Genomic DNA, 115,210 nt, shown 5'->3' with positions numbered 1-115,210 from the left:
TACAAAAAGGCTGACCAAGACTCATATAATGTTTCAGAAACACCAGCAGGCAACCATTGTTATTAAAAGCAAGTTTGCCGAAATTCCCAAGGCTCAGTTGACCGTGAAGCTCATGAAGCTTGATAACACATGACCAACCTCTCCCTGCTCAGTGACCCCTCTCCTTGGGAGGTCCTTCGAGGTCACAGTGAGACCTTGGCCTGGCCCCAGCCCTCCCTCCCTCCGCCTGCCTCCACCTCCGCCCCCCCTCCAGCCCCCTCCACCTCTGGCCTCTCCAGGCCCCCAGTCACGCCCCCTATGCCCTCACAGCCTCCCCTCCAGGGGGACTCTGGGGCCCAGGAGAGACTTTGGGGCTATCCTCCAATACGATTGGTCCCAAATTTGCATGGCCCTGCACTTGACCACGCCCACCATTCCTCTGAGCTTCAGGTGCTGCTTCTCTCTATTCCATGGCTGCTGGGAGGGAGGCAGAGCATCAGCCTTGGAGGAATGAAACAGTACCACCTGCTGGCCATGGCACTGGAATTACAGGACCAGCTGAAGAAATTACATTTTCTCCTTCTCTCTCCCCATTGGTCCCATATTTGCATGGCCCCACCCTTGGCCCCTCCCACCCTTCTTGCTCTCTCCCGCCTTCCTTTGGGTCTCTATCTCTGGGAGGGAGGCGGGGCCTCAGCCTTGAGTCTGGGAGGAAAAAGGAGGGAAGCAGCGCCACCTGGAGGCAGGAAGGCTCTGCGCAGAAGAAAGGCAGCTTCATGGAGGTTGATTCATTATTCCCAGGAGTTAACCCCCCTTTTGTGGGTCCCTTTCCTTTGCATCCTTTCCACAGAAGACACAGAATTGGAAAATAAACAAACAATCCCACAATAGAGAACTGGTTTCTTAAGTCACAAGACATGGCTAGAATGGAGAGTATAACAAATCTGATTCATACAAAATCAGAAGAAGAGATCAATAGGAATGGGAATTAGTAAAAAAAATTGCAAAAATAAATGGTAAGAGAATGGAAACCGAAGGATGACATAAGAATAACAGGATCAGAGAAACTAAGGAAGCCACAGGGGATACTGAGGTTAACCAGAAACACAACAATAAGCAGAAGTGGAATTAATCTTCAAGAAGCAACCAGAGAATACAAATGTTATCAACAGAAATAAAAGAAGAAGACAACAATAACAATTAAGAAGTAGAAAGTTGATTTACTTATCTTAAGTATAGAAATTGCAAATAGCAGGATATAAATATAAACGTATAAAAGTAAGATTAGTAATTTGCATGTATATGATGTAATAATAATAATAATAATAATAGGCATCCCCATTGGTGTCTGGAAAAGAAGGGATCCCTGGTCCTCAGTCAATGGAAACGAAAGACAGAAGGAAGGAAAATGAGAAAGAAATTGGAGCATATTAAAATGCTTCAAAAATGACTGTCCTGGAATTACCTTTTTGGGTTAAAGGAGAGGCATCTGGGAACATGGTTTCATAAGCTCCATCCTTTCATATATATATATATATATATATATATATATATATATATATATATACACACACACACACACACAAATGTGTTGTTTTAGCTCTGCTCCACTGCCACAACAAACTGAGGCACGGCAGTTAAAGTGGTGTCAAACTGCATTACTTCTGCACTGTGGATGCAGCCTCAAACTGGATTATTTCTGCAGTGTGCTTCCCAAACCCTATTCAGTTCTCATCTGACCCTCCTATCTCTAGGACACACACACACACACATGAGCTCTTCCTGTCAGGAAGCTCCTCATAATGTCCAGGTGGAATCTCTTTTCCTGGAGCTTTCATCCATTGTTCTGAGTCTTGTTCTCTTATTTTATTCTGTTCTATTCACAGCAAACTACATAGGGACCTACTACAATATAATAATTGTAGTTAAACTGAGTTCCGTGGGGAAGGGAGACAATATTAAGGAAGGCGAAGGGGCTGGAGAAAATAGTCAAACTGACATAGAGGAAACAAGAAAAAAAAGTGCAAGGACCCAACAGTGGGAGGCAAAAAAACTTGCACAGGCAGCAAGTAAATGGGCCCCGTGGTCTGCAATGTCTCTCTACACGAATGCACAGAGCATGGGAAACAAGCAAGATGAACTCGAACTCCTAGTACAGCAAAGCAAATATGATATAATAGGCATCACTGAAACCTGGTGGGATGAGTCTCATGATTGGAATGTGGAAATAGAGGGGTATAACCTTATTAAGAGAAATAGGCCAAACAGGAAAGGAGGAGGAATAGCACTATATGTCAGAGATATTTACACCAGTGAAGAGATCCTGGACATCAATCATGGAAGCCAGGTGGAGAGCATCTGGATAAGAATCAAAGGGGAGGGAAACAACAAGGGTGTTACGGTGGGAGTCTACTACAGACCCCCAAGTCAGACTGAGGAATTGGATGATGCCTTTCTAGAACAGATGACCACACACTCAGAAAGGAGAGATGTAGTAGTGATGGGCGACTTCAACTACCCTGATATTTGCTGGAAGTCAAACTCAGCAAAATCCTCAAGGTCTAGCAAATTCCTCACTTGCTTCCACAGCCAGCGTCCATCGTTTTCTGTGAGTTTTCCGGGTGATGTGGTTGGGTTCTGGAAAAATTTTTTCCTGACATTTTGCCTGCTTCTGTGGGGGGTGGCATGGAAGTACATTGTATATACAGTGTATGCTGTGTGACCTTTGGTTGTAAGGAAGTGATTTATATGTTAATCTGTGTGTTGGTCTGTTGTTGAATGGCAAGGCCTCAGGGTGGGAGGATAAGCATGGTGGATGTGTGTCCATTTAATTAGCAATCCATTGTCTGTGGGGAAACCTCCTGACCCTGGGTTGTGTTCATTTGCGTGAACTGAGTCTTCATTTTGATGTTTTTCAAGACTGGTATACAAACTTTCTTTACTTTCAGTGTTTCTTCTTTCCTGTTGAAGTTGTCCAGGTATTTGTGGATTTCATACCATGCAGCTGTGGGGCAGGTCTACACAGGGACCGCTAAACTCAGCGTTCAAATATGAATCAAAGAACACAAGAGACACCACAGACTGAGCCAGCCAGAAAAATCAGCCGTAGCAGAAAACATCGTAAACTATCCTGGGCATAGAATGCTATTTGAAAACACCGAAATTCTGGACCATGCCAAAGGTCAGAATGCACAGGGAGGCCATGTCTAACTTTTTAAAAGAACTCTTGAAAATAAACAAGATTTAAACTTTCTTTACATGCCCTCCATTTTACTGAGAAGAGCTTTGGATATGCAGGTGCCATGTCAGGGTTTGAATGTTTGTTGCACAAGTACTGTGCAGCAGCTTGTTTTGACTGCATAAATCAGATTCACCGATGAAACTGTAGACATATTGCAAGATGCCCAAAATATGGTTGTTGTATTAGACAAAGAGCTTTTAAAGAGCTTTAGAATGTACAAGACAACAATCTTTTGAGCATCTTGAAATGTACCTCCCATTTTTTTCCAATGGATTTCATTGGATGCTCCCATTTCTGCTTCTTTTATAAACCAGATCCAGCCATGTCACTGCTATAAATAAATGATTGCTATGGAGCTGTTTATGTGGGTACACAGAAGACGGAATTTGGTTTGTTTGTTTGCCTGTTTATTTAAAGCATGCATATATCCTCCTGCCCTTTAACCAAAAAGCTTCCAGAGCAGCTTACCAGATAAGTAGCATGAGACTTCCTGCCCTCAGACTTGCCATCTAAATTTAAGGTATGACATACAAGAAAAAAGGCACGCTGGGTGGGGAATTAGGATCAGTGCTTATAATGATCCATTGATGAAAAATAGCCCAGCGGCCTGCTGAAGTAGTGGCTGCTAGTTGAAAGAGAATGGCACTGCTTCCTCCTCTCTCACAGTCACCAAACAGTCAGTTAGTCAAATACCTTACAAAGCTGGGGAACCTGTTTGGGGTACCCATGTTGGCCATGCAGTAAAATACAACAAAATCCATCAGTGCTACCTCTACTGGGCCAGGCTACTGTGCAAGCAAAAGTGGTCCCTCCACATTTGCTGGGATTAGCAGGGAAGGACCCCCGTGATTGCGGAAAAACCGCAAATGAAAGAACACTGTTATTTTTACCTAAGATAACTCCTCTATAGGAATCTCCAGGTCCTGCAGTACAACTCTATGGTCAACATCTTCCAGAAGTTAATCATAGAATCAGTTGGAAGGCCTACAAATGCCTAGAGAAGTGTTTTCTCTAGGAACATCTAGGTTCTCCAGCACAACTCTGTGGTCAACTTCTGGCAGAGTTGCGCTGAAGGACCTAGAGACTCCTAGAGAAAATATATTAACCAAACCCACAAATAATCAAATCTGCAAAAGTCAAAGCTGCAAATGTGGAGGACCAACTGTAGTAGATCCTTTGGTTCATCCTCTGTAATTGTGTAAGGCCTCAGACTCATGGCTGGCTTTCTCCAACCCATTGGTTCTTTGCCTCAGTTGAAAATTGTAGGAAAGGAGACCTTGTGCGTTTCTAGTTGGTATCTGGACGGAGGATACTTCCCAAGAGCAGCTAGGTCCAGACCCAACTGAGGTGTGCCTCACAGTATGTAATTCTTCCTCTGTTCTGTCAGTTCTACTCATGGATGAGTCTTGAAGTCTAGAATGTAATATGGAAAGTCACTGGAAAGAGCTACCTGTTTATTTTTACTGAGGAAGATATTTTCCAAATGACTTCAGAGCTCCAGGGGCAGTTATATACCACCACAGCTTTTCTATATATGTGATTGTTCTTCATGCAAGCTCAAACAACTTCCTATTGAAACTACTAATGGATAGAATACGTTATGAAGATTTATTCAGCTTTGACACCTGAGGAAGTGAAGTACAGATTACTCCAGGATACAACACTTGAAGTTGGTGTGACAGAAAAAATCCTCTGTGAACCTGGTTTCTTTATTATTCCCCTATTACAGCTTGACATCTGAGAAAGTGAAGTAGTGTTTACTCCAATACAAGACTTGAAGTTGGCATAACAGAAGCTATCCCTTTTTAAAAACACTTTAGCAATTTAGTCAAGTACTTCTAGTGAATACTATCAGTAAAATCAGTTTTGCAAAACTGTTACGTTCTCTCTGATTATATAATTGTTAGTTACTTCCTTGATATTTTTTGGTTTGTGTAATTTTAGTTCATTTTATTATTAGTAGTAAATCTCTGTATGTTATTTAGTTAATTTTTTGGTTCATTGTTAATTAGTATATTTGGTATCTTGTATGGTTTCCCCAGAGTTTGTTAGGCACAGCTTTCTTTTCGAGACCCTCCTGTGTTTCTTTTGTTAGTTCCTCCTCTGTTGACAGATCAGCCACAATTGGAAGCTGAAGATTTGTCCTTTCAGAAGTGGCAGGGCCCAGTCAAGACAAAGAGGTGACCAGCTGCTAATCTTCAGGGTAGCTTCTTCTTCAAGGAACTGGGTCAGTAGGACAGTTCTGACACTCTTTTTGATAAGGTAGTGGTCCCCAGGTAGATGGTTGTTAGAGTTGAAGTCCAGAGGAAGATCATTCCCAAGGTCTCAAAACATTTTTAGAGGCCTCTGGCCCATGTTCAGATGCCATGTCAGATACCTGTGGCGTATGTGAGTGTGCAGGCTGAACACAGATGTTGCCCCAAGGAAGCATTTGGAATGGGAATATGTTGCTTACTAGAATCCCTTAGAACAGATGAAAAACGACTGACATTTGTGTCTCTGCACCGTGTTTGACTTGCAGCTGAAAAGCTGTTCTCCAAAAACTCTAGGCTTGCAATACTGGTGGAAAAAGAATCCTTCCCTTACGGATCCTACTCAAGGAAGGCGTGCCAGTTTTATTGATTGGTGCTTTTCTTTATGTGAGGTGGGGGTTTCATTAGCAGCTCCTGCTCAAACCTTAGGTAGTCAGGAATCCTGGGTTATGGTGGGAAGATTGGACATGATTCAGGGAGGTCATTCCAAGGCAGTGGTCCAGTAAGAGGAGGTTCACCAGGCATGTGAAGCACAGTCTCCTTACCCACTCTAGAGCTATAAGGACCATCATTGCCCCTGGCCCTTATTTTTTGTATCACCTTATATATCAGGGAAATAACGGGAGGATATATGAGACACTGGGGCCCATACTGTGGCCAGGGAATCTGTGAATCTTATGGTTTCTGCATGTTAACGGGCAGCAAATCTTCAGAGAAATGCAAGTTTTCCACCACTGCATGTGTATGTGATTTAGGGCAGTTCAGCTGAACTGAGCTTCTTGTTCTCACAATAAATTTTTGGGTTCTAAGCAAAGACTTGATCCCTGGTGCCAGCTGGGATGGTTCTTCCTGAGGACATATCTGAAGGGACAGGAAGAACTGAAGGAATTAAAAGTATTTTCCTTGTTTTTAAAACCATTGACTTCTATCTGTGCAATGAACATGGCTGGCTTGTATCTTTACTAAATCCTTAAGGTGGTTGCAAAACAGCTCTTTGTACAGAAAGAAGCCTACCCAGGATGGACTTAATTTTTTGTACACACTCCAGTTGCACAAATACTGTTTTTATCTAATCCCCCCTCTGAACACCTTGTCTTGAAGATTTATAAAGACTGAAGCAGACAGAAAGGCCGTAGATTTGTCACAGAATACTGATGTACAATGTACATCAATGTTCATTTACCTTTGGTTGCACATTTACTGTCTTGGTTTAATTGCACAATGTTGACATTCAATGCAATGTCATGTAGCATAATTAATGAGTAACTCTCCACAAGGAGGTTTATGTTATGCAATACTAGTGTTAGATCCAGGCTATCATTTCTATCATGTCCTTCTCTAGGTGCTTCTCTAAGATGAGATTGTTGGTCTACATATAGAAACCACTGGCTACAATAGGCCATTGGTGTCATAACTCACCCTCTAGAATTTGATGCTGAGAAGTTAGATTCTGTCTCCACATAAAACTCTCCTAAAATCTGAGAAGCTGGTAGTTGAAGTAGCTGAGGGGATGCCTCCTCAGCAGGGCTTGGCAGATGCTGGAGACCCACCCAGCCGCTCACACTTTGAGGTTGGCAGCTGTTGTTTACAATGTTCAGTTTCTACAACTGACTGTAATCTTGGTATTCCAGCATTTCCTGGAATGGGTATGTTTAATAATTCCTTATCTCATACATTTTTGGCTTTGGATGACTATTGGCTTTGTAGAACAACCTCTGGACTGGTCGAGACCTTGCCCCTGTACATTCTCTTGGATTGTTTGTGCATGAACTGAACTGGATCAATTTCCATGGAGCTGTTTTCCTTAAGTGAATCTGTCCCTTTGGAGACTTGCTGTCAATAGGCATATGACAACTACTTATTTTGCTGACTCTGGAGGGGAGATATCAGTAGCTGTGCAGCTGGACTATAGGTATGGATTAAATGATAGGTGGTTTGATGTGGTTGCTCTACTGCTCTCATTGCGACAGCCTCCCTGACTTGTGCTTCATGAATATCCCACCACTATGGCAAACATGAGGGTGGAGCACTCAGTCATTAGCTATAATTTGAAACTTGTGACTATTTCATCAACATACTCCTCTGGTGTTGTGTGGAGGTAAGGAAGGATGCAATGTTTGCCTCCACCTAGTATGTCTGCCTCCCACCTAGAGGTTCACCTATTATCCTGGGGGAGTTTGTAACTGCTTCTGGGAACAAAATGGAGACTGCCTGCTTGCTCCAGAAGTAGGGACTCATCCTAGGAGCTGGCTTCTTGCATTCAGGGGGAAAGGAGATTTTTGTTCAGGGGAGTGGAACTGCTGAAAGCACACTGAAATAGGACTACTTGATCCTTGGCAACTTTTAATGGGAAAGGCAGGTAAGAAATAATAATAATAATAATAATAATAATAATAATAATAATAATTCAACAAATATTATTGCTATATATGCTCAACTGTAAGTCAACCTCATGTATAAATTGAGGGTAGGTTTTGGAGCCAAAATTATGGATTTTGATATGACGCGTGGATAAGTTGATGTTAAAACCTAGGGACATGTAACAAAATATCTAAAGGATGAAGCAAAGGAAAATAGTGCCAAAGAACTTACAAAATTTCAGCAGGCATAACTGTTTGTGCTCACCCTAAAGGCTCGAGGGATGAAAGATTAGAGCTGGGCCAATGCTTCCAGGATATATTACCCTCTTGTCTTTCACTAGGGATGGTTCCTTTTTTAAAAAAAAAAGACTTAAAATTACTTACATTAACCCGTGGATAAGTTCATTCAGTTTTTTGAGATCAATTATTCGACTAAAATTTCTAGACTTATACAGTAAGTGTTTGTATGCTTAATTATGAGCCTTGTCACATTTAATCTACAACATGTTTTATTTCACATTTTAATAATCTTTATTCAATATATTTTGTTTAAATTAAAAGTTCCTTGGTCAAACACAATTTTGAGCAAATCAGCACCATTTAACTAACCATGGTCATCTTGCTTCATGGCAATTCAAAACAGGCAAGACTCAATAAATGCATTGCTATAAAGAAGTCACTATACAACCACAATTGTGTAAAAAGGCAGTTTTATGTATTTATTATCATATGTATGTTCCACTATAAAATATAACCTCATGCAAAAAAACATGTCATTGATTATAATAATAAATGTGCAACCTTGCTGTGAATGGTAAAATGGGAAATTATTTCAAATCTTTTTTTCGCCCTTCACTTTACAGGATGTATTTTTTCTTCAGCTGCACAAACGCATGACTCAACTGTATAAACTTTAGGAGCCTTCCGATTCAATTACAGAGAGACTGAAACACACATATTTATCAAATATGAATAGAAGTCAGAAAACAATGAAAAAATTAATATTTATATCTAAGAGTGTACATATAGGTCTGTCTTTGTGCTGAATTGGCACTTAAATACAGTACCCTTTTCAAGCATAGATGTAAGAAACTAAAGGGCCAACCTCAGTTTCTTTTCCTGCATAATTAGCATATTAGTATCCTGTTATTACTGATAAATTGGTTTCACCAGGTAAGTCACCTTGCACTAGAAGAGCACCAAACTGGAATGTCACTTGCATTTCTTGTATCTATATTCATCAAGATCTCTTAAAACTGATTTGCTGGTCTCCTGTGCTTGAAGGTTCCTATCTAAAAATGGTTTTGGCACAAAGGTACTGGTACTCTAGTTATCAACTATGGTAGTTTTCTTGAGAAAAGGTACTTCAGGCACACTGTACAAAATGCACTTAGAACACCTGTGGATGCAAACAGATTTTTGTTGCTCTGAACTGTACATTAAACAAAGAATGGTTCCTCAAGGGTCAGTGGATAAGCCAAGCTGAACTAGGTTGCCTGCCTGCCTTTTATTTCCTTTCCTTTTTGAGGCTGAGACTCCTTGATCCTTTCAGATGTCCCTGTTACAAGAGGTGAATAAAGTAACATTCATTTACTGAAAATACTTAACAAAATTATTTTTTACATGAATAAAAGAAAGAAGTCTCGTTTACCAAGACAGCTTCTTCCACTGATAACAAGTAAAAATAATGAAGAAAAGATGGAGTCTCAAGAAATCCACATTCATTCTTGATTTTTAAAAAAATATTAATGCAGCAGGAATTAATAGCTTGCATAAGAAAGACATACAGTACATTGTTTCCCTTTGGGTATTACTGAGTAATTTGAGCAAAAGCTGTGGTTTAATTCCCTGATGCTTCCTTGCTACTGTAAAATATGTCAGAATCCAAGCTTAATAGAGAGCATATTAAACAAAATTCTCTCTTAACGTTGCCAAGAAACATGAGCTTTTTATTTTTACAATATTAAGGAAATGTACTCAAAATGTTTAATTTAGAATATACTTATAAATTAAAATAGAATTAACTCTTAAATATAAATTTATATTCAATATATTTTTTTATCATTTACAGGATTTTGCTTACTTTTCAAGGCGCTTGCTGGGGTAGCCTATATCAGCAGTAGAAGGTGGTGGTGTGGGGGGAGGAAGGAATCTAGCAGTACCTTTTGAAACTGATTTATTTCAGAATAAGCTTTTGTGGATTCCAGTCCACTTCATCAGACGCATCAGTTTGCCATTTGTAAAGTTTGTGCTCTGCAGAAAACATAAAAAACCCTCACCTAGATTACAGTTTGTTAAGAGCACAAAAGACAAAGTTTGCAAGCACAGTATGTATCTTCATGTTGCCTGTTGACTTATGGCAATTCCACTAATTCCATAGGATTTTCTTAGACAAGGAATCCTCAAAGGTGGTTTTGCCAGTTTCTTCCTCTGAAATATAGTCTATAGTACCTGGTATTCCCCAGGTGGTCTCCTAACTCAAGAACCAGGGCTGACCCTGCTTGGGATCTGGTGCCTTTAGAGTATTTAGGCCCTAGGCGTCATGTGGCTACAAACAATTAAAATATCTGATGAAGTGGACTGAGTCTATGAAAACTCACGCTGAAACATTTTGGTGAGTTTCAAAAGAAATGCCAGATCCCTTCTCCTTCCCCATTTTCCTTCTTAGGATTTTGGTGAGTTTCCACAACAAATGGAGTTACTGGAGGCTCAAGGATGACTCCGAGACACAGCTGTTGACAAAAATATTGGTGTAGTTGTTTGCTACTTTTAGAGTACTTTTACTTTACAGAAACCAAAAATCCTCACCTAGAATGCCTAGTTTGCAAGCAACATATATACAAAATTATTATGTATGTTATATCTAATTTGCTTAGATGTTTGGGATATATCCTACAGCAGGGATGGGCATCATGTACCTCTCCAGCTACTGTTGGATTGCAATGTCCAACATTTCTCACCATTAGTTATACTGGCTAAGATTGCTGGGAGTTGCTATCCAACATTTGGAGGGCTGCATGATTCCCACCCTATTGTACAATAATAGGAAATCATGCACAGATTGGCTATCTTATGAAGACCTATCCTGCCTAAATATTAAGTCACACAGCCACTATTTGTGCTTAATCTTTAAACCATGTTGATTTGTTTTCTTGCATGGACTGGTAATGCAATCCACGGAAAAGTGGTTATGGGCATCATTACACCATAAGCACAAATCAGTTTTATCACACAGCTTGCTGCAAGCATGCCATGATTTACAAGTATTTTCACACAAAGGTGAGGTAAGTCATTTTCAGATGTGCGTTAAAATTCACTCATCAAAAGTTCCCTCTTCATCACATGGAAAGTCTGAAAGAAAAAGTAACTTGTGCTTCCTCTCTCCTTCCTATTTGTATCCCATATCCAAAGCTATCCTGAGAGAGACTGTTTTTACCTTCTCACTGTGCCAAAAAAAGAATTTTCCATCTCAGAATGGATTCATTCACAAAGGCTGAAGTTCAGAATTTCATGTATAAGGGAGGAAAAGTTTATTTTTAAACAGTGCTTGTTCTTCCTTAGCACTGGGAGCAGTGCATACTCTTTTGTGCGATAGATTCCTTGACCACTCTATGAAACTTGTGCAATGGAAGCCTTCCAAGGCTCAGATGACAACTGAATACTGTGTAATTTCTTCTCTAGGACATATCCTCCTGGATGCTGTGGCTCCAATCTACAGTCACTTCAACCAAGATTGTGTTGGAAATCTATAGTACTGCTTCAAGATTATTCCAGCAACAATGTGCTGAACGTATCTCAGACTGCCAGACAAAGAGACTATAGCTGACACTTTTCTCTGCCAAGTATATGCTTCCCATTTATATCCAATAAATATAAAGCCACATAAAGCTCATAGATTTAGTCCCTTTTAAATATTTGCCTGAGGGTTTTTCTGTGTTCCAACAGATAGCCATATATTTCTCCACCTATTAATATGAGTATACTCAAGTATTTTTCCCCACTGCGTTTGCAACTCTATTTTTTCAGAATCATTATTTTATCAATATCATTATTTTAAATGTATAAATTAAAAAATAGTTGCAGCTGTTGCTCTGTCCCAGAACCTAACAAGGAATTTACTCCACTCCTAGAATTACATTTAAATGGTAGGATCCTTCAAGTAAAACCTGATCAAACATACTCGAAACAGAATTTACATTGATATTTACTGTTCCATACATATAATACCAAAGGTAGAAAATACACTGTATTTATGTTGCTTCTATTGGTAGAAGGCTAGAGAAGTCAGTGATCTCAAAGCTGAACTTTGGTTTTCTCTTTCCTTTGCTCTTTTAACATTTACATCTACTTTCATCTCATGCAAAGTCTTGTCCACATCCCACCTCCACTTGAACTTCCTTCAGCAGCCCTCTTTTTAAACGTTCTTTGGACCATAACCACATCCTCAGCCTATGTATTTTGCCTTATCTTGCCAGCTAATGTCAATTGTGCTCAATCCTCTTTGAGAACTCCCATCTTTGAGGATGATGTGCTCACAGGCCCTCCAAGTGGTCTGATCAAGACTGGAAGGCTGTGGTTTCTTCTCAGGCCTCCCATCAGATTGCTGCCTGCATTTACATACACAGCTGAGTCCTGCCTCTGGAGGGCACTCTTTGCTCCCTGACTTTTCCTATTGTCCCCTGCCTCAGGATGTTTGACAACTCTGGCAATCCCCAATTTCTTTAGCCTCTCCACCAGGTTCATCTTCTGTTGACCTGCATCACAACTAGTAGCTTTCAGTCCATACATCTCTGGCAGTAATGTTTCAGCTGGCCGAGAAGCCAAAAAATTTTCAGATGCATTTGCTCGAGATTCAAAGGGCAAAGGGGAAAGACAAGGTGAATGCAAAGGAGAATTTGGTGGCGTTGAGGGAACAGCAAGTATCTTGGGGGGCTGAAACAATGGTACCTTCTCCAAGATGGGACTATTGTAGACCTTTGCTGAGATGCCCTGCTCTTGCAGAAGTTTAGCTAAGCTTTTAGTGCTGCTGAAGGTAGTAGTAGAGTCTCTTCTGTTAGTGAGGAATTCTCCAATACTAAACCTGCATGACATGGAAGGGGAGCTTGTAATTGTATTGCTTGTACTGCTACAACTTCCAGAGGATAAGGGAGCATATGAAGTGCTAGAAAACAAAGAAACGAGAAAAAGAAAATAAGAAAGAAAGAAAAAGAATGCCTTTAGAAATCAAGAGTGAAATCTCTATGTTCTGCACCAGGGGCAGGAATCATGCAGTTCCCCAGAAATTGTTAGATGGTATTTCCTAGCAGTCTTAGCTAGCACAGTCAAATAGTGAGGGATGCTGGGAACTGCAGTCCTGGAGGACACATGAATTCCACCCCCTCCTACTTCTGCCCATCTTTCAAAAGTTCTAAAACATGAAACATGTGATATAGTTAGCTGTAACACATGAACAATAGTCTGCATCACCTAATTTATTATAAAATGACTACATCCAAAATTCTGGGACGAATAAGATTCTTACCTGGGTGTAACCTGTGTGATATCAGATGGGTGGAGGATTCTACAAGTGGTGAAAGTAAAAGTAGAGTTTGTTGATGAGAGACATTTTCCTGGATTAGAAGCTGCAATATAAAAAAGACATAACCAGTGATGAGAGGATGAATTACAATAGAGGTAGGTAAACTGTAGCCCATAGGCTTCCTATAGCTCTGTGTGTGTGTGTTGTGACTCCCCAATCTTATCAGACCCTCTGAAATCCCTGCACCCACGAATAACTGAAAATTAGAAAGAAAATTGGCCCAAATGGTAAAAAGCTACTCCGGGAGAATAGTCACTTAGATAATGGTAGATAATTAAAATATAACCTCCCTCAAACAGCCCTAAATATATAGAAAGTGAAATCAGAAATAACTTCCAGTTTCATTTTCAGCTGAATTTTAGGGTGGGACAGCCTGCTGCAGAGACACAAGTTGGCCCATGAATCCTGTGCAGATGTCCATTTCTGGATTAGAAAGTAGTTGAATAAAATCTTTAAAATCCTAAATTAAGAAGTGTAAAAATGGATTTTTCTAAATCAAATGCATCTCCAAGGAAAAATATTTTACGCACTGTTTTCATGCCATCTTTCTAAAAACATAGGTAAGATGGATAACTCATCTTTTGTGAATATTTCATCTTGCAGCTTTACACTAGATATATCTTACATACTAGGAAGTGGGTGAGGCGCTAGATATGCTGTTCCAAATTGTTCATTTATGATTAGGAGAGCAGGAACAAGCTTTGGTAACGTGCAACTATTCTTGATGCAAATTCCTGGGATTAATCATTGTTAAGGATTCTTCTGATAAAACTTTAACCTTAACAAGCATAGTATCCTTCTGGGTCGATTCTCTGGGATGGGACTTGGGGGCACACAGTGTTTCTGGTCTTTCCTGGAGGGGTGAAATCAGGTGGTGCTGGGGGACTCCTATTCAACTTCCTGGCCATTGGCCTGTGCAGTCCCTCAGGGTGTTGTTTTGTTCCCCATGCTGTTTAGCTTACAGTTGTAAACTGCTTAGAGACTGCTTAGTGTGGTATGAAGTGGTATATAAATGAAGCTGCTATTGCTAAACTGCTATGTCTTTTCACTGACAGGTAAATACTTTTTCGTTTAAGCAGGCTTTTAATGTGTAAGCAGGGGAGCCTCCTGTTAGGATGTTTTATTTTGTCTTTAAAAATATCTCTTTTAAACAATTTTATACCATTTTAAGTATAATTTTTAAAAATTTTATTGTGAAGTTTTTAATTGACTCTCTGCCTTGGATTCCATTCTGGGAGAAAAGCAGCATACAAATGAAATAAATAAATAGATAACACTAAAATTATAGTGCTTAATGAGTTCTTACCTGTGAGGGGAAGTGTTGCTAATTTAGTAGGTGGTAGGAAGATTCCTGCCACTGATTTTGGCACTGTGGGCTTCCCTTCATCTTGAGGAGACTGTTGCACTTGGAAGGTTATGCCTTCATCCCTTTCTTCATCTTCTTCCAAATCCGAAAGGTGATAGACATCATCTTGAGATAGTGTGAAACCTTTTGTGACAACACCAGGCCGTGGGTCAAGGATGGTACCTAGGTTAGGCTGAGCCAGCTGCTGCCAGTGGAACAGGGTCTGAGAACCTAATGACGAAGGAACAGACATCTTAAATGGTTGGCATTTTCTCCCAGGGCATACTTATTCATCTTAGGCACTCAGGTAAAATGATCACTATGGTCCAGAAGCTCAATTTTTTCCATTCCTGATACTTTGTGGACTGCTCCTCTGCATGCTCCAGAGAATTCATACCAAAAGGAATTTAAAAACACGATTGCAAATAAGTCAACATGCTACCCTCTACATTTGGGTCTTTCACTTAAAGCTGACATGCTCCTCTGAAGCAAAATTTTAATATGGTATTGCTTTTGCTGAACAGGAAGACAACATTATTGAGTTGACTAAAGTCTTTAATTCCTTTATGTGTTTACTTGTTTCCATAAACACAAGCTAATTATTTTTGTTTTACTGAAACGAAACTAAATCCAAAACTCAGCTTCCCATGTCAGTTTTTTACGCAACTGGAACTGCGAGATGGATGGGAGGACAATGTAGGAATTAAGAGCAGATACAGTCAAACAAAGGAAGAGGAAGATTTATTTAAAGTGCAGGGTTTTTCAGTATGCCAGACAGAAGAAAAATATGTGTATCCATGAGTAGCCTGGTACACAGTGAGTTAAATCCAAGGCTGCTCAATTACTATAGATCAAAGATCAGATCCCATTCTTGGTCTGAGAAGAAACTAACAGCTGATAATGCACATGAGACAGGGTCACTGGAAAGTGAGACCATCCTTATCTTACCTTCAATCGGTTTGACAATTTGCAGTTTCTCTGGGAGGAGGCTACGTAAACTGCTGGAGTTTCCAGAGAAATCTGTAAGTTCTGAACAGCTTCCCAGTGAAATGCAGCTCTCCACTGGTGTGCTACAGCCACTTGGTTCTTCCTTCTCATCAGCCAGAAAACGTATCCTGCGCTCCCATTCTTCTTCAAAGAACTGCTTTTCACTCAAGTAGTTCTGACGGCGGAGAGTAAGCCTATGCAGAGCTGTGGCTAAATCATTTTCCCCAGGAACACCATGATGGCCTGACTTTTGAGGTTCCCTGCTGAGAATATAGACTTAATGTTATTTCAGAAAGACATTGAAGGACTAATTTCCCAAATAGTACAGTGGGCAATGCACAGCTTGTCCATTTTTGTAGACAACAATTGAGATTCAAAATCACACACAATGCACTTTTAACTGTGGGAAGTGGAAGTGATAAGATGATTGAATGGTAGTAATTTGTACACAAGTTTATCCAGTACTGGTGCCAAGACTCCTTATAACAGTGTAATGACATCATGTCACAGACAGAGATGCTGTGGGTGGATTCCACCACCTCCAAGAAAGTCTGTGCAATGAATAAAGTGACCTTCCCTTTATTTACTGATGAAAGCTTCTGATCTGTTCTAACTATGCTACAGTATCTTCTGTGGTGGTCAAAGTGTGAAGGTATTGAGAAGTATTCCTGCACAGCACATCATGTCAAGACGCTTACAAGGTCAGAAGCTCATACAGATAAAATAAGTAGGTTAGATAGAGATAAGAGCTCCCTCCCCACAACTAGAATTTTTGGAAGTGTGGAGTCCAGCATCGACAGCAAAAGTTCTGTACACTGTCTGAAATGATAATATATCTCATTTCTTATTTGGAAATGTTTTCTGACCTGGTCCCCTGAGCCTGATGCACCTTTCCTTCCAGATGTTGCATGTCAGATTGAAAAGGCTTTGCTGTCATGACAACACTTGAGCGATTTGACCCTGGAATGGGTAGTGGGGCAGGACACAAAGCAGAACGGCCACGTATGACATTAGCAACTCTGACAGTATCGAATACACGCTTCTGCTGAACCCTGAAATGAAAATAAAATAAAATAAAAATGTCTTACAAACTTGCTCTGGACAAAGTATCTATTCTATGTATGTCTTAACACGGTCAACTCTATGCACTGACTGTAAAGTATATTTACTTTAGTTTCTCAATCAAATCCTTTATTTAAAAAAAATAGCCCTGAACTGGAATGCCCAGGTTTTGATGCTGGCCAGAAATGTAAGTCTAGTTGCATCCACTACATGCATTCTAGGAAGTGTCCTGTCTGGCTACTGTGACACATCAGCTCGTGCAAAATGCTTCAGAAAGACTATTCACCAGTTAAAATGCTGGTTAATAGGCTAGGCTAGGCTAAGCTAGTTCCTTCTCTGCTGTCCTTCTGTTGACAGTTTGACAGGTTTTCCCTTTCTATTTATTTATTATTCAGGAAAGCCTTTGGCAGTTAAATTGGGTTGCTACAATGATACACTTCCGCTCTCCCACTTACTGATTTAATTGCTTTTAAAAGCTCTCTTATGTTTTTATTTAACATAATATTTTAATTAAAATATTATTTTCAATAATATTTAAATTTAAATAAAAATGAAGATGCAAGACCAGCTATACCAGAATGTCTTACAGCTAGGGTAGAATAAGTGTGGCGTAGTATTTGAGTGGTGGCTTATAGCTCTGGAGACCAGAGTTCAATTCTCTGCTTGACTATGAAACCTACTGGGTGACCTTGGGAAAGTCACATGCTCTCAGCCTCTGGAGAAGGCAAAGGCAAACCTCCTCTGAAAAAGTCTTGCCAAGAAACCCCATGATAGGTTTGCCACAGGGTAGCTGTAAGTTGGAAATTACTTGAAGGCACAAAGTACACACACACAGAACTGGCTGTTGTAACATCTCAAAATGGGATAGTTCTAAAACCAAGAGCTGCACTTACTTTTGCTTAGAAAAAGATTCTTCATCCAAACTTAATTCTTTCCTCATGGTCCCCTCAATCTCAGCTGCCAAAGATTCCTTAAGGTAGTGGAGAACATATGAAGATTTAAGATGTTTGTCAAGACATAACCAAGTAAAATGGATAATATGTATTTCTTTGCCAGAAATAATTATGTAAGAAAATGTTCAAGTAAAATCCATGTCTGATGCCTGAGATGGTGTGGGTTTATTTGTATTTTTTCACAAATGTATCTGAAGGGCTAAGTGATAATATTGTAAATTCTCTGGATTTAGTGATTCTCTTCCCAAATGCTGAGTGAGTCTCTATTGTTTTTAATTCTCTCTCTACCACTTGACTGTTCTAGGCCAGTGATGGTGGACCTTTTACAGACCAAGTGCCCAACCTGCAACCCAGACCCCACTTATTTATTGAAAAGTGCCATGTCCCTCTGGCTTTCTAGTAAGAAACTCTGACAAACTCTCTGCTAGGGCGACAGCATGTGTGCCCACAGAGAGGGTTCTGAGTGCCACTTCTGGCACGCATGCCATAGGTTCGCCATCACTGTTCTAGGCTGTTGCATTAAAGAACATGTTTCCAAGCAGCCATTTAGAAAATTAAACACTTAGGCATTAAACCACCTATTGTTATTTCAAACAATGCATCTTCAAGATAAATGTTTTTTAAATGTTATTTCTAATCTTCTATATTCAGCAAGGCACTGCTGAGCTACAGGTAAATAGAGAAGTAGCGGATAACAGAAATTTATATTAGTAATATTCCTTGTAACAGTGGCTGAAAAATATAAATCTCCATTTTTGTTACCCCAGTTTCAAGATTTAGATGTCCTTCCTACCATCATTCCATTACATGATCTTCCACTGACTCTTTTAATTCTTCATATACACTGTTGTTGTGTGCCTTGAAACTGTTTCCTACTTCTAGCAACCCTAAGGCGAACTTATCATGGGGTTTTCTAGGGCTGACAGGATCACCTAGTGGCTTTCCATGGCCAAGTGGAGAATCAAATCCTGATCTCTAGAGTTGTAGTCCAATGATCAAACGACTACACCATGCTGGCTCTCATACACATAACCTTTAGCCACTGCCACTACATTAAGTACAATATTCTATCTTCAGTTTTTCATTCTTATCAAGAGATGAAGAGAAAAAACAAAACTGCTTCCCCCCCCCCCCAGGATATCCTTAACAAACAGACGACTAATTTTTTTCTTCCTCCTCCTGCTGCAAAAAAAAGCAGAAGGAATCACAGAGGATGTTAAAAAAATGTTTGAGAAGTTGTACAAAAGCCCATTATAATAATATTGAAATGAAGGTAAAAAACACAAGGTGAACTTAGTTGCCAGACTCAACATTGCAGTGCTGGGATCAGACGAAAAGCATCATTAAGAATCCTTCAAATAAATGCTCAAAATAAAATTTAGGGACACATGTACACAGAGATACAGAAAAAACACCTTAACTCTTCTCACACAGTATTTCTTCTCCAAGTAAAATGTACAAACCACAGTAACAAACTCACAAGTGGCAGGGCCCTTAGCTAACTGCCAGCTCTCCCCTCTCCCCAGACTGTAATTGTCTGTTTGCCTCATAGGTTCTGCTTTACTTAAAACCAGCTGAAAGTACCAAAAGTCCTTGCAACTTACCACAGGAAATGCTCCACATGACTGGGGGCGGCAGAGAAGCGCAGCTTGGCTGGCTTTGCTGCGCAGTCCCTTTGCTTCTTCTTGTGACTCATGCAACATCCCCAGGCATTCTGCATTTCGCTCTTGTAAGTCATGGAGCTATAAGAATACAAAAGGAATACAATCATTCACTGGGGAGACAATGAGAAGCACTGACTAGGCCAACTATATACAGCACGCCTGCTCCATACGCAGGCGCGCCAGATGCGGCTTCCAGTTTATAAGGAAGCTGCACTGCAATACTTTCAATGGTGTGTGCGGCTGCGGCGTGTTGCACCGCCGCATGCTCAAGCCCCATTCACTATAATGGGGCTCAAGCATAGGCGGAATTCGCCTTACATGGGGGGTGTGTGTGTCCAGAATGGATCTCCCGCATAAAGTGAGGTTCCACTGTATATGTTGCAAGCCACCTTGAGTCTCATTGTTAGGAGAAAGACAGGATATAAATGAATAAAATAAATATAAGGCATCTAAGGAAACATAATTGTCATCCTGGTTGTCACCTTTATGCATTAGTCTAGTATTAGTCAGTATCTTCTTATTTCATTTTTCCAGGCTTAATGCAAATGACATAAAATAGCAAATGCAACCAAAAAGAAGCTGCAGCACTCTGCCTTCAAGGATTTCCTCTCCTCTGCTTCAGAAGTGATAGCCTCCTTCAGTGAAATATAATTTTCAATTGCTATATTTTCAATATAGCAGAGCCATGTGTATATTATTTCTTTAAATTAATAACATAAACATGTAGAAAGTAAAGGTTTCTACAGGAGCTGGAAGGCAGCACTTGAAGCTGGACTTACCCCTCACACTTGTCTTCCTTCCTTTAAAGGGGGGAATCCAAGCAATCCTAAAGCCTCTGAGATGTCTTCCCAGGGCTTGCAGGACTGCAGCATAAGTAAGCTTCATTTATTCCTGTCCCCCTGAATCAAATATTTCAATTTAAATAATTTGAGCTACTGAAAAAATACCTTGAGAAATCTATACAGCAAATAAAAATTAAATTGATGTTCTTTTTACAAAATTTTATTAATTACTGGTTGAAAGAAAGAAAGAAAGAAAGAAAGGAAGGAAGGAAGGAAGGAAGGAAGGAAGGAAGGAGACAGGCCAAATTAGATATCATCTTAAGACACCAGAAAACATTCCAAACAAAATTATGATTCAGTATATTTCTGGAAATCACATACCACCTGGTGGTTTTCACAGAAAAATAAAATCCATATTCGCATTTTATCTTCTTCAGTTTTTTTCTCAGGGTTAAATAGAAAAATAGAAGGCACCAAATACCTCTGCTGTCAGCTGCCTCTGGGCATCTTTGGAAGCTTGCAAATGCAATTTCAACTCTTCCTTTTCAATTACATGCTGAAGAGATATAGAAAGAGGTTACTTTATTGTCAGACATACTACTGGAAATAGTAATTGCTCTTGTTACCTAAATAACTGCTTGGCCCTTCAAGCCCTCCTCCTCATTCTAGCTTATGTGCACACAAACCTCTTTGATTTTATGCTGAAGATCAACAATCTGTGATAAGAGGGATGAGATCTCTTCCTGGTAGTGAAGTAGCTCTTTATTTTTCCTTGTCAGCTCCTCACTCATGCTTGCAATTTGGGCATTTGTTTCCCCTAAATTATAGCACAGGATTATGATTACTTAAGAAAGCAACTACTCTACATTCATGAAAAAGCATAAAACTTTCTTTGGGTTTTCACTAAATAAAGCTGTTATAAGGAACCATTCCTAATGGAACAACAGTAAAAACCAAGAACGCTTATATGATAAAGAGAATTTATATGACAATAGGTGGTGCTGTAGTGTACAACAACACTAGACATATTTACAGTTACTGTCTGCCCTTAGTATCCATGGGGGATCTGCCCCCCTGGATACCAAAATCCACGGATGCTCAAGTCCCACTGACCCAAATGGTGACATGTGCTCGCAGATGTACTGACACTGGGAACAATGGGACTGAAGTCCTCTCTCTCTCTCTCTCCCTCCCTCTCCAAGGTTTCTGCCACAGGCTTGGCTTCAGGGGTGGTTTGGAGGCAGAGGCTAGAGCCCTGTTGGCCAAAGGGAGTTGGTGCCAGGTCTGCAGCTTGAGTCTCAGAGCCCCCATCCACCCCAGGCTCAAGGCCTGGAATGGTTACTCCAGGCTCCAAGCCCCAACGGGAAACTCGACAGGCACCAGCTCCCTCCAGTCCACGAGGCTCCAGCCTTCAACACCGAAACACTCCTGAAGCCAGGCCCGGGGCAGAAGCCTCTGAGGGGCAGAGAGGACTTCAGTCCCACTGTCCCCAATGGCAACGCAGGTGCATCCACATGCCACCACTGGGAACAGTGCGGGCTTGCTGTCCAGATGCTCAAATCCACGGATGGCCAGTCTACGGATATTAAGGTCCCATTCAGGATTCTACAGTAATTCTGAGTTTTGAAATAAGCACCATAACCTAATTTTAATGTCTTTAACAACTAATCCTGGATAGCATTTACTTCATACAAAAAAGAAGCAAGTTTTAACCATACTTAAAGGATGGCAGGAAAGGAGAAGGATAGTTTTTGAGAGGGAAGAAGTGACAGTGTCTAAGAATGCATCCACAGTGCAGAAAGAATCTCGTTTGACACCACTTTAACAGCCATGGCTCAATGCTATGGAATTTTGGGAACTGAAGTTTGTTGTAGTAGCAAACTGCAGCAATGCTCTGGTGCCACAACAAACTACAGTTCCAGAATTCCACAGCACTGAGCCATGACAGTTAAAGTAGTATCAAACTGGATTATTTCTGCAGTGTGGATACAACCCAGCGCATTACTAGATTTCTACTGAAATTTAAAATTCTCCAAAGGAGCCCAATGCTGTAATATAAACTGCTTATATCAAGCTCTGGCATGACAATATGTGGGAGAGGCTTATGAGTCTCAATTCCAAGATAAAAAACATTATTCTTATTTCCAGTGGAAGATATCACCTGGGTACTCACTGATCTCTTTGACGCAGTCACTGACCAGCTGCTGCTCTTTTTCTTCATAGGTCATGGTTTCTGTCTTCAAATGGCAGGCCTTGAGTATCATTCAGAAATTTTCATTAATTTCAAAGATAGCCCTAAATATGAATATATTCTCTCCCTCCCTCCACACAAATCAGAAATAAGGTCACCATACTTACAACACAGACTTTTATAAATTTGACAGCTCACTGTTGTATGTGTTTTAATTTAAACCACTACTTTCAATTCAAAGGGACATTTCTTGTTATGAACAAATGTGAAATTTGAAGATTCATAAAAATTTGCCAGTTGTTCTCTAAAATAGACCTCTCACAAAGCAAGATGGTCTTATTTGAATTCTAGGTATGTCAGAAGCCTGCTAGCTGAAAATAAATAACATCTTTGGTATTAAAATGGAGGACAAATTGCAGATGTTTTCATGTCTGTGATCAAAGCCATTTCTCCAATGAGTATGTGAAGCCCTTGCGAAATTGCAGCTCTCTTCATGTGTAATAGCTGTGGGTGGGAGATCTTCAGCGGGAAGGTTTCCCACAAAAATATGTATGAAGGAAGGACAGCAACAAACAGGAGGGATCTTGCTCATTGTAATTATTTGATTTCTTGAAAATCTGGTTAGAATTTGGTTAGAATTTGAAAGCTACCTATCTGGTTAGAATTTGAAAGCTACCTATCATGTTAGATGGTATTTTCATGAAAAACTATATGGTAATAAAAATATAAGGCTTTTTCTCCAATTCTACAACTAACTAAGGCTGCAATCTTCTGCACTCTTAAATGGAAACAAGCCTGACTTAGCTTAGTGGTAGTTACTTTTGAGTAAATGTGTTAAGGACAAAACTCTAATTAATTTAGTGTAATTATTACTAGTTTACCTAGGAAATTTAAAAGAAAATACAGAAGTCATTACATGCAACCTAATTGATGTCATAATTCACCTTGCCATGCCACAAAGTAAAAATATGCATTCTTTATTTATAAAATACAATTACATACAATAAGAAATGTATTTTCAATACTGGTAGACAACATTCTTAATAGATCTAGAACTCATCTACATTATGTCTAAGCCACTAGGTAGTTTTGCCTCAGCTTGTAGCACATAATACAGTTCAAAATTGTCAATACTCTGGAGCCTCAATAACTTCTACAATATATAGTGAGATGGATCACACCATGGATTAATATGGCACTGGTGAGTAATCATGTCTTTGGTCAAGTGAGTTCAACAGAAGCTCCAAGGAGCCCAAGGGCTCAATTAAACTTCATTCAACAGACAAGGTTTGAATCTTATTTTTTTTTTCATGCAAAATATAATCTTCTTTTAACCTACAAGTTTGACACAGATTCTACAGGACTATTTATGGAAGATGACAGTGAATACAGCTTTTTTTTTTTAATGGAGGTTTCCCTAAGACGATTTTAAAACACAAAAAATCCAAGAGAAAGGTAGGGTTCACTATAATGAATACTTTTAAAACGAAGGGATGATGCATACACAACAGCTGTATTTGTCAAAATCAAACAGGCTTGAACACACAGCACTGTTTGACCTTGCCTTTGTTACTATATCCTTCCTTTAGTCCTATTTTGACTACTCCAGTTAATGAAGTTGGTTCTCTGTATCGATGGGGGTTCCATCCTGGCCTCCATCCCCATGGATACTAAAAAGGATGGGACCTCAAGTCCCATTATTGCCAATGGACATGTGATATGCGCATGATCATGACAAGCACATGACTGCATTGGCTCAGCCACATACATGTACCACCATTGACAATAATGGGGTGGGGTCATCCATGGATGTTCCAATCCACAGATGGCTAGCCCATTGATATGGGGGTGGGGGGGTGCGCAACTGTAGTGCTTGGCAAGTAGGTGAATGCAGGTTACCTTTGTTCGAAGAGATACGTTCTCTTCCTCCAGTTCCCTGAGTTTATCCTGCAATATATCCAGTTGTACAAGGCCCTGTGACAGGTTGAAGGACTCATTGAAGCGAAGGGGTGTGGAACAACTAGAGTCAGTCTCACTTTCTTCAGAAGCAATAGACACTACACGAAGTAGTTCATCTTTTTTCGTTAGCTCATGTTGTAGCTGGTGAACCTGATTTCAAAAAGTCTTTGGTTACTAAATGTAGTCAAGGCTGCATAGCACTGCTACTACCTCCAAGACAGATCACTGGACAAGTAAAAAAGCATAGCAATAATACACCAACACTAATTTGTATCTAATTTCTGTCCACTGGTGTACAATAATATGTACTTAAACCAAAACAAAGTATCACCTAGCACTTACAAAAGTTTGAAGTTCAATTCTGTTCACTCACCTTGTCAAAGGCTTGGGCCAACTGTTCTTCCAGAGCTTCATTTTGTTCAGTTAGGATATGGTTCCGCTTCAACAGGGCTTGTCCAATTCGTGCTGCTAATTCTAGGTCCCGATCTCTCTGCTCAAACATACCAAGTAAAGCTCAATTTGTTTCTCTCAACCATCTATTCTAATCTTAACTTAAATATTAAATGCATATCCTTTATTTGCGAAACACAAAAGGTAGTCCACTTCATGCTTCTCAAAATTTGAGTTAATGGTGTTCCATTTGCATTTTAAATGTAATAGTGAAGAAGATGGGGGCAGGGAGGGCATTGTAAATCTAAAAGGTCAGGCAGAACTCTATAGTAAAGAACTTTAAGACCCACAAACTTAAAACAGAGAAAACAGTTTTATTGAAAGTATCTGTATGTCAGGGATATGGACCTGAGGCCTCACAGATGTTGGACTTCAGTTCCCATCAGTTTCAGCCAGAATGAAAAGGCAAGAATGATGGGAGTAAAACAGAAGACCACATTTTTTTGTCCTTAGTCAAAACAAATCTGCTTTCCCTAAAATGCTCATGCCTTATTCTCAACTTTTAAGCTAACTACACTGCTTGATTCCCTCTGCACACTCAACAGAACCTTGAATATAAAATGTAGTAATCAGTAAAAAAAATGCAATAAAAGTATATCTCCTTCCCACCTGCTAATCCTGACTGGTCATACCAGGAGGCCAGAATCTCTGAGACCAATCTAAAGCCAGATAGGTTCATGCAGGTATAGCACCATCAAATAAGCTGGTTCCTGAGTTAATCAATAGTGCTGCTGTTTTATCTGATTAATCTGCAATTGTTTTATCTGCATCCTAGAATTGTCCCTAGACATTTGTTTCAGATTTACACTGCCTCCCTGATGGAAATGAGAGAAAGAGCAGTGTGTCATCTATGAACAGGTGACACTTCAGTCCAAACTTCTAGATAAGCTAATTCAGATGTTACAGAACAGAGAAGACAAGCAGGAACCCTGACGAGCACTTATTTCTCTCATTCTAAGAGGCTGTACAGACCACCCCTATGGGGCAGCATGCAGCTGCCTCTATCTGCACCAGATCAGGGCCGCGGCAACTGTATGCCGCAGCCCAGATCTTTCCTTTCCGCGGTGCAAAAGGAGCCACAAACAGTGGCTCCTTTTTGTGCCCTGAAAAGTGTGTGACAGCCACCAGTGTGTGGCTTTTCCATGCTCCTTTGGTGCTGCGACGTGTAGATGCAGCACCAGAGGAGTGCCATGACACAACACACTGTGTGGAGTGGCGTGTGGCATCATGCTGGCTGGGGGACGGAGCCAGACATGTGTCATGTGGACACCACACTCTGAACCCCAGGCTGGCCTTAATGTCAAGGCCCTCAATCTCTGAAGTTGTCTCTGCAGAAAAGACCAGAGCTATTGGAAAACCATGTCTCAAATCCTCTTTTTAGCAAGGAGGTCCAGAAAGATGTTGTGGCTGGCCATATTAAAGGCTTTTGAGATATCCAGGAAAACCATTTTTCCTCTGTGAGAGCTATCCAAGAGGTGACCTATGCAATTTCAATCTGACAGCCAAAGTGGAAGCTGGACTTTAATTTGACTGGAGCCAGTGTGGTGTAGTGGTTTGATCATAAGACTTAAGATTCTGGAGATTGGGGTTTGATTTCTTGCTCAGCCATGAAAACTCACTGGGTGACCCTGTGTGAATCACATCCTCTCAGCCGCAGAAAATCCTGTGAGCTGGAAATGACTTTAAGGCATACAGCGACAAATAATCAATGTGATTCAAAAATGAATGGACATGTAACATCATCATCTGTTCCAGCAATATAATTTAACATGGACCCTAAAATATTATAGGCAACCTCTGAACTTGGTGAGCCTTATACAGAGAATCAAGATGATGATGGCACTTAGTGGATGTGCCCTAGCTATTTAATAATTCCACTGATCATGCTTACAACTCCAGAATTAAATAAGTACAAATTGTACCTCTGCCAGCAGATGTGTGACTACTTCAGTCTCATTGCAGTTATTTGTCACTTGCTCTCGTCTGTCCGTCCCAAGAACTGAAAACCAGAACAATGCCTTAATGTATTTTAAGCAAAATAATAATACAAAGTCCATATGGATAAGAAACTTGGGAGCTTAGAGAAAACATGCAAGGATTAGTAAGTGGACTGAACGCACATTAAAATGTACTGTATCAAAGAATTTTACATGCAGCACCTAAAAGTAAAAAGAAAATGGAAGGTGGAGAAGTTTAGGATTAAGTCCAGGGGATTTTAATGGAATGAAAAGTTTAAGAGCACATGAAATGAAAATGTAAGAGGATAGCTTGACAACAAAGTAACAGTTAGTAAAATTTGCTAGTTAGTTAAACATCATATTTCTTGCTATATAAAGGATGAGGCCAAAATAACATGATCTACCTTGTGCATGTTTGTGAGATCCAGCCAAGCAAGAAGGGGGAAGTTCAACAAGAGCTAGTATAAACAAACAGAAGAAAAGCAGAAGAGGAGGAAGAAATAATCAGTTGCTACAAGCTATATGTTTGGGAAAGTGTGGATCAATTACCATAGCGGCCATGTATACTTGCTATATACAGCGGGCCTGTTCACATGCAAGGAACTTATTATTCTTGTCAAATATGATGATCCAGAAAGGACAATCTGCATATAGAAGCAGGAGGTCAATCTGACAGTGGCAAGAATGTAGAAAATCCTTGCATGCAGCTTCATTATCACAACCAGGAAGATTACTAGACTGAGCCCACTTTTCAGAGAACTGAATGGAAAACCCTTGAGCTCATGTGATTAACAGACACTATTGTACTGTACTGGTGTGGAGTAGTGGTGTGAGCACTAGATAATTCCAGAGACTAGGGTTAAAATCCTCGTTCAGACAAGGAAACCCATTGAGTGACCTTGGACAAATCATACTCTCTCAGCTTCAGAGGAACGCAAAGACAAACCCACTCTAAACAAATCCTGCCAAGAAAACCCATGATAGATTTGCCTTATAGTCACCATGAGTTGGAAATGACATGGAAGGCACACAGCACAGCAACAACAACAACTTGTACCATAGACTAGGATGTCCTCTGAAAATTTCTAAATTATAAAATTATCTGGGAAACAATTATGGACATAGTTTTAGAAGCCATGTTTGAACTTTTGTCATGTATCCTATGTATCAGGAGTATGTAAATAAGCATGATGAGAGTCAGTTTTTACCTCTGCAGTGGGCTGTTCCCTTCCAGATCATCTGAAAGATGACTGATGAATTAACCAGAAACTGTTTCTGGCTTTTGCTTCTGGCTGGTTTTGATTGATTTAGGATTTTATTTGGGGATGGGGAAGAAGATTGATTTTTAAAGGTATTTGCTTAAGGTACTGATTTTTCATTATCCCCCCCCCCCCCCAAATTGGGGTGTTTCAGAGTTGTGGACACAAAAAAGCCCCTTACCAGCACAGGTAGGATCTCAACTGTACTCTCCATCTCAGTGGTCCCAACCTTTTTTCACTTGTGTATCCCTTGGCAGTCCATTTCCATAAATTGTACCCTTCATCCTAGCAAAATGCTTCTAATTAATGTAGTTACTGCTATTTCAAATTTATATATTGTAACTGTAAATAAATAGCTAATAATTGGATTAAAAAACAAACAATTGAATGTGAACAGAGAGTACATAAAACCCAAACAAGATTTTTTTTATGTTGAAGAAATGTTTAATAAGATCCTTGAACTTGTTTTAAGGCACATAGTTTTTTGAAATCAGCTCCAACTGATGTAAGATAGTCTTAAATTTGAAATGGCTTTCAACATACTACATACTACAGGGTCTGTATGTGTGTATGTGTGTATTCCCCCCCCCCCCCACTCTTTTGGTTAAAGATATATAGGAAAAACTCAACTTATCTGACAACAGGCTGCATCATGGTTGACATCAGGCTTCAGTATCTAGTGTGTCAAATGGCAGTCTTACAGGGAGGAGTAATGAGAGGGGAACATTGGTGGTGGGAAAATACATGGAGAGAAATTGGAATATTAAGAAAGGGGACTATTTCAAGGAAAGGCAAGCCTGTGGGTGCTCAGAACTACTGTGCTTCTCAGAACTGGATATACTACAGTCACCCTTCCGTTTTCACGGACTTGAAATCAGCATCCCTCACCCATTTATGGGCAGCATTTATGGGAGGGAGACAAAATGGGGGCATACACCACCATTCAAACCAATGGGGCTTGAATATAGACGAATTTCCATTTTTGCAGGGTGTGTGTGACTGGAATGGATCCCCTGAGAAAACAGAGGGGTAACTGTACTTGAGGCCTGACCAAAGCAGAATAGAGTAGGACTTTTATTTCCCTTGATCTGCAAACTGTAGTACTGTTAACGTAGCCTAGGTTTACATTAGCTTTTCTGTCTGATGTATCATACGGTTGACTTGCATTTAGCATGTGGTCTTGTGGCAGCTTCAGATATGAGGAGTCGGGGGCTGTGCAGACTGCCCCTGAAGGGGCGGTCTACAGATGCCTCCATGTTCCCCAGTTTGGGACAGTGGCAATCGCATGCCGCAGCCCCAATGTGGCTTTTCCAGGGCGTGATAGCTGCGGCACCTCGACGCCATGCCCCGACCAGGTTGGCTTTTCCTGCACAGCCTCTCAGTATCCTTCTTGCTCACCATTCCCAAAGCTGGAGCCTTTTGTGTCAATTGACATACCAGAGTCTCCAGTAGTCTTCTCGTGCCTCATTTTGCCTTCCTTTCTTCGTTCCATCCCTTGATCTGCCAATTAGCATGATCATCCCATGTCTAGCCATCAGAGGAAACAAAGTGGCAAAAGTGCAGAGAAGGGAGTAGGAGGGTGGTCTCAGAGGAAACGGTCACCCAATTAATGGCACTGCATTGCGCCAGTGCTCCACTCCTCCCCCTCAGGTTGTCAGCTTTTGTCTCTTTGCTTTCTCATATGCATGTCCACCGGAATCAGCAGCTCCTGCTTCTCAACCTCCGCCATTACAAACAATTCTCCGCATACCCCTTAATGTATGCATGCTCCAGGTTGGTAACCACTGGTATACATGTTTAAAGCAAGCTGGTTTTCAAGAATATACTCAGCATAGAGTAAACATTAAAATAGCAACAACGAAATATAATTATACTACAGCTAGCAAATGTGTAACTATTTCAACATTACTGCATCATTAAAAGTCAATATGCCATCTGTTTAATACTATTCAGGGTTTCCCCCTGAAACTGGTCTACTGCAATTCCAACACAGGAATGTTCATCTACTTATGGTTCATAAACACATGACAACATCACATTCAGTAGTCATGTGGATCCCACATGACTCCTGAATGTTTTCATGCGTTTCATGAGAACACTGAGTGTTCTTACCCAATTGTACAGCGCTGTGTAAATTTACAGCGCTATATAAATAAAGGTCAATAATAATAATAATAATAATAATAATAATAATGGTGCTTATCACTTAGCTAGACAAAGAAAGGAAAGAGGACAAGAGCATTTATTTTGTTGCTATCTATTTGTTATGAGCAGACAGCAGCTGGTGTAAAACTGGAAAAGCACTTGATAGAGTATTAGCAAGGGCTTAAAATACTGTAGGAGCAGTTTGACTGACTCTGAAGCAATGTCCTTTGTGTCACACAGAACAGTCAACAAACAGGTTAAAAAAACTTTCTATGGACCTATTTATAAACTGATTAGTTAATGCTTATTTGAACAGAGAACAGAGTGAGGACATCAAGCAATTCATTTTTTCTAAAAAAAACTGCAGTGCAAGGACAAAAGCCTCCTCACCTATATCAGTTAAGGGAATCGTGTGGCTTATTAAAAGGGGGAGATAATTAAGGCATTTGCTTAGTGGCACTGAGGTCTCAGCCAATGGCATCATTTAATTGTATCCCTCTAGTGTTTTCATGTTCTCAGAAGCACTTCACATGTACTGTACTACTTTAATGTGTTGTCTCACAAACATCTAATGCAAAACAGTAGCATTATTTTTCTGTTTCCAAAAGTATTAAATAATAGGACATTGGGGGGGGGGGGGAAGAAATCCTAAATCTTCCAGGGCAAATAAGTCTAAGTCACTTGCTGAGCGTAAATAGGATTCTAGCTCTCAAGCAGAATTTGTGGGTTGCATTCATGGAAGCCAGTCAGATGCCATGGCAGTTCCCACTATGTGAACTGGGTGTCCTGGTGGAAGGAAGGAACGGGGATAATTTCACACGTTTTCCCTTCCCACATGCAGGTCCCAGAACCACTTCCTATATTCTTCCAGATGATACCTCAACTTCCAGAGTAGATTTAGAGAAAGACAAAAGCTTCAATGGCTTGGGCCCAGAGTACTTGGAGGACCGCCTCTCCCCATACAATCCGCCCCGCACACTCAGGTCTGGTGGGAAAAGTCTTCTGAGCGTTCCCAAGACAAGATTCGTACTAACGGCGCAAAGGGCATTTTCTGCTGCGGCCCCGCAATCTTGGAACACTCTCCCTGAGGAGCTCCGCTTAGCCCCCTCCTTGGAGTCGTTCAAGAAGAACCTGAAGACTCATTTATTCTGCCAAGCCTTCCCTCTCATGTCCTGATTGGTTCTCCCCTGTGTATCGTGTATTGTATTGTTTTTTTAGATTGATTAGTAATTTTTAACTGATTTTATGATGGATTTTAATGATGTATAGTTATGTCTGGTTTTATTGGGGTATTTTTTCATTGTTAAATTTGTTCTTTTCTTAATCTGTATTGTATTGTATTTGTATTGTTGTAAACCGCCGTGATCGTGGGAACGGCGGTATAGAAATAAAATTTCAATCAATCAATCAATCAATCAATCGATGGAGACATGGAATCAATGAAACCCTCCCCTTTCTACCTGTGGATAAATCTAGTTAGTAGAATTTTGTTAGCACAACCCTAGACCCAACCTTCTGCTTGCCAGGTACTTTTCCTGAAAAGCTAAGGCCTCATCAAGACCAGTTTATGAGTGCATGGCAGAGGTTGGATCTGAATCTGAAACTTCCTGATTTGTAACTCAGCTAGTGGGTCAGAAGCAACAAGATTTGAACTACCAACTAGGTCATAGAAGGATTATGGCTCTGATAATATTCTTAAATATAGTGTTATTTCATATGGAAGAGCCACAATCAAATTACAATAGAGTTAATACTGATTTTTATGTGTTCACTTACCTTGTAGAGAGAAAGCAGTAAGCAGATCTTCATTTTGGTTCATTTCCCTATTATCCAGTGCCATGTCCAAGTGCCACTGACATTAAAAGCTCAGAACTATGCCCAAGCAGTAGTGTTGCCTGACTTATTTTTCCCCCCTGTGGCTGAGAATGTTGCTGTGCCACAATACAAACCCTCTCTAGTATTTACTTAGGCAGGTATCAAATAGAGGCATTGCTCCAAGCAATAAAATGGGAGGAGCTATACTGCAGTATTGTGTTATGACTGCTGCAGATGCAGCTGTGAATTACATGGTTTCAGATTACATTAGCCCCTCCTAATTCACGGGAGATCTGTTCCGGACCCCTCCGCACAAAAATGGCAACTTGAAAGTATTTGAGTCCTGTTGAAAATAATGGCTGCACGCCCAAGGTGTGTGCATGGGTTTGTGCGCAGCCTGAGCCATTTTGTCCCTCCCCACTTGTTCCCCTTGCGAAGAGCGAGACTGCAAATTCCCAAGTCCATGAAAAGGGAGGGACAACTGTATATATAACAATTTAGAAACTAGGACAAAACAGGGATACCAACATGCTATAAACCCAAGTAAATTCTGACTGACTTCTGAATTACATATGCCTGTGTAATTCATGCACAATTTGGTCCAAACTGATTTGTTTCCTTGATTATGTTATGAGGAAGGAAAGGTGAAAAAGTAAGAGCTTTGTACTAGTGGTCCATTTTTTAAAGGGCTGCAACCCATTAGTAAAATAAGGCATTGTTAATGCTTCAAGTCTTAAGATACAATTTCTTTCAGTGGACAAATGCTTCAAATATTTCTGGTAATAAACAGGCTTGTTAGTGTCTGCTTTTAAAAAGAAGACCCAATAGTGTAGATGGAGGAAAGAAACAGTGAAAAGAAGAACTGTTTAAAATTGCAGGTATTTGCAATCCTGACATAACAGGGATAGGGAACATCTGGCCCTCCAGATGTTGCTAAATAGCAGCTCCTGGCATCCTTCACAATTGGCCGTGATGGCTAAGAGCTGATGCAACAAAAGAGCTGTGGTGCAACAAAATCTGGAAGACCACACAATTCCCACTCCTGCTGATAAAATGAAAAGTTGATTTGGAAATAAAAAGAAATTATACCACATGTGAAATAAATAAGAAGCATAGAAACAACGTGGCCATGCTGCAGAAATGCAAAAAGGAGTACGGTGGAATGGGCCCATGGCAAAACTCAATGGACACTAAATACTCATTTCGGGTAGCAGCATTTCGGAAAAATTCAGAAGAAATGAGGCCACAGGAAGAAAGAAACAATCTAGGCTTCATAATGCAGTATCAGATAAGAGTTGTGAGACAAAATGTATCTTTTTATTGACAACTAAACAAATTTCTAATATGCTATTTAAGAAACTGAATACCGTGGCAGAATACCGTGGCTAATGCCTATAAGTTAACTAATCAGAAGCCAAAGCAGGTACAAAACAATTACCCGAGTAACATCATTTTAAGACTAAGGAAAGAAATAAAGATTATATTAAAAGCAGCACATGCAGTGATAGCATTAGGATGGAAGGATAGTAACAATTGGACTTCTAACAAGGTAGATATGTATTTGGCAGAGAACCTGCAGTTTGAAATTATTAAGGATAGAAGATTAAGATATAGTGGGGAAAGGAAAGAGGAAGCATGGAACAGGGGTTGGGATATCTTGTTGGAGAAAGTTAAAGGGAACATGGAGTACAAAGAAGTTAATAATGTAATTAAATCCCACATAAGGAATGGTATGTATTAAATATAAACAATGTACAAATTATCAACTTTCAAGCCGTATGGGAGGGGGGAGGGGAGTAGAGGAAGAAGGATATATGTTATATTGTATGTATGTTAAAGAAAAGTTAATAAAAATTTTTTTAAAAAGGAAAGAAATCTGAATTTTAAGTACTGCATGCTGCAAATTCAGATCTGTGTAATACATGCATAACTTAGAACAAAGACTTTACCACATTGCAACTAGTATCAGGAAATAAATACAGTGGCCCCTTGGTATTCGCGGGGATCCATTCTGGACCCCCCTGCGAGTTCCAGATCTCGTGCATATTCAAGCCCCATAGGCTTGAATGGGGCGTGTGCATATGGGGTGTGCACCATTGGGCGCACCCCATTAATTTTAATGGTGGTTGCCCCGCTGTGGATTTTCAAGTCCGTGAATTTCAAGTCTGTAGAGTTGGAGGGGCGACTGTACTTTCATCCACATTCACATTGTTCAAGTCCGGAAAATCTTAATCAACTATCCAGGGTTATATTACTGAAATTATTTTTACATCATGTTTTTACTGTACATGTGTGTGTATGTGTCTTTATGTTGTCTGTTAATTTATGGTGATTCCATGGATTTCATAGGGTTTTCTTAGGCAAGGAATCTGCAGGTGGTTTTGAGAGTTTGGGCCCAACAACGTTACCTCTACTCTTTTACGCCAAAAGTGGAAAAGCACAAACTTTTCCACAAAAAGGAGGAAAAATTCCACAAGCAAGGAGGGACTTTTATGTTTCTTCCACACTTTTAATCTTTAACCCTACATCTTTTATTTGAGATACAAAAAGGGGTTTTTTTTTGTTCTCACGGTTACAGAAATCTGTTTACCAGCTGAATGGTATGAAATTTATTGCTTTATATACACTCTGTCAAGCAGCCCTAAAATGTGAATTGCCACTGGTTTTATATCTATCTTTTATATGGACTGTTATGTTCAGGAAGAAACACTGTTCCTGAAAGATGTTTTGCAAATAGGTAACTGACTTCTGCATTTGCATGTCACATACGCCAGGATCCACAGGATGTGGTTGTGCAGCATCCTGGTACACACCGCTCGCTTACAGAGTGGCTAACAAACCATGGACTACTGGTCTGTGGTTTGTTAGATTGGTTGAGGATGCACCCTGTTGGCAGAATGTAACCCCTGAACTCCATTTTTGCAGTCCCTCAAAGCCCCAACCCTATCCTTACAAATAAAACACACATACACACACACACACACACACACACACACACACACACACGTCCCTCCATATTCGCTAGGATTAGGGGCCCAAGACCCCTGTGAATAGGGAAAAACCACAAATAACAAAAACACCATGTTTTTACCTGAGAGGACACCCTCTAGGAATCTATAGGTCCTCCAGAGCAACTTTGTGTCAATGTCCGACAGACACTGACCACAGAATTGCGCCGGAGGAGCCACAAATGCCTAGTAGAGTATTCTCTCTAGGAATTTCTAGGTCAGTGGTTCCCAAACTTTGGTCCTCCATGTATTTTGAACTTCAACTCCCAGAAGCCACACTTAGCTTGGCCAGTAATCAGGAATTCTGGGAGTTAAAGTCCAAAACTCCTGGAAGGCCAAAGTTTGGGAACCAGTGCTCTAGGTCTTTCAGCACAACTTTTAGTTAAAATTGACCATAGAGTTGCACTGGAGTACCTTGATATTCCTAGAGAACATAGTAATCAAATCCATGAATAATTAAATCTGCAAATATCAAAGCCGCAAAAATGGAGGGATGTGTGTGTGTGTATTCAGACTGATTTTCCAGCAACTTTCTGCCTGCTCAGATGGTTTGTCTTTCCTTTCTGAATTCTCACCACTAAAACTTCTCCCCCTTTTTTTGGTCAAAAACTGGTTGAAAACAACAATCAGAAGATGTCACTTCTGGTATGTCATGCCAAAGTGGTGTGGCTCTTGCAGAACGCAAGGGTAAAAACTGGCCTATGTCCTATTGCTGACATGTAGTTTAGCTTGATGCATAAACTAGGCAGCAGCTGGATCTCTGGCTTGTTTTCTCCCCAACAAGGAAGAGCACAAGTTGCTACCAGATTGACATGTCACACTGAACAAACCATGGACTGATATTTGTGGTTTTGTTCAGCTGCTCCTTTAACAAGCAGAAGTAATGAGAAAGCAGGAGCCGGCATGCAAGCTCATCCATATTTAAGCCACCAAGTTATTGTGTTCCTGCTTATGCACAGGTAGGCTGACCACAATGTTTGAAAGTGCCCACTGCTTATTTGAAATGCTAATGAACAGAAGAAATATATGATATGAAGTGTGGTGGGGTGCATCTACATTGTCGAAATAGTGCGCTTTGACACTGTTTGTTTGCCATGGCTCCATTCCAGAAAATCCTGGGATTTGTAATTTTGTAAGACACCAGCACGCCTTTGGTAGAGAAGGTTAGAGACCCCATAAAACTACAAATCTCAGGATTCCAGAGGATGGAGCTACAGCATTTAAAAGTGGTATCAAACTGCATTATTTCCACAGTATAGATGCACCTCCAGAAATAGTTTCATATTCAGTACAGTTATGAATTCATTACCTTGTTGCTTCTGAAGAAACAATATCACATCTTGTCAATGCCTTTACTACAGGGCTTTTAGCAATTTTTACAGGTTGACTCAATGGGTCTGATTTCCCACTGATATTGCAGTCCTATGCACATTTACATGGGAGTAAGCTTCATTAATATAATGAGACTTATTTTTGTGCAAACATTCTCAGAATTGTGCTGTGAATATAACAACTGTGATTTGTGTGTAGAAAAATGCAACACTCCCAATCTGTATTGCATTTCAATGCCTTTTTTTGCTGCTGCCTCTTTTTAATTTTGAGATGCTTGACAGCAAATCCGAAGCAGAGTTTTTCAGAAACCTACTACAAGTTATACAAATTACAGAATAAACCCAATTTATATTTGAACTAGTGAAAATATCAAATGTGAAAACAACTATCTTAACTATAGCACATGCAGCAGGAGAAATGGAACCACAAAATATTATCAAGTGTACAGGGGATTGTCATGATTGGGAGAAAGACCTATGTGGAATTTTAAAGCAGTTCTCATCTTAAATGCTCAAAAACACTGACCTTCAAACCTTTGCAAGTGCTTTTCTCTCTTTTCAAGATGTTATCTGGAACTAAGGGCTTTTACACTAGAAGAGAGCAATCTTTTCAAGTCACTTTAAAACCCATTTTGTCCAAATGCAACACAACCAAGCCACAACAGGCTGATTCAAATCGAAGTTTTCAACAGACTACACAGGCCAACAACAGTATACCCAGTGACGTATTTTGACTATATTAGTGCAATACATTTATATCTCTAGCTATGAGCAGAAATACTTACTCATGTAACGGAAGGTCTCCTCAGCAAGGACTGGAGAAGCAATTTCAGGTACATGGCTATGGCAGCCAGAAGACTGAATCCATCCATCATTATCAGAGAGATACAGTGAATCGACGTGTAATTTGTATTGAGGCAGCTGTTCTTCTAGCATGCTCACCAGCTCTACTTCAGGGGGGTCTTCATTAGAGCAAATATCTACAAAGAGAGATGCAAGGATCAGGATACGAGTCTGCTTGGGGATAAATGCCATAAAATTATTAATTTCCTCTGCTAAATAGTAGAGTATCATCAGCTTTGACAACAAAAGCAATCACAACAGCTTATCCCTCCTAACTGAAACAAAGGCTAGTGAGAAACAGCATCAAATTAAATACTGTATATACTCGATTATAAGTTGCCCTCATGTATAAATCAACGGCATGTTTTGAGGCCAAAATTATGGATTTTTATATGACCCATGGATTGGCTGAGGGTAAAACTTAGAGGCATGAACAAAAAATCTAAAGGATCAAGCAAAGGAAAACAATGCCAGGGAACGTACACAATTCCAGCAGGCATAACTGCTTGCACTCACACTAAAGGTTGGATAGATGAGATGGGGCCGGGGGGGGGGGGGATTCAGTGCTTCCAAGAGATTACACTCTTGACCTTCACCAGATATTTATTCCTTTTTAAATAAGAGTTAAAGAATAGTACAGTACTTGAGCTGATATGTGGATGAGTTAATTCAGGACCTTATAGTCAATTTTTTTCACTAAAATTTCTAGACTTATAAATGAGTATATACAGTATATCTTACCACAGGATAATTATAGGAAATTAGCTGTCCTGTTCGCTCTGAGCTAATGAGGCGGCTGCATATGGATAACAGTGGATAAAAATGAAACTGATCATTAGCTAATTAAAAGGTATAAACACTTCATACCTAATTTTATATTAAAACTGTAGATAAGATCAGAGTGACTACTGAGACAGGTTCTGCCAACAGCATCAATGTTTGTCATGAATTAAGAAATACGTTTTCTTTACAAAAAACTCCAGGTATTTAAAAAAATATTTGAAAAGATGGGGAGCTGTGTCTATAACATGTTAAGAGCTGAGTTTCAGACTAAATAAATATCTAGCTAACCTTTCAATCCAAACCTTTAAATTGTTTCCAAATATGAAACAAGCCTCTGTAGGAAGCTATCTCCTCTCACAACTCCATGTGTACAGACAGCTCATCCACCATTTCTATCTGAAAGAGTATAATTCTCATCCCTTACATCGATTTTAGCATGACCTTTCCCTTCTTTCAGCTCTGCACTTATGCCTTTGGAGTCTATATAATACCGAGGATGCCTGAAAGTATTTGTAACTTACAAGAAGGCCCACTGGAATAGTTTGAGACAGTTTAGCAAATGGGTATTTAAAAAAACAAAACAAAAACTCACTACCGAACACCATAGCCTCGAAAATTCTGTTTCCACCAATAACACTCTAATCTTTTAATGGACATTTCAACTTACCACTGATGCACTCTGAATCTCTGTGGTTGAAATTCATGAGGTTTGCTTCACACTTCAGTTATTTGGAAACCACATCCGCAATTTTCGTCACGTGTTGATATCTCTCATTTTTGTTGAAAGCTGGTTTTGGTTTAAAACCACAGTAGATAACGTACCCTGGCATTATGAGAATGTTTTTCTGATATCAGGTGTTTGTTAAGGTTGACATCCAGGTGCAACAGGACACATCTGACGCTTGTACTACATCTGATGTTATTATCCTTATGTTATGATCTTGCCCAAATCAGCCAGCATCTTGAAAAACAAAAACAAACAAAACATATGAAATGAAAAATCGAGTTGGGGAGAATAGTGTAAACAAAATGCTATGTCATTCTAAGGAAATGCAATGACAGAATAACCTACAGATTAATGTACCCCTGATATTGCCTCCATCAGGCTTTAACAACACATCTTGTTTCCATTTTTATTACCAAAATTAAACCTACAATCAATTAATCCAAGAATAAGTGGTTCGAATGCTGATACATATATTTGCATATACCGAACATAATAAACATAATCAGGATGGAGAGAGAATGAAGATCTGTGAAATGGCAGGAGGTGAGGATTCTCGCCATTTCACAAATCTTTGTCTCTCTCTCCAGCCCTGCAAATATAGTACAGGTATGTACTACACTATTTCTTTTTATTACACTCAAATCTAAACACCAGCACATGTGTATCTATCTATCTTGGGTAGTAATTAAATGTGTGGGCCACTAACATTGCATGCATGCATTGTTTATTTGATTCCAATCTCATACTAAAAACAGGAGCACAACAGTAGCTTTAGACACTTGAAAGTACACTTCTGCAATGGGAACAGTATTGTTGGCTGCATCTGCAATGCAGAAATATTATAGTTTGACAATGCTTTAACTGCCATGGCTCAATGCTATAAAATTCTGGGATTTGTAGTTTTGTGAGATATTTATCCTTTTCTGCTAGGATAGTGGTGTCACAACAAACTACAAATCCCAGGATTCCATAAGATGGAACCATGGCAGTTAAAGTTGTGTCAAACGGCATTATTTCTGCCATGTTGCTATTTATGAGAGCCTTTATCTTGCAAACACCCATAGATATCTATTCCAATTGTTAATCTTTCAACAATGTTTCACATATGATGGCTTCTCACAACCAGACAGTCTTCATGTAGTGAAAACTGTGTATAACATCATGAAGTGCAGTGCAAAGTTTTAGTTTGCTACAAGCACACATACTGGGTAGCCACCACACATACTGGCCCTTTGAATAGTGTATATTTGTTGCAAAGTACAAAGAGTATAGGGGAAACTACTGATGACTGTGAAGGGTAAACTGTTCTAGCTGGTTTGTACAATCCCTCCTCTCTGTGACTGGGTTTCTTCTTAAAGTTGTTGCCCTTGGGCAGCTGGCTTTATAGAGACATATAATATTCCATTTTTAGTTATTTAGAGTGGCAGAGAAATATATACATAAATTTTAGTTTATCTGTTTTCAACTGCTATTGGTATATTGGAGTTTAACACTTGTTTGTTTATTGCTTTATTGTTTACATTCAATATTTGTATGAACTGCTGTGAACAAACTTGACTGCCTTTTTGGTTAAAAAGCAGCAAAGAAATAAACCCTATTGAAGCAAATGCTTGTGCTCTTCTGTATATATAGGAGTGTACAGTACATGCTTTTCTAATGTATGTTGTCTCAATATCTTTGCTTCCATTGCACACTAATGATTTTTCCAAATTCTTGCACACTTTAAGTACATCTTCAATAGATTTTTTGTTGATACTGTATATATCACACAGGAAACCAAATAGGGAATTATATTATAGCTGTTGGGCTCTCTCTTCAACAGACTGTATGGCCATGTCTAAGACAGCATTATACAAACCTATGTTGAATTTCTGCTTTGGGTCTCATACTCAAACTGCCATTTCTTTTTCCTTCTAACTTGTTACATCTCAAAGTCTAGCAATATTTTAGCTCCTTTGGAATCTCAGCAGCATCTGTCAAAACTTGGTGAAAACCCTCATCACACCTACAGCCAACAAGGTAATCCTTGGCCACTTGCAATTGGCTCGTAGCTGAATGTAAATTAACTCCCTTTATTTTGTAATGGCTTGCTTCTAAGAATGACTTTTAAAAGAATGTTTTACTATGTAACAAGGGATACCACAAACTTGCATCAGCAAGGGCCTTATCTTTAATGTGAGAAATATTTCTAGATAAACCTTTTGATGACCTTGCACCATCAAATATCTCCATTAAAGCATCAAATAGATGATTCCTGAGTGATTTCAAAGCATCAACTTGACCCTCCCATCTTGTTTCACTCAGTAGTTTAACAGTTATGCCTGATACATTATTATTATTATTATTATTATTATTATTATTATTATTATTATTAATCTTTTATTTATATAGCTCTGTAAATTTACACAGCGCTGTACATACAATCTTTTAGTTAGATTTAGTTATACAGTACATGGCTAGGTAGAATTTGTTAATGCTGAGTCAATGCAGAGAAATATAGATCTGTTGAACCAAACTGAACAAACTAATTGCTTCCACACAACCCTTAAGGACATCACTGACTACCAAGTTAAAAGAGTGTGCATTGCAGGGTACACAAAAAAAGTGAGTTTATGTCCAGGATTCTTTTTTGTACACCACCTTCTTTGCCTTTCATGTTATTCCAATTATTTTAATCATGGACACACAGACTGGCAATTGGTAATCCCATTTGCTCAAGATGTCCAAGAAGATTTTCAGTCATAAAGGCACCTGCAGTCTCTCCTTTAGTGGAATAAATCCCAAGAAATGTTTTCTTATGCCAACATCGGGCTCACATACTGTACTTTATCATCTGATGGTTTGATTACATCATCAACAATGGACATTTGTTCAACATGAGTAACATCGGGTGTGCTGTCCAGAACAATTGAGAAGTATTTGGCTGAGTCTGCATGTGCTAAAATTTTCTCCCTTATAGCACCTGCTAAAAGTTGCATAAAGGTCATTTTTGGTATCTTTTCCTAGGTAGTGAATCAATTTAAAGGTTTGGATTGATCAAATAGGGCTAGATATCTACTGTACAAAGTTTAAAAAAATAAATTCCTAGCACTGTATACAACATTTCAGTTGTACCACAGAACGCCAAGTTTTGCATGCCAAGGACTCTGACCAAATCAATTAAACATTCCAAGACTGGTCACCAATATTGTTGTTCTTGCCTGGTTAGTATCATCAATTCTTTTTCTATTAGATAATCATAATTCAAATTCTCTGCAGATCTAATGGTTTTCTAAATGGACAGTAGTCCTCTCATGTGAAGACAGAATTTCCCAGAATACATTTTCTAAGACTGTATGATTACAAATCAAGTGCATTTTCACATGAGGTAACACATTCATCTGTAAATAGTACTAGTTGCCAACTAAGAAAAATACGATTTTTTTCTTAGTCAAAATGTCACTAGATTTCAAAAATAAATATCAAATCAATATAAAAAGATAAATAAAGAACAGAATAGATTTTATTTCATATGGACAGTATATATTAATTACAGTACTCTTGTAGTATTTATCCTTTTCCAAGAGTTCCCTCTGAGGCCTGCACCCTAGGCAGCTGACTAGTTGAACTAATGGTAGCATGGTCCTGCATATACTGTCAGTAACTTCAGGGTTACTCCTACATCAAACATTTTATCAAAGCAGAAAAGCAGCTCTGTTTTTACTGATTAACATCTGTCTGTGACACTAAGCATCAAACCCCAAGGGCTACTTGTAGGCTAAAGACAATTACTAACGTCCTAAAGACGATGTTAATTACATTTGCCACCCACAAAGCTGTAAGTATTAAAAGGTAAATTACATCACTGAAAGCTCCTTGACCAGTTAACTGAGCACACAGATTCAAGGCACTTATTTCAGGATGCTTTCCAAATCATGAGGTACTCTTAAGATGTTATTTAGGGGTTTGAATCTTTACATTACATATATACAGGTAACTATTAACTGGAATATTCTAAAGGACTCCATAGTTGCGGCTTGGTTGGAAACCTGTTTATCTGTTCACTAGCCAGAAGCCCTTTCAGTGGTTATAAGGAAAGTTGGCACAATGCTACACTTATTTTTCATTGTGTTGTAAATTCCTTTCTGTTTTAAAAATCTCAAAGTTTAAAGTACATTGCAAAAGCAAAGAAAGCACTTGCTTCTTCTCACAAAACAGGTAAGAAGATATCAGGCATCTCCTTTCGGAGATAAAAATAATGGGCAGAGGTTAATAACATTTTATTTCCATTTTTAAAGAGAAATCTCAGTTATTTATATGTGGACAGCTCTCATTGTGTTTTATTCAAACAGAACAAAGTTTGCAACTCCAGCAGCAAAACAGAAAGAAGCAGCGTAGCAATTCTTTAAAGACAACACTTTTGTATTGTTTTAGTATTGTTTTGTATTAAGCTATGAAAATGCTTGAGCAAATTTGTCACAATCTATCACTTTCTCTTTTTTAAAGTTACAAATTTCCCAAGAGAATACAAGCCTAATTTTGGAAATTACTTATTTTTATTTACACATTGTATTTGCACTGCTTGTTCTCCAGTGACATAATTCAAATTCTTTGCAGATCTAATGGTTTTCTAAGTGGACAATAGTCCTCTTATGTGAAGACAGAATTCTCCAGAATACATTTAACTGCCATGTTTCAATGCTATGGAATTCTTACCAGAAAACGGTATGTTTTGTTTGTGAGAATGCAACTTTCAGGCTTAATAACTCAACACAACTTTAATTTGGGGGTGTAATTTAGAGATGTTACTAGAGACCCCCACACTGAATCTAGCACTAGCAGCTCTCTAATCATATTCCCCAAGTATTTACTGAGGCAAGCCAAGATACACGCAACAAAATCCTGAGTCTTTCCTCACAAGAGTGAACCAAAACAAACACTTATTATAAGACTTGCCATATGAATTCAACCAGAAATGAGTCCTGCTGAGTTCAATGGGGCTTATTCATAAATAAGTATACATGGGGCTACAGCCACAGTTTAAGATAGAGGAAGGTCATGGGGAATGTGTGGCCTTTCAGATGAACTATATATAACTCCTCTCACCTCTGGCAAGGCTGGCTATGGTTGGTGGGAGCTGCAGTTCAGCAACTCCGATTATTATGTGGAATCCCTGATATAGCTGATACAGATAAAGAACATTTTAATCTATCCTCCATGCTGGCCTAAAAGCATCAAAGGCTTTATCTAAGCTCTTTATTTCCCATTTTGCACTTCAGCTGTTGACTTTTATGATGAAAGCAAGAGGCTGACTAAGGGGATAAGCTGTGAAAAAGGACAGAGCCTCTGTTCTACTCACAATGCCTCTTTTGCTTCTACAAACATAAAAATACATCAGTGGATTGGGCTAATATTGCCAGCCTTTCAGTTCATAACATGTCTTCTTAATTAGTTGTTAGCTAGGACTTCGAAATAAGATGTTTCTTTTATTTATTTTTAAAATTTCATTCATTATGAAATGCTGTTAATTGAATGTATGGCGTGATCATAGCACAAAAAGAAAACACTGACCACACCATACTTACAAGAGTCTCCACCTGAATCCAAACAATTCAAGAGCTCCCACAAATTGCCCAGCATTTCAAAAGACATCTGTCCAAAAACAGAGTATGCTGCATGGGATGATTGTTAGTGGTACTATTTTTATGTGTGAATAAAATACTGTAAACAGGGTTACTTCTCTGATGAATTTTTTTTTTTGTAGTCATTTCAGATTCAATTCCTTTTAGTTTTGCCATAAAACCAATCACTCAGACTCAGGCTGTATCCTAACTGCAGAAACAATCTAGTTTGATACCACTTTAACTGCCATGGCTCAATGCAATGGAATTCTGGGAACTGTAGCTTTGTGGGATATTTAGCTTTTTTTGTCAGAGCGCTCTGGTGCCACAACAAGCCACAATTCCCAGAATTCCATAGTACAGAGCAATGGTAGTTAAAGTGGTGTCAAATTGGATTATTTCTACAATGCGAATGCAGCCTCTGTACTAACTGGGTTTAATCTGTAGTCTTTCTAAACTAGGGTCCTAAATACATTGAAGGAATCAGATCCCATCTGATCTTAGAAGCTAAGCAGGGTCAGACCTGGTTAGTAATTGGATAGGCGCCACCGAGAAATACTGGGTACTAGTGTAGGGTGTATTTCAGGGGAAAGCAATGCTCTATCTACTGCTTGCCTAAGAAATTCCTACAAAAACCCAAGAATAAAAAGTGATTTGGGTAATAGCTTGATCCATGTTAGCAACTTTCATGGACAGTATGCTGATGTGACATCAAACTGGCACTGGGCAAAGAAATAGAGGGCATAGCTCAGTTTCTGGAAACGGCATTCCATTAGTCATGAGCCAGTTTAATATTTATATGAGTGGCTTTTTTGTTTTGTTTTGGCTTTGAACTTTTATTTGGTCAGGTCCTCCATTTTTTCCCCTCTGTGTTTTTCCACTGGAAGTCCTGCCTCCTAGGATTCCCCCTGCAGCACCAGGTGACACCTGGTGCAGGAACGTCACTGAGTTTGGGCACTTGGTTTCTAAAAGGTTCACCTTCACTGATATTTGTTTCAGAAGTCTAGGGGAGGGATATCAGATGGGGAAAACAACAGACATAGCCTAATAGCATAAATTACTGTATATGAATCAATTCATTTCCAAGAGCACTTTAAAATAATCTAAAAATATTATAAAGAGACACTCATGCTTTTCTGAAATTAATCTAAATAATACTTGAAAAATAAACTATTTGATTACTAGGCCAGTGTCTAATGAATTTTAAAAATGACTTCACTTTGTTCTGCCTTATCCTCGGTTTATAAAGTTCGAGGACACAGGAGTCAAACATAATGCTATCCTTCCCCTCCCCCAGACCATCTGTTTTTCTGGCGATCCTACTTTCAGACAGCTGTGACAAGTCTCTGGGTGCTTTTTTCCCCCAACTGCTATTTTGCTAAAAAGCTGTCCTTAATATGCCTTCTGCTGCTTTCCAGTGAGTATTTTTGCTATAGTAATTTCTGACATTTCCCTGCAGAATCTTTATTGTTACAGAGGCCAGTCTTACAATTCAGGAAAATACAAAGCTGCTGATTCTTTTACAGCTATTAGAAGGGGCATAAACATCTCATATCTTTCATCACTACCATAAGAATTTCTCTCAGTACAAAACAATCAATATAATGCAATTACACGTGGGAGTTTTCCTTTACCATTTTATAACATTTCTGAATCAGACAAAGAATGAACTCTGGCATATTACTTTTCTGTATGAAAGTTTATTCTTGGTGGAGTATTGAAACACATAGCACACACCACCACCTTGCAGTAGTCTGCCACTGGAAATGGTTATATCAACAGCATAAAGTAATAAAAGGAACATCACAGATACAATACAGCTATATTGTATAGTTTGGTAAGTGTGGGGGCTATTTGGCGAATAGCGAATATTTATTTTTATTCTCAGGATTGATGCAGTAATTCATGGTGTCACCTCCCCCCATTGACCTCCTCCATACAGAATCCTTAGTAATGCTTTTTTGCACTAACGTTAACTCATAAATCATAATTCCCATATACCACTGAGTGTAGTTGTGACATAAACAACTAGCAAAATTAAAATTATACCTTCAAATTACAATATCATATGCACATCCTAAATGTATTTATATATGCATACTGATTTGGTAAAAATGTGATGTGTTAAAGAAAATTTTAAAAGAATTTTAAAATTTATTTTTTAGTTTTTTAAATTTAAACATTTGAATTTTTAAAAATTCTGGAGCCTCTCCTTTCGCCTCCCGCTGAGCTTCACCCCACTCTCCCCCATTTTTAAAGCATTTTAAAGGTATGCAGATGAATGCCATAGCCCATTTCTGCCAAAAAGTAGTATTTGAGGCGCAGTGGTGTCACCCCCCCTTAGGGTTTCACTTAGTGCAGTCCGCACCCCCTTGTGACAACACTATTTGCCTGTATTGTTAGTTCACCCATATCTACGTGTGAAAGGGATCTGGGAGTCCAAGTAGACCACAAGTTGAACATGAGTCAACAGTGTGATGCGGCAGCTAAAAAGGCCAATGCAATTTTAGGCTGCATCAATAAAAGTATAGTGTCTAGATCAAGAGAAGTAATAGTGCCACTGTATTCTGCTTTGGTCAGGCCCCACCTAGAATATTGTGTCCAGTTCTGGGCGCCACAATTCAAAAAGGACATTGAGAAACTGGAGCGTGTCCAAAGGAGGGCGACAAAAATGGTGAAGGGTCTGGAAACCATGTCCTATGAGGAACGACTTAGGGAGCTGGGGATGTTTAGCCTGGAGAAGAGAAGGTTAAGAGGTGATATGATAGCGCTGTTTAAATATTTGAAGGGATGTCATATTGAGGAGGGAACAAGCTTGTTTTCTTCTGCTCCAGAGAACAGGACCCGGAACAATGGATGCAATATACAGGAAAAGAGATTCCACCTCAACAATAGGAGGAACTTCCTGACAGTAAGAGCTGTTTGACAGTGGAATGCACTCCCTCGGAGGGTGATGGTGTCTCCTTCCTTAGAGGTCTTTAAACAGAGGCTGGATGGCCATCTGTCAGGGATGCTTTGATTTGGATTTCCTGCATGGCAGAATGGGGTTGGACTGGATGGCCCTAGTGGTCTCTTCCAACTCTACGATTCTATGATTCTAAGCATATATATGACTGCAGCCTCACATGTATCTCATGATAAAGGTGTGCTGATCTATTTCATGTAGCTGTTAAGCATGATGGGAGAAAAGGAAGAACCCACTAGAACTTTAAAATAGGACTGCCAAGGGGCCATCAGTAAATTACCAGCAGTCATTGGAATGGGAGTGGAATCACTAAGACTTGCTTTAGACAGCGTATCCAGAAATTTACTGTAGTTTATACCCTCTCAAAAGCAGCTTGCAAAGCTAAATATACGTTGGGGGGAGGGCAACAGGTTAAACTTGAAACTGATAATTTCTTACACAGTAAACTTTGCACAAAGCATTGATTACATACTTTAGAAAAATTAAGAGAGCTGTACTTATTTTACAAATGCCACACAAAAACCACTTTTAACAATGTACGTATAGGTACTACTAATTTAATTAACAAGGATGACCACTTGTTAAATAGGTTTCTTATTGCACACAATAGTTTAGATTCAGTTCACTATTTAAAGGAGCAACATATATTTCAGAAGCCTGTCATGCTAGAATATTTCAATATATTTTACAAAATAAGGTACCAAAGTAGTTTTTGATATTTAAACATTGTAAAAGTGGCTGATGGAGTGCCTGCTTTGAATTAATGCCTTGAGGAAGTCATAGAGTTAAGTTCAGCTCACAGTCTAAGCTACAATACCACAGTTTAAAACCACTGTTTGATTGTTTTATTCAACTGATTTATTAAGATACCTGTATTTGCATCAGTCACTGCTAAATTGCACATGGAATCAGTGTTCAGTGATTCATAAAATAACATTCAAACTACCATCTTAAACTAAGTAGCTTACTAAGAAGCAAGCACTACTGAACAAAGATTTACTTCAGAGTAAATATGCACAAGCTTATGCTGACAGCAAATAAACCAAGTACATTGTAAGAGATAATACTGCCAAATACCAAGGCAACATGTCAGTGTATCTCAGGAAATACTTGCAGAATGTCATGGCCCACTGTTATTTTTAGGTTCTCTTGTACTGTACTGTGCTAAGCCTATTTTTATTCACTGTCAACATTCAACACCAAAATAGCAGTTTAAAAGTAAATGCTTCATAAGTGTATACCACCACCACTTAAACACTTTACTCATTAAGTTTTTCAGTATATTAACTTTCTGGCAGCCCATCAGAAGAAATAATAATGACAGATCTACAAGCTCTTTTTTTTTTTGAGGGGGGGGGAGTGCTTAAAATAAAAAGTGCATGCTGGAGTGTATCTGTACCAGATGTAAACGAGGCTCAGTGTACTTACACTTATATCTCCGACTGAAAATTCAGAATGATATTGGTCTTCATTTATGACATTGATATCTCATCCTCATTCCATGGAGCTCAAGGTAGTATATATGGGAGTTCTTTTGTCCTAACAACACCCTGAAGCTGACTTACGATTGGTCCCAAAATGCTCAGCAAGAGTAAGCTTTATAGCTGCAAAAGAAGGGTTTGAACCCTGTCACTTATTATACGTAAAGACTCTTCATTAATCATTTTGTCAATGTACTGCTTCTCTATATCAGATATTATCCATCCTTCAAAGAAAATGACTGTTTGTTAAATAGCATTACACAGATGGCCTTCCGTTTTTGCAGGGCAGTCCAGAATGGATCCCCGGACCGCCCTGCAAAAATGGGGACTCGCGTGTATTCAAGCCCCTTAGGCTTGAATGGGACTCGTGCCCGTGAGCGTGCATGGGGCATGCGCTGCTCGAGCAAATTTCCAAAGAGTGTTTATAAGGACACTGACATTTAAAAGCAGTAGCTTTTAAAGGTCTATCTATGAAAGAAATTTAAAGTAAAGCAAGTCAAATAAGCCAGGAGCAGGTAATTGTGTAGCCCTCAGGATGTTGTGGATGATAGCTCCCAGGCTGCCGGGCGTTGTCTGGAGGGCAGCACAATTCCCACCCTTGAAATAAACGTTCTGAATTAGAACATGCCCCCATATTCTGGAGTGCATAACAGGGGTCTATTTAGATCAGGGCTGGGCAACTAACTGCATAGGGCTGGAAGCTAATTTTCAATCCTTGGGCTCCCTATGGGTCGTATCTGCACATCCAGGTGCACCTAAAAGGACACTAGCATTTGAGCACAACGTTCATGCAGTTATTAAAAAAAGAAGTTGGGACTTCTTTTGGCTTTGGGGCCTGAAATAGTGGGGCTTGGAGGCCATTGTGGTTTGTTGTCCACACTTTTCCTACCCCTAAAGAAGACGATGTCGGTTGAATGAGTAAAAATTCTCAATGTTTTGAGAAAAGCAATGTCTTGAGGATTATGTGTAACTTATTATAAACATACTCCTTTCTTCTGAAAGCTTGAGCATCCTTCAAATATCATGCCTTATTTATGTTACTTACTATTAGTATGTAGTACTCATTTTGAAGCAAATTTAGAACTTGGACTTGATCCACACATGCTCAAGCCCTGTCATAACCCTGGAGCTGCAAAGCAGATGTATTGTTGCAGTGAGGCAAAAGAAAACGAAGAGATATTTCAAACGGTTAAATAACTGATCTGCTCTTGCCATATGTTCCAATGTGCAAAGAAAATACATTCAGAATCAGCTGTGTAAACTGATATAGCTAAACTGAGTAAAACAACATTACCAATATGATTTTATCAGTTTTCTGAAGTTCCAATTTCAGGTTACTCTTAAAGAGCATTGGTTCTGGACCACTGATTTCACTAGCCAGCATAACATTACAACCAGCTCAATTTGGAGATCATTGGGCCCGAACAGACAGGCCAAAATAAAGCTGCTTCGGCACTTTGGAGGTCTGCTGTTTAAATGATGCATGTGTCCTAAGAGGCTGGAAGCCGTGCCAAAGCCACACTCCAGTCCTAAGGACTGGAGCACAGATTTGGTGCAGCTTCTGGACTCTTAAGATGTGTGTGTCATTTAAACAGCATACCTCCAAAGATGGCCCAAAGCAGCTTTATTGTGGCCTGTCTGTTCAGGCCCATTATTGCACAAAAGGAGGCAACACCAAATAGCGCCTGACACCCCCTGACACTCCCAATAGGGCTCTCACTGCTCCAACAAACAGCAAAACCGAGAATCAAAAGCAGACGCAGAGCTTGAGGTTACAATGATTTGTTACCATATGACTGCAGATTCCACTGATGTCACCAAGAAAAAAGAAAGAGCTTATTATTATTTCAGGGAAGGGGAAGAAAAAAGTGGGAACTGGCTAACCCCCAGTGAATGACCAGGCACTGCTTTAGAGACAAGGGCAAAGGGAATGAACAACACATTCTGCTATTCTGGGTCTCCTGCATGCAGAGGCTTCACTTGCACCTGTGAGGAAACAGCAGTTATTAAAGGAAAGGCAGCATTGCTCTTACTTTCCTCAAATAGGACTTTTATAAAAAAAAATCGCTTCTCGTAGGTCTCATTGTATAATTTTGGAAATTTCTGCCTGCCATAGGAGGACAACAGAAGAGAAGAAGAAGGATCTTCTTCAGCAATGGGAGTTACAGGTGAGAGAACACGCATGGAAAGGAAGGAAACAGGCAGTTTTAAAAGGGGGGGAAACAAGGCTGTAGAAGCGGGAGAAAAAGCAAGAGTGCAATGTCTAGTAGGCACACTTATGAGGGATGGAGAGGGAAATGTGGGATCTATTTATCATGTTCTCTTTGGAAGTTCCTTTTATAAAGAGGATCAATAGGGACTGGCAAGCCCCCTCCTAAGAAAATACCCATCAAGATTTTGGGGCTGCGTTTTAAACAACATTTACTGGATGTCTCTGATAAAAGGTTGACTGAGGAAGTAGTGAGATTCTGTGTACTACCTTGTGAAACACCTGTAAAGCCATCCTGCAAACCTGAGCAATTCCTGCTCCCTTTTGGCATGAAGCAGTGGAGGAGGACCTCCAGGAGAGAGGACTCAGTAGGCAGCACTGCCATTTCAATGGTCTTAAATAAATGGTCTTGTATGTATGTATGTATGTATGTATGTATGTCATATACATTTAATGTTTATATATATAATGGTCTGAAATGAACCTAGAACTAATACAACAAGATCAACATTTTATTTATTTATTTATTATTTTTATCCCGCTTTTCTCCCAAGTTGGGATGCAAGGCGGCTTTCTATATATATATATATATATATATGAAGAGAGAGAGAGAGAGAATGCATATATACATATACACACACACACATATATATATATACACATATATGTTGTAAGCCGCCTTGGATCCCAACTTGGGAGAAAGGCGTGATAAAAATAATAAATAAATAAATAAGTAAACATATGTAGCTGTTGATCTTGTTGTAATTTGTGTATCTTATCTATTTTTGTGTAACGCTCCTTGGTCTCTTCGGGAAAAGGCGGGATATAAATAGATTTATATTATTATTATTAGATGGAGGAGGAGATGGAGGAGGGGAAAGGGAAGGGAGGCAGCAGGGGGCTCAATGGCGATAAAACGAGGAAAACACCCGCCAAGCATCCCTTACCGGCTCCAGGGACGGCTTCCTCGGCTGCTCCAGCCGCCTCCCTTCCAAGGGCTCCTGCAGCCGCCTCCTTAGCTCCCTCTTTCGGAGCAACGTCGGAGGAGGAGGAGGAGGCGGCCAGAGAGGGTCACAAAATGGCGGCCACACCCTCCCGGCTCTCAGCGCCAAAAAACTACCATTCCCGTCATGCAAGGGGAGGGGGAAGTTGGCTTTTGCCTTTTATATCGCTATCTTGCAACCTGTCGCGATGCATCATGGGGCTGGTAGTCTCTCTCTCTCTCTCTCTCTCTCTCTCTCTCTCTCTCTCTCTCTGTGCGCGCGCTTCTGGGAAGGGGCGGGGCTTAAAGTTTGAGGGAGGTGGACACACCGGGTCAACAAAATGGCGGCCACACCCTGCCGGCTCCCAGCCTACCATTCCCGTCATGCAACGGGAGGGGAAAGATAGCTTTTGCCTCCCATCTCGCTATCTTACACCCTGCCGCGGTGCATCATGGGGCTGGTAGTCTCTCTCTGCTATTGGGAAGGGGCGGGGCTTAAAGTTTGAGGTATCTCCTCAGGGGTTGCTGGTGGGAGAAGGAGGAGGAGGAGAGTGGGGCGGCCCCTCTCCCTGCAGCCCCTCTTTCTTTCCTCTGGGCTGAGGCCTTGGGCGCCCATATCCCCCTCCCCCGAAGAGCCCCGTTGAGTTCAATGGGGACTTACCTCCAAGTAAGTACAGTACAGGGCCCCCGCCCTTAGGCTCAGGACGCGTGTCAGGAAGAGCGCTCGTGTGAACGGCCGACGCGTGACTAGAGGAGAGGGCCAAGGAGGACCAGGCGCCGCAGAACGGGAAACGTGGAGGCCCTGACCAAAGACAAGCCAAAAAAAGCCCCTTTGAGACTCACTGCAAGGAAGAAGTTGGCAGCAGGAGCTTCCCTAGGCTTCAGTCTATGCAGTCTTTTGTCAACTCAAAAGTCAAATGCATCTGAGGAAGTACACTTTAGGAAAGCTCCTGCTGCCTGCTTCTTCCTTTCACTGAGTCTCAAAGCCATAATAGGATCTCTCTACAGATGCTTCCTATAAATGTAAATGCATGCTCAAAATGGAGGACGTTTTTTGAAATCCTTCCAGACAGAAAGTTGAAATGGAGGAAAACTGAAAACACTCCTATAACTTGTAAATGTGTGCTTCTTGGACATGCTCAAAATGGAGGTCGTTTGGGGATTCCTCCCAGACAGACAGAAGGTTGAAATGTAGGATGTGTCCTGGAAAAGGAGGATCTGTCTGGTCACCCTGTGCTTGGCTAATACAGTAGCTTCCAAACAAAGCAAACGCATCTGAGGAAGTAGACTCAAGTCTACCAAACCTCATGCTGCCAGTTTCTCTCTCTCAGTGAGTCTCAAAGGTGCTGCAAGATCCCTTTGCAAACGAAATAGCCATACCTTTGTCTGGCCAACCAAGGATTCTTCTTCACTGCAGAACTGATGCAGTGTGACACTTCTTTAACTGCAGCCATGGCTCAGTGCTATGGAATCCTGGGATTTGTAGCTTTGTGAGATACTTAGCCATCCCTGGCAGAGTGGCAGAGAACTCTGGTGCCACAACAAACTTCAAATCCCAGGGTTCCATGGGATGTAGCCATGACATTTAAAATGGTATCAAACTGCTTTAATTCTGCAGTATGGTGGCAGCCCAAACTGCACACAGTACTTGATGCCAGCTTTCAAAGCTCCACTGGCTTCTTCACCTTTCTTTGAAGAAGAAGCTGGTGGAGCTTTGTAAGTCTGCATCACGTCTTTTGTGCATTTTTGGTTGGCCTAATAAAAGAATCAGTGTTTTGTGGATTTTTGGTGTTGCACTTTGTTGCTATATGGCCAGCATGGCAATCCCTGACTAGATTTTCACTTGCCTTCCATCCAGGCTGGGCTATTTTTAACATGGAGGCAATGAGACGGTCGCATCATGCACTGGTTTTAAATTTTGCGAGTTGACAAACCTGGGAGGTGGATCCTGGGTAGGCGGGAGATGTTTGAAAATAGTCCGATCATCATGTCTTGTCTCAGCAGGAAACAGAGCTTCCCAGGATTAAATATTTGGAGGGGAGAGAAAGAGGATGGATTATCCTCCCCCTCTGTCCCTGAAATAGTGATGTGGGAGGAGGACCTTCATTCTGTCCTAATTTTAATGTGATCTTGTCTAGTTTGCAATTATGGAACCCATTGCATGAAGCAAAGTGTAGGTAACATTTGGCATTTGGGTTTGTGGTCACAAAGTCCAGACACAAATATACAAAGTTGTGGAAAACAACATGTGTTGCCAATTGTTTTTGGATTTCACTTCCCAGGATTCCTGAATGTTGGCCAAACTGCATGGGGGCTTCTGGGAGCTGAAGTCCAAAACCCATGGAGGAAAACAAAGCTTGGGAACGACTAGTTTGGTTGCATATCCCTTATCCAGAATCCTTAAATGTTACAAAATCCAAAACTTTTTTCATGGGTTGCAGAGATAGTGACACCTTTGCTTTCAGAAACTTTTGTTTCATGCACCAGATTATTAAATATACAGTACTGTATAAAATTATTACCTTCAGGCTATGTGTATAAGGTGTATATGAAACATAAATGAATTTTGTGTTTAGACTTGGGCCCCAAGATATTGTATTATCTACATGTATGCAAATATAGTTTTCCAAAATGCTAAATAAATAAATAAATAAATAAATCCCAAATCCCAGACAACCTTGGTCCCAACCGTTTCTCATGGAGGAGGCTCAACCTGTATATTTGGAGAAGTTGCTTGCAAAATCGTACATGTTAGTCAAAAATAGGCCTGTTAGGAGAAATGTCCACAAAATTGAGTGGATTCTTCTACAGACATTTAAAAATAATTATCAAACTGATGTGAAAGTGAGATGCAATACCTCTTAGACTAGAAAAATGAGAAAACAGGTGGTGACATCTACACTGTGTGGTGTGATTGGTTTTCATGTGGAATTTTAACTGAGTTGTCTTAAAAATGACTAAACTGAGACTACCACAGTTTGGATATATCATGACAAGACAGGACTCATTACAAAAGAATAATGCTTGCTAAGTTAGAAGGCAGTAGGAGAAGAGGAAGACTGCATTACAGGTGGATAGATTCTATCAAGGCGCTGAATGCATAGGCAGGGTTCAGTGGGCCAATCTTGTCACATCTTGCCCACAGCCTGCTTACAACTACGACTAACTTGCTTACAACTACGAGTAGGTTAGTTGCAATCAGTCCTACATGCTGAAAGAGGAGTCAGTCCTACACGCCAAAGTCCAGGGGCTGGCTGCACATGCCTTTCTCAATCCTATATCTCCCCAGCTTCTCAGTGTTTAAAGTTAAGTCCTTTTGCAGACTCCACAGTGAACAGGGTTACTGCAATTTTGCTATGCTTTTGTAGGAGGCTGGCTTTGATTTTTGTGGATTTGATTATTCATGGATTTTATTAATATGTTTTCTCTAGGAATATCTCTATGGTCAACTTTAGCCAAAGGTCGCACTGAAGGACCCTAGAGATTCCTAGAGAGAACACTTCACTAGGCATTTGTAGCTCCTCCAGCACAATTCTGTGGTCAATGTCTGGCAGATGTTGACCACAGGGTTGCACTGGAAGACCTAGAGATTCCTAGAGAGGTGTTCTCTCAGGTAAAAACATAGTGTTTTTGTTATTTGTGGTTTTTCCACATTCACAGGGGTCCTGTGCCCTTATCCCCAGCGAATGTGGAGTGACAAGTGTGTATATATAATGTGATGGATGCATTTTCACAGTGGTTTGATTGCAATGCATATTTGTACAGTCTTATGGGGAAACAAGACCCAGTGAATACATTGGAGTTTATTTCTAGTTAACATGTACAGAATCAGATTGTTTTCCTCACAGTGGTCCTCCTATGAAGAGGGAAGTTGGTATCCCTGATATAATTGTATTAGTTCTTCTGTTTGATTTGTACTACTTTAACTCATTGTGCCAGGAAGAATTAATCCAACCTAAATGGCAGTATGTAGAGCTGACTATCTAGAAAGCAGTCTGAGAGTTTCTGGTGCTGTCTTAATTTAGTAGCAGATGTTTGAGATTTGGGTTGGGACTGAATGTGATCTCTATTCTGATGTTCTGTTTCAGGGTAAATGGGTTTGCATGGCATTTTCCCTGCACTAAGGCAGTTCCATGTCTTGTTTGGTAAGCACTTCTTTGTATTGACCTTTGATACTATGTCATATAACAGAGCAGGTTTTAGATGGACATTTGGTTTGTTTGCCTGTTTAAGACAATCTACCAAAATGACTTCCCATTTACTACTTTTGGTTCCTCCATATTTGGTTTAAATTGTCAAACTCCAGAGCAGTGATTCTCATACATCTCCAGAAATCTATGGCTTACAGCATTCAGAATTCCTGACAATAGGCCATGTTGGCTGAGGCTTCAGTGATTTTTAGGTGAATAATATCTGGGGACCAAGTTTGGGAACTATGCTAAAATGTACAGTTGCTGAACACCATTCCAAACTGAAATCATACAAAGATTTCTAGTCTGGGTAGCTCTCTATGGCTAATTTTCCCCCCATAAAAGAGCAATTTGTAGTTTTAAGAAAACTTACTTGGTCATTTAAAAAAAAGATTTAATTATTCAGTGGGTCCAGATCATCTAATGAACCTTTCTAAAGCTCATGTTCCCTCCTATCTGGTTTTTGTCTTTTGAGGTGGTTACATTATTTGCTGCTTGGTGTTAAGGATCCAGCTCCACTTCATTATAGATAAGTGAGGACAAAGTTATTAAAAGACCTATAGGGTTCACTTAATGCTCTAGTGTTACACTTTTTTAGGACTGTTCCTGTATTCTACGGACACAAGTTGAAACCTTTGAAGCAGAAAAGCAGTCTGAAGGCAGTAGCAGTCAAGACGTGGTAAGAGGAAATATATATTAATCTAGTTTACATCAGTAGCATGAATCTTATTATTATCATGTACTGAAAAGGCGCATGTGTTGTTTTCTGCTACCTTTGGATGGCGTGTGTCCAAACTGAGGTGCCTGTTCCCTTCAAGGAACATTTTTCAAGACTGCATGAGCCTGAATAAGGGTGAGTTGTTTTGATAATGGCTGTATAGTGGCCAATCTCTTATAGCTGTATATGGATTAGTTCAGAGGCCTACTGACCCCATTCCCCACAGGGCTGCACTTGCTGCCTATGTCAGATAGCCTTGCAGGATGGAGATAATTTCCTTGCACAACTGTAGTGGAGAATCTCAGTTGGACTACAGCCAGCAAGTGCGTATTTGGACTGTATTTGGAATGAGTTTTCTTTCTGAGGGGGTCTATGTTTGTTTTCAGGAGTTGTTCACGTATCGTTTATTTTATTGCACACCAGTTTGGATATATATGTTAGTAGAGCTGTTCATGCATTTTTTAAAAAAACAAACACTTTATTCAGTGGGACTCAGGGCAACTAACAATGAAATAAACAAAATGCAGAGAAAACAGAAAATGATAAATTGAAACATCCAGCACCCATAAAAATAAATAAAAATGGTGGGTGTTTTTTTCAAAAAAAGAAAAAAAATTTTTTTCCAAAAAAAGAAGATTGGCCTGGATCCTATGTTTTCATGTTGTGATCAGAAGGATCTATTGCTTGTACTGAAATTCGTATCTTAAAGTTTCAAAAATGTTTTTAACTTGTGAGCCACCTTTGGTCCCTTTCTGGGAGAAAGGTTTTTATTTTCCGTGTGCTTGGTGAACACCTAGTCAAGCTGTGCCTAATCCTTATTATATAACCCGGTTCCTGAATTCAGTACAACTTGGGCTACAATTATAAATTATATAGTTATTATTGAAAATCATTTGTGTGATTTTTGCTGTCTGATATAGCAGGAAATTCTGGTACCTTGTTTTCTTATCTAGAATATTAAGCATATTTAGTGCTCCTTTCAGCTTGGAAAATTGGCACTCTATCCAAAAGTTTGCAATGGGAGTGGAGAGGGGGCACTAAATTCTTAAGTACTGTACTAATTATTTCGACTGCTGTAATAGATGCACTCTGGGGTGAGAGAGTGGTCCAGACATGGATTAATTCCTGTTGCTGCCCTGGCCAAGGATTATGCGATCTGAAAAAAAAATCTCTTTACTAAGATCTCTAGCTCTTCCCTCTGTTCTGTATCTCTTGGACAGATGGTCAACTTTCACAGGACATATTATTAGATATATCTGAGTCTGTACTGGTAGTTGCATATACAGATGATGATCTACATTAGTAGTTGGAATCATGCTGTTCTAATGATGTTGCGACTGCAACTCCCAGTGTGTTGACTGTGTTGGCTGTTTGTTCAAATTTCATTTAAACAAAATCCAGAGTGCCACATGATTTTTCATGTTTACATGTTTTCATTTAATAGACGTTGCTGCTAACCATTGATACCCTGTTATGTAGTAATGACTGCAATTGTTTGTATAGTAATAATGAATGGATAGCCAGCCATCACTGACAAAGGATGAAGTAAAACATTCAATTGAATCTGTATAGATTAATGTTTCAAAAGATATGGGGAAGTCCAAGTGTTTATTGCCCTTTCATTAGAATCATAAAAGTGTGAACATGAGAATCTGACAAGTATTGTAATGTTGATACATCTTACTGTCATACTATGGCCCGTTACATACGGGCCAGAAAGTACGCGCAGAACGCGTAGTAGGGTTAGAAAGGGGCAGTGCTTCCGCACCTCCCTAACCCTAGCGCACAAAATGGCAGCGGCCGTTCCACACGGCTGCCGCCATGAGGACATCACGAGCGCGCCACCTCTATACGGGGCAGCACGGATGTGACATCCTCGCTCCGCGCCAGGGCACTTAGTGCGCCCTTAGCGCAGAGCAGGAAGGAGCTCCGTTTCGGAGCTCCTTCCTGGTTTGGTCCGCTGGGCGCAGCCTTCACACGGCTGCGCCCAGCGGACCAAAGGAGAAAGGGGCCAAGCGGCCCCTTTCTCCTCCTCCCCGCCGCCGCAGGGTGTCCTTGGGGCTTGAAGCCCCAAGGACACCCCTTTCCAAGCTGCGGGGAAGGGGCCTTTTGCCGCTTCTCCGCAGCCTGGAAAGCGGCAGATTGGGGCCTCAGCAGCTGCCATTCTAGCCACTGAGGCCCCGATACACCGGGGAAAGGGGTGGGTGCAGCCCGCCCCAAACAGGCAGTCTGTAACCTGCCTCAGTTAGTTTAGTGTCTGTGTGTGTTTCCCATACTTTATTTTGAGTTGCCAGTGATAATAGATTGATAAGGGAAGAAAATATGGCACTTTTGCTGAACACTGAACTGAATGCTTAACTCTGGTCTTGATTGACTAATTGAAAAATCTCACATTTGGGATAGGTAACAAGTAGTTTAAAACCAAATTAAAATGGATATGATATAATCCCACTTTCATTAATTCAGCTCTTCACCCACCCCAGCCCCCACCCCCCAAGTATAATAAAAAGGCCTTACAGTGTTTCTGTAAAATGACCAGGATAGAATGTTAGTGGAGCTATAAGGTTTATATGAAGTTACACTGTTTTTCAGTGATTTTATACACTAAAAAACTATATTAAAATGTTTTTATTATTCAGACAGATGAACCTGCTGTATGCTGGGGCCAGCTGACTCAGATACGAGATGAACAAATATCATGGGCCTCTGATGTATCCCATTATGATCTCCAGGTGGAAATAGGTGACTAGTTTGTGATGTGAAAAATGATCCTTCTTACCTTGTTTATTGAGAGACTTATTCAGTGGACTGGATGGTATTGTTCCACTTTCAAAAAATCCAAAATTTTGCTCACCACCAACCCCAAAACAGTAGATATAAAGCATTATTACCAATCTTCTTTCTTTTTTGCTTCCTCTAATCCTGGAGTGCATTCTCCCAGTTTTGCAGCAGTCCCTGTTGCCAAATTCAGTGAGGTGGCAGCATCAAAATAAAGCACAATTTCCAGGGTAAAACAAAGATACAGGGAGTGTGCACTTTGTTTTAAAGGAAAATTAATTTTCTTAAAGGCTCCCTGCACGTTTGATGTTTTTTTTAAAATTTGTGCAGGGCAGTGGATTCATTCTCAGTGAATCTCTGGACTTCGGTGGAAGTTAAATTCATTGTCTATACCTAATCTGACTTCTTGGTTTTCTTATTTCAGTGCCAGTAATTACAGTAGCCTCATTTTGGTCCATGATAGTTGTAGAACTGTAAATTGTGACATATATTTTCAGAGCTGCTATAGTGTGCTATCCCTCCTCTGCCCCTTCTTCTTGTCTAGCAGATCTCTCAGCCACTTCTTTTCACCTCAAGAAAGTGCAAGATTACATTGTCCCCTGCTGTTTCAAAAAGGCCTGTGTTTCAAGGCTGGAGAGAGTGCTGTCATCTTAAGCCAATGCTATACAAATGCCCTAATATGTTCTGCTGTGAGTTGTTATCCTGGCATGGTGTTAGAATACCAGTTGTGGTACTGACATGTTTCTTTGAAATGGCCTTGAATATGTTTTCCTATTAAATTAGTATTTCTGCCTATGTCTCTTTTGTGAACCATTGCGTAATTCACATGCTGCATGTAGCATCTATTATGGTGCTGTAATGTGTATAATTTTAGAGTATTTCTGTTCTTTTAGAGATAGCGGGACTTGTCATTGGACAATCAGTTGGCGTGGACAAATTTTATTCAGACTGCAGTTGATGGTTTACTTTCAAATTGTACAAAATGAACTTGTGAGTAGGGCATCTTGTGTAGGGCTCATGAGTAGGCTATCTTATGGCCTTCCAGATGTGGTTGGACTGCAGCTCCTACATACTCTTGTTAGCATATAGACAGTGGTGAGGGATGATGGGATGCAGTCAAGCAAGATCTGGAAGACTACACTTTTCCTAATTCTGCTCTGGACATTAGAAAAAATCTTCCCAGATTCTGCTGTTTTGTTGATCTATGCAGACTTGCAAAAATACCATCTTCTGACTCAGGTACCAAATACCTGTTTCAGAACAGATATTTCTCATACTATATGCCTCTCTATCTGGAATATTGAGGATTGTTTGAATGTTAAATATTGAAATAGATAATAAACTTTACAATGTTACTTTCTTTTTCTATTTTGCTAATAGGAAGAGGATGCAATAATTTAACTTCAATCTACCTCGCACGTCATATCCCTACAGGAACATTGGTAGCTGTAAGGATTACAGATCTGGAAGGATGTTCTGAAGAGCACTTGAAAGCTTTACAAGTAAACAAGTTGGTTAATACTTGAAATATTTGTGAAAATAAACTGTTTAGGAGAATATGGTTTTAAACCTATTGTATAAACTGGTAGTGTAGATATAATGGCAGATTTGTAATTCTTGGTATGCTAAGAAGTTTAGAATGTGATAAGGTATACAAGTAATTATTGCTTTCTCAGGTTGTGTGAGCTTACATTTTCAGAACTGCAGTGATTTGAAGTTACAAATCTTCATTTGTAGCTCAAGATGTTTAATACTTGAAATATTTGTGAAAATAAGTTGTTCAGGGTGATATGGTTTTAAACCTATAAATTGGTAGTGTAGATATAATGGCAGATGTGTAATTCTAGGTACGCTAAGTTCAGAAACTCATGATTAGATGTACAGTAATTATTGCTTTCTGAGGTTGTTTGAGCTTACATTTCCAGAATTGCAATGATCTGCAGGCACAAATCTTCATTTCTAGCTCAGGGACCGGTTTAGATGACCAGTGGTAAATGGATAAGTATATGTGGAATGTTTGCTGTTCTTTAAATTATTAAAACAATGACTCATTTCTCCAGCATGAAGTAATATTATCCCACTCCTTTCGTCATCCCAATATCTTGACTCTGTGGGCAGTGTTCACTGCTGGAAGCTGGCTTTGGATTATTTATCCTTTCATGGCCTATAGTAAGTATTTTCTTTGTAAAATGTATATTTCCTTAATTATCTTTTCTTGGCGCTGCATGATTCCCACGGACTAAGCTTTCAAATGTAAAGTACAGGCTCTTTTTCATATTAAGGAGGAGCAACCAAGGATGGGAGATATTTCTCAGTAGTTTACAGGCTTAGTGCCTGCCTAACTTAACAAGAGGAACCATCTAAGATACTGATACTCAATGGTGGTCCCTGGACTGGTGCAAGTCTGCAATGAGTTTGTTGCTGGGTCATGAAGAGTTTCCAGGAAAGAAAAAAGCAGTTGTAACCGATGGGCAAAAATATGGTGTTGGTCCCCAGCACAATGGAAAAAAATAATTGCTGAGCTCTTCCAAGAAAGAGCCTGAGAAGTACTGATCTAAGGAAAGCAGAATAAGTGACATAAAATTATTGTTCAGTTAGAGGTTGTTTCACTGTACAAAGATCTTGTATTGAATGCTTTATATTTTTACTAGGTTCAGCCAGTCATCTCTTGAGGACTTATTTCCCTGAAGGCATGAGTGAAGTTTTGATTGGAAATATTCTGTTTGGAGCAATTAGTGCCTTAAACTACATGCACCAACAAGGGTACATACACAGGTACTATGTAAGAAACCTATGGGAAAATGTCAGATGATGATACTCTGTAAAACTCAGTTATTGCTTTGGCTTTTCCAGTTCAGTTCTAGCCTCCCCTGGTTATGATGGGTGTATTATCTGTCTGTCTGTGAATTTATATCCTACCCTTCTTTAAAACTTCTGGTGGATTTTTGATTTTCAGAACAGAGTAAAAAAAATTAAAAAATACAAATGTGTATTAGTTATTCAGAGGCTGCAGAGTACTTTACACCAAAGAGTTGGTGTCTGTATATCTTTTAATGAATTACCTGAGATTTCTGAAATTGTCAAGTCGGCACAAGGAAGCTTTTAGTTTGTTGTGAGCCTCTCTTATGCATATATCCTTGCATGATCAGATCTGATATTTATCCATTCTCCGTGAGACTGAAGGCACAGTCCACAGAACATAGCTATCTCCTTGTGCCAACTGAGTCATGCAGGATCCACCAGAATTATAAACTGTTAAAACCGTTACCACCAACACCTCTCTCATCAGTTTTTATTTTCCTGCCTTGCCAACTGACCAGGGATAGCCTTCTTTATTAACAATAAAAATCAACACAAATATTAATCCAAATTGTACATCCCCACTGTGAATACTGTCCTGTTGGTATGATACCATGCAGTGACTGCCAAATCATGTGAAAGATACTGCATCACATATTAGAATCTTACATTTTATTTCTGTTTTTCTAAGTGCAATATCATTGTTCTCTTTCAGAAGTATTAAAGCTAGCCACATCCTAATTTCAGGGGATGGCCTAGTTTATCTCTCTGGCTTGAGCCACCTCTACAGTTTAGTCAGCAGTGGGCAGCGGCTAAAAGCTGTGTATGACTTCCCCCAGTTTAGTACATCAATGCTTCCTTGGCTGAGCCCTGAATTATTAAGGCAGGTTAGTATGTGTTGCATTTAACTATGGATTTGCAATCTTGCTACGGGTACATATTAGAGGGAACTCTCAGAAATATCTATTGAAAGTTTGAACTGTACACTATTGAAACTTATATGGATAAATTAATATCTTTGTCTTTTATTCGTTCTTGTTTTTAAAAACATTTTCATTAAAATTGGACCTCTCTTTAACATTACACATAGCAAATCAAATATGTACGAAGACACTTGAAAAGATTTAAAACTATTCATATTAAATTTCCAAGTAAATTTCAGCTTCATTGTCTTGTATATGCATAAGCCTCTTCTAGTTCATATGACTCAGAACCTATTGAGCAGTTACATTTATCAGTTGGTATTTTCTTCTATAGGATATGCACGGATACAATGTGAAGTCTGACATCTATAGTGTGGGCATTACAGCGTGTGAACTAGCTAATGGGCATGTACCTTTTCAGGATATGCCTCGTACACAGGTAAAGCACACAGTCCTTCAATTTGTTGGTTAAGTACTGTACATCTGTTTTAAAGAAGTGATATATAAAACATTGATATGAAGAAGATGACTCCTGTGGTGTTTCTCAAGTGTATTACAAGGGCTGAGCTGAAAGAGACGAGGATGTTGATGACAGTGTTTCAACATTTTTGTCTACCTCATTTAAAAGGATGCAGCTAGTACTGATGGGAAAAATCAGCAGGTCGACATTTATACAGCCTAACTGTATGTGGGATAAGCTATTCACTGGATATTTTGTATTGGCCTAATCTTTCCACCAGATGCTACTGCAGAAGCTTAAAGGTCCATCTTATTGTCCCTGGGTGATAAATACTTTTCCACATGGTGAGTCCAGGATAAAAAATTCACGGTCAGGGATTGACTCTGGAATTGGTGAAAGCATGACCCACACATTGACAAGTGAGAGATTGCAGACACCACCAAAAACATTTTCCCCTGCTTTCCATAACTTGATAGAACTCTGTTTGCATCAAGACCCAGAAAAAAGGTAAATTCCTTTACAGTAAATTGCAGTTACAATGTAGTGATTATACAGTGAAATTACATTGTGTGGGGTTTAAAGAAAAGTGTGTGTTAGAAGGATATATTTGGTCTAGCATTTTCCAAACTGTTGTGGAGTGAGTCTTAACCTTTGCTAGGTGCATTTTGGTTTTTAATTTAAAAACAGAATTTCCAAGAAGCTGTGTTCCATGCTGAATAGGTGATTTTGTAGGAGTGCAGAGTAGCAGGTGATAAACAGTGGTGAGATTAGCGAAAACTGTGGTGTGGTTACACAAAGCTCATCTTTAGGTGTACACACTGAGGATGACACCATACATATTTGTGGGATGATCGATCTATTTGCAGGATCTGTGCACAGATGAGCCTAGCAGAGTTTAACAGAGCCCTGGTCTGCACTTTCTGCAAACAGTAATCTACATATTGCAATGGAAAGTCAAGGAGCAATGATGGGTTGTGGATTCTTTCCATATCCCTACACATCTCTTTGTCTGATGCAGATAGCCAGTGCTAAGAGAGTGAAAGATACAGAGAGTGAAGTCTGGATGAAGATACACAGGCCTCCCATTTGTCCTGTTGCTTTGTCATGCTGCCTTTATGGGTTACTCTGGGGAGGTGTTGCGGGAGGGAGAAACCATAGAGCTGTCAAATCATCCCCTTCTGGGTTTTACACAAGCAAGGTGCAGGACAGTGAAAGTTGATAATGTTATAAAATTTGATTAGGGTTGTAAATGTAGTTTTTAGTTGATTGACTGCTGGGAATCAAGGTTATTCTAAAAAACCCTTGATTATGGCATATCCTTGAAATTGGGAATAAAAAGAGGCTACCTTTCCTTCTATGTGTGTTCAGTAACATACAGTTTAATAAAGTTATCTACACATTGCAATGGAGTTACTTTTGAAAACTACAGACACTGGAGGTTTGTTCTTGTGCAAACATACTTCAGTTGACTTTAACCATATCAACTAAAAACCAAGTGAGATATCAACTACATTATTTAACTGGTAACAGTGCTAATTTTGAACCTATGTATAAAGAGCCTGAAAATAACACATTTTCTGTATACAATAGTTAATGTGATTTTTGAAAATATTAAGCTCCTTAACCAAGTGTATGATTAAATAGGAAAGGTTTTACTTGATTTGCTAACCTGTAATGAAACTGTAAGATGAGATGAAATTACTGCCAATCTAATCTTTTCAAAGGTTAAAATGTAAGCTTTGTGTTTTTTCCCTGGGATCTAGGCCATCAGCAAGAGGTCTACTGTCACATGCTTTTTTCAAGCAGGTGAGCTGGTTATACATTTCATTAGAAGCGCTAACTGAAGCTAAAGATAATAACCAGGACTTTGGTCTAGAAACAGATCATTTACTGGGAACACGGACTATTCACATATGAATGTCCTTGGAGTGTAATTGTGGTCAGACGGCAGTTTGATATTTGGGAGCAATTTGATTTTAATTTACTCTAAACAGGTTCATGCTGATCAGTAATATGTGTGCAGAAGCAAATGTTCTACATCACCCAAGGGCAACCTGTAGGCCCACAGAGATGCACCCACTGTTCCTCACAGCCTCTCTGATTATCCCACAGTTGCGTGGTAATGACAATACAGATTCAGTACATGTATATACTTCCTAAACAGCAGCATCAGACTAGTTGCTTTTTCCCTAATTCCATTAACTTTGTTACTGATAAGAGCCAATTAATCATGCAGCATGCCTTTCTGGCAAAAAAATGAGAGGTGTTTTTTTCCCCTGAGGAAGATGGCTGGTACAATTCAGGTCTCATCAACTGAGTAGCACTCACCACAGTATGTAGTTGCATGAAGTTGCATTTCTCATAGGTTATGTCCAAATAGAAAGAGAACCAACTGGCAACAAAATACAAAGGAGAAAAGGCATTTTAAAAAAATACATGTAGATGAAATTAAGAAAGTGGAGAGGAAGAATGGAAAGAAGTCCAAGGAGGACCAAAATAGAAAATAAGGCTGTGAAGGAGTTGAGGATGTCTGTTCTGGTCTGAAGGAGGAAGAATGGGAGAGAAGAGGTCAGGGATTCAGTAGGTAAAAGCTTACTTTTAAGCCATACAATCTTGGGCAGGTGATGGGAGGTAAGCCATTGGCTCCTTCCACCTGTTACAGGATCTGTTTCTACTTATTTTTGTTGATCTATGGGTACAAGTTTAATATTCCAGTTACTGTGTTCTCCCTTTTCAGGTAAAAGAACAAACAAAGGGTTCATTACTTTCCTTGTTGCCTCCTTCCATCCAGTACACTCAGTCACAAATACCAGCAGTGCATTCAGCAGCCATCTGGAGCAAATCTGGATGTAATTTGCCAAAAGAAAGAGAGATGTATTGGGAATTCTGAAGATACCAAAAGATACTGCTGACATCTGTTTTAAAAAATGTGATTTTTTTTGCTGCTTTTGTTTTTAAAATACAAATGTTTGTGATATACTTGAAAATATTAAATATTTGTATAGTTGATTCCATAGAGGGAGGAAAATTTCCCCAAAATGGTACTATTTACTTCTTGAATAACAGACTTATCCACTTGCTATGAAGCATCTTTATATTCTTGTACCTGAACTGTAATGGTGATAAAGGTCTTGCTTGTTGTGGTAGGACATGATAATACCTATGCTGTTAGTACCACTGAAGGATTAATCTGAAATACTGTTTCTGTCTTCTCACATTTTTATTGTGTACTGTTAATTGCCATGCCAACTATCTTATCACTTCATACACTTTGTGTTTAAAAAGTAGTGCCTTCTACCTTTGAGGAGGTGGCAGTGTGCAAATCCATTTAAGCTGTGAGGGCTCTTCTGCCACATCCTGCAATATCTGAAGTAGCCAGATATTGTACTGTAACCTGAAAGAAATAACTGTGATCTTTTACTTCAAAGTACTCTGCACAACCTAACATAGTAAGAGTAATGCAGTAGTTCCTCCACATTGGCTGGGATTGGGGTGAAGGTCCCCTATGAATGTGGAAAAACCACAAATAAAAAAGCCCTTTTTACCTGGGAGAGGAAGCCTCTCCAGGTCCTCCAGTGCAACTCCATGGCCAACATCTCCCAGAGTTGATCATACAATCATGCCTAGAGAACTTCTAGGTTCTCCACCACAACTCTATGGTCAACTTCAGGCAGAGTTGCACTGGAAGACCTAGAGATTCTGAGAGAGAAAGAGAATGAAATTACTTGATTATATTCTTTTTATATTGCTTATTAGCCCACAGCTGTTATAGTAGCTAAAATGTCACATGTGAGGGATTATACCTAGCTAGCCTTTAAATGGCAGTTTGTAGGACTAATCTAGAGAAAGGAGTCTATAAAACAGGCAAAGAATCATGATTTGTTGTGTCAAAAAGCTGGAAAAATCGATACAGCGGTTCTAGCAGATGATGACTATTAGGGGTATTCTGTTGCAAACACAATTATGGAAAGCAATATATTCTAAATTAAGATAACCTTAAAGTTTGTATTTTGACTTTTTAATATGCTTTTCATTGAGAAGAAAAGCCCAAATGACATAAACAATGGAAAGCAATAGAAATGGACTGGCAAGGTACAGGCTTTTTGTAGAACTGTGAACATTAACTTAACCAAAACTTTTGTTCTGTGTACAGCATATAACTGGTACTGGGATAGCTCTAATACTGAGATATTAAGAATTATATTTTATTAATGTACATTTTATTTAATCATGTAAAATAGATGTTAGTTTAATTTTTTAAGTGTGTAACTTCACGATAGTATATCAAATGTGATACAACTAGCATCACAAGTGTCCTTCTCATAGGAAACTACTGAAGTAAAACTATATTAGCCATCTTTTGCAAACTCTGTTTTGAGTAATGTAACTGGAATAAAATACACCTATTTAAAGAAAGCCATTTTGAGTTAATGTCTCACCATCCTTAGCGGCATATTTATTTCATGTCTTTTTAATAAGCTGACATAACACTGCACTCCTAAGTATGTTTACTCAGAAGCCCTCCTATATTAAATTAGCTTATTTCTCAGTAAGTGTGCCTAGGATTATTTTCTAAAACTATTCTGGAGCCAAATACATAACTCTGGTGGGCATCAAACAGTTGACTATACCACAATGTGGGTAGATGTGACCTTTCAGATATGCTTGGAGTTTGTCTCCCATAAACCTTCACCAATAGCTATGGTTGATAGGATTTGCAGTCCCAGAATAAGGAAGACCACAGTTACTCATGTAATTTATATTGGAGGAGAAAAATCAGTGTGATGGATTTTCTGTTTAATACATAAATATATACATTTATCTCCTCACTGATTCAGTAAACATCTACCTAATGACAGGTAGTGGAAAATGGCATTAGTGTCTGCTTTTCCATTCTTAAGGTAGCCAGTAGACTTCTGTTGCGCTGGGTCATTTTGAGAGTAGAACTGGAAAGGCCTTCCTTGCCTTTCAATTCTAACAGCAAGAAATGCACTGCAACATGAGATGTATTTTCTTTCTCTGTGGTTGCATCAGACAGCCACTATTGTGCTACAGCCCATCCATGATGGACCAGTTTTCAGCCTTGCCATCCTCTTGAAGGTAACATCTGTATTCAGGGTGCACTAGAAGTGATGTCATATCACTTCTGGATGCCATTCAATAGGCTTTCAGCCTTAAAAAAAAGAAACTTTGGCCCTATACAGACTGCCAAAATAAAGCTGCTTCAGGTCACTTTGGAGGTATGCTGTTTAAATGATGCATGTGTCCTAAGAGTCCGGAAGCTGCGCCAAAGCCACATTCCATTCCTTAGGACTGGATTGTGGCTTTGGCATGGCTTCCAGATTCTTAGGACGCATGCAACATTTAAACAGCATACTTCCAAAGTGACCCAAAGCAGCTCTATTTTGGCCTGTTTGTATGGGGCCTTTGAGTTTGGAGGGATGTGGTTTCTGAAGGGTGCTGCATTTCTAGCTGGTTATGGGTCATTTAGGTTGATCTGGGAGTGAAAAATAATCTGAAAATTAGTAGGATTCCTTTTTAACCATCTTTAGTGGCCACACAAAAGCATTGAATAGGGTTCAGCTCTCAGAATTGTTAAGGAAACTAAATCTTGACACAAATGATGGAAATGATTACAAGAAACAAGGTACCAGGGAGTTAAAATGGCTTTGTATCTGTTTTGAGGGTTTTCTGTGAGTGAGAGAATGACAGAAAGTGTGTGAAGATGAAGATATCATCGAAATGTTAAAATCATAAAAACTAGTCTCAATTTTCAGGTCTCTTCGAGCAGTTATTCTTGCATGTTTCATCAGTTTAAAACAAGAACACCACACTATATTTTATTTTTTAGAAAAACGGTATTTTTTTTGTTGAGAATTCAAGTAAGTTTAAAAACACCCCAAGACTAAAAAAAAAATCTTTACAAAGAGGGATTTATTTTTTTGTTACCTGTGAGGAAATAGCACAGAAGTACAGAACTGATTTAGGCTCAGGTTTCTATTCGTTATTCTGGGGTCTTGTGTTCTGCCGTAATATGTTTTGAAGAATCCTAAGTACTATTTCCAATTGTTCAGGTGTCATTTTTAAGATTTGCTCCTGATTGTAAAGCATCTCAGTGATTGAGCCTGCTTGATTTCTTGGAGCCCCAATTAGAGAGGTAAAAGATCGGGATGAATCGCTAGACATGAGGGCAGCAGCAGTTGGAGCAGTGTTTGGCCTTCCCTGGAGAGAGCTACTGTCTGGGATTCTTCCTAAATCAAGAAGAGCTCTTTCGATTGCTTTTTCAAGATGCTTGAATGCTTCCATATTTATATCATCTGTGCCTGCAGGGACCTAAATATAGAAAGAAAAGCACACAGTTGTCTGTATAATAATTGTGATGATCTCAATGAACTAATTGAAGTTAATAGAAGTTTTTATGATTCAGCATTTATTGTATTATCTAACCTACATTAACCTTGATCTCGTTGGCCTGAATCTGCAAATTGTGGTCTGGGGCTGGGGGAGTAGAAAGATTCTCCCTCCCATTCCCACTCACTCACTGGGCTTTCATAGCTCAGATCCAACAGTGGGCTAGCACCCAACTACTTGCACAGCAGAACTTATTTCCCTACCCTGAATAGCTTTCCATGCCTCCCAGGGGATTTTCCAACTTCCTTGATGAGGTTTTGGGTGTATGGGGGCTCCTAGGCTGTCACATTGTCCTCTTTTAGGATTAACTCTGTAGTCTGAATTGGGGAGGGGGGATTTCTGTCAATTCCATCCAACACTGATGGAAGCAGTCTTTTGCAAAAATTTTATTTGACCCATGGGGAGACCAGACCTTCCCCAACATGGTTAAAATGCCCTCCACACCCCTTAGAGAGCTTTTGAAGTCATTCTGGAGAAAAACATTTTTTTTTGTCCTGTTGGGGGTGCGTTGGCAGGCATAAAATGGCTCAGAAAGGGGATGCACCGTGTCCAGCCCTGGTTTATAGGGATATATATGTGTGTGTATATACACACACCATGGATTTCGTAGGGTTTTCTTAGGCAAGGAATATTCAGAAGTTTTGATCTCAAGCAGAAGCTTCCAGTTTCTCCCACATTCAAATGCACTACAGGGACCCTACTCTGAAGTCTGTCATGTTTCTCCAATATGTTTAGTTTAAATTTCAATCTACTACAGCAGTCCACAGCTTTAGTTATAATAAATTTGAAAAACTTAAATACATTTAAATAATAACATAGGCCCTACACATTCGTGGATTCTTTAGCCACAGATTCAACCATCTACAGCTTGCAAATATCCAAAAAAATATGAATTTAAAAAAACTTTTGATGTTGCCATTTTATATAAGGAACACCATTTTACTACAGCATTGTACTTAATGGGACCTGAGTATCCATGGATTTTGGTCCTTGGTCCTGGAACCAAATCCCAGTATCCGGGGTGTGTGTGTGTGTCCTGGAACCAAACCTCAGTGGATACCAAGGGCCCACTGTATAGACTGTATTTTTGATCTTCAAGCAGAATTTTAATAACGTACTTACCAATGTATTTCCTTTTGTACGCCCAGAAGCTGGAAGATTTTTTGATAGATGCGGATCAGATAGGGCAGCAGTCTTGTGAGTTGCTTTTTTGGACTTAACTTCATTTTCACGTTTTCTCTCTTCTTTCAGCTTCTGGCTTTCCTTTCTCATATTACTAGGAGAGGCTGTTGTTTTTAAGTCCTTCCTGTATTCTGTCATGGTTGGTCTGGAGGGAGATGGTTCACCATGTCTTTTGCCTTTTTCTTTTAAAACCTCCTTAGATGAACTTCCACTACTTGACTTTTCCTTCTTGGTTTGTGCATTGGTCCCTGCTTGGTGTGAATGGTGTGACACCAAGTCCCTCTTTCTCTCATACTTCCTCTTGCTGTGAGGTTTTTGGTGGTATTTACATGACGTCTTTGCTTCATCCTCAGACTCTGAATGTAAAAGAATAAATGTCTGAGGGTTTACTGGAAAGGAAGGCTTGGCAAGGTAATTTGGCTTGGTAAGATAATTTCTTAGCACAGTTTGGACGCCAATATCATGTGCACTCAAGAATGATGAAGAAGTAAATGGTTCAGATACTGTTTTCAAAATTTCATCGGATGATTTGCTTTTCAATTCTGCTTCACACAACCCTTTCTTTAAAGCTGACATCTCTGGATTATTAGGACTGGATGGCAACCTGTGACTTTCTTTCTTAGAACTATGTTTTACCCTTTTACGAGGAAGCACAGTTTGTGTTTCTTGGTTCCTTTTTTCTACTTCAAAAATACCGTTTACAGAAAGGTCTACCGTTTCTCTTCTTATACCATATTTTTCATCAAGTGCTGAAATTTTATGAAGACTTTCCTTTGAATGATCTTTTCTTCTCTCCAATACAATTACATTACTAGCTTTCAATTCGTCTTCTGCATTTGTTGAAGATATCTTACAACTTTTGTCCTTTATCTCCACACCTTCCTTTATTTCACTTTTAGAACTGCTTTGTATGGGCAGATCCTCACAGCTTTTCTGTAAAACTGATGTTAAGCCTTTTACTTCTGATTCTGAAAGTGTATCTCTGTGACCTTCTTTTAGCAGTTTGCTTAAGAGAGACTTTAGATTTTGTAGTTCTTCTTCTGAAAACCTTTCATGCAGATTTTGGGTTAAAGGAGGTGTTGTTTGCTCTTCTTTGAGTAATTCTGATTCTTTAATTCCTGTTGGTGATGTTTCTTTGGCCACAACCGGAAGCAGGTTTTCAAGTATTTCCCTTAACTCTTCCTCTGTAATCAGCCCTATTTCTGCGAGTCTCTCCGAAATATGGTCTTGGATCTTTTTATTCAATGCAGACTTTAAATTGGTGACTTCTCTTTTTGAAAGTGCTTGTAAGATATTTTGAACACTTTCACTTAACACAGGTGTTTCTTCAACAAGGTCTTCATCAGATGGAACCTGATCTTCTTGCAGCACCTCTTCTGGGGTCATCATGTGCTTCCCTTTCCTGGTAAAGGACAACTTACTGCATACTGTTTTCAAATCTTTGGGTGTTACTCCAATTTCTGCAAGTTTATCTTTAAGGTGATCCTGGAGGTTTTTGCTTAAAAATGATTTTAAGCTTGTAATTTCTGCTTTTAAAACGTTTTCTAGGAGAATGTCATAATTGGAAAGTTGTTGGTTATTACTATCTGTTTCTGTGCTCAATGGTACAGTTATTCTAATTATCTCCAATGATTGTGTAGAGGGTTCCTTTTTTAAATCTGCCTTTGAAAGTGCTCTTTTTATTAAACTATCTTGAATTTTGAAAGGCCAAGTGGGTTCTCTGTCATCTTCATGTCTGCTTGCAGATAAGCCTGTCTCTTTAACATCCTGTTCAATTTCAGAAATGTCTCCTGAATGACTGTCACTTAATGGTTTTATCGTTACTATTTCATTCTGTGTAATTCTTTCCTTGGACAAACTTTCCCCCCGCTTCAGCAAATCAGTAGCACTTGGAAAATAAACTTTCTGGTCTTTCTCAGCTACTTTCATGTCTGGAATTATCCCCTGTTGAGAGAGTTTCCCAACAAGACGGGTTTGCAAGTTTTGACTCACTTCTTTCAACGTTTCTATGTCTGGCTCTGAAAACTTTTCTCGAGAACTAGCTTTTCTTTCCTCGGGTGATTGATTCTCGCTGTCACTGTCTTCTCGTTCTCGGGATAGCCTCTCTGCAACTAGGTTTTCAAGGTTTTTGCTTAAAACTGATTCCAGTACTGAAACTTTTACAAGTTTATCAACAAGAAACTCTTCAAGAGAGTCCTTAAGAGACATCTGGGCCTGTTTTATTTCTGCCTCTGATAGTTTATTTCTAAGGGATTTCTTAGGAATACTAGATGTTATACCCAGTGATGTTGGTTCTTTAGTTTGTGTGGCAATATTTTGGCCTTCTTCTTCTAAGCCCATTTTTCTTTCTATGAGTCGTAGAATAGATAGTTGTTCACCACTCCTATTAGTGTCTAGATTGCTATCTGTCTTTGTGAAAGGAACCCCATGAGGTGGATCTTGGTCTTCTACTTCTTTCATATCATCAGATGTTTCTTCTAGTTGACTGAAAATATCCGTTTTACCTATACTGAGTGGAGGTGGTTGTACTTTACAGACGCGTCTCAAGAATGGTTCAAACTTGCTCCCACTAAAAACTGCTTTTTGGAACTGTGGTTTTAGAGAAAAGAGGACATAATTATGATACTCCAAATGGTGAGTGCAAGAGATATGTAAACTACAGGGATCCTGTGGGCATGCCACAAAAGATAGCCCCAAACGATTTTAGAAGGGATTTACAAATCATCTCATTTCCTTAGCCAAATTATCAAGATGACCAAAACAGGGGAAAAAACCACAAATACTTAAAGGTCAATATTAATAGTCCCCCAATTGTAAATATTTCTTAAGTGACAGTGGGAGATAAAGTCCAAAACAACTGGAAGGACAAAGGTCCCCCATCTCTGACCAAATATATAGTTAAGAAGCACAAGTGCAATTATACAGCTATGCATACAACTACAGCTGGAATGCATTTCCCATGAAAAGGGCAGGGGGATTTAGGCAGCATCACCCAAGACATCCCTATCAGACTGAGAAGCAGAAAGGTCAGAAACAGAAGCTCACTTTTCCACCAAAGATAAAAATAAATTACATAAAACTTTTTTTAAAATTAAATTAAATAAGTTATGTGTTAATGATTGCTCATGAACAGACACAACCCCAAATCCCTATTGCTCACAGGTCAATATAAAAATGTGCCTGGTCTCTAAAGACTTGTGCAAGTGAAGCAAATTTGTTGGGAGGTTGTGGTATTTGTTGCTAGTGCTCAGAGATTTTTTTTTTAAAAAAATATCCAAAGAACATTTCTATTGTCCTCAACTATTTTCTGGCAATCTCTGTCTCCAGCTGCAGCATTTCTTTTCTTTTTAATTCTCTAGGCATTTTAGAACAAACACAGTTTCTTCCTCCCATTTTCCTTTTTTCATTTTCCCCCCTGCTGTAATGCATATGTAAACAGCACTTTGTAAAATGGCACTTCTGCATTATTATTCCAAGAATTAAAATAAATAAAGGAGGAGAAAAATTGCCCTTCAATCCATAGCATCACACCATCATATTAGGATTCAGTTTTTAAAAACTGAAAGGGCCCTAATGGCATCACTACAAACAAATAATTGAATGAGTGGATGAAGAGGCGACAACAGCCAGCAAAACCCAAAGAGCTGTATTGTGAGATTTCACATATATTGTTAAAACTCGCATGGACCAATCTGGAAGAGCCCAGTGGTAAAACAAACAACTTCTAATGATTAAGGAGAAAGGCAAGAGAGTGTCAAGGATATAGGACAATTCATTTTTGAAATGAACTGTAGGAAGGCTTGTACCTTTTACAGCGGGAATAATTTTCACACAAAACATCCAAGACGTGACTTGTTAACCAGGCACAGAAAATGGGACAAAGCCAGATCATGCTAACTCCTTGCCCTCTTTTCTGTGTCGGGTCACAAACAATTGACCTCGACAAGAAATGCTGTATATTGCTGCCTCCACTACATACTGCCAATTTCAGCTATATTGTGCAACTATAATAGTGCTTAACCATTTATTCCTTACCCCATTGTCTTTCAACAACCACTTCTGTTCTGATTTAACAACTGACTCTAGAAAGAATTGACCAGGATGAAAAATTAATACATCAAGGTGTAATTGAGTACTGTATTATATAATCATTATTTTTTCCCATATACATAAGTTTTATTTCATCTGTTCCCAATGTTATCATAGTTTCTACATTTCACATGATATGTATTATATATTCCATAATAAAATCATTTATTAACTAAGTGGGAACTAAATTCCAATATCTCACTTACATATACTTTTTAAATTTAATGCTACCCACCTCTCTCCCCGTGCAGGGAACAGTCTAATTTAGGTATAATAATTTTGTTTAGCTTTTGTATGGAGTATTGCTTTAATAATCCTATTCACATCTTCGTACCCCCCCTCTCTCTTTTATATTCTCAATCACTCTTCCCTAATTTCTGAACCAAACTTCTACCTTCCTTGTTGTTTAATCATGACATATTACAGTGTTAGATTTGAAACCATATATATTTCTTTTTAATTAGTATTTTATTGTTTTAAAATCTTTACAGTACATATGTTCACCTGCAAAGCAGAACAAATAATAGCTTTAATTTAATTCTTATCAGGCAGTGCTGTCTAAATTGCTGGAATTCATAAATACCAATACTTTCCTAAGTCAGGTACATTTCAATCAATCTGGTCATAAGCTACCCCAACTTTAAGAAGCGCTAATTCAGCATTTGACACTAATAATCTATGGTGGCTTTCAGTTAAAGAATAGTTCCACAATGAATTTTGATTGGTATCACCAGGAGTTGCTGGTCTGGAAGTATGGCCAAAACAAATACTGAGAAAGGTGCATCACCAGTTAGCAGAATACAGTTCCCTAGAAGCAACTTCTTCCCAGGGCAGAGATGTATCTTAACAACAGGCGCTTGAACATCTCAAATTACTTAAGCAGAATAGCTCCACCATTACATAGGATCAAACAGCCAGCTCAGTCAAAAAACATTATGGTATATTTATTAAAAGGCAAATTTGTGAGACTGGTGTCATGTCAGGTGCAATTTTCAGATGCAGACACCAAAATGATACCATGGACTCTTGAAAGCATTAAAATAAATGCCATCCATTTTTATTAGTCTAACAGCTGTTCTTGCTATTATTATTTATTTTTATTCTTGAATGACAGAGATTGAAGAAGGGATCAACCAGAGAATTTCACTACATTTTTTGGGCAATATTTAAAGCAAGGTCTATACTTTAATTCTTGACCAATGAATAAATATCCAATTTTTTTTATTTAAAATGTGCTCATTTGTGAGAGAATCTATATGTCTTCTCTTAAAAGTACACTATTGTTACAAAGATAACATTTTCTGTTAAGCTGCAATATTCAAGCTGCAATAATCTTCCTCCAGAACCATGACTGTTTTTATTGCTATTATAATTGCTGTATGCCTAGAATGTAACTGCATAAAGTGCTAAAGAAAGACCTCCACCTCCCAAACACTCAAGAAGGAGCTCTCAATCAAAGCAAAATTATACAACTGCCAATCAATCAACTGACATATAAAGTTGGTTTATTGTGAATGATCACTCCTGCTTCTCCTAGTCCTTGAAAGCATGAAGGAGTTTAATCATTGGCCATCCCCTGACCACAGAAAGCAGAAAGTCATTAGTAATAGGTTCCAGATGCATTAGACTACAATGCCCACCATCCCTATCCAGTATGACTCCTTGACTGGGGATAATGGAATTGTAATCCAACACACTGGGAAAATCCCAAATTGGTCTTGGTTGAACTATAATTATCTGACCAAAAAAAATCTGGCTTCGTTCGTCCTGTTTCTTCTCCCCAACTGCCAGAATATAATAGGGATTGAAAATATGTTTTTCTATCTGTGAAAAGTATTTTCTTCTGTTACTCTTTAATATATTTCATTTCATTTCATACAGAATTCAAATTGCTGGAAACAGATCTTTACTATTAAAAAGTGATGCTGTTTACCTGATGATTTAGGAGTTACACGTTCATCCAAGACAGGCAGAGGGAAATCAGACCTGGGAAGTGATTCCTTTGACTGTTAGGAGACAATATATTTGGGGGGGGAGGTGTTTATTTTGACAAACCTTTGAAAATTAGAATGACATAATAATATACAGAATAATGAACTAAAGTTAACACAGTTATGCAAAACAGAAGACACAGAAGAAGCAGCCCTCTGTTTTTATCATACTTGCAATTATTCTTTATGAAGGGACAATGTTAATAAATTCAACTTAATTGTGCCTGTTTTACTCAGAATTATAATTATCAAGTGCAACTTAATGTTCTGCAAATGGAAGTCAATATTGTTCAGGAAAAACGTCTGGTAACTGGCTACAAAAGGCTATGCTGCGATAAACATGTTAGCCTTTAAGCTGCAGCAAGTTTCTTTGTGCGTTTTGCCACGATGGACTAACAGGGATATCCCCCATAGAAACCAATTCAGATTTGCGTTTCTAATTCTTGAAAGTACTGTGGTTATTTATACTGGCCCAGGGGCTTGCAAAATAAGTGGACATAAGTCATTGCTTCTAACCTGCTTGCCAGTTAGGAGTAAATATGAGTATAAGAGGTAGAAATGGGTAAGGCGCTAATACAGCTTTGAGCTAATGCAATTTCCTGCAGCCATTTTACAAACCAAATGTGTAAAAATTAATTCTGGTACTATGTGCCCTCTATCACCCCTGGGGATAGCTAACATGAGGGATATTTTGCATGCTGATATTCCTGACTAACATGGCTATATCTGAATTTTACACCCATGAGGGATCTTCTTCTCTGCTCATGAAAAACTGGCTAAATGCTTACTGCATTAAAATTTACCCAGTGAGCTTGCGCAATCACCATGAAAACAAGGTTGGGTAATATAATCATCATAACGTATCAGCTAGTTTTTGTCCTGTGTTCTATTTGTTTTAATAACCAATTGCAGGTAAATCATGTTTACAGCATTTTGCACACATTTTGATTACCCCATTCCTTTTTTCAGTACTCTATAATCTTGTTGAGGGGGGGGGGACAGATCTTGTTATCAAACTATACACCCTTTTTAATTCTACAGAGCCTCTAGGATACTCTTAATGCCCCAGCACTAGCCCTGACCTCTTCTAGGGCACAGTGAGGGATGCTGAAGAAGAGGACAGCAGTAGCTGCTTCTCTCTGGTGTTTATCACATGGAGGTTTTTGCGTTTTGCAGCTCAGATCCAATGATGCAAATTCACACGATAACGTGATGTGTTATCAGATGTGATTCATTTCTATGGGTGCTCCTTCCGTGGTGCTTCCGCAGTGAATCCAAAGTGACTCCTCATTACGATGAATTTGGAAAAAAGTGAATTCACAGAATTCGCATTCAAGCTCGCTTCGATTTCACTCCGAATCGGTCTGGTGTAGAATGCAACTTTGCTTCTGTTCTGGTACACCACCGCAAACCCCCCTGGGTTGCAAATTTCCCATGATGCAGTGCTGCAATTTCCCCCCATTTCCTTTTGGTGGTGCTTTCACTTTCAGGGCAACTCATTTTTTTGGAATATATATATGTGTGTATGTGCATGAATGTGAATATACAGATATGTCTGTCTGTCTGTCTGTGTGTTGAAATTGCTGAAATGGAAGGAAAAATAAAAAAGGGGATGAAGAAAACACAGAAATATTCACGAGGCAAATATTCACGCAATCACACAATTATGCGAAACAGGGAACAATAAGTTGCGCCCCTTTTCACCCCAGAAGTGTACAAGGTCATGATGCGTTCAGACCCCCACTGAGCATGCTCAAAGGTGCCGATTTGAATCATTGAATCCCACCAGTGTGGTAATACAATGTGCACTCACTCCGCTTTGCGTGAATCCGCATCACGTGACTTGCCTTGGATTCGATTCCCCCTCGATTCGTAGGGCAACAGAAGGGCAACCAGGTGTGATAAAACACTCACGTTATAACATGAATTAGCATCGTTGGACCTGCAGTCCCCCTGGATCTTAGCTGCAAAAACCTCCGTGTGATAAGGGCCTCTGCTGGGAGGACAGAGCTGTCTGTTCCACATGATCCGGGGGTCATTCAGATATTGTTGTTGTTGTTTTTTAGCAGGATGATGTGAATAAGCCAACGCATGCATTCTGGGTTTGTTATTCACACCATTTTTTCTTTTCTTTTTTTATTATGCTTTTTATAGAACACATCAAGACAGAACAGGGAACCCAACATACAAATACAAAATATCAACATAGACAAATGTACATTGAACAACTAAAATACCTACAACATACGACATACAACATTATAATTAGGCTATTACATTTTCCCTATAAAACATGTAACATATAACAGTCCTTCCTGTTACCTGGATTCTCCTTAATCGAAACTGTAGATGTCTCAACTAATAGCTAATCTAAGTGTTAACTTTACACTTATGTTGTTTGTAATAAAATGGGTCACAAAAAAGCAAGCTATATTACTTTTAAGTATTACTGGTTTAAGGCAAAATAAATCAGTCATAGCTTTATTCTAGTACATTTTCTTAACCTTCTCTTGGCTAAGATTGTGTGAGTAAAAAGTTCTTACTATCCCTCTTGTTTCTTTTGCCTTTATACAGTATCTTTCGTTATGGTTCTAACTGCATTTGGTACTTGCGGTGTCCTAATTCTCTTTTAATCCATTGTTATATCCATTGTTGAGGTCACCAAATAAGTGATTTTGCTTTTTCTCTACAAAGCCATTTTTTCAATGGAACCGCATCTTTTTGCATCTCTCCGTGTTCTGTTGCTCAGACATGCTTGCCAGCCCTGCGCCTCCTCCCCAAGGGTGCCAGTGACCCCCAGGGACAGTGATGTCCAAACTCTGGCCCTCCAGGTGTTTTGGATTTCAGCTCCCAGCATCCCAATCTGTGTGTCTGGGCCAATAATCTGGGATGCTGGAAGCTGAAGTCCAAAACACCTGGAGGGCAAGAGTTTGGACATCACTGCCCTGGGAGAACTGTCCCCAGCTGGGCCTCTGGAATCATCAGCAGCAATGTCTCTCACTGCTCCCTGGAGCTGCCAGCTGCCAAGGAATAGTGGGGGCAGAGGAGAAACGAGAGAGGGAGAGTCCTCCTCTCCTCTCACTGGGGAGGAAAGGTACAGCCAGGCATGCAGGGTTAAATCCTGGGTCTATTTGGATTGTTATTCACTGCAGGCCAGAAGGAAGCACTGTCTGCCTACTCTACTCGCCATACCATGCTGAGCACTGCTGGCTTAAATGAATTCACTTTGGGTTTTAGTCCGAATTTAAAGAAACTTTCTTAGGTGCCAAACCATATCCCAAAATAGGTTTGACACCTTTCATAGCTCCTCTGAAATTCATATTAAAACCTAGAGCACACTCTTTCACCCTATTGCCATGGAAGCCACGAGCTACCATGGATGCTCAGGGTACTGGATGAGATTTGCCTCTGGCAGGCCCAGCCAAGAAGTTTAGTAGGCTAGTGGCAACCCATACAGCATGTGTTTGCTGCATGTTTCTATGATAGGTGGAGAAGAGACAAAGTGTTCCCCCGGGATTAAGTATAGCAATGCTGGGGCCTGCAGAGGAAGGAGCCAAAGATCAAGCACCATGTCCTACTTTGACAGCCCTTTACTCACTTGGTTGAAATCTCTACTTCCCTGGCAGTGGGTTAAAAATCAAGACTAGTATAACCATTCTATAAATGTATCTAGTATGTTTTTCCTCTAACATATGTATCTAGTATGTTTTTCCTCTAACATACATGGGAAAAGCTTTTCCCAAAGATTTCTAGGGCTTGTGATGGGAATTTTCAATGAACAGTCCTCAACCAACTTCACAGAACAGCATCTATAAGGCTCTCTCGGTTAAGGAAAAAAGCATGTTAAAGGGGGCAGTTAAAGATCTGACACAGTGCAAGAGTATTATCTTTAAAAAATTGGCCCACTCCATCTTTTAACATATCTATGAATAGGGCTGCTGCCACACTGCAAATTAATGCAGCCTGACAGCACTTTAACTGTTATGGCACCATCCTATGGAGAAGGTTTTTGTTTTGTTTTGTTTTGTGGCACCAGAACCTTCTGACAGAGAACGCTAAATATCTCACAAAACTACAAATCCCAGGATTCCATAGCACAAAGCCATGGCAGTTAAAGAGGTAACAAACTGCATGAATTCTCCAGCGTAGATGCAGCCTTATATGGTACTACTTCAAAAGAGAAAGAATGGGAATGTAAAAAATTCAAATAGTTTGTCCATTAGAAAAGGACAAATGGAATAACCTTATTTCTGTTTAAAGCAGGGTGGGCAGGGGGACAGGCAGTGAGATAATATGTCACCTGTATTGGTTCTGGCATATATTCTATGGTAGCTGGTTTTTTCACTGTGGCAGGTAGTTCCTCTTGTCCCATAGGACCTGCAAAAATAAAGCTTTCAGAATCTCCTGTTTCAGAAAATTCTGCTGGTACTTCACTGGAACTTGATAGTGAGGTTTCAGATTCATGGGAAAATTTTCTTCTTCTGACTTTATCTTCCACAACATCTCCACTTGAAGATCTTGAAGGATAGGTAGTGCTAGAAGTTACAGCCAGCATTGGAATAAGCTGGGTAGTTTCAGTGGATCCATTCAGAAAATTTGTCACTCCTACTAGTTCACCTTCTGATTCCAGTTCTTCACCAGATGGCTCAACTTCACGAGGTTGAAAATATAAGTTAGATACATCATGTGGAACACTTGCCCACTCCTGGAAAATAATTAAACAACACCAACAACAGTAGTAAGCCATATTTAAAATAAGTACTAAAATGTAACCTGGAATGAATCCACTCATAAAAATATTCCAACTTTAATTAAATATATACTACTTGAAACATGTTAAAGAGCAGCCCTGAACTAATCTAGTATTTTCAAGGGAACTCAGAGTCAAACTAGACGCTGGGGGACTGTGCATTTCTTTTGATTAACATGTTTTCCCTCTCACAATTTTTTATTAGTATATGCACCAGCAATTAGACTTGCATATTAAGCTTGTGTTTACTTTCCAATGAACAATCACAAAACAAAACATGTTAAATAAAAATATGCAACTGGGGACAATCACATAGTTTGACAAAGAGAAATCTTTCACCACTCAAAGGAATACCTCTTCTAAATAAATGCTAAACTTATAAACTCATGTGATTTTTAGTAATCCTTCACTAAAGAGAGAAATTTAAGAACATTTCATTTAAGAATTTGAGAATTTAAGAACATTTTCATTCCAAAAATCCACTGTTAGTCTCTTGATGTGTATGAAAGGAGAAAGATGAAGTCAGAATTGTTTTTTTGTTCTGAATGCATAGTTGGGTTACTTATTGGACATTCACTCAGTCTTGCAATCTTTAGACTAACTGCAAATTTCACAGTCAAAATACCTGGCATTTTTGGACTTTTCTGTTCCTTATCCATCACTTACTTTTTTGTACCACATAGCTTGATTAAATTTTCTGATGCATACATCTTTGGTATTTGAGTTAACCTTTAAAAAGTATTGCTCAACTTTGGATTTTGTTTTTAAATAACCAATAAGGTCTCTTTTCAGATTTTTTTCCATTACAAGAATTGTGTTATCCCTGCACTCCCTGAAACATTTGGGAGAGTGACTCACACTAGCCTCTTTATCTGTAGTATTATCACAGTTTTTATTGTATAATGCAATTTACCAACACTGTACATCCATACCAGAATTTCAGGTGGTTGCATTTCATTTGGTTGTAATTCATCTGTCTGAATCTCATCTGGTTGAATCTCAGGTGGTTGAATCCTATCTGGTTGAATCTCATCTGCTTGCATTCCATCTGGTTGCATTTCATCTGGTTGTAAATCATCTGTCTGAATCTCATCTGATTGATTCTCATCTGGTTGAATCCTATCTGGTTGAATCTCATCTGCTTGCATTCCATCTGGTTGCATTTCATCCGATTGCATTTCATCTGGTTGTAATTCATCTGACTGAACCTCATCTGGTGGAATGTCAGGTATTTTTTCTTCTTCCACAACTCCTACTACTATAGATATGGAAAAAAATGTCAGAACTTTTTTATAAACAGAAAACAAGAGCTACTTACTAATAACATAGCAGAGCTTTTAAGGTACTTTTCCTGCTTTTTGGATGTTTAAAATTCTCATTCCTATTCTTGTTTTTTTTTTTTGTTTTGTTTTTTTTGCATACAAAGCACAACTGATAACACTGTGCATTGCAGCTATGGACAACAATTCCTGCTTCATAAAAAAAATTGAAGGGGATCCCTAATTAAAACAAACAACAAACTCCTTTTCACTCATTGAATGAATAATTTATTACGGCACATGGCCAGCACAAAATAATAAAATGTTTTGCAGAAATTACATTGCATTGCATCCATCAGAAACATCGTATTCTAGTATTTCGTATGGATACATATATACCTATAAATGTCAAGAATAAAATCCAGAGACATGCATCTAAATGGATTTAACAGTATACTAAAAATAAGGGTATAACAGAGATAATTGACTATTTAGCTATCAAAATATCTCCGGAAGAAGTCATACAGTAGTTTCCTGCATCTGTTTTAAAAAGTTTTTGTGGCAAATAAAAGCAGCTGCAAAGAATTTAGCAACTCTGATAGTTACATATTCACTGCTGTCTGCAAGAAGATAGTCCACATAAAATTTCTCCTGCCTGCCAGGAAACTGTTATAAACCGGGCATGCTGTTCAGAATAAAGGGAGCAACAAAGGAGAATATGACTAATAGATTCAATTTCTTCAGAGCCACAAGGGCAGAGCCGGTATTGGTATGGTATCCTTTTAAATCTGCCTTCCAATACACCAGACGGAAGGATATTTAATCTTGCAAGCATAAAACAATAAACATTCCTTATTATCAGGGATGTCAGTAAGGCCGGTGCAGGTGCCTGGAAAAGGCTCCTGAGGATGCTGGGGGTCTTTCTATGAAGTCTGGGGAGTTTTGGGGTAGATTGTAGGCAAAATAAACCAGTCTAACATCAACCCCCAGAAAATTTAAATTATTTTGAAGGGGGTCTGGTGGATTTCAGGAGTTTCCCAAGGTGGGGGGGGGGGTGGTTCATGCAGGATGTACTTTGTCCACCCTGGGTATATGGAGATCCAATCTTTCAAATACCGGTAGTCTGGAGTTCAGCTGTATTTATTATTGAAGGGCTAGAAGTTTCTAAATGAGTGTTGTCTGCTTTTTTTGTGTGTGTGTGTGGGGTATTCTAGAGGGTTTTGTATCTCTCTGCTTTGTGTGATGGGTGTTCCCTGGGTGTGTTTATTGGAATAGCATTTCTCTGAGTATCCCTGTTTTGCTTCTCAAAATAAGTATTTTGAGAATATGAAATATAGGTTGGTGTTTGGTTCTCAACCCAGCCTCTGAATTTTACTCAGTTTTTTGGACAAGTTACTTTTATTGGAATCTTTAGTTTCCTTTTGGGCAAGTACAATAACATCCAAAATCCACATTGGGAGAACCAAAATAAACAATCTACATGCTGCAAGTTTTCAAAGCTCCACCGGATTTTTCATCAGGCAACGGTATTAAAAATTATACAACAGAAAGAAAGATTTTTTTTGACTATGTTAGTCATAGCCCTGCATTTGGTCAAGATATTGTGGTCGCTGTTCTCTGTTGTTGGGGGGGGGGGGGTATTCATGCAGGCAGACCCCTCCTCCATCTGGCCATGTGTGTATTGGAGGCAGTAGCATTTTGTCTTGCTAATGGGATTTGAAATTTACTTCTTGGACTTTGTCTCTCACAATCCACATGGCCAGGAGGAGGAGGGGCCTGTCTGCATTAATACCCCTCCATACCATCTAAACTGACAACAACCACAACATCTCGACAAAATGCAGACCCATGACTAACACCGTCAATTTTTTCTTTCTCCTGCATTATTTTTAACACCTTTGCCTGATGAAGATGATACTGAAGCTTTGAAAGCTTGCAACGTGTATGTCCCCAATAAAGATATTACTGTTTTGTGGATTTTGGATATTATTGTACTTTGCTGTATGGACAACACAGCTACCCCTGGATATGCCTTTTGGGAAAGTTAGTGTTTCAGTACAGTACGTGATGTAAAGCATGCAAATTGGCATTTGGGGCTCAAAATCCCACCCTTTATTTTCTGGGCAAATAACCTGCCCCCCCCCCTTTTTTTTTGGTACTACCAGGTTTCCACAGCAATCATTTTATGAGGATTCTTTTCGAGAAAAGTTTAGAAAATCTAGAAATGTGCCCAAAAATTTGGAGACTGCTGGCAATTTTCTTTCACTGGGCCATTTCTCTCAAGTGACTGCCAAGTTTTTAAGGGGCTGATCCGTTTTGTTATCCACCACATATGTAAACCTTTAACAAGTGGGAGGGCCAGTGACATTAGCTGGATGTTATATGGCTCCCCTATCAATTAGTTAAAACTCAAAAGAAATTCCAGATTTCTTTTCATTTTAACTCATACTTCTCATTTGCAAAGAAGGTAATATTAAACACTGGAATTGCACATGCAAATACATGGTAAAAATTAGGTAATTGACCCACTGAACTCTCAGTGCTTGCTTTAAGAAATGAATATAAAAAATATATGAATGACTACTAAACCTATGGAAGGAGCAACTTTGTGTCCAGGCATATGAATCTTCCCAACGATTTCCCTGAAGCGAGACATCTGGTGGGGAGGAAAAAGTGTTGAAATATTAAGTACGTGCTCCCCAGCATACACAATTCTCCCTGCTGTGATAATCAGTGCTAGAACCTTGTACTGAATTTTTTAACTTTTATCCTCTCCCTGGGATTACTACTTTAAAGACTTTAACAATTAAATACAATTTATTCTCTCATACCTAATAGCTATTAAAATGTAATGGGACAGGGCTGTGAGCAGAACAGAATTGCTTCATGTATGTGTTGGCAGGGAAGCTTGTTAATTCCTAATTATACAACCACTTAACTGGAGTGACTACACTGAGGACTTTATCACATGTGGCTTTTAAACTATAAAAGTTTGATAATAGACTTTGGTGATATGTCTCCTTGTTGCTGCCTGTTCTACCAATCATGGGTACCCTCCCCCTTGCCAATGATGGGGAAAACCCATCAATAAGCCCCTCGTCGTGCTTGTATAGTGCTAGAGCACAAACAGTTCCTGTGGCAGTTCTGGGATTGCACAGTCAGGTAGTGTCAGTGTCTCCTCTTCTCCCCCTTCCCTTCGTTATTCCAAAACCACCATGTTGTCGTTGTTCTACTTTATTTTTTCTTCTTTTAATTTTTTTAAACTACATTAGTACAACTCTGGAATTGCATCTAAAAAAACCACACAGACACTCATGCACACATTTATACAAAAATGAAAGACATGCAGGGTAGGGCATAGGGCAGGGAGGTAGGGTTAAGGATGAGACTGGAGGAGAGAATGCAGGACCAGCAATAGCCTGTTTGTTCTAATGAAGGAACAGGAGGTATGGAGTGCTCCTGGTCTGGTAAGTTATGTGATAAAGTCCTGAATGTTCTGCCTAGCCAGCCATCCAACAAGCTCTTAAACAGTAAGCGTTATTGACAGGAAGAGGTAGGTTTTGGGCACTGATACATAAATAAGCACACATCAATTCATGCTCTTAAAACACATCTGAAAATGTTAGAATATCTTGTAAAACTAATTCTGATGTGATTGTGGAGAACATGTTACTTATTCATAGGTAGGCTGCATTACATACCCATAATCACATTTGAGCATCTTAAAGATGCTTAACAACTTTCCTCTAATGTTCAAAACAATTTATATTGCACAGATAAATAAAACAGAGCTCCTGATAAAATTACTGATAGAATAATTGAAAACTTCACTGGAGAAGTGCGGTATAGTGATTAGTGTGAGGGAATGGGACTTGTGAGGGACAGATCTGTTAAATTCAACCAGCCTGGAACAGTCTCTCAGCCTCACCTACTTTACAGGATAGTATTTACAGGGCCAGCATGGTGTAGTGTTTTGAGTGTATGCTCAGTCATGTAAATCCACTGGGTGACCTTGGGTAAGTCACACTCTCTCAGCCACAGAGGAGAAACCTGCCAAGAAAACCCCCATGATAGTCCCTTGGGGCTGCTGTAAATCAGAAATGACTTAAAGCACACAACAACAATAACAACATGTGGTGAGAGGATGAAGTGGGCAGAACAAAAGCCATGTAGGTTGCCTTGAGCTCACTCAAGGAAAGGCAGAATACAAATGTAACTAATTAACTATCTATCTAACTAGCAAATATATAAATAAACATGTTGAAAAACATTCACAAAACCTTTACTATGCATAAACGCCAGACTATAAATATGTCCTTTGTTGTTGTTAACTGCGACCCTATGAATGTGGCCTTACATTCCTCTTTAATGAAGGAATCAGGACAATCTACTAGCAAATTTATTTAAAGAATTTATTCTACCACTTAAAGGCTGAAACAGAAAAGAGCCTACTCTGGCACCCACTGATGATCTAACTTCCTTGTTTGAAGAGACTTGGTGCAGAATCTTCCTTGCAAATCTTTAAAATGTTATACAGGGGATGTTATCAAACAAGGGGAATTGGAAGCATAATCCAATGGCAATCGGAATGCAATCATGGGGTGTAACGTTATTGAGTGATAGACTACCACACACAATTTCGGGCAATGAGACGTCAGTCCGAACACAATCATGGGGTTTCACGTTATTGCGTGAGAGGTGATCACATGCAATTTTGAGCAATGGCAAGCTATTTTCGGGCAATGGGAAGTCAGTTCGAACGCAATTCGAATTCACGTAAATTTGCTGAACTAGCGAATTCACGTGAATGCATTCTGGCTCCACTTTCTTTTCATTCAAAATTAAGAGAAATTTCTCCCATGTGATAACGTCCAGGGGAGACACTTCCTGAAAGAAATTAGTCACAATCTGTATCAAGGTTTTGATATCAAAACCACCATCTTTGCTAGTTTCAGTCCAAACAACACCTATCACACAAGTGCGGTTTGTGCCGTTATGATTCAGTTTGAGTATTTAGTAAAAACTACCTGAAAAACCGTAAGGAATGGAGGTAAATTCAAATGTAACACTTCCAGCTCTGAAATATGTATAAAAAAGAGGGAGGGAGAGGGGGGAAAAAAGAAACATGGCAGCAGTTTTAAGATCAACTGATTTTGGTTTTAGCCTGAGCTAACTTCCCTGACTATTAATGAACTGATGAATTGTTATTTTAGAGAACTAATAGGAATGTCGGTTAATTCAGTATTAGTGTTTTATTGATCTTATTTTGTATTATTTTATCATTTTTACTGATGTAATACCGCCTTGATCCTTGGGAGAGGTGGGAAATATAAATAAATAAATTATTATTATTATTATTATTATTATTATTATTATTATTATTGGCTATAAATCTACTTCCTATAATCCTCAGGTCAATAAAGTGTATCTATACAGTTGTGGGAGTGGAATGGAATGTAGTAAGATCCAGAAAGATGCAAATCATGTGCCTTGCCCGAAATTTTCAAAGGGCTGGGAGAGATCTTACAGATCTTTCAGATCAGTTAGTATTTCTGGATCCTATTATATTCTGTCCCACTCTCACAACTGTATAAATATACTTTATACACGATGCCTTAATATCACTGTGTACTGCAACTGAAGAAGTGGCTTGATATCCACAAAAGCTCATCCAAAAATAAAAACAAAAATAAAAAAGTCTTAGAGGTGCTGCCACATTTCTTTTCACCCTGTCATCTCCCTTACTTCTTTTTATGCTACAAGGGACAATAGTTGTCCAATCCCTGCAGCTACATTTGGGGAATATATATTTTTTAAAAAACTTAGGAGGAAGAAGTATGTAACTGTTATTCACATGTTGTGTAGCTCTCAGTCATTAGTTGTCTCCCTTTTAATAAAAAAATACCTTTGGTTGTGGAGTTCCTGTTTTCGGTCCTTTTTTTAAGATCAGTTGGTCTAAATATTCAGCCTTCTCAGGCCACGTTGACAAACTCCGATATTCTTTTTTCATTCTCTCCAACCTAAAGAACAAATCCATCCAAACCACATATTTTACAAGTACTGAAATATCTAGATATGCATATTTCCTTCTCATTAGGACAAAATTATATTCTGATCCAATATATGATACTGTTAAATAGGAATACTTGGAACTAACAGCCTTATTGCATGAGTCCCTTCTAGCGTTAAAATAGTATTTTTTCCTAAAAGAGCTATGCCTGCCTTATTATTTCACCTGAGGCATAATAGCATCATAGTGCAATTAGTCTATAATAGTGCTGTATAATGTGCTGTACAGCACCATAACAAATGGGACTGGAAAAGTAGGAGAGGTGGGGGAACAGTGAGCAAAGTTTTGTCTTCACTGACAAAGCTGATGGGAGAAGGGAGCAGTCATTTGGCAATGGGTTTTTCTATAAAGGAAGAAGAAGTAGAAAAGTTTAGGGAATTGCTGCAGCCTTTCCTATCTGTCTGTCCTTCCTAACTTTTGCCATTTTGACAACACTCTGATGTTCCTTGACTGCATGTGTCCTGTTTATCATCTGTGAAATATTGGAGGATATGGGACTTGGTCTATCAAAGAAGGCACCTGAACTTTGCATTGTGGTCCTTCCATGGTGGAAGCAGTACTGGAGGAGAGAGCTTCCACTGGCATACAGTATCAAACTGAAAATCCTGTCCCTTCTTTTTCTCCCATGATCACTGGAGGTGGACTGGTGTTCCCCCATTCACGGCACACCCACTGACCAACTCTGACAACTCCAAATTGTCATACAATCGCTACTGAACTTTTGCAAGATAAAACATAGCACAACAGAAGAAAGAAAGGGTGTCATTAATGTATTTTTGTGTTATTAAAAAGGAAAGTGTTTTAAATGAGAGAGAATGGGAGAACAGCACAACATCATAAGGTAACCCCCTTCTGGAAGCACTATTATTTTATTGTAATTCCAGCTTATTTGCACATGTGATAAGGTTCTAAACCCTTTCAAAGATTCTAGAATTGCCAGTCCATAATTCCATAATCCTGCAATAAATAGAGGCAAGCTATACTGTCTTCTGATGGTTCACCATCAGCTTCATTGGCTATTCATTTTGAACAAAGTTCAAAATTTTCTCAAAGATGGTGGCACAGGTTTCCCCCACAGCTTTTCAGCATCACCATAGTAAACCTGCGACCAGGCCAGAGGACAACTGCACTTTCTTACTTACCACCTGAAGGCATTCCTACCTAATCTGGGAGTTTCCTCCACCCTGGAAGTGTTTGGATTGAGGATTCTCCTAATTCACATGGCCACCCATAAAGAGGGGCACGGTCAAGGCAAGGGGACCAGCTCTCCTGAAACACACCACTGCTACAGAAATAATTGAAGATGGTATCAGTGGACTGAAAAAGGCACCATTCACATTCAGGCTTGGGAAGATTTCTTGCTTCAGGGTCCTCACTATCAATATAAGAGACTGTCCCCCAGCACTGGAGTGCTTATTCATCTGCTTGTTGCTGTCTCAGCCCTCAAAATATTTCTCCAACATATCAGTAGACTACATTGGGTTCTTTTTGGTATCTGTCCTCTTCCATCCTCCATCCCCATTGTATCCCTAGACCAAGGGGAGGTGGGGGGGGTGAAATCTGATGGAGGTTGAGGACTTTAGGGACAGTCTCAAAGCCACAGAGTTCTCCAAGAGCATGGCACTGGCAAGGCTTTTCCTCCCACACTGGGTAGATATTGTGATCTATTTGCATAGCCCCTGTCCTTAGGAGAGTAAAAGTCTCTATTTCATTTTCCCAGGCTTTTAAAAGATTTTAATATATACGTTGAGTCTTCCTTTGTGGAATTCTGAAATCTGAAATACTTCAAAAACCAAACAAATTTTCATGGGTGGCTGAGATAGTGGCATCTTTGTTTTTTGATGGTTCAGTGTACGCAGACATTGTTTCATCCACAAAATTATTAAAAATATTGTATAATTTTACCTTCAGGCTATGCATATAATGTATATATGAAACATAAATGAATTTTGTATTTAGACTTGGGTCCCATCACAAAGATATCTTATTCTGTATGTATATGCAAATACAGGCATTGCAAATTGGGAAAAAATCAGAATCCAAAACACCCCTGGCTCCAAGCATATTTCCAACATCTGTCTACTGTGTTTTATGTGTTTTTTTCATATGGTTATTTTGCTATTTGTTGATTTAATTGTTCAGTTTGTTAATTGGCCTGAAGACCAGGATCTACATTGCTTAAAATAAAAAGCCTTTGAACAGCACCCATTTGTGTCAGGTGCTAACAAACAATCCCTGATGTAATCCCTGAAGTCAATGAGGACCTGAGGCTCAAAAAGGTTCCCCATGCCCTAGTCTAAAGGAATACTTCTGAGGCTCAATTCCCATTATCAGAAATCAGAATTCATTGATTTAGAAAACAAATCCCATTCTTTCTGATTCCTTGCCTTTCTCGAGGTGGTTCTTTCAAAGCCTTCTGAAGACTTTGGTAGTGCTCTGAAATTTCTGCAGGAGGGTCCAGCTCAACATTCGCAATGGTAACATTTAGATCTGGGGATAAGAATGCAGGGTAGTCCATGCGCTGGGGCTTGATTACATTACTGCAAAGTGAGAAAAAAGTAGGGATTTCAAATGTTTGCAATTATTAGCCATCATAAAGAAGATTCCTTCCCCCATATGTAGCCCACAAAGGTCCAGTAAAAGAAAAAAATATGTTCAGGCTAAAGATAGCCAATCATGTCCCCAGAAATCTCCAGAAACACAAATGTCTGTTTTAAGGCTATTTCTTTCCCCCTACCTGTTTTAGACCAGCAATATATTCCTGCCCCAAAATTGGAAGTGATCTGTCCCCAAAGATTTTATAGTTTGTTCATTTGTTTATTTATTTTGCAGAGTTAAAGTCCTACAATTGATAAGGGCAAAGGCAACCATTCAGTTCCATTCCTATCTGCTTGCTATATTTTGCACTTCCTTTAGGACCATCTAATTCTTGGCATGGCCCAAGGACTGTTGTCTTCCATGTTTCACACATGCAGTCAGAGGAACAAGCAAGGATACAGATGTCATACCAGTAGATATCAATTGTCTCAAATGGAAACTTATTTCATATGCAGATGAGAAGCTCTGATGAATGACAGCACTGGTGCTATTTTAAACTATTTTCAAATACTTCTAAAATACTAATCCAGAGAAATGGGTTTGGTACTGCATTTGAAGAAGTGGATTTATATCCACAAGAGCCCATGCAAAACTAAAAACCAGGTGCTGCTACACCATTTTTCTTCTTTTGTCCCCCTTCCTTCCTGTTACTGTAGTTGTATCTGACAAGGCAGGATCTTGAACATCATGCCTGATATATACATATGGTATTATAAGCCAGGATTCCATTTAATCAATTTCAATTTAATCTAATATTTCATGTCAAGAGTAGTTACCTGGAATGATCTTTTCTTCCTTCTGGTGGTGGAACACGCAGAAACATGGAATACGCCACGGCCTGGGCAGGATCTGTACCTGGCAGCTTCAGCTGCAGAAGAAAATCATACATTAAAATATAATAAATAATAATAAAAATAAAACTTTAATTTATATCCCACTTTTTGTTTCCACAATCAAAGCGGTGTACAACCTTTAAAAAATGCAATATATACAATTCCCCCCCTTAAAAAAGGATTAAACAATTCCATCTATTAAAATTACAGACAATAAAAATCTAAAAACAATACTACAATAATAAAATAATGGTGGGCAGAGTCTTCGCTTGTATATGACTGTGTGGGGAGCGTTACATGGCCGGGATCTATTCCGGGAAGGCCTGCCGGAAGAGGTAAGTCTTGACAGCTTTCTTGAATCTCTCAAGGTTGGTAATTTGACGGATCTCGTCTGGCAGGCCATTCCATAAAGTGGGAGCGATCGCGGAAAAAGTCCTCTGGGAGGTTGCCATCAATCTGGTCTTTGTGGACTGCAACAAATTCCTCCCAAAGGATCTAAGGGTATGGGGCGGATTGTACGGAAGGAGGCGATCCCTTAAGTAGGTTGGGCCCAAGCCATGGAGGGCTTTAAAGGTAATGACCAACACCTTGTACTGTGCCTGGAAACAAATAGGCAGCCAGTGGAGTGATTTTAATATAGGTGTGATATGGTCAGTTGTTCCTGTAATCAATCTGGCTGCCATATTCTGCACCAGTTGAAGTTTCCGGACTAGGCACAAGGGTAGCCCCATGTAGAGCGCATTGCAAAAATCAAGTCTTGAGGTTACCAGCGCATGTACTACAGTTTCGAGGTCACCCCGTTCCAGGAAAGGGCGCAGCTGACATATCAGCCGGAGCTGATAACAGGCACTCTTGACCGTCGCATTCACCTGATTCCTCATCTGAAGCGACAAGTCAAGAAGCACCCCTAAGCTGCAAACACAGTCCTTTGAGGGGAGCGTGAACCCCTCTAAGACTGGAGGTTGCGGCCCGATGCCTGGTTTGGGGGCTCCTACCGTAAGTACTTCTGTTTTGTCTGAATTCAGCTTGAGCTTGTTTTCCCTCATCCAGTCCATTACTGCTGCAAGACATTGATTGAGGGGAGAAATGCCATCTGTCATCACTGCTGATGACCGAGACATGGAGAAGTATGTTTGGGTGTCATCAGCATACTGATAACACCCCGCTCCATGTCTACGGATGATTTCTCCCAGCGGCTTCATATAGATGTTGAATAACATCGGGGACAGGATGGCGCCCTGAGGGACGCCACAATTAAGCTCTGTTTTTGAAAAGCAACTGTCCCTGAGCATCACCCTCTGGAATCTACCTGAGAGGAAGGAACGGAACCACTGCAAAGCAGTGCCCCCAATTCCTAGCTCTCTCAGGCGTTCCAAGAGGATGTTGTGGTCTATTGTGTCAAATGCCGCTGAGAGGTCTAATAGCACCAACAGGGTCATGCTTCCTCTGTCGATGCTTAGACGAAGGTCATCAGTTAAGGCGACCATGGCAGTCTCCACCCCATATCCTGTCCTGAAGCCAGTTTGAAATGGATCTAGAACAGGGGTAGGCAACCTTTTGGAGCCGGGGGCCGGGTTGGTGTCCCTCAGACAAGTCGGGGGGCCGAAGCCGGGGGGTGGAGCTTCCACCCTCCGGGGTGGAGCCACCCTCTGGGGCGGAGCCACCCTCTGGGGCGGAGCCACCCTCCGGGGCAGAGCCTCCACCGAAGCCCTGCAAGGAGGAGGAGGCGTGTGCCCGCCCTCTCCTCCTCGGTCCCTTTCTGGGCAAACACCCCCAACCTGCATTCCAAAACACACACAACAGCACAGTTGTGCATTTCACATGGCTTTACTTAACATGGCCTCTTGCATATTTCAGAGGCTTATTCCATAACCAAACCCCTTGGGTTTAACATGATTATGCATATTGAACATGTCAAGGTGGTTTCACTGTTCTTGGACCAAGTGTACTTCTCAGAAGTGTGTACTTGGTCAAGGGACTTTGGTTTTTCTTCACTGCGCATGAGTTTGTAAAAATCACAGCAACTTACATTGGCCTTGCCTCAGAGGCTTTCTGATATCAATATCACCATTAAAAAACAAAAAACACACAGAAAAGGCACTTTGGAAAGTCACACTCTCTTGGCTTCAGAAACAGTGCGTGCATGCCTCTCAAGCTGACTCATATCATTATCATCATCATCATCATCATCAACAACATCATCATCATCACCACACTATCATTGTCAAAGCAAGGGAGATTTGTTAGCATTAAAAGCACACAAAACACACTTTGCAAGGTCACACTCTCTCAGCTTCTGAAACAGTAGCTGCATGCTTCTCAAGCTGACTTATCATCATCACCACCACACTATCATTGTCAAAGCAAGGGAGACTTGTTAGCATTAAAAGCACACAAAACACACTTTGGAAGGTGACACTCTCTTGGCTTCAGAAACAGTGCCTCCATGCCTCTCAAGCTGGCTTATATCATCATTGTCATCATCAATATCATCATCATCATCACACTATCATTGTCAAAGCAGGGAGACTTGTTAGCAGTTAAAAAGAATGCAAAATAAAACAAACAAAAAACAAAACCCATGTGGCCTCTGGCCACTCACCACCTTCTCCTCTTCCTCCTCCTGCTGCCCCCATCTCCTCTTCCTCTCTCCTCTTCCTCCTCCTGCTGCCCCCCATCTCCTCTTCCTCTCTCCTCTTCCTCCGCCTGCTGCCTCCATCTCCTCTTCCTCCTCCTGCTGCCTCCTCCTGCTCTTCCTCCCTCCTCTTCCTCCTGCTGCTGCCGCCCCATCTCCTCTTCCTCCTCTTCCTGCTGCCCCATCTCCTCTTCCTCCTCCTGCTGCCTCCATCTCCTCTTCCTCCTCCTGCTGCCTCCTTCTGCTCTTCTTCCCTCCTCTTCCTCCTCCTCCTCCTCCTCCTCTTCTTTCTTCTCCTCCCCCTCCTCCATGCGCCGCACGGCCTGGGGGCAGGACAGAGGAGACAGAGGAGGAGGTGGGCAGCGCGGAGCCCCGCGGGGAGGCGGGGATGGCTGCGCAGGGCCATGCAGAGCTCCGCCGGGAGGTGAGGATGGCCGCACGGGGCCGCGCAGAGCCAGGCAGGGAGGGCCGCGCGGGGCCGCGCAGAGCCCCACGGGGAGGCGGGGAGGGCCGCACCGGTCTTCATCCTTTGCCTCCTCCACCCCAGGCCGCGCGGCCCTCCTCTTCCTCCTCCCCTGCCATTTTGGTTTTTAAAATGGCGGCGAAGTCTCGCACGACCTTTCCCGTCCTGGGAAAGGTCACGCGAGACTTCGGCCGCCATTTTGAAAAATAAAATGTCGCCCGGAGCGGCGCGGAAACGGCGGCAATCGGCGGCAGGACTGCGCGGGGGCCGGCAGAAAGGCCTCGGCGGGCTGGATCCGGCCCGCGGGCCGTAGGTTGCCGACCCCTGATCTAGAAAATCGGCTTCATCCAAGACCACTTGGAGCTGAAGAGCGACAGCCCTCTCGATCACCTTACTCAAGAATGGCAGATAGGAAACAGGCCTATAATTTTTCATGTCCAGGGGTCCAGGGAAGGTTTTTTCAGAAGCGGTCTAACAACCGCTTCCTTTAAGGCAGGTGGTACACAGCCTACCCTAAGGGATGCATTGATGACACGTCTAAGAAATGCCATCAAGGCATCACCCCCCCTGGATGGCCAGCCATGATGGGCAGGGGTCAAGAGGGCATGTCGTCTTCCTCACCTTTCCAGGGATCTTGTCCACGTCATCAGTACTCACAAGCTCAAATTGATCCAGTCTAGTCTCATAAACGGATTGACTGGACACCTCATCAGTTGATTTTGCCCCAACATTGGCTTCCAGGTGGGCTCTTATCTGAGAGATTTTACCTGCAAAGTAGTTGTTAAATGCATCACAGCAGACTCTTGTCGGGTTAAGTAGAGGGTTCTGGGTAGATGGCATCACCGTCAGTTCCCTCACCACCCTAAACAGTTCTGCCGGACGAGACTTTGCAGATGCAATGCGAACAGACAAGAATGATCTACTTGTTGCTTTTATTGCCTCTCTATAAGAATAAAGAAATTTCTTATGATGAGTTCTGTTAGCTAAGAGTCCAGCTGAATGCCATTTACGCTCTAGTCGTTGTTCCACCCACTTCACATTCTTCAGCTCTCTGGTATACCAGGGCTTTCGATTCAAAGCGGGTGGGAAAGGACACTTGGAAGTGATTGTGTCAATAGCCCCGGCAAGATCAGTGTTCCATGTGTTCACCAGAGCTTCAACAAAATCACCGGCATTATCAACGAACAAACCCTCTAGGGCTTTCTGGAATCCAATTGGTTCCATTAGCCTTCGAGGGCGAACCATTCTAGTAGGTCCTCCACCCCCGGGGAGACAGACAATGGCTCTTAGTTCAGCCCTGACCAGGAAATGATCCGTCCATGATAGTGCAGAGATACTGACTACCTCTGTCCATGGATATTCCTGTTCCGTACTGAAGACCGCATTGAGAGTATGACCTGCAGAATGTGTTGGCCCGGTAACCAATTGGGAGAGGCCCATGGCTGTCATGGCTTCCATGATCTCCCGAGCCGCACCTGTTAAACTGGTCTCGAGTGGGATGTTGAAGTCGCCCAGAACTAAAAGCCTAGGCGACTCCAACAACAACTCCGAGACCAGCTGTGTCAGCTCGGATAGGGAGTCTGTTAAGCAACGGGGTGGACGGTATACCAACAGAATCCCTATACTATCCCTGGTCTTCAGGTGCAGGTATAAATAACAGTGTAATTTTGGATTGTTTATAATGTACAAAACCATGCCTTCCTTTGGATTCACTTTCCTAGAGTACACATGAGAGGGGAAATAAGAGCTGAGAAGACAATGTTTCCACAGCTTCTCTTCAAAGACTTCTTGAAATGCTGCTTCAGCTCACTGTATGGGAGCTGTTCTGGAATTGTAGACAATTCTCACTGGCTAGTTGGCTACATCTGTGCCACATTATGGATTGACAGAATGAATGACAAATCGGGAAGAGCAGAATTATACTTTAACTATAGATTCAGCATAAAGTGAAGACCCTCTCTCAAAGCTTAATCCATCACTCATACAGCCAATTCATCTTGCTTTTGCCAGTTTATAACCAGTTGGGAGTGGGTCATTACAGATTTTTAAAATATCTGGCTATTCAAATACATTAAAGAATATGACACACAAGAAGGAGGTTGAATTACATTTAGGTGTAAAAAGTGAGAAGTATGCAAGGAGAGCCAGTGTGGTGCAGTGGTTTGAGTGTGGGACTAGGACTCTGGAGACCAGGGTTTGATTACCTGCTCAGATGTGAAACCCACTGGCTGAGCTTGGGCAACTCACATGCTCTCAGCTTCAGGGGAAAGCAATGAAAAACTTAATCTGAACAAATCTTGCCAAGAAAACCCCATGATAGGTTCTCCTTAGGATCGCCATTAGTCAGAAACAACTTGAAGGCACACAGCAACAACAACAATGTATACAAGATGTAATGGATATAAACCAGCCAGATAAATTACAGCTGAAAATAATATTTCTACTAGAAGTGGAAAAAAGTAGCGTAGTCCACTGTTCACACACAGAATGACAGCAGGAGCAAACCCTCTTTTTGACTTCATGAATTTGCACTGAAGAGTTTTGATTGTAGCTCAGTGAAGTTACCAAATCCTTATGATCTTGGGTGTCATTTCCACCATTCTATTTTAGTTATAATTAATATAATTACAGAATGTCACTAAAATGCATTCAGAGACATAGCTGTGTTAGTCTGAACTATCAGTATGCAAAGGGATCTTTGAAACTAACTATGTGAAAGAAGTTGTAGTATAAGCTTTTGTAAACTTGGTTTAGTTTCTCAGGTACTTGGAGTGGACTGGTGCCTCCATGCATCTGAGGAAGCAAACCAAGTATATGAAAGCTTATGCTACAACATTTTCACATAGTTTAATTAATTAATTAATTAATTAATTTCATTAGTTAGTCTCAAAAGTGCTACAAGATTCCTTTGCATACTAAAATGTACATCAGGGGAAGAGACTCGTTGTCTGAAGGGTGGAATCAGCTCTAGGCAAATGTGTCAGGAGTCATACAGCAGCTGTGGGTGGCTACAGCCCAAAGTGGGTGAGCCCATATCCAAAGTTAACATGTGGCCCTGATATGCTTGTTCCCACACATATACACACTACTTATTGTCTCTGATGCACAGGCACACACACATATCCTTTTCTCCCCTTCCCCTAACTAATCCTTCTAGGGTAGGCAAAGAGTTCTGAGCAGCTGAGAAAAGACTGTTTCTGTTCCTTAGTCACCAAAATATGCTGTGTGCTGCCTCCTGAAAACAATTTTCTTAAACAAAATCTCTCAGCGACTTCATTGACTGATATGTCAATGAAAATCAATCTTCCCCAAGTTTAGAAAGCCAAGGCCCCATTCTCACTAGCCCATTTGCTCTGGATATTTGCCTCCATACCAAATCTGCCCGGAAAGAAGTTCATACTGCCCTTTACCTTGATTGATGCAATTTGCCCCTCTGAAGTTCACATTTGCAGTAACACTTTAAAATGCACCCTCCTTTGTTGTCAATCAAATTCACTTCTGCTTTCGTTAAAGGTGGCATATCCTACAATCATTGGCCAACGGAATTGGTTCTTTCCCCTCTCCTTTTTAAAAAAAAAAAAACTGGTGGCAGTGTGCGCATATTCTGTCAACTTGTCATATTTAAAAACCTCCAGGTGTGTGAGTGTGTGTTGTGTGTATTTGGGTCATTACACATTATGGCAACCCTAAAACGACCCCATCCTAGCAAGATTGGTTCCGAGGAGATTTGCCAGTGCCTTTCCCCTGAGGCTGAGAGAGTGTGACTCTCCTAGAGTCATGGGTTTCCACAGCCTTGCCTCTGAATGCCAGCCTCTAGCTTCCCCTTTGCTTCCAGCCCAGCATTTCCTCCACTTTGGAACCTCTTCTCTTCTCTTCTCTTCAAGCCCAATGCCACCTCCGAAGCCCTTGCCTCCCTCCCCATGCCATCCTCTTCCCTTCCCTTCCATCCCAAAGCATGTGCATAATCTGTCACAATAATAATAATAATACCTCACCTCAGAATGCCATCTCTGCATCCTCTTTCTTTGCTTTCCCTCCTATTGCCACCCCAGAATGCCTTGCATACACATACACGTATGTAGCAAAAGCATTCACACATTGTATCAATTTGCCAAATTTAAAAGGAAACACAAGCATTCGCATATTCTGTCACAAACACACACACACTAAATAATTTTTTTTAAAAATGCCACTTGCAAAGTGAAGTGCTGTGCTGGCAGCAAGCAGACGAAAGGGAAATGTAGCACAAGCAGACACATTCTATCAATATGTATCAACCTGTAGAAAAAGCATTCGCATAATCTGTCAAAAATAAAATTACAAAAAGAGAGAGCAAGCTGCCTGTGAGAGGGGAGGCATATTCTGCCCTCTGCCCTCCCTCTGACCTAAATCCCTTCCCTGAACTTGACCCAATCATGACCACGGCCAAGTTCACATTTACCAGCAGCAGGGAAGAAACGGTTTTTCCTAAAGGACATGGGAAATAATCCACTTTCAGGAAAAAACACTCTAAAGGGGATTTTCCCTGGCTCAGGTGTGCAAAACCCTAATTCTGATGTGTTTAAACTGGTGCCAATGGGAACTTCCGACTTTTAATCCGGGTTACAATTTGGTACAAAAGGTAGTCTGAATATCCCCCTATAGAATCATCTGGAGCTAGTTCATATGCAGTACTCTTCATTACAATCTGCACTGTTTGCTCATTCTCTTTGCTTATAGAATACTATTTTCTGAGTTGGCTTGTAGACTGGGGAGTGATTTGCAGTTCATGGGGTGGACCTTGAAGTCTCTTTCAGTCTCATGATTCAAATTAAAAATATCTAGTGCAACAAGGAAAAAATAGTAACCTGATGTGAATACCCATATCCAAGACATCCATAGCAGAACATGAATTCCACCTCAACTGTGCAGAAAACCTAAAAAAATAAAAATTCAATTTTTAGTTAATCATTTTACACTGCAAATTAAAATTTAAAAGCTGTTATAAAGGCAAGTAACTCCAGCTATACACTTTTTCTACTCTTTTTCTGAGTTCATATGTATAATAAATACCAAGCTTTGAAATGTCATACTCTTGCCCATAAAGACAGGAAAATAAAACCCAGGAAAACTGCCTAGAAATACTAATACTAATTGATTGCTGCACCCTATGGCTTGATCCACAGCAGAACTTTGAGCAATAGAAGAAAATTTACCAAGTCAATTTTAAACCATTTCACAAGCACCAACAGAAAATCTTTTCAACAGCAATGTTACAATATATCAGTGTTTGTACAGTACAGTATGAGAAATCTGTTCGCTAAAGAACATGCAACCATTTCAGATTGCATTGACTCTAGAGGGTTGCAAATGGGTTTTGAAAATTGCTGTGCATTGTCTATGCAATAGAGCTTCTCTAGATATGAGCTTCTGTTTGTCATTAAATGCTTTTCAGAGGTCTGGGTACCAATCTGTGCTGAATCTGAAGAAGTGGGTTTATATCCACAAAAGCTCATCTAAAATAAAAACCAGTTGGTCTTAAAGGTGCCGCTACATTCTTTTCCTCCCTCCTTTCTTTTTATTCCTTCTATGAGCAGAAAATGCTTTCCATTTTCAGAAGAGCACTTTGGGATAGTCTACAATGAGAATTCAGTATTGTGTCAAGGATACACATAAATAATCCAGATGCTGGGCAAGTCACATGCTCTCAGCCTTGGGGGATGGCAACAGCAAATCTCCTCTGAACAAATCTTGCTTGGAAAACCCACGATAGGTTGGTTTCAGGATATTTTCACACAGCCATAGCAGGATGCTCCTGTCACTATTGTGCAATTGTACAAAGACGATCAAACGATGCCACGTGGCACTGCGATAATTGCACCATTATCCCGCAAATAAATGAATGAAAAGTGGCACTAGAGTTCCTATTTGTGGGATAATGGTGCGATTATCACAACACAATTATTTTTTCTGCGCCCCCCCCCCCCCGGCCCCAAATTCACATCTCTAGTCTCAAAGAGAGGAGACCCACTGAATCAAAATTATGAGATCAGCAGTTGAATTTAGTGCAATATAAGTAAATATAAATGTCTATATGGAACGACTTAGACAATTTATACCTATAGAACCTTCGCTATGAAAAGAAATTTATTATAAGGCCTATTATTAACTTTAGTTCCCCACCACCACCACCACCATTTAGAGGATAAAACATTCTCCAAGAATTTAGATGTTGGTCATCTTTACTATAGTCATAATGAATTAAATTAAACCTGACAATCCATGAATAAGAATCTTAATCTTTGAGAAAGGGCAGACATTTTAATCTTCTTTCACGGTATCTCAATACAGATTTTTTATTTTTTATTTTTGGTAAACCACCTGTGTAAGATACAGTGTAGAAAATTAGAGTAACATTTTTTAGGAAAAATGAATTCATTAAAACAAACACTTTCAGCTTTCAATTATTCCATTAGAACCGTGCTAATTCAAAGTTTTAGGAGAAGCACTCGTCCCAGTCTACAAATGACAAACAAATACATCCAGAATGGGAAAATGTTCAATAATTTGGCTGAAAATGTATGGTGAAAGACTGAGATATTAGTCCTTTTAAAAACAAATAGGCTGTGGCCGTAAGATTGTTCTTTTAAAAAAAACTTCCCCGACATAGTAGCTTCTGTTGCTGTTGCTTGTATCTGCAGATCATACATTGGGATAAACACAGGGATTAATTAACAGTGACCTTCTGAATCTACCACTCTAGGCCCATTTAGAAACCTCTAATCTAATAAATTTCATTGCTATACAACAGCAAAAGGGCTTAGAGGTTACTGTTTCAGGATTAAAGCAGGATGGGCTGAAAGATATTTTCTAATTTCTAATTTCAGTATACCTATGTTGTTCTATAACATGACTCTATAAACAAGTTTATATATATTGTTAACTTTTCCCTCACCCATAACTCAAAACATTTAAAAATGTCCCTGTGCTGCAACGCTTAAATTCAGATTAAAAATCAATTACAGTAATTTAGACAGATTGTTTACAGTAGTTCTGCAATATGCATTTTTCATTTTTTAAAAAGATACCTTACCATATTTCGAATTCTCATAGCACATATTTCAGTGAAGGACTGCTTCTGAATGGGGAGAAATAGCAACATTTAGAGAGCTCCTTCACTGCCCAAAGATTTGCTCACTTCAGTCATTTCATTAAATTCCAAACAAAAGCCTAGAGGTTTGAAAAAGGCCAAGCTATTTCAGACTATTCATAACACTGTAATCAATCACCAGGTCTAATTCCATCCCTCTTTAATCGATAGCTCTTAGCTGATTATAAATCCATACCCATAACAAATGGTTATACAGGAAAGATAGCTGTGGTGTCCATTACAACAATCGTGAAGTTCATTGTGAAGTATGTAATAACTACTAGGACAACCAGAAGGGCATAAAAAGTCTATCAGTTTTCAAAATCTCTAGGGCTCTTCCTCAGGCAAGATGTTACTGAAAATATGTTGAGAGAGAGGACTGATGAGGTTGTGATTATGAAGTCTCCACAATGTCTTGAGATGGAGGAGGGGATCTGAAGACTTTCAAATGAGGCCCTAGCAGGCTTTAGGTTTTAGCTCAAGGAACCTCTAAGAATATTTGGAAAAGGAAAGACAGAAAAGTTTGGGTCCTTCATATATGAAAATATAAAATCCAATTATATGACTGGCTTCCCCAAATGTGGTACATATGCCCAATTATGAAAAACCCAAGAGTTAGTTAAAAATACAATCATAGCCTTGACTGATCAAAGGTCACACAATCTAGCATTTTGTTCCCAACAGAGGCCAACCAAATGTTGTCTGGGAAGCCCACAAGTGGGCTTCATCTATTATTTGTCCCCAGCATCTTATATTCAGAGGTATAATACTCCTGAAGATAAAACTCACAAATACGGTACATTTTGATATCTTGGCTAAAATTTAACTGAGTTAAATCTTTGTACCAAATGAAGCGGGGGGATGTGTGTGTCAGAATATCACTACCCTTATCCATGGGATTGGTATCCATGGTTTCACTCACCTGCATCCGGAAAAATGGTCTCTCTAGGCATCTGGAGTCCTCCAATACAACTCTATGGTCATGTCCATCCATAGCATGCGGTGCTCATCTCCGTTACGAAGCCAAAGAGCCAACATTGTCAGAGACTACTCTGTGATCATGTGGCCAGCATGATTGCACGGAATGCTGTTTAGCTTCCCACCGGAATGGTACCTATTTATTTACTTGCATTTGCATGCTTTCTAATTGCTAGATTGGCAGAAGCTGGGACTTGTGATGGGCGCTCACCCCATCATGCAGCACTCGGGCCTCAAACTGTCAACCTGACGATCTTGCAATCAACGAAGTCAGCATCTTAACCACCTGAGCCACTGCATCCATCGACTAGGAAAATAAAGACTATTGGAATCAGGGTGGTAGACCTGTGCAAGGACCATAATACTTCACTATTGGCTAAGGCTGATGGGAGCTGGTCCAACAAAATACTGAGGGTAAAATAGTAAAATGTTATTTAGCTATCATTATAAATACCAACTACATACTTTCTACAAAACTGAGTAACATATATCTACACATTTGAAGAACAAATAATAATTACAATAATTATAAATAAGGACATCTCTTTTCATTACACTTACCTGAATAACATCATAGAGGTGCATAGTCACATTCCCAAACAGCCTTGGAAAGTCCTTTGGTCCTTCAAAGCCCACCAGTTCTAATGTAATCCTATTCCTAGGATCACTTTTCTGCTTTGGAACCTGAAAATCAAAATATGGAGCAAATACATTTACTGAAGGAACAAATTCAGGAAATGTTCCCTACTTGCAACAGACTTCATAGGAAAATCTTGCCTCAATCCTTTGTGTTCTTACACCGATAAAGACAAATATACCTGTTGTGACTCCATTTACTCCCCTTTCTCATCATAAAGCTACACATCTATCCATTCTGCCCTTTGCACAGTCACTAAATTATCAATTTAATTATCAAATTAGCTGCTTGCTCATAGGTCTCTTAAAACCCACATTATAATAATAATAATATTTATTTATATCCCGCCTCTCCCTGTATTGGATCGAGGTGGGTAACAAGATATCAAAGACAATAAAATCAAGTAAAACAAACAAACAAACACGGGAACAATAGTTAAAAGACATATTACATTTCAAGTTCCCAAACTCCCTCCCACCCTACAAAACAATAAAACAATTCCCAGCCGATGGCCAATAAAATCAATCAAGATCATTCAATCCAATGGGAATAATTAGGTAAGTGGAAAAATTGGAAGTCAGTTCGGGAAGGCTCGTCGGAAAAGATCTGTTTTTATTGCCTTCTTGAAGGAGCCTAAAGATGTTATTTGGCGGATCTCGTCCGGTAAATCGTTCCAGATTTTTGGAGTGGCAACAGAAAATGTCCTCTGGAAAGTGGAAACTAGTCTAGTTCTCCCTGACTGCAATACATTCATCCCAGAGGACCTGAGAGTGTGGGAAGGATTATATGGGAGGAGGCGTTCCCTCAGGTATGTTGGACCCAAGCCATTTAGGGCTTTATAGGTAATAACCAATACCTTATATTGTGCCCGGAAGCAAATGGGGAACCAGCATAGGGATTTTAAAATAGGTGTAATGGATTCAAATTTTGAACTTATTTGGACATTATAATTCAGTGATGGTGAACCTTTTAGAGGCCAAGTGCCCAAACTGCAACCCAAAACCCACTTATTTGTTGCAAAGTGCCATGTCCCTCTGGCTTTCTAGTAACAAACTCTGGCAAATTCTGTGCTGGGGCAACGGCACATGTGCCCACAGAGAGGGCTCTGAGTGCCACCCCTGGCACGCGTGCCATAGGTTCACCATCACTGTATAATTCATCACCTCTGTCTTTGCTTACTCCATTATGATATTTGTCAAGGGTAGCTCAAATCCAAACAGATCCACAGATATGGGCTTCTGGTAGTCACCAGAAAGCGTTTGCTGGTCCAAAGCTAGAGAAAAATTCTTCTCCTTATATAAAGTTAGTGATAAATCAGAAGTTTATATTTATTCTTAATCTCTGTAAATGAACTAATATCCTTGACCTTATCTGAGCACCCCATATTGTCTTTCATGGGAACATTTCCCCTCTACAGAAGAATAAAACACTTCTTGATTCTCTGGTATATGTCTGTGCATACATCTTTTTACAAATGTGAACAAGGACACTGACCACTCTCAGAAATATAATAGCTAATAAGGAGTCTTTAGCCTAATTTATGAAGACCATATATGAACAGAAAAAAATGTACCTTTACTGAAAAATATCTCACATCTCCAAAGTTGATTGTTATGGGCTTTCTGCTATTCTTATTTGCTTTGTAAACTTGAGGATTTGTGCATTTCATGATTTTATCAATACTAATACGGACCAGTAAATAAGTGTCACGGTTAACAGTGACTTTTTAACAGGGTCTTCTGTTAAGGAAGCATAAATCTTTCTGGTAAGAGAAAAGAAGATGATCATGGAGTAAAATACCACAAAAACTGAAAAATGATCAATTCTGTTTAGCATCCTGTATGTACAAAACCCATTCACAGCACTTGTAACAAGGGCTAAAACTGACAACACAAAAACGTCTGTCATCATATTTCCCAATATTTTCACATTTTTGTGTGTGTAAAACCCATGTATGTTTGTGGGGGGTATGTGTCCTTATGTGATTAAAGTAGTAATGATGGGGGAAGGATTAATCCTTTTGCCTGTATGATTTCTCTCTGCTAAATAGTCCCTCCAGTCTCTTAACCCAATACCTATATCAGTATATACCAATACTGATACCAAGAGACACCATCAAATGTGGGGGTGAATAGGTTGTAAGTATGCAGTTATACTTATGTCCTTCCATGGCAAGCCCCAGTTGAGTTATGTAATCTCTGAATCATCTCTAGATTTAAAATTCTCTGTATTCAGATGCATGCATGGTTCTGAGGGAGCTCAAGCCTATGAAAGCTCATACTACAAATGTCTTTCAGTTAGTCTCAAAGATGCTACATTGCATACTAAATTCACTAAATGCTAAATCTGCAGTTGTATATATTCCTGCAAATTAGTTCTGCTGTATCCATTGGAATTTGATTCTGACTAAATTTGCACAGGACTGCACTGCAATTGAAACATGTTCTGCCATATTGACTGCGTAATTTACTAAAAGTTTCCAGACTGGTTATCTGTCACACTCAATTTTATAGGCAGCAGAAATTGGTTTTACTACTATCATACTCTGGGTATTTATTTACTTTGGGTAAAGGTTTGAAAAAGGATCAGTAAATACATAGAAATAGAAAGAAAAGCAAAATAGCAGTCAGAGTAATAAGTAAGCAAAAGTTGCACGTTTGTTACATCTAAATTAAGGCTGGGTGATTTATGGCTTTCCAGATGTTGCTTGACTTACCACTGGCCATGCTGGCTGGCAGAAACCCCAGTCCAAGAAACTCTGGAGGTTCACAACTTGCCCAACCCAGATGTAAAGCAACATGCAAAACAAATTTAGAGGCACACAGAAGAAGTTCTATGTTTAGAGTCTCATTTGTTTTTGAAAAATATTAAGAGCAGCTGCAATAAGGGGGATCAGAGAGCAATGACAACACAGGAAGAGAGATTTAATTCCCATTGTATCAGATCCCTGAACTGGGTTCTCTCCTTCAAACCCTGCCTTTTGCCCACTGGAGGAAATTGACAGGCACATGTGTGATAGTGGTGACTTTGAAATTAGTATATTTTTTAAACACAAGCACATAGAAATCATAGTCACAGCTCTCTCACTACATAGCTGTACTCTGAGAAAGTACAGTTGTTGGTATACTTCAATAACTAAGAGAAAAGGATACACTTGGGGGTGAAATCTTTGCACTGCTTCACAATAACTGCCAACAAGCCAACCTATAAGAATATGAAATGTCAAATTAGAACCATTATAAAGTCGCATTACAGTCAAGGACAAGATTTACTAAAAACATTTAGTAGCCATGTACAAGTTTTGCAGTTATTGGGCAAAGTCCTGGAATTCTATACTCAATTCCCCTGCAAATTTAAACAAGGCAAAGCTTAATGTATAAAGGTTATCCGTTTACTAAGCCTATCAAATCAGGTTTGCACTACTGCAGGTTTTCTTAGAAATAAGCACCTGTGTCCAATGAGGTTTTCTTTCAGAATTGCAGTCTTCTGAGTGTGGTTATTCAAGAACACACACACATGAATCATTTTGTGCCTGTGCTGAACAGGTTCAGTATTAGGTACTGCAGAATAATGCCTGTTTTCAAGAGCTCTGCCCCTGTCAAATGTTTGTGCTGAAGCAGGGCTCCTGTCTTTTCTTCTAGCTCCATCAACGTACCCCATTACCAAAAGGAAAAAACAACCACCCATGACCCCATGAGAAAGAAGGTGGGTGGATTTTCTAAGTCCTCAAATAAATATTAAAAGAACCATAACTACATCTCTCTGCTAAATAGTCCCTCCAAGCTCTTAGCCAATACCTATATCAGTATACCAATACTGATATGTTGCCATTCACCAACAGACCAACACAGAGATTAACATATAAATCACTTCCTCTCAACCAAGGGTCACACAGTATATATACCCCACTCACTTCCATGCCAGCATTCTCTGAAGATGCCAACCACAGATGCTGACAAAACATCAGGAATAACAATTGCATAGCCTGAAAAACCCACAGAAAACTAACCATAAGTACAGTTAGGTAGCCTGTCCTTCTCTTTGTGATCTCTCATACATATGGGTGATAAGGAAGCTAATTTTACCAGGAGGAGGTAAGCAGGGTCAATGTGTCCCAGAAGAAAGGACAACAAACCCAAGACAGTATCTTGTCAAGCCTGGACATCTAGTTATTTAACTATCATTATAAATGGAAGATTGGGCCTATGTGCTGCCCTGCATCCTGCAGTGAGCATCCACTTAAAAATGTACCGTAGTTGATGCCACCATTGCTTGACTGGAAGGAGCAAAAAGCTCCACAGGTAATAGCTTACAATCCACTTCCAATGCCGATTAGGTGGTTTCTATGACCTACTGAATAGAGCCTGGAAGGCTGGCCTCAATAATACTTTATTCCAATGGAACTGAAGGTAAACTGGATAGTAAACGGCATATAGTACACCTGCTATCCTTGGTGATAACACAGTATTGTAACTAGAAATGTAGTCTTAAAGGGCAAAGCCCAAGTTCACATACTGCCATATGCTGAAATGGCTTTCCCATAAGACTAGCCAGTACCAGCAGAAGGCTTCTTGAAATTGTCAGTGGAACATGAGGTAGTTGGACATGCTAAGCCTTTGCAGAAATAAATTAAGTCTGGGGTGTCTGCACCAAGAAGGAGCCCCTTTGGGGGGCAGCATATACTCAGATGAAAAATGCTGGGGATGGGAAGAGAGTGAAAGAGACCTAACTTCGGCAAAGGAAGGGAAGGACCTGGGGGCAGAGAATGGATCATGGTATTCTCTCTCTTATTTCCTATTATGTGACCTTTGCCTAGCCTGGCAGGAAATAACTGTCCCCTTCATTGCATACAAAGGCCTTGTAACCCAAGTGACTTCAGAAAATCAAGAACATAAAGATTAATAAAGACCAAGATAAAGTGTCTCAAAGTTAATCACATTCCCATCCTTCAACATTTTATTTGTTGTCCCATAGTACCTGTTTAACAACAAGTAAAACGCCTGGCATTGAAAAATAGCATTAAGAACATACTTAGTCTACATACCACATCACCGCAAGGAATTAAATTATGGATGTCACTGGACGCAAATGAATCTTCAGAGGTCTTCTGACTTCTCAACAACATCTATAAAAAGTGTGTGTGGGGGGGGGGAACAGGTTTTGCAACTGATTACAAATAATAAATATTGCAACCTGAAATAACCTAACCTCTGAAGAAAAAAAATACGGTAATGGAGCCAAAAAATCAAAAAAATAAACATAGGCCTGTTACAGACTGCCAAAATAAAGCTGCTTCGGGTCTCTTTGGAGGTATGCTATTTAAATGATGCATGGGTCCTAAGAGTCCAGAGGTCGCACCAAAGCCACACTCCATTCCTAAGCACTGGAGTGCAGCTTTGGTGCAGCTTCTGGATTCTTAGGGTGCATGCATCATTTAAACAGCATACCTCCAAAGAGATCCGAAGCAGCTTTATTTTGGCAGTCTGTAACAGGCCATAGTAACTGTTTCACGGGATTGGCCCCAAGTCCAGAATCCTGCTTCAGCATGGAAGGACAAGTGTGATGTTGCACTTTGTGCTGAGAGGGCTGGGCCAACTCCTTTATGAGTAAAATTATATCTGGGGCTAGTTTGTTTTTTTAAATTGCAAGTAAGAGGAGACACTACTTAAGTGCAAAAAAAGTATATCTGGTATAGGAAAAAGTGGACAGAGAGAAGATTTTCTCCCTTTCTCATAAAACTACTCATCAATAGTCACCCCATGAAGATGAACAAGGATGATTCAGGACATACAAAAGCAAACACTTTTTCACACAGTGCATAAAGCTATGGGATTCACTTCCACAAGATGTGGCGATTACTTGCATGACACTAAAAGATTAGTCAAATTCATGGAAGATAATGTTTTAGTGACCGCAAGGCATGATGGCTATATGGTACTTCCAGTATACCCCTGAATGCTCACTGCTGGAAAGCCCCAAATGGATTTTCCATAGGAACTCAGCTGAAGATTGTGGAGAAACAGGACAGCCTCTTCTTACCTTCCCTTAAATAGCTTGGTCATGAGCCCTGCGGATGTCACGGCATGACAGAGATCAATACTGTATATTGGCAGTCTCTTATTGTAGAGGCAGCCCTTTTAATGACCATTTCCCATAAATGGTCTAAATCCTACTTAAAAGCTAACCCTCCTAATGATTAACTGGTTCTTATACTAGAAGTTGAAATTTGGTTCAAACATAGCCCAAGACAAAGAAGATGCATTCAGTTTTCTGACTACATGAGAAGCAGGAGGACAGAGGGGCATTTGTAATCTTGTTCCTAGATTTTGGATACACAGTATAGATAAAATCTAGATAATTTAATTTAAAAGTCTACATAATTTAATTAAGTTAATTTAATAGCCATGTAACCCAAGGCATGCTGACTGTCGGAAAACTCTGAGAATTGAGGCATGAACTCAACCTCATAATAGAAGCCAACATTCTAGCTCTGAGGAAGCCAAGCCTCAGATGAACTGGAATACTGACCAATGGAAATTCTGCTTCCGCTTTGCATGAGCCTCATTCTCACCTTCTAAAAGGCATCTGACTGAATGTGAAGCAGGATCACTCCCATCAGCCTCACCCACAGCCTCTGAATACAAATGGGAAGGGAGTTCTACACACAGCCGCAAGAAGGCTCCTCTTTTAATAAGGGACACCTTCCTCCCAGTGAGATGTACAGAGCCTACAGACATGTGTGGCGCAGTGGTTTGTAGTGACTCTGGAGACCATGTAAGGCCACTGGGTGATCTTGGGCAAGTTGTACTTTCTTTGTCTCAGAGGATGGCAATGGCAAACCTCCTCTGATGAAACCTGTGAAGAAAACCCCATGACAGATTCGCCTTAGGTTCTCCATAAATTGGAAATGACTTGAAGGCAAGCAGCAATGACTTAGGATAGAGCAAGTAATCTCTAAGAGCACATACACTTCTGTCTGGAGAATGCAACCTTCATTTGCTAGAACAGAATGATGGAGAATAAAATGATTACACCTGCTTTCAAACTGTTGTGTATAAAAGGTCTGGTAATAATGATAAAGTATGGGCAACATTCTTGCCAGCTACTGCATGGAGCTGCTCTGCACACAAAACACACACCTGAGGGCACCTATGCCTAAAGGATAAAGAGCTAGTGGACAAGGCCAGCATTCACAGAGCTAGAATGAAACAGTTCTTAATTCATTCCCTTTTTAATTGCTAAGAAAACTGCTACCTTTGAAAACGTTACTTTCTTGGATTACAATACTGTACAATGGTGATGATAGTAGAGGGAGCCTTTGGAAGTCGGTAGCACCAAAACCCCAAAACCAAACCCTGAGTTTTAGGAGAAGAGCTCTGAAAGTCTTTTTGGAAATTATCAACCTATTGGCTTGACATCCTTTCCTTATCATGAGCAGGGACTAAAGATGCATCTGAGGAAGTAGGCTTTAGTCATCTCATGCTACCAATTTCTTTTTTAGTGAGTCTCAAAGGAGCTACAAGATCTCTGTGCATATTATTAGTAGTATTATTATTAAAGTCTAGGAAAGCTCCTGCCACCAACTTCTTTCTTTCAGTGAGCCTCAAAAGGGCCACAAGAGCTCTCTACATATTATTATTATTATTATTATTAAAGTCTAGGAAAGCTCCTTCTGCCCACTCCTTTCAGTGAGTCTCAAAGGGGCTACTAAAAGGCCTCTCTACCCATTATTATGATTATTATTGTCTAGGAAAGCTCCTGCTGCCAACTGCTTTCTTTCAGTGAGTCTCAAATCTCTCTCTACATAGTGATTCTACAGACTAACACGGCTATATCTTTGAATTCAGAATTATACTGGTTTTGTAGACCAAAAATAAAAATAAATAAACATCTTGTGGGGACCCCACCCCCTTTTGTAAAAATTTTTAGCCTTCTCAAAAGGTGCCACTCATGGCTCCCTGGTTGGCTGCTTTTTTTGTTGAGGGACCACTGAGGGTTGTGCGTATGTGTGTTGTGTGTCTTCAAGTGCCACCACCATGGGGTTTTCTTGGCAAGATTTGTTCAGAGGAGGTTTGCCATGGCCTTCCCCTGAGGAGGCTGAGAGAGTGTGACTTCTTGCCCAAGGTCACTCAATGGGTTTCATCATGGCTGAGGTGGGACTGGGACCCTGGTCTCCAGAGTGACATCACATAAGCACTGGCTGTGGGAAGAGTGGCCATAGTGTCTGCCCCTGCAGAGAGCAGCAGAAGCCCCAGTCTCTAGTAGTCTGACCCTGAGAGGATAGGAAGGCCCTGTGAGGAGGAGGAGGAGGCGTTGCCATGGCAACCCCCGCCATTGGCAGGACGGAGTAGGCCCCACTGGAGGCCTACCCTGAGGAGGGAGCGGGCCTTCTCGCCCTTGAGCTTCTCGGCGGGGGTGACGGGGGCCAAGCTGCTTTTGCTGACCATGTGCTTCAGGCCGATGACGGTGGCCACGGAGAATTCGTCCGTCAAGGCGGCCGCTCCGCCAGCGCTGGTCACGCTGGTCACGCTGGGCTCCCGGCCTCGGGGGTAGGCCGCGGCGGGCGCAGAGGGGCCCTCAGGCGGCGGCCCCAGGGAGCCCTTGCGCTGGCCATGGCGCGGCATCGCTGTTGTTGCTGTTATTATTCCTGTGGGCCTGTTCCCATTGCCCGCCTCGCCAGGACACTCCCTCGGGGCCAGAGGTCTTGGGACAGCCCTCCCTTCTGCCTCCGCCTCTGTCTGGACGTCGCCCCGCTTCCCCGCTCAGGCCGCGTCACAATTTACCCCGAGGCCTCAGGCCTTGAAGGGGAAAGGCACAGATATCCCCCAGACATTCAAGGGCTCAGCAAAGGCAGTCCTCCCTCCCTCTCTATCTATAGAGCTACCTGACACATTTCATTCATATATATATATATATATATATATATATACACACACACGACAAGATATGGCTTCTCCATACATTGGTTGTGTGCTATATCCTGTAATATATGGAGTTGCCATATATATATATATATATATATACACACACACACACACACACATATATATATACACATATACATACACCCACACACAGTATATATATACATATATGTCATATCTTGCCAGATATGTGGCATATATATACCTGCCATATATGTGTGTATATATGCCATATCTTGCCCTGTCTATCTATCTTATGTATTTACTGTATTTATTTCCCACTCTTCAGCCCTAAAGACTCTCAGAGTGGCTTACAGATAGTTATTCAGACGGTTTATATATATACACACACATGGCAGGTAGATGTATGTATATATGACGATAGGGTCACCACATATATATATATGTCATATTTTGCCAAATATATGGCATATATATCTGCCGTGTGTGTGTGTATGCATGTCATATCTTGGCCGCATATCTACCTGCCATTATATATATATATATATATATATATATATAATATACAGTGGCAGGTAGATAGTATATATATGTATAGGGCAAGATATGGCTTTCACACACGGCAGGTATACACACACACACACACACACACACACGACATCTTGCCAGATATCTACCTGCCATTACACACACACACACACACACACACACACACAGAGGGGGAGAGAGAGAGAGAGAGAGGTAGGTGAATACCTAGCTATAGATACAGATACATATGTCACAAGATATGGCATGCACACATGACAGGTACGTATATAATGCATTTATCTAGCAAGATATGACATATATATAAGCTGGCCCTATACATGGCAATATATGGCACACAACAACAAATGTGTACACAGCCACAAATATATATATGCCATATCTTGTAATATATACATACATCTACCTACCATATATATATATATTACATATATAGTGCCTATCTATATGGTAAGATATGGCATTCATACACATGGCAGGTATATACACACCATATATCTGGCAATATATGGCACACAGCCATATCTTGTACACACACGCTCACACACATTTTATTGTTTTGTGCCTTCAAGTCATTTCTGACTTATATGACCCCAAGGCAAAGCTCTCATGAGGTTTTCTTGGTAAGATTTGTTTGCCACAGAGGCTTGCCACTGACTTCCCCTGAGGTTGAGAGTGTTACTTCTTGCCCAAGGACACCCAGTGGATTTACATAGCCAAGCTGGGACTCAAACCCTCATCTCCAGAGTCACAGTGCAGTACTCAAACTATGCCAAACTGGCTCTCTATACATACACATATACCTGCCTTATCTTCCAGCTTCCTGAGACATCCCACAACGGTGCCTGTTGCTTTTGTCTCCTCCTGAAGCTGAGAGAGAGCAACTTGCCTTTTCTCTCTTCCTCTAAGCCCCTTTAAAACTTTCTAAGCCAGTAGATGTCACGTCTGGAGTTTTTCTGTATCTCACTTATGGTAAT

The 115,210-nt window shown here is 39.9% G+C and overlaps 3 protein-coding genes across 9 annotated transcripts; 1 reads left to right on the top strand and 2 right to left on the bottom strand.

Annotated features, from left to right (window-relative positions):
- Positions 1–8,323: 8,323 nt before the first annotated feature.
- Positions 8,324–52,018, bottom strand: TRAK2 (trafficking kinesin protein 2). 4 transcript variants are annotated; one of them, XM_089519414.1, is made up of 18 exons: positions 51,875–52,018; positions 48,666–48,841; positions 38,613–38,906; positions 37,105–37,299; positions 27,166–27,219; positions 26,726–26,802; positions 24,727–24,843; positions 24,294–24,503; positions 22,377–22,455; positions 20,890–21,020; positions 20,685–20,759; positions 19,362–19,499; positions 17,698–17,774; positions 16,609–16,794; positions 15,704–16,005; positions 14,717–14,986; positions 13,354–13,453; positions 8,324–12,993 (listed from the first exon to the last, which is right to left on the bottom strand). In XM_089519414.1, exons 3-18 carry the CDS (start codon positions 38,647–38,649, stop codon positions 12,324–12,326), a joined length of 2,718 nt encoding a protein of 905 aa, XP_089375540.1. In that variant the 5' UTR covers positions 38,650–38,906; positions 48,666–48,841; positions 51,875–52,018; the 3' UTR covers positions 8,324–12,323. The 4 variants fall into 4 exon arrangements, with proteins under 4 accessions (XP_089375540.1, XP_089375539.1, XP_089375541.1 ...); XM_089519413.1 differs by lacking the exon at positions 48,666–48,841; XM_089519415.1 differs by lacking the exon at positions 48,666–48,841 and having other exon boundaries at positions 15,704–16,002.
- A 398-nt stretch (positions 52,019–52,416) lies between these two features.
- On the top strand, positions 52,417–68,193 carry STRADB (STE20 related adaptor beta). 4 transcript variants are annotated; one of them, XM_089519409.1, is made up of 12 exons: positions 52,417–52,576; positions 55,998–56,054; positions 56,698–56,778; positions 59,457–59,559; positions 60,976–61,097; positions 61,656–61,764; positions 62,247–62,370; positions 63,110–63,281; positions 63,652–63,756; positions 64,058–64,284; positions 65,541–65,583; positions 66,515–68,193. In XM_089519409.1, the coding sequence occupies exons 2-12, from the start codon at positions 56,043–56,045 to the stop codon at positions 66,665–66,667; spliced, it is 1,251 nt and encodes a 416-aa protein (XP_089375535.1). In that variant the 5' UTR covers positions 52,417–52,576; positions 55,998–56,042; the 3' UTR covers positions 66,668–68,193. The 4 variants fall into 4 exon arrangements, with proteins under 4 accessions (XP_089375535.1, XP_089375536.1, XP_089375534.1 ...); XM_089519410.1 differs by lacking the exon at positions 55,998–56,054 and having other exon boundaries at positions 62,247–62,358; XM_089519408.1 differs by lacking the exon at positions 55,998–56,054.
- Positions 68,194–69,703: 1,510 nt separating this feature from the next.
- Positions 69,704–113,538, bottom strand: CATSPERT (catsper channel auxiliary subunit tau). Its single transcript, XM_089519407.1, has 17 exons — positions 113,172–113,538; positions 109,847–109,927; positions 107,955–108,006; positions 106,376–106,524; positions 104,727–104,849; positions 103,131–103,175; positions 100,906–100,974; positions 92,904–92,995; positions 91,917–92,069; positions 89,365–89,479; positions 86,049–86,115; positions 83,133–83,458; positions 81,751–82,155; positions 77,393–77,465; positions 75,406–75,452; positions 71,311–73,959; positions 69,704–70,110 (listed from the first exon to the last, which is right to left on the bottom strand). The coding sequence occupies exons 1-17, from the start codon at positions 113,424–113,426 to the stop codon at positions 69,775–69,777; spliced, it is 5,037 nt and encodes a 1,678-aa protein (XP_089375533.1). The 5' UTR covers positions 113,427–113,538; the 3' UTR covers positions 69,704–69,774.
- Between the last annotated feature and the right edge of the window lie 1,672 nt (positions 113,539–115,210).

This window comes from Sceloporus occidentalis, unplaced genomic scaffold (assembly GCF_023333645.1).
Source record: "Sceloporus occidentalis isolate IW3139 unplaced genomic scaffold, rSceOcc1.0.p SCAF_4, whole genome shotgun sequence".
NCBI lineage: Eukaryota > Metazoa > Chordata > Lepidosauria > Squamata > Phrynosomatidae > Sceloporus > Sceloporus occidentalis.
This window is presented reverse-complemented; position numbering and strand designations above follow the sequence as displayed.

What these genes read in the sequence shown, in the direction of transcription:
- TRAK2 (XM_089519414.1), bottom strand. Translation starts at nt 38,649, where the DNA reads ATGAATTTCAACCACAGAGATTCAGAGTGCATCAGTG. An exon ending in ACGTATCTCTTCGAACAAAG is followed by an intron (nt 22,456 to 24,293) that starts GTAACCTGCATT and finishes ATGATACTCAAG; the next exon opens with GCCTGCCATTTGAAGACAGA. An exon ending in GAATCTTTTTCTAAGCAAAA is followed by an intron (nt 16,795 to 17,697) that starts GTAAGTGCAGCT and finishes TTTTCATTTCAG; the next exon opens with GGTTCAGCAGAAGCGTGTAT.
- STRADB (XM_089519408.1), top strand. An exon ending in TTATCCTTTCATGGCCTATA is followed by an intron (nt 61,765 to 62,246) that starts GTAAGTATTTTC and finishes TATTTTTACTAG; the next exon opens with GTTCAGCCAGTCATCTCTTG. An exon ending in CAACAAGGGTACATACACAG is followed by an intron (nt 62,371 to 63,109) that starts GTACTATGTAAG and finishes GTTCTCTTTCAG; the next exon opens with AAGTATTAAAGCTAGCCACA.
- CATSPERT (XM_089519407.1), bottom strand. Translation starts at nt 113,426, where the DNA reads ATGCCGCGCCATGGCCAGCGCAAGGGCTCCCTGGGGCCGCCGCCTGAG. An exon ending in AAAGAACCACCTCGAGAAAG is followed by an intron (nt 89,480 to 91,916) that starts GCAAGGAATCAG and finishes TTTGTTCTTTAG; the next exon opens with GTTGGAGAGAATGAAAAAAG. An exon ending in ATATGCCAGAACCAATACAG is followed by an intron (nt 77,466 to 81,750) that starts GTGACATATTAT and finishes GTCTCCTAACAG; the next exon opens with TCAAAGGAATCACTTCCCAG.